Source organism: Leuciscus leuciscus (assembly GCF_965113295.1).
Source record: "Leuciscus leuciscus genome assembly, chromosome: 21".
NCBI lineage: Eukaryota > Metazoa > Chordata > Actinopteri > Cypriniformes > Leuciscidae > Leuciscus > Leuciscus leuciscus.
In genome coordinates this window covers 28,396,897-28,541,075 of record NC_138745.1, presented here as the reverse complement: position 1 = coordinate 28,541,075, position 144,179 = coordinate 28,396,897, and the positions used below count along the sequence as shown (strand labels likewise).

General features: G+C 37.6%; 3 protein-coding genes and 1 long non-coding RNA gene across 7 annotated transcripts; 1 reads left to right on the top strand and 3 right to left on the bottom strand.

Moving 5' to 3' along the window:
* Positions 1–42,023: 42,023 nt before the first annotated feature.
* On the bottom strand, positions 42,024–45,644 carry socs3b (suppressor of cytokine signaling 3b). Its single transcript, XM_082153022.1, has 2 exons — positions 45,426–45,644; positions 42,024–44,133 (listed from the first exon to the last, which is right to left on the bottom strand). The coding sequence occupies exon 2, from the start codon at positions 43,957–43,959 to the stop codon at positions 43,300–43,302; it is 660 nt and encodes a 219-aa protein (XP_082009148.1). The 5' UTR covers positions 43,960–44,133; positions 45,426–45,644; the 3' UTR covers positions 42,024–43,299.
* Positions 45,645–46,915: 1,271 nt separating this feature from the next.
* Positions 46,916–72,727, top strand: pgs1 (phosphatidylglycerophosphate synthase 1). Of its 2 annotated transcripts, XM_082152985.1 has the most exons (11): positions 46,916–47,070; positions 49,114–49,315; positions 49,870–49,947; positions 50,296–50,392; positions 53,382–53,571; positions 53,807–53,985; positions 60,449–60,864; positions 61,864–61,939; positions 65,704–65,852; positions 66,443–66,606; positions 70,098–72,727. In XM_082152985.1, the coding sequence occupies exons 1-10, from the start codon at positions 46,955–46,957 to the stop codon at positions 66,560–66,562; spliced, it is 1,623 nt and encodes a 540-aa protein (XP_082009111.1). In that variant the 5' UTR covers positions 46,916–46,954; the 3' UTR covers positions 66,563–66,606; positions 70,098–72,727. The 2 variants fall into 2 exon arrangements, 1 of the variants encoding a protein (XP_082009111.1); XR_014201343.1 differs by lacking the exons at positions 66,443–66,606; positions 70,098–72,727 and adding an exon at positions 65,428–65,518 and having other exon boundaries at positions 65,704–65,829.
* Positions 54,579–57,397, bottom strand: LOC309485980. Its single transcript, XR_014201354.1, has 2 exons — positions 55,444–57,397; positions 54,579–55,380 (listed from the first exon to the last, which is right to left on the bottom strand). It is a non-coding gene; the product is annotated as an uncharacterized lncRNA (long non-coding RNA).
* On the bottom strand, positions 72,266–141,548 carry cyth1b (cytohesin 1b). Of its 3 annotated transcripts, none has more exons than XM_082152995.1 (13): positions 141,390–141,548; positions 91,187–91,269; positions 85,006–85,070; positions 83,374–83,440; positions 82,867–82,985; positions 79,950–80,030; positions 79,732–79,844; positions 78,852–79,000; positions 77,640–77,752; positions 75,274–75,352; positions 75,088–75,159; positions 74,176–74,330; positions 72,266–73,405 (listed from the first exon to the last, which is right to left on the bottom strand). In XM_082152995.1, the coding sequence occupies exons 1-13, from the start codon at positions 141,406–141,408 to the stop codon at positions 73,327–73,329; spliced, it is 1,194 nt and encodes a 397-aa protein (XP_082009121.1). In that variant the 5' UTR covers positions 141,409–141,548; the 3' UTR covers positions 72,266–73,326. The 3 variants fall into 3 exon arrangements, with proteins under 3 accessions (XP_082009121.1, XP_082009119.1, XP_082009120.1); XM_082152993.1 differs by lacking the exon at positions 141,390–141,548 and adding an exon at positions 128,456–131,221 and having other exon boundaries at positions 75,274–75,350; positions 77,641–77,752; XM_082152994.1 differs by lacking the exon at positions 141,390–141,548 and adding an exon at positions 106,100–106,383.
* Positions 141,549–144,179: the final 2,631 nt, after the last annotated feature.

Below are 144,179 nucleotides of genomic sequence, written 5' to 3'. Positions count from 1 at the left end.
TTTGTCATCCATCCCATGCCAGACTGCTCTGGTTGTTGGGCATGACTAGTGGTGCAGCAGAGATCTGTGTGTGGCGAGAAGACTCCCATCATGCATTCAAACATACGGTCCATATATTTGAATTACTTCTCAGTTTGAGGTTAACATAACCTTTGAGTTTTGACATACGAGGAGATTGTTTAGAGAGCTCAGACCCTGTTAATGCTCCATGGACTGATCTATTGTTGATTTATATATAGTGGTAAATATGGATCTGTCATCACAGAATGTCCACTCAAAAGCACTAAATAAACACGCAAAGTCAGATTGTTTTTAGACACAGCACGCTCTATATATTTATCTTTTACTGCAGCTGCTGGATTAGTGCCCGTAAATGAGCTGCATATGATTATTTTTTTCTAGTGTGTCTGAAGAAACAGCTCCCTGTTGTGAGAGAAACCGTTGCAGTAAGAGGAGGGTTTACTGGAAGTCAGTTTGAAAGAGTTCCCTTCATTCTTCTATTTTTTTTTTTCTCACCACGCTGAGATTCTCCCGCTGATTGCATTGCATATTATCCTGACCAAAACTATGCATGCACAAGACTGTATGTTATTGTAAATGCTGCATATTTACTCTAGTGGAGTGGGTTGGGAAAATGTTCTCAGAGGAAAACTAGAGCAAGTGTTTAGATCAGCAAGTTTGTGTATTTCATACTTTTTATATACATGTTCTGGGGTTTTAATTTTCAGTTCAGTGCTGATAAGCCCTGCTATGTGCATGTTGACATTTTGCGTAAAATAGACGCCTGAATCCTTCATAGCAGAGTCTGTCAGGAACAAGGTTGATTTGTGTTTCTGTTTTAATACTATTTTATAGTAGTTTAGTTTTTAGTTTTTAGTTTTTAGTTTGCATTCATTTATTTGTTTTCAAAAGTAATTTTAAATAATACTTTTTGTCATGTGATGAATGCTCAGTGCTACTACTAGTACAATTATAAAAAAAAAAAAAAAATCAGATTATGATAATAATTTTAAATGAATAGTTTTCGTCTGTCTTCAATAATAACTATTTTAGTCTTCAATCTGTATTAAATTTTTTTTTAATGCAGCTCATATGTTTAATACAATTTGAAGCCTTGAGAGCATGACATAAAGCTGTCATCAGGTACATCACTTAACCTAATACAGCCACACAGCCTAGGGCTCATCATTTCCCGGTTTGAGTTTTAAGCACTAGCTAAACATAGAACACAGGATTTAGCACAATCATCACAGTGCACGTTGATATCACAGGCCCTGGGATCTGGAGCTCTATTTTGGTGGCGTTTACAGCAAAACATCCAAAAACACAAGCTGGACGCGCTGGTCAAGCGAAACACCAAAACCAGAAGATCTGGTTCAGATTCGACTTGGTTTCAAAACAATTTGCCCTTTTGTTTGCCGCTATTGTGTCCTAAGGTGCTTTGTCCACGTATACACACATTGTACATATCTCTTATCAGCCATGAAACTTTTATTTAGCATAATTTTTACTAAAAATATAGATTTATGTCCTTATGCTAATGGGATATTTTGGTTAGTTTTCGTTCACTTTGTAAAATACTGTTTAAAAAAATGTGAAATTTACAGTTAAAATATGGTTACATCAATTTAGGTTTCACAGAATGAACTTAAATTTACAGTAAAAAAAGAAAACCTATATATTTCATTAACTTGAATAATGTTAATATTCAGAACCAAATTACAAAATTTTGCTTTTTGGATTTATAATATTTAATAACACAGGTGATAAAGAGATTAACATGATTAATCAAAATTCATCACAAGTAGCTTTTATTCACAAGCTGAGCTAAATACTGATATATAGATATAAGCATGGGGTCAGACACACAAATACAAAACACCATCATTGTAACACATGACACTAAAACAATGCAATAAACATTCATTTAACAATATAAGATGTCGCATACAGCCCTAATGTAATTATTAGAAGTATATTTATTGAAATGAAATAAATGATAACATGATTTGTTCTTTTTCTCTTCCAAAATTTTTACATTTAACAGTATTTACTGTGAAATTGTCCCATTAGATCTGTTACAGTTTTTCACTGTATAGAGTAAGGAAACTTGCTGTTAACCCATTAACAGGTTTTTACCACAGCATTTAAAATTACATTCAATTTTTATAGTGTATGTATTTTTATTTTTTACTAGAGGGTGAATACAGGTAACGTAGAACACATTCTGATCACTTGTTAAATATATGATCCAAATAATGTCATCCCATACTAGTTCAGGATGAACTATTCATGAGTATATATATACATAATGATAGATGATTATGCTTAAGCGTCTCACTTTACTAGTTTACTATATAATCTCACTACCAGTAAAACCAATGCACCATCATAATTAGGCTAATCTTTTCTGTTCTTACAAACTGTTCTTTTATGATGTTTATGCATGTGTGTTTATTTTCAAACATCTTCACTTCCTTCCTGGTAGAATGTGGAATCCTGCAGCAGGTATTCCAGTAAAAGCTGGAAGGATCACATATCAAAGGCTGTTTTTGTTGAAACTGCATTGAATGTCTCATGAGTACAGGTGACTGTAATTCGAAGTCATGCTTTAATCCATTATTGTTAATCTAGCTTTTATTGGCAGAACAATTAGAAGGGAAATGACACGCTGTGTAATTTTACTGGAATGGCTAGTTGTGTGTGTGTTTGTGTGCAGGTGTGTTTGTACAGGCTGAGAAAAAGAGAGATAAAGAGGGAAAGCGAGCCTGTCATTTGATCTGGTGTGGTACCTTTCGTGATAAGGGAGCCCGGCATTACCGTCGGACACGAGTTTTCCATTTCCTCCGAGATCCTTCGGTCTCATCTGCATAATACATCGACGTGATGCGACCGTCACGAATGCTCTTGCAGCTGCTGCATCTTGCTTTCGAGTGCAGAAACTCGGGATAACAAAACTACAGCCACAGACAATAGAAGACACATTCAAGAAGAATTGCCTGTCACCCTGCATTTGCTCTCAGCTGAGGAGGCACAGCTGCTGTGTGTGTGTGTGTGTGTGTGTGTGTGTGTGTGTGTGTGTGTGTGTGTGTGTGTGTGTGTGTGTGTGTGTGTGTGTGTGTGTGTGTGTGTGTGTGTGTGTGTGTGTGTGTGTGTGTGTGTGTGTGTGTGTGTGTGTGTGTGTGTGTGTGTGTGTGTGTGTGTGTGTGTGTGTGTGTGTGTGTGTGTGTGTGTGTGTGTGTGTGTGTGTGTATATGCACTGCCCTATATGTCTTAGGAAATATGCCATTCCGCTCTCAGCTGAGCCGTTTTTCTGACATTAAATTGGATTAGCTGTGAATGGAGGCAGAGACAGAGAAATATTGACTCCTTCTCGGAAAGGAGAGAGAGGGCAACGCCTTTCCAATAACCATAAACCCTGGGGCTGAAAATAGACCATACAAATGTGTATATCACAAGTGAGCTGCTGTTGTTTGCGGACGGTGGGTGGTGTTCTTCCACTTTCTCTTTCAAGGGTGCAATCTGTCTCCCTTAAGTCAACACACTTTTAGTAATGACCTCAATCAAAAGAGAATGCGGTAAATGAGGTGTTACCCTCATGGCTTGGCACCAGAACAATGTTTGCAACGTGCACGTCCAATAAAGTTCACTCTTATCTTTGGAATTGCCATGTGGACTGATGTCTGTTTTGATCTGGAGTCATAAGATGTTGCATAATGATGCATGTGGTCAGAGGTCACATTCTTATTAAACTCCACCATATAAAAGTACAATGTTGTCATTTATAATATAGTAAACCGTTCAAATGTTTGAGGTTGGTAAGATATTTATTTTCTAAAGAAATTTAAACTTTTATTCAGCAAAGAAGTGACAGCAAGGACATTTATATAAAGATTTATATTTCAAATAAATTATGTTCTTTCGAACTTTATATTCATCAAAGAGTCTAGAATGAAAATAGCAGTAATCCCGTAAGCATTTTTCACTAGAACATTAGTTTTTAAAACTAATAATAATAATAAATGTTTCTTGAGCAGCAAATTTGTACCAGCAGCAAATATATCTTGGTTTCCTATCTTGGTAAACTGTTTTCAACATTAACATCATTTCAGCATAATAAGAAATGTTTCATGAGCAGCGAATCAGCATATTAGAATGATTTCTGAAGGATCATGTGACACTGAAGACTGGAGTAATGATGCTGAAAATTCAGCTTTGACTTCACAAGAATAAATTACATTTGGAAATATATAAGAATAGGAAATAGTTAATTTAAATTGTAATAATATTTCACAATATTTCTGATTTACTGTATTTTTTATCAAATAAATGCAGACTTGGTGAGTAATTATTCACTTTTATTTATTCATTTTTGATCTTTCTCAATAGGCGTTCATGATAATTAAGTCTTTTGATATTTCCTGCTTAAAGATCCTATTATGAATCCAAATAAAATCCTAAATCTAATTGCTGTTTTTGTAGTTTTGAGTATTGAAAGGATAACTGTTCCTGCAAGTTTGCATTCATAAAAACACAACACCTGCATTAGTGTACTAACTTCCCAATAAACCACCCAGGATCAACTTTATGACTTAACGTCAATCAGAGACATCCTGAAGCTTGTGGTACCTTTGTCTTCAGTTCCGTAGAGGAAGTCAAATCTCAAGGATTTTGGTAATGCTCGAAAATGCCTTTGTTTTGCTCACTCTTTTACGGTTAGGACATTCTGTCGAGAAATTACGACTTAGGACCCGCCTAGTCATGTGATTTCTTGGCTAATGAATGTTTATTGCACATGAGCACAATTTTATGCAACAGACCAGAGACTGTGGTGTAAAGCCTTTTCATATTCCCAATAAGGACTGTAATAATTTGAGGTCCAAAGGAAACTGCTTAAGAATAATCTGTGTGGGTGACTTAGTGTTTGATTCCTGTCAAAAAAAAGGCTTTGTAGTGTGTGCAAAATTTCACCAAGTTTGCTGGCTAATTTTAACCTGAAGGGACCATGTGATGGAATTATGTTAAGTTTTCATAAACATGTTTTCTCAATTCAACAGCAGAGTTAAATTTACTTCCCCAGTGCTGGTCTGAAACTTGGGGCCGGCAATACTAGTGCTTGGCATCTTTGAAACTCTCTAGAGTCTGAGCAGCACTGCTAAAACATGCTTTATGTATGCATGGATTACATAAACATTGACAATCCAGTAAAATAGTCAAAAGTTACTCGGACTTAGCATCCTTTTTATTACCTTATAAAGTTTGCAAACTACAATCTGCTAAGTGAGCCACATAGATTTTCCAGTTGTATGTTCTTCTTTGTTTTTCCTTCAAAATATCTTCCATAAAGTAAAAAAAAAAACATCCTCTATACTTCCTCTTTGGCAACATTTCAGCAATATATTGCTTTGTTTCTATACGTTTCATAATCATCAGACTCTTTCTTATGAATCGGGAAGTGGATAGAGCACACTTCTGTGTACGAATCCTTGTATGTCTGTCCAAATTCTTTTCACAATGCCTTCCACGATGCGAAACCTCAAACTTGCAAAATCCAAACAAATGAAATGAAAAGCAGGTGAGTGCAAAAGTGCAAATTAGGTGAGTTAGTTCAGCTGGTACAGGAGGCACCACTTTTCATGAATATTAAAGTATAGTAAAGTAACCACTGTGAAGTGTTTATGCTCCAAATAATACTGGAGCATTATGTTCAGTGCAGTTGATTTTATGCATGCAGAATCAGCTAATATATGTCTGAAATTCAATAGCACAGATCACTTTTGCATTGCACAACAACCCAGTGCAAGATGTGTTATTTTAGCTGTATGGTTTTATTTAGTTTTTTATTTAGGGTCCTAGGATCAGTTCCTAAACTCATTTGACAGTCAGCGATATTTCCTTTGTATATAAAATAACTTTCACGTGTTGATGGTAATTTTTTGTTACTCTGGAAAAATGAGTAAATTATGACAAAATGTTCTGTGTTGACTATCCCTTTAAAACAAATGATCTGAAGAAGGCCCAATTTAATTTGATGACCAAACTTGTGGGATTTCTGCAGCAAAATAAAAAATACCTTTGACTTCCAATAATGATATATATATACATACACACACACACTTGTAAACACAGCTTAATTTTTCAATGTGACTTTATTCAATGTGATATCTAATCATGCATATCTCTCTTCACTCTCATTCAGAGGTCCTCTGTTACTCACGTATTTAGTGTACTCTCCTTTATACTTTCTCCTCATGCATTCTTTGCCAAGAAATCCATCTTCAAATATCCCTTTCTGACCCTATTCCTCTCGACCCTCCCCACTGTCATTCTCTTTCTCCCTCCCCCCCTTTTCTCTCTCTCCCCCTCTCTGGAAAGTCACATGGTTTCCCTGAAGCGGAGCACCATAAAGCGTGGAGCGCAGGGGGCTCGCTGCCCTCATTTATTTTCATGCTCTGCTTGAGCAATCTGCTCATTGGTCGAGACAGTGTCATGTGACATTTTGTGAGGTAAATTTGCCAGGTGCATTTATGCAGCACGTACCAAAAACTTTTCCATGAGTATCAGGGTACGTTCTGTATTGCACTGCATGAAATGGAGGGTAATGCATTTTCTTAGGTGTGTGTATCAGGTCTCTTGGGCATCTGCAGGATTATAACTATTGTTATGTGATAAGGAAGAGAAAGTTGTGTAGGAGTGTTAGTATTCAAATAGTGTTCAGTTTTACTAACCTCAAAAGACTAGTTGCACAATTTGTCCATAACCGCATGTTGCCTGTATGCAAACATGCTTAATAAACAAAAAACGGCAACTTTCCAGTAATCTGCAATAAACACAGCCATAGAATAGAAGAGATTAAAACCAGTTTGTCTATTGTTCAGCCTGTAAAGACTGTCATTATGCTAACTGTGCCACTGAATGTATAGCTTGACTCAGTCCTGCTAATTGCTTCTCAGAAAAACAGTTTTAGTTTCCCATGCTATTACAATTAAATCAAAATAATTGTGCTTTTGTTTGAACATTGGAAACCGAAGTAACGTAATTTAAGGGGAGTATAAATCAACTAGAAGAATTCCACGAAGGGGGAGTTACGAAGGCATGTTTCTGTTGCCCTCAGTGTATCCTGCTGATAAGTATTGACAGGCCATAGGCTGTGGTTTCGTGATGAGGTATCATTTTACAAACATGGAAGTCTGGGTTTTGGCTCAACCGTTTACGAATCTTCTGGCCATGTGCTGCTCAGATGGAACTGCATTGCAACCAGCAAACCAACATGCTTGAGTGGCTTTTTTCCAACACATACTCACATTCTATGTCTCCCTTGTTCTCTCTTAGGCTCTTAGAGTGGTATTCTGATTTTATTCCAGGAATCCTAAAATATTCTGTGTTGGCTAATGTTGTGATACCATGTTTACTATATGTCGCAGACATATTAAGCATGATATATAACAGACCCTGTGGCTGTGTTCAAAGATATTGGCCGTTTCTCAATATGCGTTCTTAACCGATCTTGTGTCCTTGTGTTCTTGTACTATGTCATCATAAACCGTCAAAGTCTGGTTCCAATACTCAAGAACGCAAGTACAGAGAACGCATGAAAGTACCAGGATGTGTTCTTGATATCGAGGATGCATCGAGTGCAGACTTGAGAGAATCGAATCCCAGAAGTTATTGTGGGCGGACGACGTGACTTCAAGAGATTCCCGCTGTAAGCTCGTAAATATGTGACGGCTCGTAAACAGTTGCCATTTTGTTAATAAAGATATAAATGCCTGGAGAAAGCCTGTATCTGGCATATTTAGAAGAACCTTAACGTTGACAAAACATCAAATTAAACTCAATACTCTTTTACACAAATACTCATGTAAAATAAAAAAGTAAATATTACCGTTCTTAGAATTGAGAAACAGACATTATGATAAGTCACAGGTGATAGTCTGGCATGTGTACAAGTACAGCTAAATCCTTCAAGCTCTTAAATTCCTGTGTAGGCAGTTGTTATTCTCCCAAGGGATTCAAGGCCTAACCATTGGGATTCCTGAAAAGGCAGATAAAATGTCAGTCTAATCCAGTTCTGTTCATTTGAGGAGAACTGTGTCTAATAGATGATGGATCAAGAAGTATCTGTGACCAAAACACGAATGTTAAAAACAAGTCAGACAACTTTTGGAATCAAATGAGGCGGCGGCTGCTGGGAAGTTGATTGCCGCAGGCCACATTTCGACTGGTTTGCTTAAAAAGGTTGTCTGTTGAGTGACACCATTTAGATAACCAGTTCAAGTTGAGTGATTTACAGGTTTTTTCATTTCTAAAACCATGATACTGTAATGTAGACTGTGAGTTCATATAATTCTATACTTAGGCTAAACCATGTTTAAATAATTTAAAATAAAAATGCAATTCAATGCATTCCAGCAGTAGACTTCCAGTTCCCTTTATATTTTGCTTTTGCAAAGAGCTCACACAGTCCTCACAAATGCAAAAAATTGCTAGTAGTCTCCTTTGAGATTTCACACACACACACACACACACACACACACACACACATACACACATATACTGTAGGGTGCGATTTGTGAAAAAAAGCAGAGGGTGTTTTCGAAAAGATTTTTTTTATTCATGAAAATAAATCTCGAACCACAGTGGGTATTTAGTGCAGCTGTTAAAGTAACATTTATAGAATAATTATCAACTTTAATTAAACAATAGCGGAACATTTTTTTTAAATCCATTTTTATATTCATATCGGAGTGATTTACTATTATGACTTTAATCACTCTTATGCCTTGTCCTTTCCTCAGGGAAGCGCTCATACACATTATAAACATCTACTTTTGAGCAGATATTTGGTTTCATATGAATTACATAATCAGAGAATATCTGTTCACATTTCAAGCTTTCTATATAGACATATTTATACATATTTTGGGTCATTTTTTGTGACGCGCAGTTCATGGAGGCTGAGACGGCAGAAAGCGCATACTGTTTGTTTTCTTTATTTTACAAAAGCACAACGTTTTGTTGTTATAGTGAGTGTACATATTTTACATAATTTACATATATACATAATTTTATCAATCAATAAATTCCTCTTGAAACAAACTTTGTTGTATTATTTAAATTTAATACTGTGAAGCTGCTTTGATACAATCTGTATTGTGAATAGCGCTATACAAATAAACTTGACTTGACTTGACTTGACATAAATAAAACTAGACATTTTACAGTTTAAAATGATGTCTTATCTGTTTGACCAAAAATTTAGTATTTTAAGGTTTTTCCGCTAATGAGAAACAAATTCCAAGTGAACATGCCAGTGTGTTCGTAGCGCCACTCGGCCTGGTGTGTCAAAACACTTATTTATAAACTTCAATACAAGACAATCAAAAAATGTTCATGCATGGATTATGGCAACTGGACATAATTGCACATTCCAGTAAAATAACCCATAATTCATGTTGCGACAATAGGCAACATTCAAAACGACATACAATATCTGATGCGCTTTTTCAAGAATTACAGGACATCTGAAAGAACTTGTTGTTTTGGAGAGCTCCAGTTCTTCTCATTTGAAGTGTGTTGCAGAGAAGAGGCAGTCAGTCAGACGCAGATGCTCAGAGGAGGAATGTGGCTGAACAGCCTCTGGTTCCTGGAATGCCCCTGGCTTTATCAGGCCATAATGGAATTACCTCAGATCGGGCCCACAAAGAGGGGTTACTGGAACTGCTGAGGGCCCTTTGTTTTGACAGCACTCACACGATTATGATATTCATGCTTGTGGTGGTTCGACATGTGTATACGTGGTGCTTGTTGTTGTTTTCACATTTCTTTGCTGTGAGCATCTGTTGTCTTTTGTGAATTTGAGAGAATGGAATATGTCTAAGTATGAGTCTTTAGGTCATTTTTTGTTCTTTAAAAATAGATTTATAATCTAGTTTAGAAAGTTTAAGGGAGGACACAAAAAGCAGCAGATTTCTAATGTATTATTCTTTGCCTGTTAATGCCAAAACTATTTGCAACAACAATGCGTGCAACCTAGGAATCATCAATAGCGAGAGGATGTGAAGAGCTTCAAGATGGAACTGTCATTTGTGTGCAAAAGCTCCCTTACTGGAAATGTCACAGTGACCCATTTAAAGGTGATGATTGTCATTTTTTTTCGATGTTTAAATACTTTTCCTCTAATTTCCCAGTTGAACATGCAGAGACAACTATAAATAAGCCATTTGTAGGTTGATTTCCCTGAAAAGTGTAAACATTGTGGCTCTGTGGTGATATTAAAACATTGCTCTGTTTGTTTGAGTGGTCCCACACAGCAACATCATCTCAACCAATGGCGTGAGTTTGGGGCGGGATCACGGTAAGATTTTGCAAGTCAAAACAAAAGGTTGTGAGGCTATTAGTAATATTCTTTTTTTAATTCATGCACATTCTATTTCATGTATATTTTATGAATAATTGTGTACATATTAATACATTCAAGTATCAGTACTACCCACGGACTTAAAAAAAACAAGTGTAAAAGTAGCTCAATTTCACGGGAAAACTGCGGACTTGGCAACACTGCACAAGATACACATACACAGTTCCCGCAGACCCTGGGAGTCAAACCCGTGACCTTTGGTGTTACTTGTGGCATGATGGATAGCTACAGGAACTTAGACTCTTTTGGCCTAGGTCGTCACAAATTATACTTCGCTTTAAAGTTTTTGAGCAATTTACTGCTGCCTGCCATTCTGAAAGGTTTTTCTGACTTTTTGATGCTTTCAGGGTAAATTTAGGAAATTTGGCTGTTATAAAAGAGCATAAAGAAAGATGTTCTCTGGAGCGCAGCTATCCACTGAAGTATTTGTAATGACTTTAGAGTTTGCCAAAGTTTGCAGTGCAGGGAAGTCATGAGTCACAATTCTTGGTCAGTTGTTTGGCATGATCCAGAATGGAGGCTTTCCCTTGAACATCTCTCATTCTGAAATGATCTCCACACACCTCAGTCAATGTGAGAGCAATGGAGATTTTATTTATATTGATTGCCTCTATTTCAAACTATGAACATCTTTGTTTAAGTCCGAAAAACAACCTAATAAACACTAGCTATCAAGAATGCGTCATAGTAAACATAGGGGGAAGTGGGAAATATTGCCATTGCTCACACATGAGCTCAAGCCCAGATTCCACTGTTAGTCATCAGACAATAAAAAAAGAGACTCTTTTATACACTGAAGCACTTCTGCTCACAGTGCAACATGCTGAATGTTTTATTTGCCAATATGTCGGCATGTCCTCTTTGATTGTTTTGAAAGTGAATGAAAGAGAAGACATTTCGTTATTGATTCAACATTGGGTTGGTCTAGTATCACCGGTTGCATAAAAGCAAACACATAATTCATCCACTCAACAAGTCACATATTGTAATGATGGAAAAAAAATTAATTTGCTCTTCAGACCATCTGAAACCAAAAATGGGTAAATGCTATAAAAAGCATTCTAAGTCATACTTCCATTAACATGAATTATGAGAGATATGTGAAGGACTGAGAGAGGTCTTGTAGGTTCCTCTTTGCGATGATGAATTGACGATCGGTATCAGTCTTGTGTCAGGCACTTTTTGTGGTTGGAGGAAGGAGGTCTTACTAATGGGGTGTATGCGTCATTTCACTGACGGAAAATAATTTCTTCAATGAGCTAAACTTGTTTGGACATCTCCCAACATCTCCCCTGTGTGGTAACTTACACTCACGCACACACGATATAACCTGTTATAACCACGTATACAGAGAAAACTCACACCCAAGAACTGCCAGCCATAAAATACCACAGATAAACAGTTCTTTAATAATCTCAATATTGTAAAGTATTGTTTTTAGACTAAAAAACAAAAAGTTTGGAGACTTACAGGACTTCATTATATTGGTCTGGTTTCATTTGTGGCCTGCAAGTTATAAAGTCATAATCAAGGGAAATCGAAAAAGGTTTTACAGACTCATCCTATTATGGAGAACCTTTTGAAGTCCTATAAATACACTTGATTCTCTAGTATTTTGGAAAACCAAACTGGATTTTAAACTGGTTTCTCCTTTAAATGTATTAAAACCAGTAATTGCATATGTAAAAATGATTAATTAGACATGGGCTGAATAGAAGTTTTTCCTAAATGTCTCTTGAATTTCATTTGTTTTGTGTTCTTGGCATCCAATGATACACAGTATAAAACACATTGTGGTTAACACAAACCATGTTTATCCTCACAGAAAGTGAATGCGTATTTCATTTAGTGCAGGGTCATGTTTTCCATTATATTGTTTAGAGAGAGTGTTAGTGGTTTTTCAAGATGAGGGAGTGTAAACATGGTCACCTGTCCATCTGTCTACAGAGTGACAGATGAATTTGCACCAAAATACTGTAGAGTTTGATTGGACGCGCAACCTTTGACATAACCAACAAAAGATAAGTGAAGTGTTTTCTCTTCCCACTAAAAATTTGCTTTCCTTATTGTCCATATGGTTAGTTCCATTTAGTATTGTATTGTCCCTTTTTTACTACTTTATTAATTAAAAATGTTAATGTCCAATGAACCACATAAACTCAAAAACCCTTTACAGGAAATTACCGTAATTGTGTGATTTCAACTTGTAAAAAGCGTTCACGTCCTCGTAGAACTTGTAATTGCAGCTTGTAAGATGGGAATTGTTTGCGAGCTCCTACTTGTACCTCGTGACTGCTGTACCACCTGACCTGATTCATTTAGGCGTTGATAGTGGTGCCATAGAAATGCATAATTCCTAGTTTGAGGACGTGAACAGCTCCGAATATAACGTCACATGTTGTCATCTCGAGAATACGATAATGGTGTGAATGCAGCATAAGAACCTACATTTTTAAGAGTGCAGGAACTACAATCTGTTGTCGTTTACAATCTTCATGACAAGAAATGTGACATTCAACAAGCTTAATTTCCTTTAAAAAACATTGAGTAATTGTTCCAAAATTTCAACAGTGCACAGGAAAGGCATATAGCTCAGTCAGTGAAGTATGCAACTGATTTTTATTAGTCAATATCAGTAATTGTCAGATTCAGTTACTGTTATCTGCTTTTGAGGCACATTGACGGAAAATGAGACGGGTGTGTGTTTTCAAATGCTTTCCTGGATTTAGCTGCCAAGTGATTAAAAAACAAAGCATATTTTACCAGCTGAAACAACCTTTCACCCCTTGAGTAAACATGGAGTCTCATTCCGGACAGCAGTGAGCCAATCCTGTGGGCAGCCTTGACCCCAGACTCCATTTCAACAGATTGAACAGATGAAGCAATCACCACACATGACTGATGGCCAGTAATATAAATTACCACAGGAACAAAGCATGAGGAATCTTTCTGGTCATTGGACTGGAGAATGTGTGAATGAACCGTCCAGAAAGGACAAATTCAGAATGTCTTAGAATTTGGTTTGTCCCTCTTTTTCTTTCATGACAACATCACTTGATCTTCAGGAACTGCAGGTTTGTGTAAAACGTACTCGGTTACTAACGTAACCTCGGTTCTCTCTAGAAGAGGGAACGAGTACTGCGTAAGATATCTTACGCTAGGGGAAAATCCTTTTCCGCGAGATATTGAAGCCAAAAAATTATCCTTAATTTTGTAATAATGCAAAACGCGTTGCAGCAGCAATGCAGACATAGGCGAGACAGCTCGCGCGCCTATTGGCTGCTCTGCGGCAACTGCAGCAGCCTATCGAGCGAGGCCTGGCGTGACGTCAGACCCAATCAGGGCACTTCGCGCCCGCTGCGTCACGTCCCGCCGAAATGGGCGTGGTCTAGGCCTATAAATATCGCTCGCAGGCAGCTATTATCTGGTTTTTCATCATCGAAGCAACCAGAGCGTGTGCATGCACGGCAAGATACGCAGTACTCGTTCCCTCTTCTAGAGAGAACCGAGGTTACGTTAGTAACCGAGTACGTTCTCTTACGAGAGGTCTCTCGTACTGCGTAAGATATCTTACGCTAGGGGACCCAATGTAAAACGCCGTGCATGCTGAGATCTGACACCAAAGACCCAAGGGCGAAAGCCCGGGGTACATATAGTGCACAATCACTCAGTGAACTCACAGAGAGTCCGGGAAGAAGGAGGGGTGCAGCCTCACTTTTCCACATAAAGTAGCGTCGATGGGACGCGAATTTCATCATACAGACAGGGCGGGGTACGGCCTGAACTGATGGGGAAAAATGTGGGTCTTACACAGTTTGCCCAGCTTTAAACTGTCGAACATTGAGCTGTGCTCAGCAAACGCAGCATTCTGAGCTGAACGCATCAGGTCAGATAATACTGGTAGTTTAGACCGACAGCAGCCTGGCCTGCAGGGCGGGAACCTCTAGGTTATAAAACCTTATAAATGTAGACGGGGAGGCCCAGCCTGCCGCCATACAAATATCTTGCAAGGCAATCCCACTTGACCAGGCCCACGAAGAGGCCATGCCTCTCGTGGAATACGCTCTGACACCCAAAGGGCACTGCATGCCCTTGGAGGCGTATGCCAGCGCTATAGCATCAACTATCCATCTGGATAGGCTCTGTTTCGACGCGGCTAGTCCCTTAGAACGTCCGCTAAACGAAACAAAGAGCTGTTCCGTCTGTCTGAAAACAGACGAGCGAGACACATAAGCTCGTAATGCCCTGACTGGGCAAAGGAGGCTCGCGTCTCTTTCCTCATCAGGGACCGGTAGGGCTGACAGAGAGATAATCTGCGCCCTAAACGGTGTGTTGAGGGATTTTGGAACATAACCGTGCTTAGGTTTGAGTATAACTTTTGAGTCATTGGGCCCAAACTCCATGCACGCCGCGCTCACAGAGAGCGCGTGCAGATCCCCTATGCGCTTCACTGAAGCGAGAGCCAGCAAAAACACCGTTTTGAAAGACAGGTGTTTCAAATCGATTGACTGTAAAGGCTCAAATGGCGCACCTTTCATGGCTTCCAGAACCGTAGAAAGGTCCCATACGGGGACTGAGGGAGGTCTGGGAGGATTCAGTCTCTTAGCTCCTCTAAGGAAGCGGATGACTAAATCGTTCCTTCCTATTGACTGACCAAGCGTTGTTTCTGAGAACGCTGCTATAGCCGCCACATAAACTTTGAGCGTGGAGGGGGCCCTGCCCCCATCCAACAGCTCTTGTAGGAAGGAAAGCACCTCCGTCACATCACAGTTTGTGGGTGACACACCACGGGCTGTGCACCAGCCCGAAAACACTGACCATTTCGAAGAATAGAGTCGTCTTGTAGACGGAGCTCTAGCCTGCGTGATCGTGTTTAATACTCCTTTAGGGAGTCCAACATGTACCCGTTGATGGCCCAGACATGAAGGGACCATAGTTCCGGGTGAGGATGCCAGATCGAGCCGCGGGCCTGTGAGAGGAGATCTCTCCTCACTGGTACTGGCCACGGGGCAGTACTTGCTAACTGCATCACGGCTGGGAACCAAGGTTGGTTTTTCCAGAACGGTGCTACCAGCAGTACTGAGCATCCTTCTTCCCTGATCCGTTCTATCACCTGAGGCAGGAGAGAGACGGGGGGAAAAGCATAGAGCGGGCGGCGGGGCCACACATGGGCCAGCGCGCTCCTGCTCTTGGAGAAAAAAAAAAAAAAAAAAAAAAAAAAAAAAAAAAAAATTCTTGACAGTGAGCGTTTTCTTGAGACGCAAACAGGTCCACTTCCGCTCTGCCGAATTTCTTCCACAGCAGTTGGACTGTCTGTGGGTGTAGAGACCATTCGCCTGCCGGAACATTGTTCCTGGACAGTCTGTCTGGTCCTATATTCATGATCCCTGGCACGTGCGCTGCTCTGAGCGAGCGCAGGTTGCACTGAGCCCATACCAGGAGGCGTTCTGCCAGCCTGTACAGTTTCTCGGATCTGATGCCGCCCTGGCGATTTATGTAGGACACCACAGACATGTTGTCCGAACGGACCAAGACGTGGTGACCTTTTATTTGGGGACAAAAACGCGTCAGCGCGTTGTCTACTGCCAGCATTTCGAGGCAGTTTATGTGCAGGAGCTTCTCCCGTTCTGACCACTGGCCGAAGAACGGTCTGCCCTCGAGCAGCGCTCCCCATCCCGAGGTGGACGCGTCCGTGGACACCACTTTCACCCTCGAGGAAGTCCCCAGGCTTACACCTGATTGGTACCAGTCGTTCGCTTTCCAGGGTTTCAGAGCTGTAACGCATTTCTGATTGACCCTGAGGCGAAGCAAACCGGGTGCCCACGCTTCGCGTGGGACTCGCGCTTTCAGCCAAAACTGCAGCGGGCGCATGCGGAGCAGACCCAGCTGGAGCACTGACGATGCTGAGGCCATGAGACCTAGCATCTTCTGAAATCTCTTGAGCGGGACAGACGCGCCGCAGCGAAAAGAGTTCGCTGTGCGTCGAATGTCTACCGCGCGCTGTTGTGATAGTCGCGCTATCATGGATAGTGAGTCCAGTTCTGTGCCCAGGAAAGATATTTTCTGACTGGGTGACAGGGAGCTCTTCGCCCAATTGACACTCAGACCCAAATCCTCGAGGTGATCGAGTAAAATGGTCGTGTGTTCTATGAGCACTGCGCGAGATTGCGCTAGAATCAGCCAATCGTCCAAATAGTTCAGCACTCGCATGCCTCTCATTCTGAGGGGTGCGAGCGCCGCATCCATGCACTTCGTAAATGTACGGGGTGCTAGGGACAAACCGAACGGCAGGACTGTGTACTGATATGCCTGGCCCTCGAAGGCGAATCTCAAATATCGCCTGTGACGTGACGCTATCTGTATTTGAAAATACGCGTCTTTCAGATCTATTGACACAAACCAATCTCCTTGGCGAATCTGCACAAGGATTTGCCTGGTCGTGAGCATCCTGAACTGTCGCTTCACAAGCACTTTGTTCAGTTGCCTTAGATCTAGTATGGGTCTGAGACCCCCGTCTTTTTTCGGTACCAGGAAGTATCTGCTGTATAGCCCTCCCTCGCTCTGATCTTGAGAGAGAGGTTCTATGGCCCCTTTGCTCAATAGTTTCGTCACTTCGGCTCGAAGTAGATGTGCTACTTCTGTTTTTACCGTGGTCTCGACGCGCGCCACATAGCGGCGAGGGCGTCGGCGAAACTTCAGCGAATAGCCTCTTTCTATAATGTTCAGCACCCACTTCGAAACCCCGGGTAGCTTTGCCCATGCGTCTGCATGGATAGCTAGGGGTCGAATACGAAGCGCGCTCCGCTCGCTCAGCGATGGAGAAGCTTCGGTGTGCTGTAACACAAGCGTGTCGCTCGTGACATTTGAGGCATGGGGCGCGCTGATGACAGCGGGCAGATTGCCCGCGCTCGACTCCTCTGCGGTGGTTAACCGCAAGGGGGAGGGCTGGGCGGTTCCCGTGGGAACTGTCATGTCTATGTGTGGATGTGGGCGCGGGACAGCGGGCACATTTATCACACCGAAAGCATCGTCCGCTTGCGTGAAGCGAGTGCACGTTGGTTTCGTTTTTACAGAAACCGTGAGACATGCATAACGTGGTGTTAGTGGGCACATTCACCATGTTTGAAGCGCAATCGGTCTGAGCCGATTCATGTGCGCGAGCCCTGTGTGACGGGCTGTGCTTGTGTGTAGAGATGGGCACTGGGCAGTGGGCATTCTTCTTACACATAAAGCACCATCGGCCGTGGCCGGGACACCAGAAAAAATTCACACTTATGGGATTTATCTGGGTAGCCGTAAAAACGGCGTTTGTGTGCAGGCAAGCGGGTGACAGAACCGACTTGTTTACTGCAGGATACACTGGAACAGTCACATTTACTGGAACTGAACGAGCGAGAAGTTGCCATAGAAACAGAGCGTCAACATGCTGGCGTTTATTGCAGGCCTGCGTGCATTACAACAGGCTTGTTCACTGCAATATTGACAGTGTTTGGGTGCAGGCGAGCGGGTTGTACAACGCGCTCGTTGGCTGCAAAATACACATCTGCAGTCGCCTTTTCAGGGAACTGACAGAGCGAGCATTGACGGCATAATTTTATCTGCCGGTAGACCCGGGGATCGAACGCGGGTCTCTCGCGTGCAAAAACCTGAGAGTCTGCCACTGGGCCACAGGGGGAGACACATTGTAACTCAGTTAGCGCGAGTATTATAAGAGGAGCGTCAACGTGCTGGCGTTTGTTTGCAGGCATGCGTGTATTACAACAGGCTTGCTCACTGCAATACAGACATTTCCAGTCGCCCGAACTTCAGAGGGGAATGAGAAATGTACGAGAAAGAGGAGGTCGGTCCGTCCGCGGGGGGACCAGAAAACGCTCTTTTCTCCTTTCGCCAGTGACGCACGGAAACCATAGAAACGGTGTTTGGGTGCAGGCGAGCGGGTTGTGCAACGCGCTCGTTGGCTGCAAAATGCACGTCTGCAGTCGCTTTTCAGGGAACTGACAGAGCGAAGCATTGGCGGCATAATTTTAACTGCCGCTAGACCGGGATTAGAACTCCGGTCTCTCGTGAGAAAAACCAATGATTCCGCCACTGAGCCACAGGGGGGAACGCAAAGGTTTTCGGATGCACGAGCATATAAGAGCGTCACATGCTTTCTTCGGCGTATGCTTGCAGGCGCGCTTGTATTAAAACAGGCTCGCCTGCTGCAATATTGATATTTCCAGTCGCATGATCAGGGAACTGGGAATATGTATGAGAAATTGAAGGTCAGTCCATCCTCGGAGGGACTAAAAAACACATCTTTCTCCTTTCGCCGGTGAGTGACGCATGAATGGGGCGCAGAAGGCAGGGTAGCTTTCTTATAACGTAAAGAAAAACTAACCCCGACCGTCCGCTTCCAGCCTCCCTTGTGAGCGGCGCAGTTTGCGCGGCTTGAACAGAGGGAGAGAGAAAGCTAGCCCCGTGACCGCCCGCTCCTGACATCCTCTGTGAGCGGCGCGGTGTGCGCGGCTCGAACAGAGGGAGAACAGGTATCGTCCCCCAAGCAGGCAAGGCAAGCGGGCGAACCGGCAAGCTTTGCGGGTTGGGGGGGGGGGGGCGGAGGAGCAGTCTCGGAGAAGGATGCCAGGTGAGTCCTCAGAGTCACCATAGGCAGTACCTAACTCGCAGTGAGGGCAGTCGCCGTCAGCGAGTGCGAGAGCTGCGTGATCAGGAAAAGGGGCGTCTTGAAAAAGACGCCCAGCTCTTTTAGTGCAATGGGAGTGTGTGTCGCGGCGGCGAGCACACACACATACATAAACACAGTAGCAGAGAAAGGATATAATGCCGGAAAGCGCAGCAGGAAGGCAAGGAAGGCGGCGCGGCCAGCGACTTCAGTGACTCGTCCCGCTGAAGGTGCTCTCTTTCAGACGGCGCGGCTTCTAATCCAGCTCCAGCGATGCGTGTGCTTCGCTTGAAGGATGAAAAATCAGATAATAGCTGCCTGCGAGCGATATTTATAGGCCTAGACCACGCCCATTTCGGCGGGACGTGACGCAGCGGGCGCGAAGTGCCCTGATTGGGTCTGACGTCACGCCAGGCCTCGCTCGATAGGCTGCTGCAGTTGCCGCAGAGCAGCCAATAGGCGCGCGAGCTGTCTCGCCTATGTCTGCATTGCTGCTGCAACGCGTTTTGCATTATTACAAAATTAAGGATAATTTTTTGGCTTCAATATCTCGCGGAAAAGGATTTTCCCCTAGCGTAAGATATCTTACGCAGTACGAGAGACCTCTCGTAAGAGAACCTGATGATCATGTTCTCCAGCATGAGAATGATCCGAACAGTATCTTGTTCTTCAGTGGAACCAAGAACATCTGAGCATCTATACAAAGAGTTTACATTCTCATATATTTACAGTTGCAAGAAGAAGTGTGTGAAACCTTTGGAAATTCCTGCATTTCTTCACCGATTGTTTATAAAATGTGTTCTGAGCTTCACTTAAAGGGGATCTATTATGCAAAATTCACTTTTACATGGTGTTTGAACATAAATGTGTGACGGCAGTGTGTGTACACAGCTACCCTATTGTGGTGAAAATCCAACCACTACTCCTTTTTAATCCCCATAAATCATAAGCAGTGTCTCATAACAAGCCGTTTGCAGATTCTACCTTTCGTGATGTCACAAAATGCCTTGGCCCGGCCCACGACTGCTGCCGGACTCTGCCCGAGTGGTGCAGGTATGACGTCACTTTGTAGGTCAACCGGCAATTAGCATCAGTCTGGTCCCCAAGAAAAGTACTAATAGACATGTACGCTAAATATTTCCATTTAAGAAAAAAAAATTCCAAGAGGAAAATACTATTGGAGATCTTTTGTAGAAGATATAGATTGGAAAAGGGCCTGGCTTATTTTTTTATTATAATGACGATAAAAATAAACCTCTAGAGTTCATTGTTAATTTCTTTATTTTAAATGGCAAATTCTTAATTCATAAACAAAAGTTTGCAAATAGTATTCTATCCTTTCCTTATTTTGACACTGAATTAATCTCACTTCTTAAATCTCTTCGTTATATACATAATAAAAGATTCCTTGACAATGTTCTTATGTTTTGAGCAAAATTTATTTATTTATTTATTTATTTTAAAGCATCACGCTAGTCCCCTCGACAGCAAATCAATAGTATTTTCCCATAGGCTTTTGGATTATCAAAACCAAAACCCCATTCAAAAAACCCATTGACTTCTGGACGATGTGATACCAAGTGATGTCATACCTGCACCATTCTATTAGCATAGACCCCGCCCTGAGTGAGCTCTACAGTCCGCCATTTTTATCTCCTCGCCAGAGCATTTAACAGCAGAATTCAAGTAAGAAATGAATTCTTATTAAAGCTAAAGTTAATCCAATCAAGAGCAGTGAGTGATTTTCTGTTTTTCTTTTGTTGTTTGATTAATATTCACAGCATATATAGCTGGTACTATTACGCTGCTTTCACTTTAATACACAGTCTCACATGTGATTTCTTTACTTGCTGTTTTACATGCACAGACATATCTGACTGTGTTTATGTGATCTTTGTTTGACATAACCTTGTGTGTATTTGATAGTTTAAGTGCAATTAAACTTGAAAGAGAACTTAGTTTAATACTCATGGGACGCGCTGTCTGACATCCAGCTCTCTGTGCGCGTGCTTTGGATGTGTGCACTCAGAAAAACATATTTCAGAAGTTTAAAGTGATATGGCTTTAAAACGCATGCAGATAATAAACTTGGCAATGATACATGAACGTGACCGTGACAGAGATAATCAAAATCAAACAGATGTTTTGTTTTTGGCAGAATATCAGAGGCATGAGCTGTAGGCTCCGCCCTCTTCTGGAAATGGGGGTGAGGAGCAGCAGCTTATTTGTATTTATAGATAAATGCACGAAAACATGTTTTTCCTTCCACTCAAAAATGGGCATTTACAACATGGTGTAATAAATGATCTGTGGTGTATTTTGAGCTGAAACTTCAGAAAACTGAGACTTATTTTACTTCTTGTAAAAAGGGGCACACACAATTATTGACAGGCACAATCTGATTAAATTAATAAGACTCAAACAGTTGTACTTTTCAAATTTGTATTGAAGATATTGGCTGGAAAAAGTAAGTGAACCCCTTGGTAATTGTTTCACCACACTCTAAGGCCTGTTCAAATCAAAGACTATAACTATAAATATAAAGATATAGTTCTAAATATCGTTCTCAATATTAAAGTACTGCGGAGTTCGAGCATTTAAAGTGACAGGCAAGCAAACGCCTAGAATAAACAGAACAATATTGTCCGCTGGTGTGGACACTAATATGGTTATCTTTATAGTTATCGTTCTTGGTGTGAACGGGCCTTTACAAGAAAAGGTTCGATATAGAACCTTAAAGGGTTCTTACAGGTGCTTCATATAGAACCTTTTAATGGTTTCCATCATGGGATCATTTTATGGATCTAGATTTAATTAATTAATCCCCTGGTAGAAGGACACTTGGCATACTTTTTTATTACTTTTCACATATTTTAGTAATCACCATAAATTCGGTCACATTCGAAAGCTTAAGCACTCAAAATTCATCCTCTGAAAACTATTTCGAATTTGGACATTGCCTTACAATGGATATGGTACGTTAAAACCTTGTAGTGGGCTCAGATTTTGTGATATCAACTTCAAATTTGGAACAGAGCTTGGTTAGACATGTCTTTGATTTTCTAGCAAAGCTACAATATGTAATATTTTTCTATTTTTCAACCTATTACAATAACAAAGGCATAGGTTGATGATGCATAAGCGGAATTATGGAACTTGTCGTCATGCCGAAGGATCTAATAATGTTTATGAATGAGTGAATATATTGATGTTTTTACCATGACTGTGGTATGAAGCAGGTCGCAATTGCTAATGAGAGACAGATATCAGCGCCACACGCGAGTCCCGCGGATATAAAGGAATAAGGACATTTCATTCTACCGAACTACCCGCAAGTGCTGAATTAATACTCGCACAGGTCAGTTTATTAGACGAATATTGCACAGACTGGTGCATAGATATATACACACTAGATGTCGCCTTGTCTACGGCAGTTCATTGGAACGAATGTCTTTAAGGCGACATCTAGTGTATCTATGCACCAGTCTGCGTACACGTCAGATCAGATCATATAAGAGGTAAAAACGATATAAATACTGTTCGTTTTCTCACACAAACCGCTCGTTTCGTGTCTTAGGCCATCAATGTGTACTTACGATGGGGAATTGTTTAATTTGGACGACGGGGAATTGTTTTAATTTGGACGACGGGGAATTGTTTTAATTTGGACTCTGTGCATGCTCTTTGAGACAGTGACCATCGACCTGCATTACATGACTGACAGACAAGAACGGTTTGACCTAAAAATATCAAAATTGAAACTACTGCGGAAAAAAAGACACCTACATCTTGGATGCCCTTGAGGTAAGCTAAAACATACCAAAAATTAATTTCAAAGTGAACTATCCCTTTAAACTTGTGAGGTAACGCAGCGCTGTTTCACTTGGTCTACACTATCACACTAAACTGCATTTGAGTGTGTTGAAAGTTATAATGTTATTCTACGTGTTAGTTTCTCTGTATGAGACTAGCAGTAAGCTAGATATCATATTCGTACATTTGCTCACCTGTCTAATAAAGTACATGCACGTCTCTGTCACGTCGAAGTTAGTCGCGGACGTGGAGCTCTCAGCATCTCGAAAACGCCATACTGATATTGATCCTCGCTTTGGTTCTTCTTTTGTCCCAAAGTCTGCTTGCCATGGTCCATAATGTTTGAACGAAACAACAACAGCGTGAGCTGTTAGACGTAACACAGTTGTCCACGTCTGTCGCCATGGTTACTATGGCAGTACTAGCGGAAACCAGGGATAACGCGGATATTGCGACAGGCTTTTGGGATATTGTCAGTACACAACTGCAGGAAATATATCACACAGTGCAAGTGATTTTGGGATATTTTATAAAAAAAATCTTACATATTGTTGCTTTAAGCAGCTCGTAAACATACTTTGTCAGTAGAAAAAACAATAGGTATTATGCAATAATTTTACACAACACTGTTTTCAACTAAAATCTGAAAAGTTTTTATGCATTTTGGCTGGTCATTTACACGACAACAGCATTTTGGGTGTCTGAAAATGCAAACCCCTTTTTTTTTTTAAACGATCCCGGTATTGTCTCCGTGCAAACTACAAAAAGACGAATTTATGAAAACGGTGATATTGCATGTTCAGTCTATAGGCACGTAGTGTTTCTTTACAAAGTGACATCGCCAACTACTGGCTTGGCAGCAGAATACAGGGGTTTTAAGTCATTTTTGCTGATCCATGTGAAAGGGAATCGTTTTGACAATGGCTCCTTAGAGGCAGCTAACCCTACCCTCAACCTTAAACCTACCCATCCCCTCGCTGCCTGGAAGGCGCCGTTGGGGGCTTAAAACACCAAGTGCCACATCGTGACAAACGCAAAGGAAAAATGCAACGTGAAAAATGCAAAGGATTTGCTGTGTAAACGTACCCTAAAACATTTCTCCTTATATAGAACCTTTTATGGCATAAAGTGCCCTTTTTTTCTAAGAGTGCAAGGTAATTTGAGTCAGGTTGCCTACAATTAATGCATAATATTAGATATATACATATATTTTGTCTTTATTTCTTTGTTTAAATTTTTTTTTTTTTCGGGTTTATCTCCCGATTAAATGTAAAGAAAAAATAATCCAAGATTTTCATTATGGTCATTATTTGCAGACTCGTGCAACACAGTTAGTCATTAGGTTTTATGTACAATGGCAGTGTGCCTTAACTTGACTGACTTTACAGACCTTTGTCCCAAAGCCATAGTGTATTTTAACTGGCTTCGCTTTATCTTTTTGAAAAAAAGCTTCCTATACAGTGCAAATGACACAGTTAGTTTTCCCGTTTGCCAATATTCAGATTTAAATATCTTGAAGATGTGAATGCACTTTGTTTTGACCTGTTTACACATGTATACGCACACACACATGTCTATATGCCTTTCACAAATCATTAAGTCACATTGGGGCTGAAATTCCATAGTAGTAGATGTTTGATGGGTTAAAGAGTGAGGCAGGAGGAGCGCTGATGCTGGAAACGGGTGGCGTGAGAGGGCACATCTGTTCCTGAGAGTGACTCACATGTCTCACTCATCTGTCTCATGTCCCGTGTGAGCTGGAAATCAAAAGTTCCTAAATGAGATAAATACAAATCCATGAGAACTATAAAGGAAGACAGCGGGTTTGGTCCATTTTGGGTCTATTGTTTGCTTGTGTGTGCATATTTTATACTTACTGTAACACTCCAGCAGTCAAAGGTTTATCATTAATTCTGTGCGTCTCAGTGGGTGGTCTGCTAAGATTTCCCACATTTACAGTAAGTGTCTGAGGTTTCTTTTTTTTCTGGTGGTTTAGATATGATCTCCATAAACCAGTGTCTCTCGATGAAACATCAGTGCAGTCCACAATTCTGGGCCACATGTGTGTGAGAATGAGTCAGAGAAAACCTTCAAGTTTGCCATTGTTAACATCATCGCTATTAAAACCCCTCCTGCTCCCCTTTCTCTTATTTTTAAGTATTTCTCATCGGTTAATTATTCAACATCTCTCGATTGAACTGGGGTCAAAGAAGTACTTGAGGTCAATCATCAAAGAAATGATTTGCCATATTCTTTCCTGACTTACCACTGCAAATTCTTTTTAAAAAGCCCTGGAAGATGGAAGAGTGCATGTGCACTCCACAACAATGGGCTTTTATGACTACACATGTCTGTAATAATCTATATTCTTGAACATGTAGAGATTGCGTGTACGGAAAAACGTCATTGAAAAAGCCCCTTTGTACAGATTTTATAACAGAAGTTAATGCAAAGACCAAAAAAAAAAAAAAAATGTTTTTTTTGCTAAATTAAAAGCATCAGTACTCTAAGACCTTTGGATCTCATAATACTTTATGTGCATATAATCACAGTTAGAAGCAATAGAAATCATTGGATCAAGATGCTTGGAAAAAGCTTATTCATATGGCTGTTTGTGTGACATCATCTCTATTAGTTCTAACAACCTAAAGAGGAATTTAGAGTTTTGCTCTCAAAAATCTGATATGAGCTGCATAAACGTTGCAACATACATCTCAACATGCTGCAACGCAGTAATTTTCCAGCAACTACTTTTCCGGGGAAAAATTGTGCCATGTGTGCTTTTGAAAGAAAATGTTAAGTAAACAAAGCAATTTGCCTGCACATTTTTTTTTACCGTGCTAAGAAATCTCAGCCTACATGAAATAGAACTCATTTGTCTCTGTTGCCCCAGCCCTGCCGTTGCCATAGAAACAGCTGTGTTGTTTTGGAGCGTTTGCATATGTTCCTGGATAAATGGACTCAGTGCTGTAAGATCAATGTTTTTAAAAGAATGGAGCAGCTGTTATTGGCTGCCCTCGCCGTAGCGTCACAGAGAAAACGCAGCGCTTCAGACCTACTGGCCTGCTACAGTCATCAATGTTCCTTGTGGAATTTGGCCTTTATTTTTATGCAGAGAGCACTATGCTTAATTTGCACGGTTTAGTCTCTCTCAGCTTATGTGTGAGGATAGACAACTGGCTTTCTGGGATGCAGATGTTTGAGTCTCATTAAAATGGTGTGACTGTGGTGTTGCGTTGGTGACTATTTTTGACTATTACAGCTACACCCTTTACTAACAGGTGCACAGAGTCGAGCATGCAGCCCTGCAGTCTCCTTAGACAAACATTTACAGGACAGAATGGGGCCCTTTTCTGTTCCAACATGACTCTGCTCGAATGCACAAAGTCCATAAAGAAATGGTTTACTGAGTCTCGTGTGGCAGAACTTTGCATACACTGGAAAGCCAAAGTGACTATCAAAGTGGCCTATCTCTATTATTATTGGTGATTTATTGATTGTATTTATGAATTGAAAGTTATAACACATTTTAATTAATAATTTGTAACAAATAATGATTTTATTATTATTATTATTATTATTATTAAATAAACAAGAATACATTTTAATAAATAAATTGTAATTGACTGTATCGATATTAAACATTATCGTTATTTTTGATGATAATAATAATGCCAAAAATAATAATAATTGTAATAAATATATTGATTGTATCCATATCATCATCATTATTATAAATATTATTATTGGTGATTTATTTATTATGTTTTAAATTGATGATTATTATAATAAGATTATATTTTAATAAATGTTTTTGTAATAAATACATTTTAATTGACTATCATTATTATTTATCATTATTGTTGTTGTTATTATTATTATTGGTGATTTACTTCTATTTTTAAACTGAAAATTATAAGAATACATTTTAATTAATAATTTGTAATAAATAATTTATTATATTAAAATAAATTAGAGTAGCCTACATTTTAATAAATGTTTTAATAAATACAAATTAATTGACTGTATCGATATTAAACATTATTGTTATTATTATTGATAATAATAATAATTTTAATAAATAAATTGATTGCATCAATATCATCATCATCATTATTATAATTATTATTATTGGTGATTTATTTATTATATTTTTAATTAATAATTAGATTATATTTTAATAAATGTTTTTAATAAATACATTTTAATTTACTATTATTATTAATATTGGTGATTTATTTATATATTTCAAAATTTAAAAGATGAATACATTTTTATAAATAATTTGTAATAAACAATTAGATTTTACTATTTATTATTATTATTATTATTATTATAAAATAAACATACATTTTAGTAAATGTGTTTTAATAAATACATTTTAATTGAATATCAAAAGTAAACATTATTATTATTGTTATTGTTGTTAATAATAATAACAATAATAATAATAAATATATTGATTGTATTAATATCATCATTATCATTATTATTATTATTGGTGATTTATTTATTATATATTTAATTGGTGATTATAGTAATAAGAATATATTTTAATCAATGTTTTTTGTAATAAATGTAGTTTAATTGACTATCATCATTTATTATTATTAAAATCCCACAGCAGGGCAGTCACTTTGGACTTGTGCAACTTAGCTATCTAACAAGCTGAAAGTCTATTGTCATTCAGAGTAGAAAAGGGAATGTGGAAGTCAGTGTGCCATGGGTGTCCCTGGGGCCTGGATTTCATCATATTTCTGGTAATTCAGACCAGTCAGATTTTTCTCATTGCCAATACACACACGCTTGCAAAAACACATACAATTGCAGGATTTGCGGGATTCTGTTTGTCCTAACGTGACACATCACCATGTGGTTCACACAGTGCTTTCCATGCTGTGGAAAACTCAGGCTCAGTTTACCAGACCAAGTCATTCACGATGAATCAAATCCCATCTGATCTCATCCTGACCTCCCACCCCACTGGGAAAGATCAAAAACAGTTGTTAGTTTGTCAAATCGGCTATACAACATCTGGAAAAATTACCAGAGGAAGAATACCAGGTAAAGTTAGAGATCAGTGCTTCCAGGAACACACGGCACATATTTTATTTTGGTCTTGGTTATTGTGAATTGTTAAGTAAGAATAAAGGAGGGGAAGGATGCGAAGCAAAAAAGAGATATAGATGACAGCCAAGTGGGCAAGACGAGGATGATGGTAAACATTTAGACAGAGAGAGAGAGAGAGAGAGAGAGAGCAAATAAACAAAGCAAAAAAAGGAAGTGTTCAACTTATTTTAGTGCTTTTTAATTTTTTTAGTTTTAGGACTTAATATGGAAAACATTTTAATGCTAAAGTGTGTTATTTTTGCACTTGCGGCACCAAATGAAAAACCAAAAATCCCGTTCTGCTATTGGTCAGGCAAACAGTCCCGCCCCAATCTCACGCCATTGGTTGTGCAAATGTTGCTGTCTTAAGGCCCCAATATACTCATGGTGAAGTTATTTTTTTTATAAAAACAAAAATGACAAAAGTGTCAGTGTCTCTATCAATTAGAATTACGACTTCACTTTCCACTATAAAGTGGAACAGTGTGTTCATCTGATCTTGACGGACTGAAAAGTGGAAATTAACCAGAGAAGATTTCCATCAAAGAAGGCGGAGCCCCAGAGCCACACCCATTATGTAATCGCCTTGGACCAATGGCAGTTGAAGGTGTTTGCAGCCGGACTGCACTTTTCTGGAAAGTTTGCTTTGGCAAGCTGTTTCGAACCCCAGAGATGAACTCCTAACAAACTTCGTTTTGGCCTGATTTTGTTTGAAATGACGTCATACAAGTTCGTTCTTGAATTTCGTGTGAAGTATATCGGGGCCTTTAGGCTGCTCTGGATGCTCTAACAAATCAAGCAAAGTTTTCATTGCACATGAGAGCAAATTTTGTTGCATTTTACAGGGAAATATATGTCAATTGATTTCAAAACGGCAGCCATGTAAAGCCACTTAGAGGTGTTTCTGCATATTGAGTTGGGATAGAAGAATTTTTTTTAACATTAAACATTTTTTAAGTAAAGGAAATAAAACTGCTGCAAAATTCATATCGGTCCGATCCCCCGATGCTGCTGGTGATGATTTACTGTGTTTCTTTGTTAATAAGTAATGAGATGAATAAGCCTGCAGTCTTCATCAATGCTTATGTGATTTGTGATGCTTATGTAAACTCTTTGTTTGTGGGAGAAACAATGGAAATGACAGTTCCTGCTCTCTAAACTTCTCTCTTTGTTCTTTTTGGTATGTTTTCTTGATCTTAAGATTGAGAATAATAGGGTCTTGCAGTCTTTCTATTTTTGTGGCTTTGGTATTTTGGAATATTTTCAGGAAGGAAGATACATTGTATAATGGCTGTTCCGTTTGCGTCAGTGTTGTAGACGGTGCATTAGCAATCACTTTTCCAGGGGTGTCTCACAAGAGGAACAGAAGTTGGGAAATTGCAGAGAAGACACACTTCCTTGGTCCATTTGGTGATGTTGATTTCTTAAACAAAAGAGTGGTTTCTCTTTGACATGTCATTGTGAAATGTATTATTTCATGACTATATTACAATGCAATGGTGCTCAAGGAATCTGTCACACCCAGGTTCATTTCTGGTAAGTAAGCCATTCATGTTTGTGTGAAATGACATGCTTGGATGCTCTATAATTAGACAGATGCATAAAAGACATTCCATGACGGCTCTTTAATGCATTTCAGAAGACTATAATGCTTTTTTGAAACTGTCAGACTGTGCAAGTAGGTAATTGGTACTTAAAGTTAGCATGAAACAAAAGTTGTGATAGTGTTTTCTTTCCTATTGTGATGTATATCTGAGTGAAACGACTTCTCAACCACAAAAATAAAATAAAAATTGGGCGGGACTTGATTTTGTCCAATGGGAATTGATTGGATCATTGGAACGTTATGGTTTGCTATTGCTAGATCTCATGTGATTGACAGGTTGTCCCGCCCTCGCACCAGGAAACACGTCATCAGAGAAGAGATGTTGCTGCAAGAGGGAGGGGAAGTTATTTTGATTAAAGATTATGAGGGAACAAAAAAATAGAACTGATGTGATAAAATAATCTATAATAAGATAATCTTATAAAAAATAAGACCCTATTTGATCTATCAGGCTAAATGAAAGTTGCACATGCAATGACACACAACATTCAATTCAGTAAATCTGACTGAATCAAATTAATTTAAAGGCACAGTATATACGTTTCGCTGCTAGAGGTAGCAATGCGCTGATTTCACGCAGCCGTTATTTTGAAATCGAAAGCGAGGCTCCGGTGGGAAGAAAACCGGAAGTGTCGCCTTTAATCACAGGAGAGTCGTGAATGCGATGGCGTATTGTTGTGTTTAATGATGTTGTGTCAATTCTAAAAATGTACAAACATTTCTTTCATACTTTAGACTATATACAGTGAAATTCATTTATAAATAAAAAATTTTTTTTATATATAATTCAGAATGTAAAAAACGAAGCAGGAATGAACTATATACATATCCTATATTGGATATTAACGTCCAATAGTGTAAATCGCGGCAGCAGCTTCAGGTTGGTAATCCAAGGCATTGTTGTTTATCTTTACTTCCGGGGTTCTTCCCACCGGAGCCTCACTTTCGATTTCAAAATGGCGGCTGCGTGAATTCAGCGTATAAAAAAAAAAACTATAAAAAAAAATGTAGCTTGATGATGCCGTCAATTAGTGTTGAATCATGGGAGTTGTCGTCTTCAGCTCCACAGCCGATGGAAAGCAATTCAACGAAAATCATGTTCATGGGTGAGCTAATGTATTAAAGTTTTATTAAGGTTACTGTGGAAGCAGGGCGGGGCAGAGAGCCCAGGACATTTTACGTTGCTGTTTTTATTATGCTTACGTGCCGCAGTCGGCTGCTGCCGCTCCTTTCGCTTAATTGTTTTTGCATATTTTAAGATTAAAGTTATGGTGAATTGCCCTAGTGTGGGACATTTTTTGCACTTTAGACTTTTGTGACATATTGCGATGTGTAACCAAAACATTAAATCCACACCCAATACCATTTTAAAAAACCCAGGACGTGTCCTAATCAAATCAAAAGAGAAAATTCAGATAACCCATTCACATAAGAGAAATTATAGACATATTAGTGCAAGTCGTCTGAGACAATCTGCAACTTCCTAATGTGGGACAGTTGTGTCCCCAATGTGGGACACTGAAAAATCTATGATAAAAGACCAAAAATCACATTGATACATGTAGAATAGTAAAATCTTATTTTGTTTTAGATTCACTGGAGAGTAGATTTAGGGACATTCCATGCCCTGGCCAACAGTCCCACCATCCTCAACAATCTGCCTATACTCCTCTATGGCTCCTTTCATCCTGTCCTGCCTCCACTGATTAAGTTTCTTTCTCTTATCCTTTCCCTGTTTCTAATGTTAAATCTGCATTAACAGTATTCTAATATTGTATTACAAGACTAAAACCATGTAAATAACCATGTTTGTCTCACAAACCATGCCCCACCACACATTTTTTACTCATTGAAGTACTTTCCCACATTAGGCTGATCATGCTGTCCCGGATTTGGAAACCACATTTCCTAATGTGGGACACTAGGAAATTTGATAAAAATATTCAATATATAGTTTATACACACAAAGTTACACTATTTTTTGATGGACAAACATTTCATAAGCATATTTGGATAAAAAGTAGCAGGATTGCTTTGTTTAAAATGTATTTAACTCCTTAATATCAAATGTGTTAAAACTCTATGTCACTGGCCTTCGGATGGTCTTCACACTAGGTGCCTCCTGTTTGATGATTACTCCACCCTCAAATATGATTGGACATTTGATAGGTCATGTGATTTTGATCACCACTGCTTTGTCTAACCCATAGTTTCATTGTCATTCATGTATTTATGGGGGACCTACAAACACTAGACCTTAGGTGTCCCACATTAGGCAGTGCCCTATGTTTAAAGTTTGGCTCTTTCTTCCCTGAACTTTGTTACAGTTATGTTTGATTGATTAAATTCACATTATTTTATTTCATTCTAATGAAAAAGCCACAAGAGCTGAATTATACTTCTACAGGTCGCTTTTATTTGACGAATTAAAATTGTTGGGGTAACGCAGCGCTGTTTTACACTTGAGTGTGTTGAAAGCTATGTTATAACGTAGCTCTATGCATTCGCTCTGTGTCTGGTATGAGACACAGAGCGAATAATATAAAATCATATTAATAAAAGCTGGATGACTTGTGTTGCTAAATGATATGCATTTCATTTTAAAGGGTTAGTTCACCCAAAAATGAAAATTCTGTCAGTAATTACTCACCCTCATGTTGTTCCAACCCCGTAAGACTTTCGTTCATCTTCGGAACACAAATTAAGATATTTTTTATTAAATCTGAGAGCTGGCTCACTCCTTCATTGGCTTCTATGACACTATAACTTGCTGGTCCAGAAAATGCATTAAAGACATCGTTAATATAGTCCAAGTGACTACAGTGGCTCAATCTTAAGTTTATAAAGCGACGAGAATACTTTTTGTGTTCCGAAGATGAACGAAGGTCTTACGGGGTTGGAACAACATGAGGGTGAGTAATTACTGACAGAATTTTCATTTTTGGGTGAACTAACCCTTTAAAACGTATGGTGGAGAAAATGCTGTATTACTGTTACTACAAATAAAGCTCTTTTTGATTATGCTATGTTAGCCACTTGACAAAATAGTGTTGTCTGATTTACTTTTTGGGTACTCGAGATTCAAAGAATAAGACTAATAACCGTGTTGGGCTATATAACAATGATTGATATACAATGGTTTCCATGGAAATCAATGGTAATATGACGTCATTGACAGGTGATGCAATGACACGAGCCGTTACACTGGTTAAAATAGCTGATTTCTCTGGATTTAAATAGTGTTGGAAACATTTGGGATAATGTAAGGTACATAAGTCAACAAAATATATAACATTGTTCTAATGGTTTTTGGAGACATATTACATATAATGCTTTTAAGCCATTCAATCACACATTTAGGATTTGAGTTCTGTTTTGTGTTTATTTGAAACAAAGTTGAATTACTGGAGCACCTTTTACAAGAAAATACAATTTCAGGCTTTTTTATATCAAAATTTCACATTTAATCCAGTGTTACTTGCCATTTTCTTTATGATTAATATTTGTGAAATTTCAACTTTTTTTCAGTGTAGATTAATTACCATTTGTATGTAAATATGGTGCCCCTTCACATGTAAATTGTATTTCACAGTGATCAAGTTTGTATTATTTCTCAATGGCCAACTCTAAACCAGGCTGAAGGCTTCCATAGAAAAGTCTGGATGATGTTCTACAGTCGTGAAAGACTCCCTACACGTGACTTTTCCATCAAACCACTCTGTTATTTTTTCAGAGAAATCAATTGAAACTGCAAACAGAGCAGTAACTCATAAATAATGAAATGTGCTTTCCTGTGGAATGCTGAAATTATTTAAATGGGCAAACTGCTTTTCAGCCATCAAAATAGAGACCGTGTGTGTATGTGTGTACAATAATGTGACAAAATAAAATTGAAGCTGCCTTCGTGCGAGGTTATATATGTTCTATAATGAAGACCAGTATCAAATTCCAAATGTTTTCAGTACCACAGAGATTCATTTATTGTTTTTAATTTTCACTATTAAGAGTAAAAGAGTATTTTCCTGTTTGTGTGGAATCGCTTGCGCATGTATGTGAGAGGTGAGCTTTATGTTTTCACCATTAGTAATCTGGCAATGTAACTACATGTATTGATTTGATTCGATCGAGCCAAGCACCATCTATACCAAGACTCTCCCACCATTAATAGGTCAGAGGATCTGTTGTTTTATGACCGTTGAAACAGAACTGTTATATTATTTGCACATGTTAGTTCTGTTAGTCCCATTCTGTTAGTATTTGTATTTGATGTATTTTTCTAATATACTTACATGAGGGATCCACACATCTGCATCTGTATTTGCCGTCTCAGATACGAGTGTTATTAAATGTGCTGTATAGTGTCAGACAATCATTTAAAATGATTTAAATAATTTAAAAATTATCAAAACCTGGTGATATGGTCTGTTTTTGTTGACCGAATTGTTTGCCATTGTCTTTTTCCCCTCAAAAATGTGTGTGTGCTAATCATCCTAATAGATAAAAAAAAAAGGACTTTACATATAAACTAGTTTCAATTGCAGAAAACTGGAAGTACAAGATGACAGATGAGTCCTAGTCTATAATAAGTGACGCTAACAAGTGCTTAGTCATATTTACACGAATAATGATTCAGTCTTTTGAAACACCCTTAACATCACAATACACATCAAGGCTGAATCATTTGAGACACAATGAAGCTGTGTCCTCTTGGATTTTCTACTATGCTTTATAAAATATAACAGTAGTTTAATCACATGCTGATTCAACCAGACATAACGCAATGTGTGTGAGGTCAATCTCCCTTCCCAATTCTGTGTAAAGGAATAGTTCAACCCAAAATTCTGTTTAATTTACTCATCTTCAGGTCCATCCAATCCTGGTTGATAGTTTTTCTTGGAACACAAGTAGAATATTTGCATAATTATTTTTCAGCAAAGTTGATAGTGAACATACCTGTAAAACACCATTGGCCTGTTGCATGAACCTATAGCTGAACAAACTCTGACCTGGTTTCACGGACAAGGCTTAGATTAAGCCAGGATTAAGCCTTAGTTCAATTAGGACATTTAAGTATAAACATGCCTTAGTTTCTTGTTTGCATGAACTGTCCTTTAAATATGAAGAACAGGTAGGTCATGGGCCAGTGCAGCTTCACAAAAACACATTGTTTGTGTATGGTCGTGTATAGACACATTATTTTTGAATGATGAGAATGTTCCTGCAAAGCAAACTGAAATAACAGCTATCAGCTATTGGAGCTCACAAACACATTGTGATGTGATGTGGTATCTCATTTTCAGGAAACATGAGGATTCAAACAGGGTTGAAACCGTTTTTTTTCTTTAAAACTCTAAATGTGGGCTGTGGTCGCTGTTATAGGAATGTGTTTGGTAAAGAGAGAAGAGAAACACCATATCAGATATCAGTTCAAATCGAAAAGAACTACGCCGCCCTTGGAAAGGCACTGCATGTGTTCCAGTAAGCTGACAGTCCATCACCGCGGGTCAGAAGGTGAGACGGAAGTGAAAACACAGCAGGGCAAGGATCCAAGATATCTGACTGGCTCCGAATGAAGCTTTATTTCTTGTACATTTATACTTAACATTTCTCACCCTGCTTCCCAAGCTTTCTCAAGCGCATGGGTGAGATTTCTTCCAGTCAAAATACGCCTACATGTAAACCTGTTCTCTGCGCCAAAACATAGTTCTTCAGGCAATTGCGTGTGGGTCTGAGGAGTGGTTTATTTATGTTTGAGGAATGTGTAGCAAACCTTCAGGTGTTACCTTCTCTCTGTCCAACACAGCAGACAGGAAACCTCTCTCATCTCTCTGGTTTCCTGTGCTTAGATCTTTCGAACGCTCTGCAGTCTCTCTCTCTCTCTCTCTCTCTCTCTCTCTCTCTCTCTTTTCGCTGTCTATGTCATTTTGGTAGCTTGGCTTTGTTTGAACTTCAGTTTTTTTATTGTTAAGGTCTACAATCCAAAACTCGCACACGGGTTAGCTGTTCACCTCATCACCACTGAGCTCTTTTCGATGATTGTCACATCCTTTCAGCTCCATCCTCCGCTTAAGTCAGACATTTAAAGTCAGTTAAAGCGTCTTCAGGGAAAGAATTTGGAAAAATACTTCCCAAACCAAGGCTGCTGAAAAGTGGACGGTCGCTATTGTCCTATAGGAGCCAGCTGTAATCTGAGTGCAATATAGAAATCAAGGATGTCTGATGAAGAGATGCTGAACGTGAGAAAGTCTCTGTTCTATTGTTTAGGGCGATATGTGCTTCCTGTCTTGAGATCAACTGGGATGAAGTCATTGTATCTTTTATCAACCTACACACAGGGTCATACAGTACAAGCCGCTTAACTTCTGGAGAATGGGTTGTGATGAATGATAAATCCTGAAACATGTTTGTAGATTTCTAACAGTTCTTCACATGCTTGTGCATGTTTTGCTGACTTATTCAGCTCTTATTTCTTACCAAAGCCTCAAACTTTTGAAATCCATCAAAGGAGAACTCATTGTTCCAGGTTGCGCTGGTTTCAGGTTTACTCTTCCTTGCCAAGACTCTTCTAAAGTTACAGTATATGAGTCCAAATGTCTGAGACCGCTTTGAAAATCTGGGATTCACGACCTAATGTAAACTGGAAGTAAACCGATAGAAACAAAGAAACTTTCATTACGTAAACTGAAGAATAAATCATTTCGTAGTGTAGTTCTTCACTGCATGGGAATTTGCATTTAAACATGATTTTTAAATATGAAGCTGAGAGCCGAAGCTTAGTCAGTCATATATTTCTTATACCAGCCTTGAAAATGTATTTTGCTTTATTATTTATTTATTCAATTATTTATTCATTCATTTATTTATTGTCAGCCATACATATTTCTTTCAATCTTGATAATTAAACAATTAATTTTTAATTAATTTAATTATATTTTTATATAATTTTTTTATATTTTATATTTAATAGCTATATATGTTTTAAACAACAATACATATATTTACCCTTACATTTTTCTTTAGATTTTTATTATTATATCAAATATATATATATATAGTTGGGGATATTTTGGGGATATTTAATTTAATTTTATCAATCAATAAATTCCACTAGAAACAAACCTTGTTGTATTATTTTAATTTAATACTGTGAAGCTGCTTTGATACAATCTGTATTGTGAAAAGCTCTATACAAATATACTTGACTTGACTTGATATATATATAATTATTTTTTATTTTTCATATGTTTTTTATTCTTTTATACATTTTTATAACATTTATATACATCTGGTCATAAATATTTCTGAATTGAACATTTATTTAGTATTTTATTCATTTAAAAATTATGCCAGATTAGTGTGCATGCTGAGATAGATGAATCTTGAATCCATAATAATCTACACTGATGGTCAATCAAACATGCACCAGTATTGCATGACAATAAGACAATACTAGTGCATTTCGAATGTGCATTTTTTATGTGCAAGTATATAATCCAGCATGCAAAAGTGTGCAGACGGTAACCCAAACAAAGGGAAATTGATGGGATGGAGAAGGAAAGGGTGCAGAAAGAAAGCGAGCAGCTAGGAGGGGGGAAATGAGTTCTTACAGTAAAGGAACGTGTGAGTTTGTGCATGAGCTCCCGCTCTGCACCTCCCCTTCCTGTCTAAATGTGTCCTCTCTCTCTCTCACTCACATTGCAAGAGCAGTAAAGAGTCAACTCAATTAAAGAGCCTCTTTCCTGGAAACTGGGCTCTGATGGCACAGGGAGGTATGAAGGGAATGGGAACCATGTGTGTTAGATGGGGAGGGGGATTGTTGGACTTTGTTTCTTTGGAAGTGTGTGTGCAAGGAAAGGCGAAGGCGGCACAAAGTGCAGGAGAAGAACGGATGGAAATGAGGACAGGGAAGGAGCGGGAACGATAAACAAAAACACAGCCTCACAGCCCCAGTGTCAGTTTGAAATCAGGACTCAGGGAATCTCTTCCCTTTATCTCGCTCGCTGCACGCCAGCCCCTCCTCTTCCTCTCTCTCAGACATACTCAAGTCATTCCTCAAACCATTAGCTGTTTGACCACAAAGTCCCAGTTGTAAATCTGTCCCACGAGGCCTCTTTCATCCCAGCTTGCATTCTCTGACCCCTCTCCTGCAGGGAACACAGGTCCAACCAACAGCCCACTCACTCAAACATGCTCTAGAGCTCACAGGTCCAACCACGTTAAAGAGACCTAGGGCCAGCTTGCACCAGCGCAAAAAAAAACTACTGACAGGATTTACTGAAGACACACAGTGAAAACTTAGCGCTGAAAGGCTGGAAACGGGTATTTTTGCGGCTGACCTTATTGCATTGTAAGAGATTCCCTTTCAGACGCAACATTTATGGGAGAAGATTTAAATGAATCGTGCAAGGTGATTTACTAAGGTTTGCGCTAGTCAATTTATACAGAGTACCGATACCCGTATATTCATTCCATTTGTAATATTTTGTAATATATTGGTTAGAGAAGCCAAAAGAATATGAATCAAATTAGTTGGCTTTGTTCGTTTAGCAAATACATATTTCCTTGAGTTATTTTCACGCCTAATTATATATATTTTTTTGTAGGAGCTTCTGTTACTTTCACTCTTCATTCTATTGTTCCATCATATTTTATCTTGCATTAATAGCACAGTGAATATTTAGAGCTGCTCCAGCAGGGATCAACGCTAAGGATATTTTTTTACTGGCCCGGTTGGATACCAGTGAAACATCCCAATTTTCAGGTACAGAAATTAAATAAATAAATGAAATGTAAAATGATACTGCCTCTTCACTGTATGCATTTTATATAGATGAATTTAACTTTTGTACACATCTCTCTCTCTCTCTCTCTCTCTCTGTGTGTGTGTGTGTGTGTGTGTGTGTGTGTGTGTGTGTGTGTGTGTGTGTGTGTGTACTTTTGTACTTCCTGAACTTATTTTTGATTTTGTATATTAGAGACTTGATAACAAATCTCAATACCCTATATTAACGCAATTTTGCCTCTTATGTTAATTTATCTTATTTTGAAGGATGTTATGTTAAGATTTTTACTGGAAAACTGCAGGGCACAATCAGCTATTGGTTACCAGGCTCATGTAAAAATCATGATATTTTTATAGGCCTAAATATATAAGTAACAAAACCTGAGATGGCACACGTACTATTTTGATGTGTATGAGAGAATATACTATAAATGTTAAGGTTTAACTGCAAAGGTTAACTTCTCTGTATTCCATGGTGTTGATGTCATTAAGTTAAGCGTGTGCAAATATTAGTGCAAGACTTGACATAATTTCTCAAGCGAAAATAGTACGACAGAGTAAAAAGTAGCAAGATATGGAGAACGAGAGTATTTTTTTAAAGCAGCAGTTACCAGCAGTGTTTTCATGACAGCCAGAGCGTGTTACTTTGCCATTTTGCTTTCAATAGGACAATTTCGGTGACATGTTGTTAACATCATGTTTTCATTCTGTGTGATTAATAGGCAGACTTGATTACAGACTTTACAAAGATGCATTTCACAACAAGGAACGTATCTATCCTCACACATACGTCGGCCTGTATGCAGGCACGCACACATTTGCAGAGTCTTCCCTGGGCCCCTGCAGCGGGCCAGGATGTATAAAAAAATGGCCTCACATTCCTTTCCTGTTAAGTCAACCACAATATGGGACTGACACACGAGAGGACTGGACTGTTTCCCAGCACACACAACCCCTCTGGAGTCCCATTACTTTCAGTCATTTACTCAGACGCACACACAAACATGCACATATTATGTACGCGGTGGCTGGTTCTCCGTGCGGCTCATAACTTATCTGTTAATCGTAGTCATCAGCGTCTTCAACGGGAGTAGGCTATCAACATAGCCGGGCTTACCGTAAGTTTGCAAAATTCAGGGAAGTCGAAACATAAGCATATCTAGACACGCGGAGGGCTCAGTGGAGTATTGCTTCCCCAGGGTTACAGTAAGCGAATCAGTGAGCAGATAGAAAGGATAGAGATGATTTACTGTAAAGCCCCAACTGAAGCTGGTAGGCCTACTGACAGCAATAAAACATAAACATCTAGAGACATGCTGTTTATTGCGTGCAGACGTGTGTATATTTTCACAAAAGGCTGAGTAGAGTGCATGTTTATGCTTAATGTGCTTTATATGTAAAAAATAATATTGAACTTGTAAAATATTTAAATAAACATGTTTTGTTTTGGGAAGAGGGTGGTCAGGAACTTTCTGAGCCCGGGGGCTTTGTATTTTTGACGGGCGTTGGCTCTGACCAAATGAGGCTTGGACTCACTGACTGCAGCTTTGTTTTGAAAACACTAAAGAGGGAGGAAAAGGAGGAGGAAGGCCTGAACGAGTGTGAAGAAAAGGCGGAGACTTCCCAAATACCGTAAAAAGAACATAGCGGGAGATACCACTTGGAGTGGAGTTATGAGAAGAGACTGTTCAGGGGTTCTTATGCATGTATGTGTATTTTAACTATTAACATATTTCTCGGAATCTAAACAAGCCGTGGAGTAAATCTCTCTCATTGGTTTAGGCGAACGTACTCTGGCAAAAACACACACATCCATTGCTTGGCTGTCGGGTATGAATGGGAATGGAATTTACCCATAATTATAAAACACAAATAGTATAAAGAAATGCACACATTTATCAATATAAAACTCTAGTGAAATAAATATTACACTTAAAGAGGCAGTTCATGCAAAAAATAACAATCTGCCATTATTTACTCACTTTGATGTAGTTTCAAATTTGTATGACTTTCTTTTACAAAAGATATTTTAAATAACGCCTTTTTTTGTCATCCATAGCCTACAATTAAATAGTCCAATGTTGTTTGGACCCCATTGTCCCATTGTCTTGAGGGTGAGTAAATGACAGAATATTATTTTTTGGTTGAACTATCCCTTTAATAAGTAACCTAATCTAAGAGTATGTTTACACGGAAACGTTTTTCCTTTGCTTTTTCCACGTACAGACGACAACGTCGTCAAAACGATTCTCGTTCACACAGATCCTCGAAAATGACTAAAAACGCTGTATTCTGCAGTCAGGCCAGTAGTTGGCGATGTCACTTTGTAAAGAAACACTACGCGTCTATAGTCTGAACATGTAATACACACGCATAATGTCACTGTTTTCACAAATTCACGTTTTTGTTGTTTATATGGAGACGATAAAGTTATCGTTTTTCAAGAACTTGCACTTTGAAATCTGTTTTCAAAAGTTTGCATTTTCAGGCCGCCAAAACACTGTTGTCGTGTAAATGAACGGCCAAAACAGATGCAAATTTTTCTACTTTTAGTGGTTGTGCAAGTGCAAAAATGCATTTATAAATATGTGGCTAAGAACTGACACGTTATTTGAATTTATGTATAACTATGAAAATCAAAAAATAAGGAAGCTAAAGATACCGATCAATGAAAACTTAACTTAAACCGGGATCTGCTTTAATGCCTGCATATAAGGTCTGAATTTATTTTTATAGTTTAATTAGCTTTTGTTTATCATAATATTAGACAAGAATCCACTGATATAACCACACCTTTTCATATCACCACTACCTATTCTAAACCAAAGTGTATTACGTAATAAACAAATAGGTTCTCTTTCAATTGCACAAGTGCTTTTGTACTACAATGATTAAAAGTCTGCACTGTAAGTCAGTAATCTTATCGTGTCAAGCTCTATTGGGTTTGCTCAGGAAGTTTATCAAGGCCTATTGATTTTTTTTTTTCACTTAATGGCATTTAATGGTTTGTGAGTTACAACTTTTACTATGTGTTAATTACCCTCTAATATGCAGACGAAGAGCTGATAAAAGCCCTTAGTTAAATGGAGAGAAGAAAAAATTAATTAAGAGAGGGGTTAATCAATGAAATAAGTGGAAGCATAAAGATCTTAGAAACACACAAAAAATGCATTGTAATTTGTCATTTTGAATGGAGTTGCTATATTAATTTAAATTACTGGTTGCAGAAATAAAAAAGCAGAGCAGAAATAAAAAAAAGTGTTAAATATGAGCTTGTGTCCATTTTACTTGCTGAAGTGATTTTTCCTGTTAGGAATGAAGAGTGATGATTAATCCGTAGAGAAAGAGAGAGACAGATGTTTTAACTTTGATCAAAAGAGAAAGCACTCTGTGACATCCTGTACCCATACCTCAAGGTAAGCCTCAGACCTGTTTTTCTGAAAACAAGAGCAGTTGTGGTATCTTCATTTGTGTGTGTGTGTGTGTGTGTGTATATATATGGCTGAAGGAAAATGTTTTCTGCAGCAAATGCCACATTAAAAAAAATCATGCATATTTAAATAACATGCAGCCTGAGGCCACAGAGAATAACCATTGCATTTTACACAAGAATGTGAGTCACACAGGAGGATCCATTTTGTAAAAATAGTGCTCTTTAATATAAATTATGGAAATATCTTATAAATATAAATATGTGCAAAGGTTCTTGCTGCATTTTCTATGTTAATGCCTTTGTTTTCTGATCTTCAAGCTTGCACTGCGGTCATCAGACCAGACCTTAAGACCTTATGAGACATCTTTATAAAAGACAGAGTAAAAAAACATGCTGTCCTGTTGGTGGCCACACATGTAAACACCTTGATTTGACAAAATATGAACTAACAACAACAAAAAAAGTGAAAGAAAAACAATCTACAAGTGGAACCATAAGCCCTTCCATAGACTCATAATACATTCAGTGAATAGCAGACATCAAGTCCTGCTAATGAAACAAACACTGTGCCGTTGTTATTGAATGAGGATTTTGAAGCGCACAAAGTACAAATGCTTCTCTGAGTGATCAGAGGAGCACGGTCCTTCATGTCAAACACCACAGTAAATCAGTTAATAAAGGTTTCTCATTCTGTGCTTGTATTTGCTTCACAGTATATGAATGTCAATTTGCTCATATTGAATCATCAACAATGTTCAGTCTGCCTTTTCCTAGCACAAATGAAACTACGGTTTGCTTTGGCTCCTGTCATGAACAAAGTAACAACAGTCCACTGAGGGGCCGTCTTCTCCAGAGAAGGCTTAGGCCCGAAACCGTCCGAAGTAACGGGCCTCTCGTCGGGTCGATGCGTTCGCGCCAGTCCTTTTTCTTGACCCCGCACACGGTCACCAGAGCAGACACGGCAGTGTCGGTCGTGAGCGGTAAGTAGCCACCCCGTTTGCGCCCCCACGCCCACTTATGAGGCAATTACACTTGGCAAGAAGCAGTGGAAATGTGTACGTCATTGCAAACACCCAGCTCTCGCTCCTTCCTTCCAGGAGAAAGTCAAAAAATGTCGAGCTAAAGAAAACGGACGTGAGAGAGTGTCTCCCGATCGATGATGAGGAGCTGGACTGTAGCCATAGCAGCACACTTAACTCCTCTACTGATCAACTATCACTTGTGTTTATCTTCAGCAGTCCCTATTTGAGACTGGCTGCTGGAACGTGGAAGTCCGTTCGTGTCAACAGCTGCTCAGATGTCAGATCCACTTGAGTGGAAGTACACATCTCGTGCTGTCCTTCAAAAGTTCACAATCCAGAGGTCGAAGGCACAGCTGGCCTGCAATGCTGACAGACGCCGAGGTCTGGAGTGATAATCTCCACTTGTGCGCCTTAATCTTCTGCCCTTCACATATAAAACCCATCAAGAATAGCTAGATAGGAGCATCATAGTCCTGGAGGAACTCTTGGAGTGGATGAGGCAGCTGGTCCCGTTTGGTGGACACGTCTATATGACCGTTTAAAGTCTTTCGACATAGGTGCTGCAGACTGGACATGCTAGACGCCAGCGGACGCAGTAGCTCCAGAGGGATCTTCTCGCCACCGGAGTGAATGAAGTACGCACTTCCGTCGGCAGCACTTCCGCTGCCTCCAACAGCTTGGACCTTCGAAGAGGTCTCCATCCCCGCCGAGGGCATGTAATGATGGATGAGTTTGAGGACGCAATCAAAGCGTGGCACCGCCTGCTCGCTCCGGGGGTCAGTCTGCAGGAAGAAGGAGCAGGAATCACACTGGATGCGCAGGTTTTTGGTGCCCGTTGTCGTTTTGACACTGAGTGTGAAGAAATGGTGGTGGTCCGAGCTGTCGCGCACCAAGAAGGTCCCCGAGGGCTCTGCGCTCAGCAGAGCGCTGGCCTCTTTCCCACTCACGGTGCTCCAGTAGAAGCCGCTCTCTTGCAGTTTGCGCAGAGCCGCGAGCACCATCTGATACTGCGCCCGAGAACTGAAGGTCTTGTACCGGTGGGGGGGCAGGGGCACGCCGCCTTCAAAGGGGCTGCTGCTCATGGCGCTGTCAAACCTACTGTGCGTTACCATGGCGCTCTGCCCGCCCCCTGTACCACCCGGCAACCACTGGTGCTCGGGGTCCAGGGCCGAAGGGCCGTCCCAGCCAGGGTGCTCATGCACCGGAGAGCACCAACACAACTCCCAAAGCTCTGGCACCTCTTCCACATCCAGAAGAAATGCCGTCTCGGTGGGTATGGAAGGCAGCTGTAGGGAAAAGCCAAATGGAAAATGTCAGAATCAACCAAACAGTGAGAACAACAGAAGCCAGTGCCAGCAGACTTACATCTGCTATGACATCAGCTTTATTAGGGCCATTCATGGTTCTAATAACTGGAATGGATGTTTCTCACATGTGTTCCTTATCATTAAAGCCCAACCCTCCCTCTCCAAAGAAGCATCACATTCACACATTAAGCATTTCAATGATGTAATCGTCCTATTTGGGGATAAATTATGGCTGTTTAAACATTTATCTATTTCAACTTTTTTTTAAAGTTACTAGTACATTTATTTAGTATAATACTGGTAGTGATGACAATACTCCTGATAACAACTTGTTATTTTTATTACTTAACTATATATCTGTATTATAGATCAACTATTCACTTTTGACTATGTATGGCAATATTGCTGGTACCTATTTCAATTTTACTAGTACTACTATCCACTATCCCTACTAGTAACAAATTGATATTTTTGTTACTGAATTATATGGGAATGTTGCTGGTACTTATTCGTTTTTTTCTAATACTACTGTTACTATTGGTACCCAATAATACTGGTTACAAATTATTCAAGTTACTGAATTATATGGAGATCTCTATTTTAAATATCAACCATTCACTTTCCACTAGTACTATTCCTGTAACCTATTCAACCTTTACCAGCACTAATGGTATTAGTTAAAAAAAATCCAACAGTGACCAGTTTGACTAGTCACTAGATGAAAATGAGTAGTTGTTGGAACATAACAGAGATCGTTTTGAAGCGCAAATGTTAAAACAGCAAGCAATGGATAAATTAACGAGTTGCTAATCGAAGCCTTATTTTTAGTCCAAGCTCGACCGTGTGAATCCGATATCGACTTCGATCGCTCTCTCGGACTATTGGAAAACAGGTTATGAATGAGGTCCTCCAGTTCGTTGTGAATAACCCAATTCCTCATTCATGACACACGGTCTCTGTCTCGTGTTACACTGTAAATACCCCTTCACTCTCTTATCCTAACTGGAATACAAATTCACCGACTTATTCGGGTTACATTGAGGTCGTTTAGTCCGACTAGCCCACATATATAACTCAAGCAGAATCCAAACTATTAGGATATGCGTTAGCTCGCATTACAAAGACCAATGTTAACAGTTTTTTTTTTTTTTTTTTTTTTACAGGGATACCATGTAACACCGCATTTATCGAGGCATACATAATATATAATATATGCATGCATTTATAATAGATTAATAATTTTAGTACATTACAATAAAACGTTGTTTTACCTTCAAAGTGTTATCCGAATTAATCTTGGAGTTTTCTTAAAACATAGCTCCTTTTGTGATTTCCATATAACCGCTTATGCAGAATAGACCTTCTTTTAAAGGGATAAAGATCAGTTTCATGTCAGTTTTTTAACAGTTGATCAGAGATCAGCTGTGTAAAAGTCTATGAGAGGTAGTGGAGGTGTCCTGTTTGTGCCATCGAGTTGAAGTACCGACTGATATTTCTAAAGAGCTCCACCCCCTCTTCCAGTAAAGCAACCACACACACGCACACACACACACACACACACACACACACGCACGTGGCGGATTGCCAATAAATAATCAGCGTGACCCTTTTTTACGGGATTTCTCCACCCTCCCTTCCCTGTACACACAAGGTGAAAAGTTGCATTGTCCTTGCAGATATAAATGCGGTCGGTGTGTTATGACTGATATCTGACCACACACGTGTTGCATATTATTATGTTTTATTGGTCTATTTTATTTATTTATTTATTTTTAGTTTTGTTGAATCCCGTATTATAATGTCATTTACGGTCAGATGCATCGTGGAACATTCACGAATAATTTTGCATATCATGAGGATTTATGTTGACATAGGGCTATTTGAAATTGAATACAGGGCTATAAGGAAACGTTAATATACAATTTTATAGTAGTAAGTAGTATAGTATGGTATAGTGATAGTATAGTGTAGTATGGTATGGTATGGTATAGTATATTCAAAATATACTTGATAGACTCACACTGCCCCTTTACTGGATTTGTTCCATACGCCATCTATAGGATGGTAGCAGTAGACCTCCCTCCTAAAGACATCAATGGGATAGGGATATTTGTGCATTAGTAAAGTCATTGATCAGAAGCTTCAGATATTTATAGACCACGTGAATCAAGAACATATTGTACATACATAATGCTGTGAAATATACAAATAAAATCACATTTAATAGCTTTTTAGATTAGATTACATTTTATTGTTTTTTTGTCAATAAAAAAAATATTGTCATTTACAGAGACAATTAAATACAGTTAGCATCAAAACATAAATGCATATTATTTATTTAAATATTATTTATAATATTAAATACTAATATTAAGATTTGGTTTAAACAATAATGGTGCAAGTAACAATATTATATGGCAGGGTCAGAAATTAAATTCCTCTCATTTGATTTCATAATAGTTAATTTTTTGTCTATCTTGTGATTCATTTAGCTCATCTATCTGTCAAATAACGGCATTCACTGTCGCACTTAGAAGTAGAAATTAGACGGAAGATAATATGTTTTAATGAAGAAAACTTTTTTTAGGAAGCACTTAATGTGAAAAAAATGCACTCCTAAAAACTGCACAAGCAATTCAAATGCATTGTAGAAGAATTGTTATTGTGCATACCTGGAAGTCCTCTCGTTTTAATGAGCGAACTTGTTTACACTACAGGCTTCTTGTGTCGTGTTCAAGTTTGTCGCGCCAGGTTATCCTGAGTTTCGATAAAGTTTCGACATTCAAAGTCCTGTGAAAACATGGCGGCGCCCATGACATGGAAAAGACTTGTGTTCTCTGCATATACTCCTGCATTCTCCTGGGTTTTCACGAGGATAACAGACCGATTTTTCAGGACACATGATCGAAGGAGAGGGTAAATGATAGCGATCGCATTATGGATTACATAAAGACAGACGATAGAAATCGCGTAATGTTAAATCGCGTGTTTGGCTAATGTTAGCTTGTGGTTGTATAAGGGAGAGATCTGACTTACGTCCATGTGTTGAGCTACAGTTATCAAGATGATTTTGATGATATGTGCTATAAACAATAGAACAATAAAGATGGTTGCTGATTTTGCTCTGCTATTGTGCATTACAGCTTATTTCCAGTAACCATCATTATGTCCAGTGACATGTCATTGTGTTTTTAAAGCTATAGTTCACCCAAAAAAATCCAATTGAAGTGAATGGAAGGATTTTTTTCGTAATCCTTTAATGAGCTGTCAAACTGCACACTGGTTAGTGTGATGATAGTTATCCCCTTACCAAATAAACCAAGGATCAGGGTTTGTCAGCTGTTATTACAGCAATGTTATCTGTTTCAGGCATGTCTGATCTGGCAGCTGTCAAATATTTTATTTTTCACGATATTCTGAATGTAAATATGGACACTTGTTCATGTTCTTTTTCTGACAGAAGCATGTAGTCCAAGGTTGATCAAATATTCTTGTTAAACTGCTGTTATGTGATGTGCATAGCAATGAAAGAGGTTCATTCTAGAAAACTTAAAAGCTCTGGTTTACAAAGCAGCCATTTACTGCTGGCATTCTTCTGTAAAGGTCACTTTAATCAAATCACTTTTCAGCCTGATCGTATTAGAGGCCTTTCCCTGAATATCTTCACTTGTTAGGGCAGATCTATGCGGGTTTTTGAAGCAGGGTTGATGCGTATGAGAAACACAGATAGTTAATTTGTGTAGACTCACTATTGACCTTCACATTGTTTTACACTCAGTCTCCACAGGGTCACGGCGCTCTCAAAGGCGCCTCTTTTCTTTTCGTTTTCTCAGGAGTTATGTGAGATCTACTGTAATGTGCGGTGAGACTCTGGGTTCTGTGAGGAAAAGCACCGTCTGGGTCGTAGAGAACTCGACGTGACCTTGGTGTTTGGCAGTAGATCTGAGTGAAGGGTTGCCGTTTGAGACTTCATGCTGTGTCATACAGACCATATTACTGCCTTTGTGTCTTCTGAACACTGTTGCATTTGGAGCTGGATTTAGGGCTCTGTCCTGACTGAGGAGTTTGAAATCAAGTTTTGAGAAAAGGAGAGCTGTTTAATTATTGTTTTTAAAATAACAAAAGATATTGCATAAAATGGTCCACATTGTAACTGTAACTGCATATGCTAATGAAATATTGAAACTTCTATTTGTTACTTGTCATTGCAGTTTTATTCACTGTTTTGCCAGATGTGACAGACCAGGGCACAACAATATTTGTCGCCAATATTTTTATTATTTTGTGTTGTGTATATATATATATTTTTTTTTGTGTGTTGTTTTTTTTTGTCCAAATAACAGCTAAGAAAATAAAGTACAAAAAATAACATTCATTTTTTTTGCTGTTTTTTTTTTACTTTTCTATTCTATTAAAATATTAAGCAGCATAACTGTTTTCAACATTGACAATAAGAAATGAGCACCAAATCAGCATATTAGAATGATGATTTCTCAAGGATCATGTGACACTGAAGACTGGAGTAATGATGCTGAAAATTCAGCTTTGCCTTTGCAGGAAAAATAATAATTTTAAAAGGTATTTTGATTTGTAATAATATTAGACAATATTGGCATTTTACAGTAGTTTTAATCAAATAAATGCAGCCTTTGTGAGCATAAGAGACTTCTTTCAAAAACATTAAAAAAGTCTTACTGACCCCAAACTTTTGAACAGTAGTGTGTAGTAACTACCTGTGGGGAGTTTATTCGCACACTTTTGCCGGAAAAAGTTGTTTGGGAGCCAACAGGAAACAAAAACCAAGCATGGAGTTCAGTATCACTGTTCAGCCACCAGATTATACAATATTTACTAATACTGTAAACTGAAACACTGCAGTGCATTGTGTACAGTTGAAGAGTTCTGCCAGCCTTGCTCTTGGATTCTGATTAAAAGGTTGCACTTCCTGTCATCCTGTAGGTCCGCTGTGCTGCTCTTGGCCCCTCTTCTGGCAGAGGCGGACTCAGCCCCCCTGGCCTCCTCCAGACCTCCAGGCTTCACTGGTGTCGAGGGCCTCCACTCTCGCTTCCACTGGATGGCTGATCATGTGCCTGCTTTCAGGGTCCCTGGGGGCCACATACACATCCTTCACTCACCTGATGAGTTTTATCAAGCTATGAAGGTATGCTAGCGAGTGTGTGTGTGTATATGCTGGGTGAAAGTCAAGCAATTGCACCTTCAGAGAACCATATAGTCAGTAAATAGGACTATAAGGTTGTAAAAAGAAATCCTGTGTTCAACACTGAACTGACCTCAGCTAAACAGCAGAATTGAATTCTGTTTGCATCACTGAATCATCATTTTCCTGTTATGACTGTAAAGTTGTTTTGTTTTTTGTTTTTTTAAACACTTTATTGTATAAAGTGCTATATAAATAAAGGTGACTTGACTTTGGCTTTAATGTCTTATGACCAACAGATATGATCTTACTCCAATTAGTGCCTTTCTGTTTATAGTCATATTTATATCATAACATTGTAAAATATAGTGTGGATGATACTTACGAGAAGTTCTAGATGTCATAATGTGTCTCTTGCTATCAGTTTGTTTTATTTTGAACATTAAAAGTAATAAAAAGCAATAAAATGATGAAAGATCTTGTATAGTTTTGATTGTAATATTGCTCAACAACAAAAAAAGCTTTAACTCATTAAGTTTGTTGTTCTGTTTGCCCAGGCTCGTATCAAGACAGCCAAGAGGCGTGTGGTGATGGCATCACTGTACCTGGGTACAGGACCACTTGAGCAAGACCTGGTATGTAACCTGTCTGCACACATTTACTGTCACTGATAAAGAAAAGCCTGTCTTTGTGCAGTTTCTCATTGAAAATATTACAAAAGAGGAAGTAATGTTTGGCATTTATCATCCTCTGTTTTAACCTTGTAAGTTCAAGAGAATAACTAATTTGTTAAGCAAGAATATCAGTAAGGTAACATTTCCTTGTTCGAATCAGCATGCAAAACCAGCCAAGCCATAACGTTCCTGCAACAGAAAAAGAATCAAAAAGGAAAATATTGATTAACCTTCGTATATGGTTAAAAATTCTAACATGGATTCAATAATTAGAGGCTTCTTTTAGTGACTGTCTAATTTTTTTTGAAGGTTGATTGCATGGAAGAGGCATTAGCGCGCTCACAGGAAGATCATGCACCTGATCTCAAAGTGTCTTTTCTGCTGGATTATACCAGAGGCTCAAGAGGTCTGTTTCTGTCTCTTTCACACACTAGCCCCTTTCACACAGCAATCCCGTTCAATTACCGTAAAATTACCACAACGACTTTCCAGTAAATACACAAATGTGCAGTTCACACAAGCTACGGCGTTCTGTCTTTTTACCGGAAAGGTATCATTCACACATCAGTACCAAAATACCCATAAACTCTGTGATGTCAGTCATTGGAAATTACCTTTAAATGCTGAGCCGTTTTATTCATCTACCTGGATGAGGAGAAGCACTTCAGTTACAGACAGAGTGACAGACGCAAGTGGATGATCACACAGAACGCGGTTTGGCTCTTAAAAACATGAGACCTATATTTACTGTAGTATTGCAGTTATTATACTGTAGTATGCAATAACTGCAGAGCTGCAGTGCTGATGAATGAAAAAGAAGGCAGGGTCTCGAGCGCGAGAAGCGTTGCAGTGCTCAGACATCTGCATGTTAAGAGCAGCAGAACTTAACGTAAACAGCTCCAACGGAGCTTTATGATTGGCCCAAAACAAACGTATTATGTCAGTGCGTTCTGAGCTCGGACATGCTCATACCGGTAATCTTCATTCTTTCTTCACACACCATCATGCTGGTAATTTACTGGTAATGTTACCATTTATCATGCTGGTAAACTGCCAGAACCGATTTACAGGTCATTTTGAAAAGGTCCTGTTCACACATGATCTCTTAACGGTAATTTACCAGTAAAGACTGTATGTGTGAAAGGGGCTACTGTCTCACACACACACACACACACACACTCTCAGGCTTTGTTTGGACAGACAGCAACTGGCATAACCAGCCCAAATGCTTGGAGTAGTTGTAGTCTGAACAGCAAAAACAAGTGAGAGCCTGATCCAATACGATCTAAATCACATTATGTGGTATTCAATTCACTCATTTAAAATCACGTTGTAATGAATTGTGAAAGATTGAGTGATATCAGGCACATCATATGTATGATTCTGTAAAATACAGTAATGTATCTGATATGTCTGATATGTCTAATATGTTATGAAGTCATTACTATATGTATATTGACAACACTGAACATGTGGATATGATTTCATCACGTATAAATGACAGTGAGGACAATCATTCCCAAAGATCGGATTTCAAAGTCAGATGAGAATTTCTGCACTGTGAACAAAGCTTCGCACACACTCACTCACTCATTTGTGAACTTCCCTCTATTTTGTTCTTTTATTTCCTCTTAAAAGTCATAGCTTGATCTTTTTTGATCACATTCCTATGAAACTATCAGGAAATAATGCATAAAGAAAACCCCCTGCTAATGTTCGTTTCCCTCTGTGAACACTGACTAACATGCGTGCAACATGTCTATTCGAATATAACAACAGCGTGGGTGTGATTTTGGAAGATTTCCAGCTTTCATAATTGTAGGTTGCTTGTTCAGACCGCCACCCTGTTTTTTATTTTCTTTTACCTCACAAACTACTTAAAAGGAGCTGTTAGTCATTCCATTGCTTTCAATGTGCTGTTGAACTGACCCAATGATGTTGTCAGAATTCATAACCTAATATATCATGGTAACTGAGGCATCATATTGCAGCATTTACCTTCATTGTATGGTTTAGATTCTACTTGATCTCATGAAAATGACTCTTATTATGAGAATAAACAGGGCATTCACTCTCTGAGAGACCTAAGTTTATTCTTCTTTTTTTTAAATGTGAGTTGGCAATTTCTGGCATGAGCGACAGCAACCGTTGGCAATGCATTTGAAATACCGCTGTGCTTCTATGCAAATGAGCTGTGACGCGATGTCACGACTACCAATAGGAGTGCTCCAAGTGGTCAAGGATTTTTTTTTTTTACGAATATTGAAAAAAAGTTGTGCTGCTTAATTTTTTTGTGGAATCATAATCAAAAGATCCTTTGATTAGAAAGTTCAAAAGAATCTTGAGCGAAACAATCTTGAATCTTGAACAAAAGAGTCTACTGTCTTTGGCATCACAGTTCGGTAGTGATGCGAGTGAAGGACTGACTTGTGTTACAGGTTATCTGTTTTTGTTTCTGTTTTGGGGGAGATTGTCACATGTTTCAGTTGTTTCCTTGTTTTCGGTTAGTTTCCATGGTTATTCATTGATTGTTTGAGTGTGACAACTTGCTAAGCACGTCTTGCTTACCTTTAACTTTTATTTGTCCCCAAAGGGCAATTTTTTTCCCAGTATTACTACAACACTTACAATACAAATGTAAAAAGACATAATACTATATAACTAGATTATAGAATTAATAGAAAAAATTTGAGATGCACCAATTTATCAAAGTTTATTAACTGCGTGAAGGCACCGAGTTGTCTTGCATAATCCAACTTTTCCAACATACTTGCTAAAATTAAATTAAATCGGTACAAAATACAGCAGAGCTCGACAATACAGACTGCCCGGGGCCAGCGTGAACAACGCTCGGGACAATTGACGGAACTGTGTCTGTTCCGATCGGGCCAGTGCTTTATCTTCACGAATATTTATCCTTTCGCACATGTTTTTAAATCTTGCGAATTTAAATATTCAAGAGCAAGAAGAAGTGATAGAGAACTCAGTTCTACTCGCTGTGTCAGAAGTTTTGTTTGTGCACACATCCAAAGCGCGCGCCAGGAAAGCTACTGTTAGACCCACCCTGTTTATTTCATATGCATCTTTGTTCTGTTGTATTTGTTTATGTTTATGTATTTATGTTGGCCCGTTGAATGGATCCAATCAATGTTCAGTAGAAATTATTTGATGCAGCAATAAACTAACTAGTATACCTCAATGCATGCATTTTTAAACGTTGCTAATTTAAAACATGATCAAAACAGTAATCTATTTTAATGACAAAAGTTCAATTAAGAAAGCAGGTGACACATATCAGTATCTGTAGTTTTCAGTGCATGTCCCTTTAGTGTAATTACTTTAGTGTGTGCACTGATTCATTAAAATGTCCCTGTTTATTGCTTTTGCGTCTACAGGTAAGCACAATTCCCGCACAATGTTACTGCCGCTGCTCCAGCGTTTCCCCGATCAGATGAGAGTGTCCCTGTACCACACACCAGACCTGCGGGGACTGTTGCGTCTTCTAGTGCCCGAACGCTTCAATGAAACCATCGGGGTGCAGCACATCAAGGCATACCTTTTTGACAATAGTCTCATCATCAGTGGGTATGTATACATTCATACACCACTGCAAAAGTGGATACTACACATGTACACGTGTCATCTGTCATGTCTGACTAACTGAAATATGCTTGCAATGTAAATACCCACATGTCTCTCTGACAAAATATTCCCACAGCTTTTGCTCTTCATGGTTCCGGGTTTGTTTGTAGACTGTGTGGAGCTCAGTGGAGGAGGGTACGTTTGTTGCCCACTCTGAGTATGATATCATCTCATACAGGGCCAATCTGAGCGACTCCTACTTCACCAATCGTCAGGATCGTTATGTACTTCTGGAGGACTGCGAGGAGGTGGTGGATTTTTTTGCTGAACTCGTGGGAGCCGTTGGCGACGTTTCACTGCAGCTCCAGCCTGACAACAGTGTGCACATGATGGAGGGAATGGTGCATCCTTACAAAGGCAAGTGCTTTTCAAAGGGAGGGACCTGTTTAAAACAGACGCTACTTCCTTAAATGTAAAATGGCATGCTTTAGGACAATGAGAGGGGAGTTCACTGAGAGTTCCTTAGCATTAACTTGAACGCTCCTGAGGAATTATGCAAATGAGGTAAAGCCTTTTCAAAAAAAAATGCTGAATGCAATTCACACAACTTTCTTAGCTTGAAGGCCAATTCTGAGCGATAGACTGTGGCAGCTATCTGGCCTACTTTAGTGAAACTGTATAACATTGCTCTAAAAGTGCACTTGATTACACCACTCATAAAGAGATATGCCTGGTTATGATTAATTACTGCTGACAATATCCAAAATATGCTAATTTAATGCCTTAGACCAGTTAACTGGAGAAATATTCTAATTATACGTATTATAAAATATGTATCATATGAATATTTTTTTACATTATCACAAAATAAAAGTATAATTTATACAGTATGCAGATTTATTGCCATATAACAGGAAGATTCATATTTGTAAATACAAAAAATATTATTATTCTACTACTTCAAATTAGGCAGACAGGAAAATGAATTTTATGTAAGAGTAAAAAAAATGTGTGTGATTTTGGCAGTATGAACATTCTTTAATTTATCACACAAAAAACTGGTTAAGAAATTTTGTTTCCTGTCTACCTAATTTTCTTTTAAATGCTGCTTGTTTGCATATACAGTCGTGCTCAGAATGAATCATACCCCTGGTAAATATGATAAAAAATGGCTGTAAAAAATAAATCTGCATCGTTTATCCTTTTGATCTTTCATTCAAAAAATTGGCAAAATCCTAACCTTTCATTTAAGTAAAAGAATTGAAATTGGGGGGGAAATCACATTATGAAATAAATGTTTTTCCCCAAAACACGTTGGCCACAATTATTGATATCCTTTTATTAAATACCTTTTTGCAATCTCCTTTTGCCAAGATAACTGCTCTGAGTCTTCTTCTATAATGCCTGATGAGTTTGGAGAACACCTGACAAGAGATCAGAGACCATTCCTCCATACAGAATCTCTCCAGATCCTTCAGATTCCCAGATCCATGTTGGCGCTTCTTCTCTTCAGTTCACTCCACTCATCAGGTCGTGTTGATTTTGATGTTTGTTTTGGATCGTTGTCCTGATGGAAGATCCAACCATGGCCCATTATAAGACTTCTAGCAGAAGGCGTCAGGTTTAGATTTTTTATCTGTTGATATTTGATAGAATCCACAATGCCATGTATCTGAACAAGAAGTCCAGGACCTCCAGCAGAAAAATATGCCCACAACATTAAAGATCCAATGGTATATTAAATTGTACACATGGGGTACTTTTTATCCTTGTGTGCACCAAAGCCATCTAGCGTGTTTGCTGCCAAAAAAGCTATTTTTTTTCATCTGACCACAGAACCCTGTGCCGTTTGAAGTCCCAGTCGTGTCTGACAACTGAATATGCTGGAGTTTGTTTTTGGATGAGCGAGGAGCATTTTTATTGAAAACCTCCCAAACAACATGTGAGGATGTAGGGATTTTTTTTATATATTTTTTTATTTTTATTTTTATAGGCTTTCTGACCCCAAGACTCAACTAATCTCTGCAATTCTCCATCTGTGATTATTGAAGAGTCTTTGGCCACTCAAACTTTCAACCTCACCGTCCATTAAGACAATATAGACACACGTCCTCTTCCTGGCAGATTCGTAACATCTTTAGTTTATTATAACTTCTTAATTATTGCCTTGATGGTCAAAATGGGGATTTTCAATTCTTTAGCTATTTTCTTACAGCCACTTTCTATTTTGTGATGCTCAACAATCTTTTGCTGCACATCAGAACTATATTCTTTGGTTTTACTCATTGTGATGGATGATTAAGGGAATTTGGCCTTTGTGTTTCCTCATATATAAACTCCTGTGAAACAAGAAGTCATAGCTGGACAATTTCACGTTCCTAGTCACCCTGGTGTGCTAAAAAAAAGGTAAATATTAATGGGAATATACTTCGAAGATAATTTTATTCATAAAATCTTCTAGGGGTATCAATAATTGTGGCCAAGGTGTTTTGGAGAAAAACATTTATCTCATAATGTGATTTACCCCCCCACTTTCAATTATTTTATTTCAATGAAAGGTTAGATTTTTGCCAATTTTTTTAATGAAAGATCAAAAGGATAAATGAATCAGATTTATTTTTTACAGCCATTTTTTATCATATTTACCAGGGGTATGATTAATTCTGAGCACGACTGTACATGTGCTGAAAATAACGTCAATGGCTTAATTTAAGCACGCAAGGCGTAGTGCTACATCGTGTATCCTTGGTTAAAATGGACTGTGTGGTATGAATATCTATTATTTATTACAAACATCCTTGTTTAGGTGCTGCCAGTCTGTCTAAATGCAAGTGATCAAGCAACTTCGTCAACATTTTTTTGGCTATGAAAGTATTCCTGATAAGAGAAATGAGTGACACTCGTGGCTTCTGACATGCATCATGAATCAGAGGTTATGATGGGAAATCACTCATTTCCTTGTAACACCGGCATTGTGGTAACATGTTGAGTAACAGGAAGCTCAAAGCCTGCTTGCTAGCCTCAGGTCTCTGTGATGCTCTTCAGCCATGACTCGGTGTGTCTTACGGTCCCCAGGCTCAGTGAGGAGCACGAAACCAGTGAATGAGTGATTATGCCCATTCAGCTTCAGTCCATATCCGTAACCCAGCGCCGTTCGATGACATAATTGTGGTGGAGCGGGCCCACAGTTTGTCACAGATCCCAGAAATAGTGCAATGATGTCACCTTTCTGGTGGTAAATGATCTGTGCTGGGAGGGTAGGAAAGGAGAGATGCAGGAGGATGATAGGTTCGGGAAGGAGCTATTTGGACCTCGCTACAGTCTGTCAAGACAATGAGGTCAACGGGAAACGATGGACTGATAGCCGTGAGCGAGAAAAGTGAAGTATGACGGTAAAATGAGGACAATATCAGAGTGAGAATAAGGGTGATCCGATTGATCGGGCGCCGATCGTTATCGGCCTATAATAGCTTTATATGGTTTGATTGTGTTCTCTACAAAGGCCGATCAGATGACACAAAACTCGCATTTTTCTATGCGCAGCTAAGATTGCTTCACTACATTCTGGCAGTTCTACCAGGTGTCTGAAAAGGACAATACATTAGCAATGTCTTTGCTGAGAGGGGACACATTGCAATGACAGCAAGAAACTAGCGCTGTGTTATTTTAGTGCATTCCTTTCCTTCACAGCAGTGCTCTTTCGTTCCTCCCTAAAAGCCTAAACCTAACGTCCAAATCAGCTAGATCAGTGATTGAAGTGAACTTTGAGCTTCGGGTTCACGCCTAAACTGATAACAACACAGAAATATGTTAAAATACACAGCTTGGTGATATTTTGGTGACAGTTGGGAAATATGTCACATGTTTATCAGTATATTGGATCCATGCATTCAATAACCCTTAAAGGGACAGCAGCCTAATATTCCTACTGCCGTCTGTGTCATTAATGTTTATTAAACCAGAAAAGACAAAGAGAAAATCAAGTAGGATTCAGTAGGATTTCTAAATATAAATCTTAAATTTTTCAGTGAAAACAATGCAGTATTGAAAGTAACAAATGATTACTTTCAGTTGATAAAGACTGTTTCGTTAACTGTTCTGTTATATTTGTTAAGCTCTAAGCTGTTCCTAATCACCTCTAGAGAATGTTGCTTGCCAATAAATAAGGAGTTGTCAATTCATGATACTTTCGCATCATGATTATTTTTTTATAGGCCTACTTAAAATACATTGTTGTTAAGAATAGTTGGCCTATAATTTATTTCGGTGATTGATATCGGTGATCTTATTGGCCAATACTGCTTCCAGTGATCGGTAATCATTGATCAGGCCCAAAAATCCTTATCGGAGCAGATCTAATCTACTTCTTAGAAAAGAAGACTATAAAGCACGTGCTCCAGTCAGGGTGACACTTCTTTATGCAGCTTGTGGTTGACGTGGCACTGCAGCTCAAGCCTGACAACACGATTGAGGAAATGGTGCTTACCTACAAAGGAAAGTGCTTTTTAAGGGAGGGACCTGTTTTAAACAGAAGTTACTTACATATACATTGTCATATTTTAAGAGGGGATTTCACTGAGAATTCCTTATAACGGTCACGTGCATACGTTGTTTAAGCTTCTGAAATATGAGGGATTATGCAAATGAGGTAAAAGCCTAAACACATTCACAAAATGCCAAACGCAACTTTCTTAGCTTGCAGGCGGATTGATGGATTGTGGAGGATGCGTCTAACAACTATAATCTGGCCTAATTCAGTGGCCTAATTCTGTATGCAGAGAGTGCAAAAGCCTCATCTTCTAGTAAGAGTAAAGGCCCATGATAAACGTAATTTTTTCATGTTTAATAATGTGAAGCTGCTTGCTTTAAAGCAATAAGTGATATATAAATGTGACGTGACTTGCTGGAGTGAAGAATTTCAGAGCTTGCGCAAACAAACCCACATAAATATGATCAGATGCTTTCTTAACTGCCGTTTTCTCACCCCGTCATTTTTTTGTTTATTTTGTTATTGATAGAAAGAGAGCACATTTTTACATATTTTGTACATATTCATCTAAACTCCACTCTCAGCAGCTTTGGCAGCATCAGGATGTTCGCTAACACTATACAGCTGAAAAGGTATTCCAAACCTTAAGCGAAGAATGAAAAAAAAGCGTAAAAAAATCGGTATATGGGGGCCTTTACTGGAGCGCCGGTCCATTGAGAAGCTTATCCGCTGAGTCGGCAGTCGAGTCCTGCCCCTGTATCTCCAGTAACTGGATCCCACAGTCTGTCGGTAAGAGCCGCTGAACTTCGTGGCCCTGTTAACTGGATGTGTTTGGACCTCTGAGGCCTGGAGGCTTGGGGTGGCTGGCTTTGAGTCCGTGGGGAAATCCCCTCTATCCTGCTTCAAAGAGCCATTTATTTGTTCTCCACCAGCCACACATATTTCTTATTCTCTGCATTTAACAAACAGAATATTCCGAGCGGCCTTGCTGCACATTCTCCCTGTTAACCAAATAAGCACAGACACCGTCTTCTGCCATACATTACCAACATTCAGCGTTCTGCACTGAAGCTAATTCATTATTTACAGATTATCTCTCTTGCTATGACTCACCGTGGCACATTATGTCTAGCAGAGGCGCCAGGGTTTGACAGAGCGCCTTTCCAGACGGTCAGCAGTTATTGACCCGCGTCTCTGAGGTTTTGATCATGCATTTGCAGGATCTCGCATGAACAAATACCTGAAATAATGGATTGGATTGGAGAATTACCTGTTTCGCATGCATACCTGTTAAAATGAGTGTGACTGTAAACATCCTGTTAAGATCATGTTACTAGAATTATCAGTAGAATGATCAGTTTACTAGAATGATTCTGCTCATCTTTGCTTTCAGGTATTTTGACTTGATTGACATTTAAGGCTCCTTTCCAAAACCTTCTGAAAAGTTATTGTGCCATACTTAGTGAAATAGAACCTCATAAGAGACTTAATTTGAATGCTCTTCTCATGAAAAGCATTTTGCTTTTACAATGGCTTGTTGCTATGCTTGCACAGTGATATTTACACCACCTTTCAAAACTTTTGGGTCTGTTTGACTTTTTTTGAAAGTAATCCTTTTATTCGTAATTATGTATTAAAGTGACAGTATAGACATTTATAATGTTACAAAACATTACTATTTCAAATAAATTGTTATTTAGATTTTTATATATTAATCAAAGAATTAAATAAATAAATAAATAAAACAGTTTTCACAAAAATATTAAGCAGCACAACTGTATTCAATGTTGATGATTAATGTTACATTGAAAACTGTAATTATGCTGAAAATTCTGCTTTCCCATCACATGAATAAGTACATTTTAAAACATATTAAAATAGCAACCAGTTATTTTAAACTGTAATGATATTTTATAATATCAATGTTTTTACTGTATTGTTGGTCAAATAAATGCAGCCAGAGACTATCTTCAAAAACATTTGTAAAATCTTACTGACACTCAACTTTTGAAAAGTAGTGAAATAAGCAAGAAATACACAACTGTCAAATAAAAATATTCAAATGTATCTTTGTCAATCTATTTTTCTCAGTGTTTGTCAGTAGGGAAGGAAATATGGTTATAATCAACTTATTATCATGCCGTTTTCTGCCGTTTTGTTTGGATTTTTTTCGCTGATCTCACCACAGTGCATTATGGGATCGAAGTGATGTGACATTATAATTTTTCCACAACCAATGTTTTAGAACAGCTTTTGTGTCCCTGTGCTTGAAATGCTGCTTATATAGGCATCTGACTAGGTTTTGGAACGCAGCCTAAATGTATCCAATATTTATAAGCATTTCAACCGATTTGAGTGTTCTCAGAAGAAGTCTGTCTTGTGGTTTTACAGGTAACAGAGCAGATTTTTCTGCATCAGCGCAGAAACGGATCATGGAGGTGGTGAATACGGCCCGTGTCCGACAGAGCATGCTGGAGACTGAATGCCCAGAGGTTCCTGATTCAGATGGGATGGTGCCAAATGACACCTGGATCTTTCCACTCATGCAAATGAAGCCTCTGGGCATTTACTTGGATGAACAAATAACCAAACAACTGCTCATAGAGGCTGGTGGAGACTCTGTCATCTACCTGACATCGGGTTACTTCAACCTGACGCGCACCTACATGCAGCTGGTGCTGGGTGCAGCAGCAGACTACCGAATCCTCATGGCCTCCCCTGAGGTTAATGGCTTTTTTGGAGCCAAAGGAGTAGCAGGAGCAATTCCAGAGGCCTACGTTCATCTCGCCCGTCAGTTCTACAATAAGGTGTGCATTTCTTTAGTTTGCCATAGGGCTGGGCAGTATGACGTGTATTTACCTGTGTCGGTAGAGATAAACGCTTCAGTGTAGTCAGCTCTGTCTTTTATATAAGGTGCAGTTTAGGTTTGTCGAGTCATGCCGCCCATGTCCAATGTGGACAGGATGTAATCATGTTCCTATAGGTTGTTTACGTTGCCAAGCAGCAGCGTCACAAATTGGTGCATTAGTATAGAATTGTGAACTTACTGTCATATATAATATATTGGCTATTTTATAATATTTAATACAATTTGAATAAGCTGTTTTTGCACTCATGCCAGACTCTCCGAAATACTAAAAGTATTTAATTCTGGATTATTAAATTAAAATAACGAAAGTATTTTGTGACGCTCTAAAGTTTAAAGGAACACCATGTAATTGTTGGTGCTCTTGTGGGTAATAAACAAAACTGCATGCTTTTTGTGGAAGAACATTGTAGCCGAAGCTTCTTCTCTCTTCATGTATATGACGTGTCATGCAGATACTGGGCTACTCAATAGTCAGAATATAAACACTTATTATAGGCTTACTGTAGTGATTTCAGGACAAGACAAAAACACAGTTTGGAATCATGATGTACTCGTATACATTTTGGACAAAAAAAGTTACAATGTACCTTTTTAAAGTTTTTAAAGCTGTATTTATTTAATCAAAAACATCTCATTTGATCAATTAAAATCTTTTGTAAATTTCTAAATGTCTTTACTGTCACTTTTGATCAACTTAATGCATACAAACTGATATAAAGTTATTCATATGGTTATGAACAAAGATTTTTTCTTTGTTGCCCACCCCTAATTTTGCAGTTTATTATTGTTGCTTGTTCTATAGATGTGCTGCAGCCTCAAATTGCACTCATTTAGCAGGATTTGAGTGGTGCTTTTCTGCTAATGTTTTATAACCTTTTTTCTTTAATTTTCATTGTTGGTTTTAAAAGTGAAACATTCAGCATCCTGTCCATTTCAGGTGTGTCAGCTGGGTCAGCAGAGACGTGTCCACTTGCATGAATACCATCGCCCCGATTGGACATTTCATGCAAAAGGTACGTGTTTATTTTCTGAACTGTGTTTTTTTTCTCAGAACTGAAGTGGATCAGCCCAGTTCCCAAAACTTGGGTGTAACAGGAAAGCTCATAATTTAATGTGCAGAGCAGGTTTCCCAGCACCTCTGATTGAATAGCCTCAGAGTTCTTCCTGGACAGCTTCAGGACACAGAGGCTGCCAGACACATGTGATGTTTTCTCTGTAAGGCAGATGTATGCTTTGGCCACGTGTTTTTTTTTTTTTGGCCTGTTGAATGTCAATCTATTTCAGCTTTACTGTTTCAGCATGTTTTTAAGACAAATAAAATCTAGCCAAAAGCAACTGAATCACCACAATGTTATTTTTCAACCTGTTGTTGTGTTTGTAACCTGGAGTGGTTATTGGTTTGATTTAAAAAAAAAAGTAAATTTGATGTGATTATTCATATGGCATTAACTGAGTCTCCTCATACACTTTAATAAAGGCCCCTGACCTGAAGGGACAGAATAAAATGGTGCTGTCTGGGGAAAAATAGATGCGTGATAAACCTGAGTAGCGTCAGTGGAATTCAATTTCATGCTCCTGTTGAGAAGTCTGGCTTATTAGATAAAGCCTTGTCATGCCGTCATTTCTTGTAAACAGTGGAGCTGAAGTGGGAACAGAAGGGTGCAGAGGTCCCTCCAGCTGAGCTACAAAGAGAATCAATGAACATTAGCTGCCATTCTGACGCTGGCCGCGCACCTCAGGAAAGAGACAGTGACTCTTTTAAGCCATTCACCAACAGTTTGATAACTGCATGTCATGCCGTAACTACACAATTCTGTCTCTAAAAAGCCTGTTTTTCCATTGGCACTTTGGCAGTCATTTAAAAGTGGTTGCAACCAGCAAGTAGGATGTTTACTTCTAGTGGGGTCATGTGGCAAAAAACCCCATTGAGATTAATTCAAGTTCAACGTTCAAAGAACTTTCTTTTAAGAACTTCGTATGTGAAAAGGACGGTTATCAATGCATATAACACAATCAGGCATGAAAGTTATCAACACCATACATTTCATAACATTTATCAAGTAAGTAAATAAATGTATTTTTTTAGAATCAAATTGGGTGTTCTTAAAGTGTTAGTGTATTTGAAATGCTAATGGTTAATATTGGAAAATGGGATCTACTAATGTCAAAGGCTGGGATAATCTCCATCCCAAGTAAAGTGTTCAAAACTTGATCGGACCCATTACACTACCATTCAGAAGTTTGGAGTTAGTATCAGTTAGATGTGTTTTAATGTTTTTGAACAACAATTTTTTTTTATTTTATGCTCAACAATATATGATGAGTTGATTTTTTTTATCAAATTTGGTAATTTTCAACTGTGAAATATTATTACAATTTTAAATAATAGATTTTATTTTAATACATTTTAAAATGTATTTATTCCTGTAAAGGCAAAGTTGAATTTTTAGCATCATTACTCCAGTCTTCAGTGTCACATGATCCCTCAGAGATTAGTCTTATATGATAATAGATTATTATCAATGTTGCAAACTTTGTTTAACTTTCTATTTATCAAAAGAATTAAGCAGCAAACAGTTGCTGCTTAATTCTTTTGATAAATAGAAAGTAAAATCATTTTTTATCCATTTAATGCATCATTGCTGAATAAAAGTAGTTTTTTTCCCTCCAAAAACCCCAAACAAGTGGTTATAATTGAAATAGCCAATGCCATGATGGGACGAAGAAAAAACTGTTTTGCATTTGTGTTTTCTTGTATTAGTTTGAAATTAAATTGAATTAGGGTTAGGACATAGCCTAGGACAGTTTTCACTGTTATGCTGATGATACTCGGCTCTATATTTCTTCACGCCCTGACGTAACTTACCAATTCACAAAATTAACGGAATGCATAGCTGATGTAAAAAAATGGAGGACTAGTCATTTCCTACTACTTAATTCTGAAAAAAGAGATTCTAATTATTGGACAAAAAACGTCCTCACGTAATAATCTAGAATACTGTCTAACACTTGATGGCTGCTCTGTCAAGTCTTCGTCGTTGGTTAGGAACCTGGGTGTGCTCTTTGATGATAATCTTTCATTTGAAAGTGACGTGTCTAGTATCTGCAAAACCGCATTTTTCCATCTTAAAAATATATCTAAATCACATCATATGCTCTCATTGACAAATGCGGAACAATTAGTTCATGCGTTCATGACATCAAGGCTAGATTATTGTAATGCTATTATGGGTGGTTGCCCTGCATGCTTAATAAACAAACTACAGCTGGTCCAAAACGCAGCAGCTCGAGTTCTTACCAGAACCAGGAAGTATGACCATATTAGCCCTGTTCTGTCAACACTGCATTGGCTGCCTATTAAACATCGTATACATTTTAAAATATTGCTGATTACTTACAAAGCACTAAATGGTTTAGCTCTGCAGTACTTGAGCGAGCTCTTAACGCGTTATAGTCCTTCACGACTATTGCGATCTCAAAATTCCGCCCAGTTGATAATACCTAGAATATCAAAATCGACTGCTGGCGGTAGATCCTTTTCCTATTTAGCACCAAAACTTTAGAACAGTCTTCCTAACATTGTCCGGGAAGCAGACACGCTCTGTCAGTTTAAATCTAGACAAAAAAACGCATCTCTTTGACCTAGCGTACACATAACACATTATAGACTTCTATAATTCAATGTTAGGCAGCATAGTTAAGGTCAGCCGGAACCGGGAACACTTCCCATGATTCCTGATGTACTTGTTAGTCCTGAAGTGTCAACTAGTCTCTCCCCTGTGAAGGCCTTCCCTTCCCTTTACCTCTGTACAGATAAAACATTGTTGGGATAATTCCGGTTCACGTGGCTACGCGGAAGCGATACAAATTCTGTATTATAAATTTTAAGGCCAGACAAGTAGTTTGTTGAGGGTTGGTTTGTAAAGAAGGACTACACGATTGCGCACATATATATTAAAACGTGCATACCTATAGACTAAACACGTAATACGCATGTGTACACCATCAGCGTTCTCACAGGTTCGCGTTTTTAAAGTTTGTGCAGAGAGAACTTTAGGGTTTTCTGTCGTTGCGACGGAAGTGAATCAATCAAAACTAACTTTAGCTGGACAATAACTTTATTCTAGAGCTGCTGTAAAGCCAAAACAATCTCTGTTACTTTAATTTCCTATCATCACTGTAAAGCTGCTTTGAAACAATCTATATTGTTAAAAGCGCTAGATAAATGAAGGTGACTTGACTTGACATAGTTAGTGTAGCCTCATATAAAGGCTAATTGTTGTTGCATGTGTCCGTAAGGAAGTCCTAAGAAATGAATTGTATAGTATTTCCGGCAGTTGTGTTACCTGATATTCAACTTCCATCAACAAGAACATTACCTCAGGTCAGGGTGGTTGTCATTTATTGGCAGGTGTTTGAAGTGGTAAGCAAAGCCTGCTGCCTATTAATAGAACACACATTTGTGTACTGTACATGGCTTAATAACTTTTTTTCTTTTTAGATGAGTTGTGCATTGTTGGCTGTGGAAATTAAATATGGCTCATGTGACAGGAAACAAATACTGAAAAAACACTGTGAAAAAACAAAACACTGTAAGCTGCTTTGAAGCATCTGACAAATGCATAATTTTGAAAGTGAGGGCACTTACAATATTTTTAGAGTAGAGTGAGTCATTGTAAACAATTGTTCAGTAAAATGAAGCATTATATAAAGCACTTATCATCATTACTGGTCTGGTCAATTCAATTTCTGGTCATTTTTTCTTCACTCTTCACAGGTCTGTGGTATTATGTGGGAGGAAGAGACCACCCCTGCCTCACTCTTATTGGCTCCCCAAATTTCGGCTATCGCTCTGTGCACAGGGATCTTGAGGCTCAGATCGCCATAGTAACAGAGAATGAGGAACTCCAGATGCAACTGCAACAGGTTGGGCTTCCTCTACGGCACCGTTTCTAAGGGTACTGGGGTCATATAACCCATAAATCTTGTGTTGGGATGTTTAACAGCTCTTGGTACAACCTATGATTTCCTTGGCTCATCATTTTTGTAAGGGTTTACTGGAAACATCATAAAAAAATCATATCGATCATATAGATGTCATTGAATGTAGACCAATTTATGTTGCCCTATGAGTCTTTGATAGGCACCATATAATGAAATAATTCAGTACTGGCTGATTTAAATACTGTAATTTTCTGTAACACTACATCTTTTATTTTATAGTCATATTATCTTTCCAATCTCAAACTGCATAATTGCATATAAAGGAACCATTAATCTATATTGGGAACAGGGGCTATAAAAACAACTGCTTAATTGGGAGTGCCGTCAGTTTTTATAGACTGTAAACTAAGTTTCCTGTAATCTTCACTTATCAGATTGTAAGCGATCAGTTGATATCAGTTATATACTCGTCTTTACGAGAAAAACACTGAGATGACATAACACTTGAGATAGTGAGATAAAAAAAGAAAAAAAGATGGTTTATGTGAAATCTTGTTTTCTGTCTTGTCCAGGAGCAGGAGGAGTTATACCAGAGCTCGACACAAGTGTCAAACTCCACATTTAATCAGCCGGACCGCCATGTAAAGTTGTGGGTGAAACTTGTTACTCCCCTCATCAAGAACTTCTTCTGAGTTCAACAGACAGTGAGATAACGATCACCTCAGGCCTATGACAGGTTTGTTGCTATCGTACCTTTTCATCCTTTGCTGTAGAGGATCAGGCATATTAAAGTGTTAGTTTTAGTTTCCGACGTGAGTAATTCCTTCTGGAAAATCCATCTTAAGATGGTAGCTGCGGTTTGGGACATGGAAGCCGGTTATTAGCCAGGCCAAGCTGGTTATTATCTGGTCCAAGCAGGTTATTAGTTGAACCAGGCTGGTTATTAGCTGGTCTAGCAGTGACCATGCTCCAAAAACCATCTTGACCACTTTAAAGTCAGAATGAACCCTATTTACCATCTGAATACGTGTTCCTCGTCTCATTGTGAACGATTTATTGGGGGGCTGTTGTTCCAAAAAAAACATGTTCATAATGTTTAATCAAAATATCATAACTGGACCTTCCGGTGACTTCTCTCTTGTGCCGTATTCAGGACTCTAATAATTTAATCTGATTAAACCCCGTCCCGTTCATCATTTTTGAGTGCAACGCCCAAATCTCAACATATAATCAACATAGAACCAAGTCCCTAGTCTACACTTTTTATTTTTCAAAAGTCTGTTACTTTCAGAAAAGAAAAGGTCCAATGCCATTTCTGTTTCATCGCAAATGTAATGGAATTGCTTGAACCAAACACTTTTTTTTTAAAGCATCTTTATTAGTAAGTGAAAAATAAAAACAATTGTTTATTGCTCATGTTATCTTTCTGCATTAATGTTAACAGGTGCAACTTTTGATTTTAAAAATAAACGATTAAATGTTAAAATTTAAATTTAATGTCGTAGAAGTATTGTTTATTTTTAGGTCATATTAACTAATCTAATGGAGTTAACTAATGTTAACAGAGTCGTTTACACCGCTCGCTCGGTCTCTCGTCTCACCTTGTATCCTGTTTTGGTGCGTAAATCTATTTAATTACTTCAAGAATACAGTTCTGCACTCAAAATTCGAAATCCTTTTAGTCACTTTATTTCACATTTTTCACAGGGTAATAATAAAACCGATGTTTCGACTCCCAGGCCGCCTTCAGTGTGTTGAATGCTCTGATCCCTCCACCCACTATTTAAACAGTTATATTGATGTCATCAAAATTGGTCAGTTAAAAATCATATAATATGATATTGTTAAATGTACACACCGATAATTTTCATGAAGCACAATACAATTTTACTCTAAGGCTAAATAAGCACAATAATCAAAATAATTAACCAATTAGACAAATTAAAAATCCTTATACATCAATCCAGGTAACCAGGTCATATACATAGCAGTGAAAGACCTAATGATTGAAGTCATCAGAAATGCATACATCACCACCTCTACGTGATCCCAAGACTTCATTATCAAACACTTGGAATGTTTTGGGATAGAGGAATTAATAGGATCATGTAGAGGAGATTTTATAAATAAAGCGAGAAGCATTTTGGATTCATAAATTGAAATCACTGGCTCCTAACAGCAGTGTTGATTAATGACGATGTATTTCTGATGACTTCAATCATTAGGTCTGATGTGGTTACCTGGATTGATGTATATTGATTTTTAATTTGTCTAATTGGTTAATTATTTTGATTATTGTGCTTAGTGTAAAATTGTATTGTGCTTCATGAAAATGATTGGTGTGTGCGTTTAACAAGACCATATTATATGAGGATAATTGCTTTTGAACATTTAATTGAGTGAGTGATTTTTAACATTGACCAATTTTGATGACATCAGTATAATTGTTTAAATAATGGTTGGAGGGATCAGAGCATTCAACACACTGAAATAAGCCTGCGAGTCGAAACATGTTTTATTATTCCCCTGTGAAATAAAGTGACTAAAAGGATTTCTAAATTCGAGTGTGGATCACAACTGTATTCGTTAACTAATGTTAACAAATAAAACCTAATTGTAATGTTTGACTACCATCTCAAGCCAGGTTTTCCAGCTGGGATGGGTTGGTGGTGTTGGGTATTGTGTGCATTTCATTATGTTGAAGCATATATTAGCCATTCGCATGAAATGCTGTGACGGTAGTTGCCTTAAGCAAACAAAAACAGAATTCAGCATTTTATTCCGCTTCCAAACAAATGACTTGGCTCTCTTGCGCTCAGTATAGTCAGACTTTCCCCGAAAATGGATATACAAAACCTCGGCCTGCCAGACAGTGGGTTCTTAAGAATGTACATTGTCACTCCAGTGGTTCCTTCAACCCAAATCCTCGTCACACAGCCCAGCGTGGAGCTAGCATGGCCAGACCACAGCATGAATCTGGTCATTGCAGTGCTGTAAGGCACAGACTGCTCAGCAGACTTCAGCTGCACTGGCATTGACCTCCGCGAGCCCTCCGTCGCCAACATCTGGAGGCCGTTACGGCTGTTTTTCCTGCGTGCCGTACCATTCCTGCTCTTTCCTCCGTTTGATTGCAAACATGCTCTATCTCACTTGCTAAATGTCAGGATTTAAGATTGTTATTTCCCTTTGGCCTCTGGTATTAACAAAATGAGGCTGTCTAAGTAAATATGAAAAATTAAAGTTGAAAGACCTCTAGCATGCAGAAAGCACAGCAGAATTGTGTTCCTTTCTGTGTGTTTAATTAAACTTTTATGCTAATTTGATCCTTTTTTTGATAATATAGCAATATAGTTATTGTTATAGTTATCTTTTTTGGTTATTGTTCTTGGTGTGAATGGGCCTTAAAGGGGATTTTCAATGGATGTATGAAGTCAGGTTCATACAGGTGTTCATGAACCAAAAAGTTTGGCTCGAGGTCATGGTGCAAAGGACCCTAGGTTGAAATTACTCCGAGTCCGAACCATCCCTTTAATTGTCCAAATTTGGCTACTCTAGTATTCTTGAACAGAATTCTTGAGATTTTATTCAGAAAAGTGTATGTGTCACTTTCCAGGAAGAATTCTTCTGCAATCTGTTTTGAATTTCTCATGCTCAGTGACTTAGTCACACTTCAGGAGAACTGAACTTTTGAAAATTCGAGTCACTAAAAATGTAATGAACTTCAATCATTAATCTCAAAATATAAAGTTATTAGACTTTACATTAGACTTAATATGGTTTTGCAGTCCAATAAGCAGGGTTGTCCTCTGTAGTTCTCACTCTGCCCTCTAGTGATTATTCAAGTATATTACGCTTAAAACAGATTTTTTTTTTTTTTATAGTGGTGTTTTTCAAGGTAAACATCACTATTACTACTTATACTGAGTACTAACCTGTGCTACTGACATTAATGATACCTCAAATTGTGCAGCTTATTGAAATTATTTAGAGAATGTACAAATACAATTTTTACTTGTAGCATTATGTAGGTTTTCATGCACACTACTGTTCATAAGCTTGGGGTCAGTAAGATATTTTTTTTTTTTAAGAAATCAATACCTCAATACCTTTTCATACATGAGAGAATCCTGAAAAAATAATAAAAAATCATGGTTTCCAAAAACATTCAGTAATGGCTGCCGAATATTCAGCTGTCATCACAGGTATAAACTGCATTTTTATTTTCAGATGGAGATGGGAATACATCTATTTGTACACGAGGCGCATGCAAATATCGATGGTTTTGCTGATGGTTTTCGAAGAGGACTGGCGTTGTGGGCCTCAGCCAGCGTCCCAGGCAGCTCCAATGATGACCACTCAACTAATCAGCTCTGTGCTATTATATTTACTAACATTCATTTTGATCTAACAGCCTCATTGTTTGGAGAAAATGCATGTAAAACCAGAACAAAGAATTTACAGCGGGTATGATGGATACGTATCTGTAAGCAACATGGCAGATATGAACGTTTGGCCATGTGCATCTAACATTTATGTACATATTTTAGTTAATTTAATTTTTTTTTTTTTCTGTAAACCATTTGTATTATTTTGTCACTTTAATAAGATGCTGTTAAACAAAAAAACCTTTCCATTTCTGATTTCTTTCCGTTGTACTTTATTTTTTACTACATTATTTTGGTTGAAAATGGCAGAAGCAGTTAATTAATATTGATTTCATTAATAAGGTCAATAAGTTGATCTCGGGAATGCAAAGTGATGCAGTTTGAGCCGTGCGCATTTCAGCAACCCTTGGTTACCTCAGCTGAAAATATCCAAACCATCAAGGCTGAGTGCCTTAAGTTTAATAATTATTTAAATGAAAAATTTTCTTTTTCCAAACCTGCATGAATTGAACTTCTTGGGACTCAAAAGGACAACATTCACTATTGATGTAATGAGAGAGATTTTAGTATTCCACTCAAGAAAGTCGTTCAGGTGCGAGTATCTGAATGTTCATTTTTAGGTGAACTATCCGTTTAATACTCACTATGCTCACTAGTTATACATGATTACTGAAACTGAGAATATGACTTCCATTAATAATTAGTACAGAAGAGGTCTTAGGAGAGCTTCAAAACCTGACCAGGCTTTAACGTTTACACAAGCCTTTACACATTAAGCATGGGATGGATTTGAGTACCTTTGTATTAATTTGTAGCTCTTCATGACTGAGTTTTACTTGTTTAAAGGGAATATTGCAGTATTATTTTAACATCAGAGTCGGTTTGCGAAGTTTTTTTTATTTTGGTTCCAGTGTGCATGGAGGAAGAGCATTTTATATATATATATATATATATATATACTTCACTGGATTTAAATGTCATGATTGCTACTGTTTGGGAGCGACTAACATAGATGGAAACGGTACGGTTTAAAAGCATGTTTCTCTTACAGACAGATGCTACCTGAGAAAGATGAGGCCTTAAAACCACATCATCCAACGCACAAGAACTTACAAAATGGACAAAAACATTCAGTACCATATGAAGGCACAGTGTTTATTGTCATTGTATAAATTGTTTTTATGAATAAAAGGCTTATACAGTCATGTCTGAGTGAGTTATTTGATGTGAAATACAGATGCGTGACCTTTATTTTTGGTCTCATTTTGCCTGGTTGTTCAAATTAAGTCATTTGTTTTTAGTAAATTTAGTAATTTATTTCCAAGTGTAGCTTTGTAACGATATAAACCGGGTTAAAAATCAGCAATGTCGATAATATATGTAAATGAAGAACGTTTACCCATTCTCCGTGTTCCCTGGACCGAGAAATTCACGTTTAACAGCAAAACATTTGACAGCTTCAGCCTTCGAGCCTTCAGGGCTTTCGTGCAAACGGCTGTTCCTTTCAGTTTTTCCTGTCTGTGTTTGTGTAGTCATCCAGTTTGAAATGTTGCCTACAAACACGTTTTTCAGATTTTCTGTGGCGGTTTTCTCTCCATGTTTACAATTCCCTGTAGCCTTTAGCCACCTTGTAGCAGCTAAGTATTTCCTACAACGTGCTGGATCCTTCACTGGGAACCAAAACTAACTTATTCCCGCTAAAAGTTTACTCTGAATTCTTGAGACTGGGAACCAGTCGACACTATTATGACAAAGTTTGCTAAGAATTTCCTACTAAAGCAGTGTGGTATTTGGTGGGAGTTGGAAGTTGGAAGCAAAAGGGAAGACACCAGCCTCTTTTCTCCGTTTTCTTTAATCAGGTAGCACAGATTTCAAGAAAGAAAAGAAAAAAAAGCCTTTCTACTGCATAGGCAGCCAAGTTGTATTGAAAGCCCATTTTGCCAGCGGTGAAACCACACAAATTAAAGCGAGAAATAAAAATAATTTATAAAAAAAAAAAAAAAAAGTGTGTAAAGCTCAAACTTTTTTTTTTATTGTAAGCAGAAGGTTACAATGGTGAAATAAACTTGACAGGTTTACACCTTTTCGTCACCCTGTTTACTTTAGCACAAAGTATATATTTGACAAAAAATAAAACAACCTATATGTTTAAATATTTACAGCATTGATAAATTAGCATTTAAGAGTTTTCTCTCAATTATCAGTGCATATAAAGCCAAAAAAAAGTTGTTTTTTTGTGGGGGGCCTTCATGAGTTAATTTAACCAATACATTTAATGTGGTAAAATACAAAACATAGTAAAAAATAAACTCTCAAGTCAGTAGTTTAATTTTTGACATTGTTCAATAAACATGAACCAAACTTACTGAAATGTTTTTGGATTTCACAGTCGTTCAAGGCCACCTATGAGAGATCAGTGAACAATGTAAATGTCCTGATATTTTAAATAAAACTGTTTAAGCTAAATAAACAGAATAAAAATAAAAATATATTTTCATTTCATGTTCATGAATCAGAAGCACTCAACTTCAGGTTTTAGGACCGTATTACATGGAGTAAGACTGAAAGACAAACTTTGGCAAAATGTCAAGCCAACAAAAAAAGTATAAATATGACAGCAGATCAGAAATGATTAGAAAAACAGTGAGATAGTCAAACAAAACAAGGCCAAAACCCTCCCAGATATTTACAGTACATAGCAGTGTAAAAATAGGTGCACAATTAGCATTTTATATGTATCAAAGCACAGAAAGGAACGGTCATGTCTTCAGCAAGCTTAGAAAAGGTCAATAAGACGCCACATTCAGTCAGACCTGCTGATTTGAGATGATAATGTACGTGAGTGCACGATAATGTTCGTTCATGAGATTTAAACGTATAAATGTCAGACAACCTCCAAGAAAGCCAACTGCACTGACAACCTTCAAAACTCAAGGTCATTCCTGAGATAAAAATTGCTCCTATCCAGCGTTATGGCTTCCGTTTATCATTCGCCCCTTTTCCAGGTCCATGTCTTAACATCCTCTTCGCGGCCTTGAAGCGGAGATCCATCCATGCAGCCTTGAGCGGTTCTACTGTCTCTTCAAAGATGAAGCTTTCTTCTTCCTGGCAGCGAGCATCTCATAGAAAGGGTCCCTGCTTATGGCAGACCTGGAGAGAATGAGAAAGGAAAGTTTTGGTTAAAAAAATAGCCTGCTCACTACTGAGCTATCTAGGAAATTTACACCATTACAAACTATTTTTGCTATTATATCACATGCAGAAAATTATGAGAATTAAGTGCTATTTTAGTATTATTTTTAAACTATTATAGTATTTATTAATATTTTAAATTAGCTTTTTTATTTTCAGTTTTCAAGTTTTGTGCTTTTGTGATTTTTGTTCGTTGTTTGAAATACTTCTTTTTAGCTTTTCATTTTTTAGTGTTTCTATTTAGTTGTATTTTTATATTTTATATTTAGCTGTATTTTTAGTTCAGTTTTAGTAATGTTAGTACTTCAACAAACTTGTTTTATTTCAATTAGTTCAAAAAATGTATTCAGGTTTTTCATCTAATCTTATTTTATTTCAGCTTTACTTAAAATAATGAAAACGATTTTAAGTTTAGGTTTAGACAATGTATCTTTTGTATTTGATGTTCTTTATTGATGCATTAAAAACCAATCAATAGATTCAGTTGAAGTATCTGACATAAATGGACAGCAATGTGTTTAATAGTGAAAAAGAAAACAATATGCACTCATAAAGATAAAACATGCCATTAAAGATCAGTTTTAGTGTTCAGAAATGTTAACGTTTCTGGAACTTTATTTCAAGCCTTTGAATTTAAGTTGCAACTGGGTTTAGGACCAATCTGTGTCAGAATGATAACCTTGTGCATATTAAAAATTCTATCAGAGCAAGATGAGAGGAGGACTTACTTGATGCTTTTGATCCACTCTTCTTTCTCCTCTGTTGTTGGCGCTGAGATGCGGTAGAATGTGTGGTTTCCTTCCACAACCCGTCCATCTGCTTCAGTCTTGCATGCTTTGATGACCTGATCCTTGTTGTCTGGGATGAAGAGTTCAAAGCAGTTCTGTGTGTAGAGAGCTACTTTAGAAGAGGCTTTTATATTTTACTGGAGCAAACCGAGGTTACGAGAACAGTGGCGCCAGTGTATGAGAGTGATTTTAGCAACCCGTAACCTTTGTGCTAATCACAACCACCCACATTTTCAAAATCATCTAGATAGAGCTCCAGGGGTCAACAAGGGGATGCAAGGAGGATATATATATATATATATATTTATTTTTATTAACATTAATTATATACAGTATTAACTATATAATAGCATCACTTTTTAATTTATTTTTTATAAATAAATTATATATATATATATATATATATATATATATATATATATATATATATATATATAAAATGTATTTATAAAAAAAAAAAAAAAAAAAAAAAAAAAAAAAGTGATGCTATTATATAGTTAATACTGTATATAATTAATGTTAATAAAAATATTAACAACAACAATTTAAAAGGAGAGAACAAACTGAATAAAATAATAAATTAATTGATAAATATATAACAGAAATACCAATAAAACTTAAAAGGGTTATTAAAAAAAATAAAAGCACAGCATGCTAATTAAACCACTGTTGCAAAAAATATATACAAATAATAAATAAATACAGTTAATAGTAAAACTTAAAAAGCAAGAATAAAAATCAAACAAAGTAAAAAAATAAATAAATTAATACTAATCAACTTCTCAACCACCATGACTAATACAGTAACTGAAACGTGATGAAATATAGATGGAAAAGCACGAGAAAGCTTACTGGCTTCTTGGAGTCATCCACTTCCCTAATACTGAGATTTTCCAGAGGAATGATCCCTCTTGGCTCTTTATCCTGAAAACAAAGGCAGAAGAGGAAACACATGTGACCACAGTAGAGCACGACGGATGAGTTATATTACCACTGGATCATTCAATCACTGAACTTCACCGAAGCAGGTTTACGTACAGTGGTGTATTCAAAATAATACAGACAGTTGTCGGTCAAGATGAACCATCTCCTTTTCCACGTCTTCACCCGTCCACCTGTGGATCAGACAGTATGTTAAGAACGCCGTCGCTGAGGTCTGTATGAGTAAAGAATAATTGTGGTGAGCAGCAGAGACACGTTATGGCAAGGTGAGGACTGAGGCACAGCAGACAGACACATGTGGGAACTCACATGAGCAGATGGACAGCTGAAAGGGCTCATCAAAAATACACAGTCAGCTCAAAACCACTGAATCAGGCACAAGCTTAAGGTGTTAGTGACCAAATTAGTAAGAGAATGCGTTATCAAATGAGCCTTATATAAAATAAATCTCAGAATGTAGGAATGGATGCAAGTCTCTCTTTTCTGAGGCACAGGGTCAGACTATGAGATCTAACTTTACGAACAATAGCAGTCATTAATATATATCATAAATGCTGTAAATAACTAAATTAAAATATAAAAAAAAAACGTGTGAGCTATTCCTTCAGAATGGTTTGCATTACATTCTAAAATTGGTAATAAACAGAATAATAATAAAAATAATAATTATTCTTATTTTTTATCAATAATAATACAAATTAAAAGTATGGATAAAACAAAAAATATAAATATATATATATATAAAAAAAAAAAATCAAACCTCTAAAATAATAATAATAATAAAACTTAAAAAAATAATCCTATTATTATTATAATTATTGAACTTAAGTGATAAAAATAAAATATTAAAATATTTAAAAAAGTACAGCATGTTAATCAAACTACTAAATAATAATAAAACTTAAAATACTACTACTATTATTATTATTATTTAGTGATAATAACTAAGTGATTATTTTCTCTGTGATAAAGTGATAAAATAAAAACATAAAATTACCGCATATTAATCAAACGTTAATCAAAGTATGTTAACTAAATAATAATACTTAAAATAAAAACTAAATAAAGTCTGACAAATGAACTACTCAACCATCATGACTTTTTCTATTTTTATTCTCACTTCCATCATTTTACACGTAATTATAAACTACATATATATCAGCTGTAAATCATCTCCTATAGTTCCTTGTTGTAGGCAAACACAGTCACACATCTATTTCTTGTATGTGTATGCAGCATGTAAAGACTGCAGAGCAGGCAGTACTTCATCTGACCACATGTGCGCAGTAGAGACCAATAAACATCTTAACAGACAAGTTGATCTCCAAGAAGATGGAGAAAGCTGGCTGAGAGTCTCACAAACATCATGAGCACGGCACAACATCGCAGCGACACCACACCAGTTTAAACTCAAATGAGGCAAATTTCATTTTGATGAAATGAAATATCTGTTAAATAAAATGTAAAAAATGACAAACAAAAGGAGTAAATGAAAGCGCAAAGCACCTGGAAGCATAGCTTAATGAGCTAGCTAAGAAAACCAGTACATACCTCCTGAAGAAACACAACAAACGTGGAAAGAAAGAAAACAATGAAATTAACCATGAAAATCTGAAAAATATCATAACAAAAGGCTGTAATAAAATACTTGTGTGTGTCAGCCTGGTGTAAAATCCAGGCTGAGCTGAAATATGAGCAGCATGCAGATAAATAAAGAGGTTGCATCAGCTATTTTAGATTAGCTTTGGAATATAAAGCATTTGGCCCCGTGCTTCTTCGCTATTACGTTACACAATGGGACACTTTCAATTCACAGCTCTGATTAAATCAAATAAATCTACTTTTTAAGTTCATGAGACACTGGGGCATGAGAAAAATACACTGCCTGGACAAAAAAATAATAATTTAAATTTAGATTTAAATAGAAAAATGCTTAAGAGTCCATGATTGGATCATCATTGCAGTGATTATTATGTTTCTAGCATGTTATATGTTTGGCAACAGTTCCTCTATTCCTAATTGATGGAGTGTGTAGCTTTTCATTTCTTGAACAACCATGTAGGAAGACGCATCATGGCCATATTCCAGGATGACAATGTCAAGATTCATCAGGCTCAATGGTTGGGAGGGAGCATGAAGGATCATTTTCACACATGCATTGGCACCTCTGAGTCCAGAACATTCATTGAAAGTCTTCGGGATGTGCTGGAGGAGACTTTGTGCTTTGTGAAGAGTGCTTGACTTTGTCAATATAAGAATTTTTTTTATAAATTTTTGGTCAAGATCTTGTAACATAATAATCACTGCAATAATGATACAATCATAGACTCTTAAGCATTTGCCTATTTAAATCCTTACAGCCACTTTTTTTTTTTGGCTGGGCAGTGTATATAGGGCCTGTTAAGGGCCATGTATCGTTCAGACTTACTTCTTTATCTTCTGAACAGACAAACGCTCACTCACCCAGTTTTAGCAGCCAGCCCTCGCGGTCTGGGTTAAAGAACGTGTGTGTGAGGTCGTTGCCGTCGTCTTCAGGTATCTTGAAGGGCTCGTTCTTAATGCTCTCGTACAGGTTCTGCAGGAGTGTTTAATTTGAGTTCTAGTACTTCAAACACTTCAGCACTACAAGCATAAATTTTAACAAAAATACATTGAAAAAATAAATGGCTTAAATCTGTCAATGATCAGTCAAACAAGCAGTTAAAATAAAAGTGTAAAACATACACACACATATATATGAAGAGTTCAGATGCAAAAACCTCTAAATGCCATCTGAAATTTCCTCCTAGAATGATCATTTTTATGAAGCTCGTATATTTAAGTTAATTAATTTCACTTAAATGGCAATGAAAATTACCTATTAATTGCCATTTAAGTGAAATTATTGAAATTAAATATATGTGCTTGATAAAAATGATCATTCTAGAAGAAAATTTCAGATGGCACTTAGAGGTTTTTGCATCTGAACTCTTCATATATATATATATATATATATATATATATATACACACATATACATTTTATATATATATATATATATATATATATATATATATATATATATATATATATATATATATATATATATGTTTTTAAAAGAAATCTCTTATGCTCATCAAGCCTGTATTTGGTCAAAAATACAGAAAAACAGTAATATTGTTAAATATTATTGCAATTCAAAATCATGGTTTTCTATTTTAATATACTTTGAAATATTATTTATTTCTGTGATGCAAAGCTGAATTTTCATCAGCCATTAATCAGAATGATTTCTGAAGGATCATGTGACACTGAAGACTGTAGTAATGGCTGATGAAAATTCAGCTTTGCACCAGAGAAATAAATGATATTTTTAAGTATATTAAAAAAAGAAATCCATTATTTTAAAACAGTAATGATATTTCACAATATTTCAGTTTTTTTCTGTATTTTTGTTTATATAAATCAGCCTTGGTGAGCACAAGAGACTTAAAACATTTTTTGTTTGTTTTTTACATAAAAAAATAGTATGTTTCCAAACTTTGACCAGCACTGTGTGTGTATATACTGTATATAAAATAAGTTTACAATAAAATAATAATAATAATAATTATTATTATTATTATTATCATCATAATGAAAACCTAAGTGAAATAAAACACAACAACAACAAAACCTGGGTGTGGGACACTGACCCTGAGCAGGTCTTCTGGCAGATCTCCTCCATCATTGATGCCTCTGTTCATACAAAAGAATCGATCTGCAGACGGCTTGTCCTTCACGTTAGGGTTGTGCAGACTTGTGTTCAACATGATGATTGCGAATGAAAGCACATAACATGTATCTGAAAAGGAAATTGAGAAACCTCAGCATTCAAATTTTTTAAATGAGTTTTTCTTCTACCAACACTCAGGACAAAAATTCTCAGCTGTTGATTTGTGACAAACACCAGGCTTGTGTGAGATATATTTCATCTGAATCATAATCAGAGTTTACATGGAGGAACTGGCCCAAATGTAGTGAATTAATTGACGTCCAAATGCAGGAGCTATGCTAATGTTCTAGTACAGACATCATGCTGAGAAACAGTTAGTGCCAAATAGTGCTCGACCAAATGTTGCTTGCATTTCTCATCCTCTCACAGGCCCTAAAAAGTGAGTGGGTGTGGGTGTAGGGAAATTACAGAGGCACTCTGGGGTAAAAAGCAGTTTTGGTTAAACGACGTACAGCTATTATCACTTAGGGTGTACTCACTTTTGTTGCCAGCTATTTTGACAATAATGGCTGTATGTTGAGTTATTTTCAGAGGACAGTAAATATATACTGCTATACAAGCAGCACAATGACTACTCTAAAATATATCCAAGTTTCATTTCTATAGTATTGTCCCTTGAGAAGATATACTAAAATGTTTGCTGAAATGTGAGGGGTGTACTCACTTTTGTGAGATACTGTATATAAACAAAACATCGTATTATTTTTTGCTTTGGTGTTGAAAATGATGAAATCTCAGTTATTTTTGATATTGTTAAAACCCTATTGCAAAGCAATCAGATTACACACACACACACAAACCTGTGGATTGAAAGACACCAGGATTGCATTGACAGTAACGCTGGGCAAAAGCCTCCATCATTCGATCTATTTTCTGAGCTTCACCCGGTAACCGGAAACTCCATAAGAACTGTCTGCATGGAGCATGGGAAGAAATTAACTCAATTTATGAGATCACAATGACATGAGGATATCAAATTAATTCATGCTGCATAATCTACAGATCTATATTTTGTCACCTGAGTGCCTGAACCAGGTTGAGGTCTGTAAATTCATGAAGCTCCACAAAGGCATGAAGAACCTGAAGATTGAATTCATCCCTGAAAAAAAATAAAATAAAATAAATTCAAATCAACAGGAGATTCATTCTTAGATGAACAGCAATGGTGTTACAGTGACATCTGGAGAAAAGACTCCTTCAGGAAACACCAATGCAGACAAGGCAGAAAACGAATATCGTTAATACATTTCATGAGACGCATGAGCTAAATTAATTACAGAAATTTGTGAAGAAAAGGCAGATAAAAAGCAGATGTGCCACTGAAAATCATGTCTACTGTTATAAAACATGCAGTGTTCACAGTGTGAACGGAATTACGGCTATGATCCTCCTCTCAGACGTCTCCAATGGGCATTAAATCCCACAGGGGGATTACGGCTGGGATTACCGTCCGTGTGTAACTAGCCCTTTCTTCAATGAGGAAATGGGGCATGTCGATAATATCAACGAGCTGTGAATGCATTAACCCACTTTGGGGGTCTGTCCATTAAGCTCTATACTCTTACACTCCTTCATCCTGCTCTGCACTGCCGTGACCACACTTCAGAGATGATCCCGGGATTCACCATTGATTTTCCTCAGGTGACAGAAAATAATCCGTTTGCATTTATGCGAGTGTGAATTTGGAGAAATGGTGTTATTGACTGATTAAAGGGATGGTTCGGAGTAAAATCAACCTAGAAGCCTTTTTTCCCTTGGTCGAACATTATTAAAGTTAGATCTTATTTAGAGATATCAGCCAAATGGTTTAGTGCAGGCGCTAATGGATCCTATGATGCATCTCGTAAATTACCCCACTAATAATGCCCAGAATGGTACCAAACTTATACAGTAGTACAAATAGGTTCTGCACTCATAAAACACGGCATTGGAAAGTTTGTAAGTACATCAGGAGTTTATTTAAATAACACTTGCCTGACGGCTCATGCTACTGCTAACCCGGTCGTCGACGTCACTTCAGTGGTTTGGGAAAAGCACGTAAAAGTCCAGGCAGAAAGCGATGCATAAGGATGTAGTGTAACGACGAATTATAATTTTTTCCGAAGTGTTAACAACTTCGTGTTAACTAATAATTGTTGCAAACTGGTACTACCAACAAAATATTAGTGCATTCCTGGAACTGGGCGTCGTTACACTACATCCTTATGCATTGCTTTCTGCCAGGACTTTTACGAGCTTTTCCCAAACACTGAAGTGAGTGTCCACCAATTTAACCAACAGTGTAAACAAGATGTAAATAAGAGATTCATTAAGCAATCAATACAGCTTTTTTTTATTATAACAGATGTTTTTGCGAGAGTGCAGAATTCAGGGATTATAAAGGGAGGCTCTTCTCTTGCTTTCTGTTTATTACCCATTCCCAATCTGAATACAAGTTTAGATTTTTCAGTACACTGCACCGTTTCTGGATTGACAATCGTATTTAAATGCACGACTGAATCGGAAACTGCGATGACTGACAGTGATTAGATAACCAACAGACAAGATTTTTTTTTTTTAAATACTTAATTCAACAGTTTTTGCTTTGGTATTGAAATTGGTAGAGAAAACCACAACATTTGACTGGTATAGGTACAGACTAGATTACAATTCTATCATTATTATTCATGAAATGAGGATTGAGTAAATAAATGGCAGAATGTTCATTTTTGGGTGAACTACCCCTCAAATTTTAGTGCAATCGTGCATATCTATAATTACACAGAGAGGAAAATAATCCTCCCCATGCAGACACGCACAAACTATATACCTTTCCTTCCTGTTCTGATAGGTCCCTGATGGCCTGGCACTGACATTGAATTTCAGTCCATCAATAAAAGCGTAAGCTGACCCTTACTGCAAAACAGCACTTTCACATGGGCACAGGCCATCTTGATGCAGTAGATAATGGCCTTTGACAGACTACTGCGGTCAGTGAGGACCAGCTCACGATCGGTGATGTCATCCTCCCTTGAGCTCCGATTAGAGACATAGCAATTTCAGAACCTTAACAAAGCCAAAATCTGTTTAACTTCCACTAACCTAGTTACGCTCAATGGTAAATTATGTTTGAAAGAACGTGACAGTCTATTAAGGCCATGTAGGATGCATGTAGTCTTGTATAGCCAGAACTTTGACTAAACATCTGGTACACAATGCAGCTTATCCTGGTCAAGAAACACCCACTTAGACAGGAAGAGGCCGTCTGACCAATATGTAAAGCAACCAATCAATTTGTTTGAAAAAGACGGAAAAAAAGCAATAAATGTGTGTACGCTATTAAATCTGAATGCTGACAACTGCAAAAACAATTTGGGGTCAGTGAGATTGGTTTAATGTTTTTGAAAGTCTCCTATGCTCACAAAGGCTTCATTTATTGATCAAAAATAGAATAAAAACAGTAATCCAATTTTTATATATATATATATATATATATATATATAAATTACTGTTTATTATTTTAATATATTACACATTTAATTTATTCCTGTGATGCAAAGCTGAATTTTCAGCATCATTACTCCAGTCTTCAGTGTCACATGATCCTTCAGAAATCTGATATGCTGATTTGGTGCTCAAGAAACATTCCAGAAATGATTCCAACATTATCAATGTTGGAAACTGTGATACATTTTTTCAGGATTCTTTGACAAATAGAAAGTTCAAAAGAACAGTATTTATTTAAAATTGAAATCTTTTGTAACATTATAAATGTCTCACTTTTGATTGATGCATTAAAAGTGACAGACATTTAATGCATCCTTGCTGAATAAAAGTATTCATTCCTTTAAAAAAAATAATAAAATAAATCTTCCTGACCCCAGAAATCCTGGATTTCTAGACTTCAGGAGTTTTTATGGACCAGCAACATTTTTCAGTGCAGAACTTGTTCTTACCTTTCACCCAGATAATCTCCGATGGCTGTCTTGTTGAGGCCCTCACCCTTGTAGAGGAATTGAGCAATATCTTCACAAGTGTTCTTCAGCAATTCATTCTCTATGAGGAACTGAATACCCTGAGAAAAATACAACATTCAGCATAAAGAACACCATACATGCACGCATTATAATTGCAGTTTCCTGTTGGTAAAGTACATTAAAAATCTCTTTCCTTTACTCTTTTCCTGCTCTCTGAACTTTAGCCTATGAGTTTGGATTCTGCTGGATCTATGGAAATGAATTGGAAATGGTGTGGTTGCATAATGCATGGTGACAAAACTTGTGTGATTATGATAATTTGTGCCTCCACACAAGATCAAAGGTTTAAAAATGCAAAATGGAAGTGCCTTTTATGTAATGGAGATCATCTTCTTTATCAAAGCATATCAGGTAATGTCTATGATTTAGAAAACTTCAAAATATTTCAATAGAGGCTTCATGCATTTCACCCCAATGCTTGTTTACCTTTTTGGGATCCATGTTAAATTTCTTGCGGCCCATAGCAATCTGTTTACTCCGCTGCATGTTTATTCTGTAAACACAGAAAGACGAGGGCTTTATTAGCGCTGGGTAGGTTCTTTCGACAGCTACAACTCACACGCCATGTCAGGGCTTCATAATGTCATCATTACTATCCACTCAGCCAAATGCACTCTTGGATGGTGGTGTGACATGTACAATTAGAAGCCACAGCCTGTAAAAGGGGCCACACACTACTGTACCTTCCATTGTGGCCACGTGACATGACTTAAGGGGGAGGAGGAACAAAGAACGACAGAAGAATTTCATAAAAGGAGGGGAACACTTTCTGAAAATGGCTTTCTTCCATCACAATGGATCTCATGTGAATCAAAGTGGGCATTCCTGTGAAGTGTTCGGTGGGATCCCAGTGGGATGATGAGTCATGTATAATGAATGGGCTTGAAAGGCTGATTCAGTTTGATGTATATTCTAAGAGCAATTCTGTTTGGTCTGGGAATATGGGTCAATGCAGTCAGAGAGTATGAGGGGTCATTCACAGAATGCAGTTTTGCATTAAGACAAGGGCAGTGGAATGGAAAAACGCAAGTTCTCAAGACACGTTTTTTAATGTTACCACGAAATCTTCTTTTTTTTTAAATGGAATATTGCTGTATTTGTTTTAAATGACTTATCCGTGCCCATTATTATTATTATTATTTTTATTCATGTGCCCTCTTAATCTTTAATCAAAATAAGCCCTCTTGCAACGTCATCTCTTCTCTTCTCTGAGGACGTATTTACTAGCGTGAGGACGGGACAAACTGTCACTCACATGAGATCATAGCAATAGCAAATAACAATGATCCAATCAATTCCCTATGGACAAAATCAAGTGGCGCCCTACATTCTTCTCTTATTCAAGAAGCCGTTTTACTCTGATGTACGCCACAATACGGAAGAAAAGACTATCGCAACTTCCATATCCTGCCGACTTTAAAAGTTTAAGTCTTTTAACTTAACATGTTGTGCGAGACGCTGCAAAAGACGCAAACGCAACAGTCAAACACTAGTGCATGTTTATATAGAAAAACAAAGGAAAAGCAGTGCAACTCGGTCCTCTCAGACTGCATTAAAACATTAAGACACATCTGTTTGAAATGCTTTTCCTTTATGAAGGAAACTCACTGAACATACTGTATGACCATAATGCACTGTTCAGACATTCTTGCAAAGTCCTGAACACATCACAGTCAATTTGCACAAATTACACCCCCTTTTACCAAAAGAGCCGTACATAATTCACCAGCCTCCCCTCCCGCAGGGGGCACTGTTATTAAATATTCAAACAGGGGACGGGAGTAAATGGAGAATGTGTGTTTGTGAGTGTCTGTGTGTGTAAATATGGCAGAATCAGATAGCAAACACCAGTTGAAGGCGGATATTTCCTTTAGCATAAACACAAACCAGCTTTAGCAAGCCATTTTTCTTAGATAGTGTAACATATTTCCAAGTGAAACAGGATCTGATCTTGGCAAATGGATCATTATCCATCAAACAAAAAGAAAAGAAAATACATAAAAAACCCATTTTGATTTAATGTTTTCTAAAATAAATAAAAAAAATCACCCATCTTACCTTTCTTGAGTGGAGCCAAGACTTTCGATCTCATCCGTCACCTTTGCTATCTCATCTTTGAGCCGCTATAAAAAAAAATAAAAAAGAGAAGGAAAACATGGTTGAGTTAAAGGAGAACTGAAGGTGGGGCTGCCCTCTGACGGTCCTCTAAAAGTCAGCCTGCCACAGGAAGTGATGGAGAGCCTTGAATCTAATAAAATGAACACACAGAGGATCATAAATATCTAATATGATTATCAAGAGTATGAAACATTCAATCATGGCACAGTATGACACCTGCATTAGATATCAAGATGAAGTAGCGTTTGTTAGGGGGAAGGGAAGGGGAAGAGGGATAAAAGATGACAAAGAGATCAAGAGGGTATATGAGCAAGAGTACATTGATATGTGTGTGTGTTTGAGCATCTATCTATCTATCCTAAATATAATCTTCCCACCAGTGTTTTAATTTATTTTGTTAATATTTAAAATGCATTTACCTATTTAAGCAAAAGTCTACAGAGTCTAAACTAAATACTGGTACTGGTGACTAATGGGAGCAGTGTTTTGAATGCAGGTGAGCCGATGTATTATAGTCAATGCACTTTGTCTTTATAAAGTGAATTATACTGTACTAGTATCCACATGCAAGACTGTAAGTGTGTCTACTGTAAGCATGTATAGTCAGTGTGTGTGTCATAACAACAGCAATCCATCTTCCTGAAGAAGCTCAGGCACAGATCAATAAGACTCATATTACCAATCCACCAAGGGTATGTGCGCGCACACACTTGCCCTTTCGATGCATTCTGCATTAACACTTCATCCCTCTCGAGCTATAGCACATGGTAAGGTCAAGTAAGTACGCTTTTAGCATCTGACCTTCCTTCGCTATACATTTTCAGAGTGTGTGCATGACCCCAAACCTCACTATAGGACTGTGGTGCAGCCTTAAATGCCTGACCCAGACAAGTGCTCTTGGTGCTCCATAAAGCGATGTGTTAAAGGGTTAGATCACGCAAAAATTTAAATTCTGAGCTTTCCGTCCCGTCCCTCCATTGACAGCTTCACAACTTCCACTTTGATGCTTCAAAAAGTTCATAAAGACATCTTAAAACTAATCCATATGAATTGAGCGGTTTAGTCCAAATTTTCTGAAGAGACACGATCACTTTATATGATCTTTATATGATGAACAGATTGAATTTCGGCTTTTAATTCATGTAAACATTCATCAACTCACACATCAGTTGTGGTAAACGGAAGCTCAAGCATGATTGCTTGACGTGCGAGAACCAATGAGGTTCATTCTCGTGTTACGCATCACGTTTGAGCTTCAGCAAGAACCAATGAGGTTCATTCTCGCGTTACGCATCACGTTTGAGCTTCAGCAAGAACCAATGAGGTTCATTCTCGTGTTACGCAGCACGTTTGAACTTCAGCAAGAACCAATGAGGTTCATTCTCGTGTTACGCATCACGTTTGAGCTTCAGCAAGAACCAATGAGGTTCATTCTCGAGTTACGCAGCACGTTTGAGCTTCAGCAAGAACCAATGAGGTTCATTCTCGTGTTACGCATCACGTTTGAGCTTCAGCAAGAACCAATGAGGTTCATTCTCGTGTTACGCAGCACGTTTGAGCTTCAGCAAGAACCAATGAGGTTCATTCTCGTGTTACGCATCACGTTTGAGCTTCAGCAAGAACCAATGAGGTTCATTCTCGTGTTACGCAGCACGTTTGAGCTTCAGCAAGAACCAATGAGGTTCATTCTCGTGTTACGCAGCACGTTTGAGCTTCAGCAAGAACCAATGAGGTTCATTCTCGTGTTACGCAGCACGTTTGAGCTTCAGCAAGAACCAATGAGGTTCATTCTCGTGTTACACAGCACGTTTGAGCTTCCGCAAGAACCAATGAGGTTCATTCTCGTGTTACGCAGCACGTTTGAGCTTCCGCAAGAACCAATGAGGTTTGTTCTCGTGCGTCAAGCAAGTACGGTTGAGCTTCTGTCTATGTTCACTGATCAGTTTTTATATGTCGAAAAATTCAGTCTGTTCATCATATAAAACAACCGTGTCTCTTCAGAAAATATGGACTAAACTGCTCATATAGATTCGTTTTACAACCTCTTTATGAACTTTTTGAAGCATCAAAGTGGTAGTTGCAAAGAATGTCATTGGAGGGACCGAAATCTCTGAGATTTCATTAAAAAATATCTTCATTTGTGCTCCGAACATGAACGAAAGTCTTATGGGTTTGGAACGACATGAGAGTGACTATCCCTTTAAATAAATCACTGAGTTATAGAGAAGACAATTCAAGACTATTGAATGCTATTAATCTGGTCCACCGCAAAACTGTGAAGGGGTCCAAAATAAGACATGTTTAAGTCATGTAAAAAGTCAAAAAATGTCTCCAGAAAGAGATGGAAAGTCACAACAAATAGTCCATTGAAACTGACTAAAAGTTTCTCTGAACTCCAACTCAGAGCAGGGAAGATGTCAGTGGGCACAAAGATGGATTAAAGTGGTCATGATAATAATGTTCTATTTGAATGTTGCTAGGCAACAGCTGCCATTTAAAGGTAACATGAAAACAAATGCCACAAGTTGTCAGCCCACACTTTTCCATTCGTTTTATCCTTATGCAGTGCATTTAATGTCTTCCTCTGTCTCTTGGCAACAGCCAGAATTTTCCAGCTGGACCGAGAGTGAACCAGGATTGTCCGGCATGACTCTATGGAGACAGAGAGCTTGAGCGTGGCATTTCAGTCACTTTAATCGAGCACTTCATCTCCATTAGACAAATATTACATGAGCAATTTACTTATTGTCCAACTGGTATCAGGGAGGACACCTGGCACCATTTGGTTAATCACTACATTTTATTTAGTATATTACATTTATACCTACCATTATCATTTCCAATTTTTAACAGACACAAAGTTATACACATCTCCCACCACTTGCGGTTACATTTACAAAATATTTTGGCCAATACCTTTATGCTTCTAATAAGAGTGTAGTACTCTTAGCTCCATTTAACACATTACATTTATTCCAGATTTTCTCCCCTAAAAAAATGTAGAAAATGTACAAATAAATAAATAATAATAATCAGCAGATTCTGCTGGGCCAATAAAGTGCAACAATTAAGCCAAAATGTATTAGGAAAAATAATATGAATAATAACAACAAACTGTATCAAGAAAAGTAATAATAAAAAATATAAATGGTTTAAAAAGTAAAACATAAGATCACTATGGCATTAATTGAGTCAAATTGTGTTAGGAAAAAATATATAAAATCTGTATAAAAAAAAAACATAAGATCACTATGGATTTAACCAAGTCAAACCGTATCAAAATGATTAAAAACAAAACAAAAAACATGATCACTAAAAAGGTGTTGGCACCAAACAATTGACGGTAGCCATTGACTTCCATAGTAGGAAAAAAAAATACTATGGCACTCAATGGCTACCGTCAATTGTTTGGTTACCAACATTCTTCAAAATATCTTCTTTTGTTTTCAACAGAAGAAAGGAACTCATACAGGTTTGGAACGACTTGAGGGTGAGTAAATGATGACAATTATTTCATTTTTGGGTGAACTATCGCTTTAACTGAGCCAAACTGTGTAAGGAAAAAATATAAAATGTGTTTAAAAAAACAACAACATCACTATCTTGTTGAGTCAAACTGTATTAGGAAAAATGTATAAAATGTGTTTAAAAAAACTAAAATCAAAAGATCACTTTGGCTTTAAAAGTGCACTGTGATATTGACAGCTAGCGGTTGAACTTGGTACTGGAGACTAAATTGCTGGATTCCATCGCTGTGTTTTCCACTAACTGGCAAACCGGGGTGTCGAAACACTATTGTGGCAGTGGGCGGAGTAACAGACACCAAAACAAAAACCGACATTTCACATTTCAAAGTAGAATAACTGTAGTTGTAGTATTGTTTTTCAGAGAAACAAGTATTTGAACTTAGCATGTTTCCTACAACTCTGCAAACATACAGTATTATGGTATTTTTATGCTTTAATACAGTCCAAGAAAAAAAATTAAATACAAAGCTTTTAACAGAGCCAAACTGTATTAGTAAAAAATATATAAAATGTGTTTTTTGTTTTGTTGTTGTTGTTTTAACACCTAAAAATAAATGAAAATGACATGAACAGAAAAGAACAAACCACTACTATTTCCAACCAATGCTTTTAACCTCATCTCCCAACAGCCAATACTCCAAACTCAAGAGCTGCAAATGTCAGACTACCTTAAAATCCCGAGACGTGCTCTCACACACACAGCATCGATCAGCTCCGGCTATCCCTAATTGGACTGACATAGACGACAGTATCATCAATAACCGCACAAGGCCTTCGGTGCCGAACACAAAAGACAGAGCCAGATTGGATCTGCCGAATGTCTGAACACATCGGATTCAGTGAGCGCGAACAAAAACCATTCAGCCTAACATCGATTTTCAAACTCACTGGTTATTGTAGTGAAAATCAGAAGCACTCTGGGAAATAACAGATGTTTACTTATACATGAAAGCTAAAGTTCTGTCTAGTCTCTTTCACTTGAGAGGACTAAGTAATAATACTGCAGAGCTGACCTGATTCAGATCAGACCATAACTTAGTATGTGAGAGAAAGGGTGTATACTAATTACTGAACAAAAAAAAGCAAGGACATTTGGAGTAATACTCCAAGGACTGTGCTCAACAGCATATTCGGTATCTATTCGAATGCTTTGGTATCAAAAACCATGAAATTTAATTTTGGTATTGACTACTGAAATCTTGGCATGGTGACCCATCGTGAATGCTGTACTGCCCGAAGGAAGACTTGTGTGTTCCAGGTCAGAGGGAGGGAGGGTCTGCTGGCGGGCAGCATCACATGACTCCTTCATTAAGAGTGTAAGAGGGTCTAGAGGTGGTCTGCTATATTGAGCTGATTCAATCAGTTCTCTATGATCATGACCCATCACAACCTCCATTCATGTGAAGGTCTTATAACGCTCCAGTTAACTCATCTTCTACTGTCTGTCTCTCCACACAGGACAAATCCTCTGCTACATGTTCATCTTGACAATCCCAGGAATCTTACTCAGCCAGACACATTTTTCAACAATGAAATAAAAAATGTATAAAGCTGAGCTTTTACTGACTCTGTTATGGCACCTCAAATGCTCAGCAGAGAGCGAAACTTATTATTTTGTATATACAGTATAAATACACAAACATGCATGTATATATTTAAGAGATATATATATATATATATGTATATATTTAAGAATACAAAATATAAGTGTTTTACTGTATTTTTGATGTAAAAAAAAATGCAGCCTTGGTTATCATAAAATATTTGTTTTAAAAGACCCAAAACTTTTGAACGGTAGAGTGTATAATGATGTAGTAGACTAAGCAAAAATAAAGATGCTGTCAGAATCAAGAATGCCATCATATTTGGCAATAAAACAAAGTAACAAATTTCTAAGTAAAAAAAAAAAGTAAAAAAAAAACCACAAAATAGAACAACAAAAAAAAATCCTAATTTTTGAAAATAAATACACGTCTAATTTGAGAAGAGTAAAGATATGACTATTCTAAAAGAGAGAGATTGTTCTGATGGCAGTCATGCTGTTCAAGGGCAATCAGGAACTAGCAGGAGACTGGAATGTAACTGGCAGTTAGTGGCAAAGATGAATGCCAAAGATATGCCAACAAACTTCATTTGAAGGTTTACATGATTGATTAAGTCATTTAAGAGACGAAGGGGACAGTGTTTGGCAGGAGGGGCATCAATGGTTGACATTCCAATTGCGTAATAGAATCAGCATAATTGAATTCGCTGGACTTGGCTTGCACCATCTGCTCCAAAGCATAACCGCCCCTTCACGAGCCAGCTGTTACAGTCTATATCCCAGGGTGGGACATCCCATCAATCCTGTACACTAAAACTGTGCAGCCAGGGTCATTAAGTCCCTCCCCTGATCCAATTCCTATTCTCTACAGATCCTGCCTTGCCCAGGGCCAAGAGAGAGGGGCATAAGGTTGATTTGGTAGTATTAATTAGTATAATTAATGAGACATCAGGCAGTTCAAAGAGCAAACTCGCTCAAAACTACAGTGGATTCAAATTACTTTTGAGGCTGAAAAAGTAGCCGCTTCAGAGAAATGATTTGAAGATATTACCTGTATGTCCTCTAGCAGCTCCTGTTTACGTCTCCTAATGTTCTCCAGCTCCTGCTTCTCCTCTGGCGTCAGGTCGTCCGGTACTTTGTTAGGAAACAAACAAAAGCAAACAATGAGCATTCAGATGTACAAAAGTGAACAAACACAAATATGCAAATGGTCAAGCTGCGGTCTCTTGACTCGAACATTTTTGTACATTTCTAAAAAGGTTACATGGGCTAACAAAATATTTTCAGAGAAACAGAACTGATGTAAAAAGAAGGGATGTGCAACACAGGAAAAAAAGAGCTTGTGGAGATTGTGAGCAGGAGAAAAGTAGTAAATTGTTTGAGGTAAAGCACTGCCTTTGAGACACAAACCACCTCGGCAATCAATAGCTAGAAGAACACAGAAGTGTTGTTTATATGGGCCTCTGATCGAAAACATCAGGAAGTTCTTAGAACAAAACAAAAAGTTGTTCATTTCATTAAATGCTTTTCCCTTAAAGGGACACTTCACCGATTAGCATTAAGCTTTGTATGAGTAGAAACCCGGTAGTATTTTCAAATGACCGTGCTTCCCTCCCTCATGTCCCCCTGAGACGAGAGATTTCTGTATTGTGTGTCTGGAAAGAAACCTCTGATGACGCAAAAATCTAAGACTACAGCCAATAGTAGCAGCTAGTTCCACATATTTTCATGTGGTGGGATCTCACGATAAAACACAGTCTTTTCAGTTTAGAGTCGACAAGTAGCCTAGTTGTATAATTTCTTCCGATACTGCCCTCTGTAACCGGTAGGCGTGGCTTGGGAGCTGTAGGGCAGCGAAGCAAGTGCATTCTGGGAGATGTTGTCTTTCATCCACATGAGGCAAAAATACATTTCTGGCTTTTCTCAGTCTAGAAGGCACCAACTTCTAAAATAATTTCACATTTCTACTACATAAATGACCCAATTTAAATACACATTAATCTTTCCAGTGGTGAAATATCCCTTTAAACTAAAAGCTATTTCAAAGAATTTGTAGTGGCCAGGTCAGGACACATCACACAAACTAGCTAGCCATTTCAGTCTATTATATAGCCATTTTCACATATTATATACAAAGAAATTCAGTGTACAAAGTACTGAAGTCTAATTCAGATCATAAGAAACATGTTAATGAAAAATTGCAATATATTACAGTTTTCAAAAATTATGTACTAAACTTTTTTTATTTATTTATTTATAAATGCAATACTTTCATAACATGACCCAGATATTGATATAATATATTGCCAGGTCTCTGCTGATTCCCAACCTTGGCAAACCAGCCAAAGTCCATCAGAAAAAATCCATTCTGTTTAGCAGTTCTGATGCGCTCTAGAGAGGTCTGATGTTGGAATTTGCAGAAGACAAATAATTCATATGAACCTTGCATCCATAAATCTAAAGATTTCTCTGAAGCAATTGAGTTTAAGTGCTTTGTTCAAGAGCACTAAAGTCAGTCAGTTCAATACCGGGCTGTGGGCCAACATCCCCCTGATTCTGCTTGGTTTGGCTGATGTCAGTCAGAGAAAGACTCTACTTTATCTTTGTGCATTATATTAAGATATCAATACAGCTTACATGAACTTAGGGGTTCAGGTTAAATTGAAGAACTTCTCAAAAGTGACTTTTTTTAATACCCGAGGAAAAAAACCTGAAGGAAATTATATTTAAAAAATGCTAGTATTAAAATAAATAAATAAAATACAATCGTAAAAATATGTTTAATTGTTAACTATATGCCACCAAAAAATATATGGAGAAAATTTACATTAGTTTTCTTTTTCTTTTTTAAGTATTAAACTATATTACATTTTTAATTAAAAATATTATGGTATTGAGGTATTTTTAAAATTATGCATAATTCATTATCATCATTATCAGTGTTGAACTTTTAAAAGTAATGCATTCCAACATTGTGTCACTCCCTAAAAAGTAACTAATTGCGTTATTTACTTACTTTTTATCAAAAGTGATGAGTCACGTTACTTTTGCGTAACGTTCTCTCATCTGGGCTGGGCTTACTTGTTTGTTTGTGTTTTTTAATAAAAAAAAACACCAAAAGTGAAACGAATAAGCCTCAGGCTGAAGGAAATGCAGATCCACGCCTGTACAGTAGAGGGCGCTTCTCAAACAAACCTTTCAGCTACGATTACAGAAGAATGGGGGGAAACAATTAACAAATGTGATGTTTTTCTAAAGTCATTTTTGCTAATTAGTATGGTTGAACTGGATCAAAGGTCAGCAACAAAGACATTAAATAGAGTGATATGAAATACAAAGTATACTTGTGTAATTTAACAACTCATTATTGCAGGTTTGTGTAACATTCTTGAGTTTGCGTTTTACAGTTTTTATTCATTTTGAGAAATACTGAATCTGTTTTTGTGCAAGTGAGATGAGTAAAAATTCATGTTCACATTTGGTTTAGAACTAAAATAAAAGATAGAAAAAGTAGCAGGAAAATAAAGTAACTCAAGATATTTTGTTGGAAATTTAAAAGTAATGCTTTACTAGTTACTTGGAAAAAGTAATCCAATTACATAACTCACGTTACCTGTAATGCATTATCCCCAACACTGATTATTATTATCATTATTATAGCTACATAATTTGTATAATATAAAGTGAATCAGTCCCTGCATGACAAATTTCTGTTATCAGTAACGTGTGAAATATGATTGGCAGTGGAGATGAATGGCCTCATGTCATTTTTAGACAGAGGTCATTTGTCAAGATACAGCCTCTAGTCTAAAAACAACATGGGGCATTTGAGGCCACCATAAAAAATAAAATAAAAAAAACTTATATACAACAAAATGTTAAGACAAAGGCATTTAAAGTCAACCCTGACCTCAACCTAGCCATATGATCAGCTGACCTCCCAATAAAAATAAAGACACTCAGTCATACGATATGACGACCCTCACCTTTCATGTGACCTCATTAAATCCCTTCCTGGTGGCCCATATGGCAGCCTGACCCCGCAGAGGATCAACAGAGACCCTACTAGCGGCCCGTGGAGATCTGGAGGATCTAATTGATTCCTTGTTCCATTTACACCGTCACATAAAAGTGAGGTTGTCATGGTTCTCTCATGCTGCCATAGCAACAGTTCCCAAACCACAAGGTCCTGACATTACAGCACCATTAGCTGATGAGAATATCACCATTGTGATAAAGACACCTCCTCCTCCAAACCTACAGCCTTCCCACCAATCGCCCTCACTGATCACATGGATAGCCATGTTTCTGAACGACTTTTTGTTGCCATAGTAATGCACTGCATGCTTTTCCTTGCTGAACTCCAGCTGGGATGTTTGACAGGCAGTCTGTGAGCAGAAATCCCATCCAGAAAGAAGCCCATCCCCACTCATTTTGTAGAAATTGGTATTGCAACCTTCAGAAGAAAATCCATTAGTCTCGCCTCAGGTGAGGCTGGAGTTTACACACAATACATGTGTTCCTGGAGTCGATATCACATAGATGGAAAAGTTCACTCAGGAAGAGAGGTGCAGTAGGAGTGTGTGGGCAGCTCTATTAGTGGACATTTATTTCGGAGGAACTCAAATAATACATCAGAGACAACTGCATAAGGTAAATTTGCATTACAAGCTTTTTCCCCCGAATATATGAGCATCACTTGTTTGGATATGGATTTACATCTATGGAAAAAGTAGCCCAGAGGACAAGGATAACTTAGTCTTAAAGAGACAGGACAGCCAAAAATAAAAAATAAAAATCTCACCTTTATGTAATTACAAACCTATATGACTTCTGTCGAAAGACACGATGGTAAGGAAATAATAACTACACTTAAATGAGAGTGAGACTACGTCTCATGCTCACCAAGACTGCATTTATTTGATCAAATACAGCCATTACTCCAGTCTTCAGCGTCACATGATCCTTCAGAAATCATTCTAATATGCTGATTTGCTGCTCAAGAAAAAATTCTGATTATTATCAATGTTGAAAACAGTTGTAGGCTACTGCTAAATATTTGTGGAAACAGTGACAGGTTTTTCAGGATTTTTTTATAAATAGAAAGATCAAAAGAACAACATTTATTGATATAGAAATTGTAAACATTATTAAAGTCTTTACTGTCACTTTTGATCAATGTAATCCATCCTTGCTGAATAAAAGTATACATTTATTTTATAAATAAATAAATAAAAATAAGAAAAACTTACTGACTCCAAACTTTTGAATGGCATCCACATGACACGTATATCATATACCACAGGCCCAAAATCAACTCCAATCTGAATAGGAAAAGGTTAACTGTGACTTTCTAGCTGGAACTGCACATGCTGAATCATATGAATCAAGAAAGAATGTCTTGAATGACCTGGTATTTAGGGCATCCAAACTGAGCAGACAACACAAGACAGTGAAGTTTAATCACCAACCAAAGCTAAAATATAATTTCTAAATCATAGCTCGGGGGCCACTTATGAAAATGAGGGGTGAACGAGGTCCATGATTCAATAAAATGACCAAGTTAAATGAATGACACTTAATTTTCATATGGCTTTGTAATGTACGGTAACCAATGACAACGACTGTTTTAGACCCGTTTTATTTGCAATCATCTTACTATTTAAAGGCTAGTCAGTCTTTTCCATAACAAAGTGTTAATATTATTAACACACAAATTCATTTGTAACTTCTCAACACAAACCATTGCTGCTAAATAGAACATTTGGTGGTTTGACAACCTGTTACTTTCTACCAATGGCTGATTTTGCTTTGCTTCACAATTATTTAAAAGAAATACAACAATGATTTATGAAATCTTTTCTGAGTAATTCAGATGACTCTACCAATTACTGTATATGTAAACTAAACACGTTTACGCCCTGTCTGCAGTGAAGTAATGTGACATGCTGCGTGACAAAGCTGGAGCGGCCATATTATAATAAACAAATCTGTTGTTTATACTGCATTATAATCGACAGTTGCTTGCAGCATAGACAGCATTATTAACAGGATCTTTCTGGTTTGTCGCAACAGTAACCTCAAATAAAATATGGTCAGCGGGCTACCGATAAACGGATCATATCACAGCAAGTCGAAGTTCGAGTATCTTCATGCATACACATGATCCTACAAATTGTACCCACCATAATTACGCCCATTATGCATCTGCACACGTTCAGGCAGTTATTAGCTTAATGCTTCCTCATGTGCTTCCCATTGAAAAGACAAAGCGCTCATGTTAAAGCTGCATTAGCACTTCATTTCACATTAGCACATTTCTAATGAATCACTTGAAGCCAAAATCCTAGTTTAAAGTCAGCATGAAACAAAAGTTGCTATTGTCTTTTCTTCCATTGTGCCGTATATCCGAGTGAAAAATCTTCTCGAACAAGAAAAACGGTCATCAGAGATGTCACAGATTACATTGCATTAGATTACAGGGACACATAAATTAAAAAGAAATGATGTAACTTTTGATTTATTTGATTTTTATGATATTCATGTGTGCTGAGAGAACAAGTGAGATGAAGCTAATTAAAGATTTAGCGGCATGATTCAATCACTTTCAAATTAATGTAGAGCGGTGTATCTCGGACTTTGTCACGACGTATTTCGGATTCATAACAAGGTCTTTTAGGTTTCATAACGTTAGACATTTTTTATCCGACACGTTTGTAGAGCTGTGGTAACTAGAGCAGAGCTGGCAACCCGGATGCCGAAACACTACTGACTTCGTGATTGGTAGATAGGTGGAAGGTGGAGCATCAGGCCAAAACACAACATGACAACATCAACATCAGCTGAGGGCTGCAACTTCACTTTTAAATGACAATATCCTGGCCGGACTACTGTTGTCAGTGATACAAGTATTTGAAATGAACATGATTTCTTAATGTCTAGTGACATATCAGGGCCATTTTATGATTAATTGAAATACATTTCTTACATACGGTTCCTTTAACGTTGGAGGATTTGAACTTGAAAAACGGTGTGTACTGACGTCATTCTGCGGTTAAAACAACATTCCCTCTTATGTTCATTCATGTTTATTTGATGCTATAAATTAACTAGAAGGAAGAGATGATCGGTTCACGAGCAGCTTTAACTGAGGCTCTACAGCGATCTGTCAGACACATTAAAGAGCCACAAAACGGTATTTATTGTTTCAATTTCTTTAAAAAAAAAAGACCAAATTTGAAAGGTGAGACTTTGTTTCATATCAAAAGTAACCTGGTCTGTCCTGTCTGTCAGCGCGTTGTCAGTGTCCTCTCTGCTCCGCAATGTATTTTTCACTGCGTGAGAACATGGTGTGGCGTGAGAGCGGCGTGGCTTTTTGGACATAGCAACAGTAACTAAGGGGGCGGGTCTTTGCGAGCGGTCAATTGTCAAAATGATTAACGCACGTCAAACAGAGCAAAAGCATTCGATGAATGTAAATTAAGAGTGTGAATAAAAGCAGGTCGTAGCCAGGAAACATCACACCAGTTGCCAGTAGCTGGTTGGACACAAACATGTTTATTTATAAATTCAATATTTCAGCTTCTTGCCTGGCTTGAGTTATCCAAATTCATAAGCTGAAGCTGGATATCAATGGTTCTATGTTGGGCCATGGCAACAAGGCAGTCGCACGGTTTTTATCCAAGCTGGAGTGCCCTCAACCATGTGCAAGTTCCCATTAATTTCCAAGTCAAATGTTGGTCCGAACTCGCAGGCAAGTCCCACAATAGCAGAGACACATGTCTGCTTTTGACATCGATATGAGCATATAAATCTTTAGGGAGAATGCACTTTAAATTGATGTCAAAGTGTCTGCTAGCCACGTGGCTGGAAGGTGGAGTTTTCTGGGACGTGGGGTGTCTCTTGAGGGCAACATTACTGTACAGGATTAATGCATAATGGTTTCTTTTCCATTAAGATCATTTAAATCTTGGTTGGAGCCTTATGATTGTGCATAGCAACGTATAAAGGGGTTACATTATGAGGTCTAGGGCTGTAACGTTTCCTTGATTAAATTCGAGGGCCCAATTAAAAAAATCGTCAATATAGTGTATGTATCAAAATCAGATGAAATGAAAGAAAGTACTTAAAAGTACGGATTCTTAGCAGAATGGCTGTATCATCACAGCCTTTAAGTGCCAGATATATTTCTAAAACGAGATATCAAACTAGGGCGAGCTCTCCAGGGTAATGTGATCCAGCTCTGACTCAATGTCACCAGCGGTGGCACTTCTTGGCACACTCACAGCGGTGCATCACCCTGCAGTTCTCTCACAGCGCAACCATGTGACTGTCAGAGCACAGAAGTTCTGGCAGGCCGTAATCACGCGAACTGTTGCTTGTGGACACGTTGTCACTGAATGACCATTCTGAAGAGTAAATGCTTGGTTTTTACTCTTTATGAAAAAACAGAAGACAGTCTATAAATGCCCGTTTCCACACTTAAAGAAGTAAATTGTGTTATGGTTGCTATTCAGTTGCTAAGGTGTTCTGAATGGCTTTTTGAAGTTACACAATCTCTATGATGTTCTAGTCCCTAGATATGGCCCAAGTCCCTCCAAAGCAACTCTATGGGATGTTATTTGCCCATTCTATCGTTATGCTGACATCAAGAGAGCCACAGAGATTTTAAAAGACATTTTTAATACTTCAAGAACTTTTCCACAGTGACCCACAGCGTGAGCAGGACACCATGCCTAACATACTCTCTCTGCTGACCAGGTCAATTCAACACACTCACTAAATACCAGACGCGTCACCCCTACAAACAAACACCACAGGGGCAGAAGAATGGGTGGTAGTGGCGCAATGGATAAGACACATGCCTTTGGTGTGAGAGACCCGGGTTCGAATCCACTGTGAGACACCAATGTGTCCCTGAGCAAGACACTTAACCCCTAGTTGCTCCAGAGGCGTGCGACCTCTGACATATATAGCAATTGTAAGTCGCTTTGTATAAAAGCGTCAGCTAAATGAATAAATGTAAATGTAAATGTAAAATGTGCCATCATCAATCAAGTCACTGGCTACATGCTATCATTTGGACATTGTAAAGGGCTGAGGAAAACGTGGAACCCAGAGGTTGTTTTCCAGAGAAAACGCTAACCAAACATTTCTTATTAGGCATGTCTGCACTGACTGATCAATCAAAGATGAAGAGAAGAAGAGACAGATAAAAAAAATAGACTATACATGACCATTAATCCATTATTAAAAACTGAGACTACATAGAAAGCATTTTAAGGAAACACACTTCCGACGTGAAGGTAGGAAGAACCATCTTCTGCCTTCAAAGATACCTAATTTTGGCCAAATTACATCACATGTATCCTTTGTGGAGCAGGCAATCCCATAATACATTGTAACAAGTAAAAGAAAATGTATCCAAGATGGCAGATGGGACCAGAAAAATGTCAACTTTAAATTCATTATACATTCATTCAACATTGAAACATGCTTTAAGAGTAGTTATTTTCGCTATATAATTCAAGAGTAGTTATTTTCGCTATATAACTCGCAATAGAGATAATTAGCATAAACTACTACTGGCCTATTAACTTTTAGCTCATCTACTGTTCATGGCAGAGCAACAGTTGAATATAATTTTGCTAGTAAAGTTAACTATATATAAACATTGATTAACGCACATAAATTGAGCTCATCAAACATGTCCAACAGATGCTCAAAAGCACTTGCTTGACAAGCGAGAACCAACCTCATTGGTTGTCATGCATCAAGCAAGCATGTTTGAGCTTCCGTTTATCATATTTGATGACATCTAGGTATTGGGGCTGCACAATATTGGAAAAAAATTACATTGGGATATTTAGTTTTTCTGCGATATGAAAACAGTTTTACCAGATGAATAACTATTTGGAAAGAAAATTAATTCTAGAATGATTGGGGTGATTTTGTAGGGGAGTGAATCTGCATAGAAAATAATAAACAAATTACAAAATTATAAATACAATAGAACAAAGATACAAATGAAGTAAAAAGTGCTTTAGCCTAAGTCTAACAATATTCAGGTACAAAAAGTGAATAATCAAAAATAACACTGCATAGTCTTCACTGTATAAATGAAATATTTTTTTTAAATTAATCTACAAAATTGATTTTCTCTTTAATTTTGTTGTTTGATTAAAATTAATGTCTCAGACAGTAGCGGGAATATTAGGCTGCTGTCACTTTAAGACCGAAGCCACAGATTCAATAAAATGATATGCATCTGTTTTTTTTCTCAATTTGTCACGTTCATGTAAGCCATAAGCAACTGTGTTTACTCTGGACACTTTGACATAATTTTGCATCTGTGTCTGTTCAAGCACAAATAGACGAGAAAGAGAATTCGGTGTCCGAATTGAATTCTTTTCCGCGTCTTCATGCGCACAAATGGTTTAAAAAACCTAAAACACGTGCAAATGATAAACTTTCACTCTATGATGGTTAAACACGCGCGTTTCGAACCGTGGTGCATGATACGTATGGATCACTTATTAACTACAATCCCTATCCTGCGAAGTGACGGACATAGATGCAATATCTTGATTTGTGTTTCGAACACTGGAATGACATTAGGGTGAGAAAATTATTAGATGAACTAACCCTTAAAACTATCAACATTTTTATAGCTACAACTAGCTACCTGAACAAATACATTGTTTAATGATGCTTCTCAAGCAAACTCTATCGCCCCCTTGAGTATGGAGGTTCGCTATCACCAATTATGTTCAAATGTATGCTGCATGTTTGCAATGCATTGTCCAAGTATTCACACTTGTGTACTTGCATAGCTCACTACCTTATAAGCCAATATACAGTACTATATCACGTTAATATGTGTATAAATGAAGAAAAAACAGCAGGAGAAAGGACAAAGCTGCAACAATCATCAAGTATCTTAGCTGAAACATCAGTTGATACAAGAACACCCACCACTTGCTCCTTCTAAGCATTGTCTCTGCAAACACACTGATAAGAGGGGCAGCTGAAGAACACAAGCCACAGATCAGAATTACAGCCTAATCAAGTCATCCCAGAAGCATATGCAAAGCCTCCATCTATACAGGCTATATGTCCTGTGGCTGCCATGAGTTTCCTGATGTCATACTGACGCTCATTCTACAACAAGTGAAGGGACAAGTCATCCACAAGCCAGCAAAAGAAACTGTCACTGTGTTTGTCAAAGTGTGCACACGATTTATTAGATGTAGATGTGACACACTGCTACATTTAGAGATAAGTAAGATGATGAATGTAATTAATGACTGTAAATGCATACAAAATAAAAAAGGACAATGTACCTGAGTAAAATAATTCCTGTAGCACTGAATGACAGCTCTGTGCCTTTACAATTCCAGCTTTCCAGTTTTTGTTTCGATCCAATTAGCCAGATAAACACGTTCATGCGTTATTGCTACCCAGAATAAGCAGCAGAAGCCAAACTCCCAAGATCTTCCAGTAATCTCCAGTGCTCCATGTGTGAGTGGAAGTGATGCATTTGTGAGATCTCGACTGCTCTGCTCTCAGCACAAACTCTGCTGTATCTGAAAATGACCCCCTCCTCTCTCCTTCATGTTTTTTCTCTTTATGGCTCTCCGTAACCCTCTCCTCTTGTCTCCTCCCCCGGCACACACACACTTATTTCTGCACACTCAAGCGCTCCACCCTGTGGCTGCACAGAATTTTGCCCCGTGTTATTTGTTAATATACACTACCGTTCAAAAGTTTGGGGTCAGTACTAAGATTTCCTTTTTAAAGAAATTAAGACTTCTATTCAACAAGGACGAATGAAAATGAATCAAATTTAACAGTAAAGACATTTATAATTGCTATAAAAGATTTGAATCAAATAAATGCTGTTCTTTTGAATTTTCAATTCATCAAAAAATCCTGAAAATAAATGTATCACAGTTTTGACAAAAATATTAAGCAGCACAAGTTTTTTCAACATTGAGATTAATTAGAAATGTTTCTTGAGCACCAAATTAGCATATTATAATGATTACTGAAGGATCATGTGACACTGAAGACTGGAGTAAAAATATATATCGTGGCTATGAATTAAAAATTTGTTCACGAATTAATAATTATTTTGGGACACGTTAAACCAATTAATTCCATCGTTTTGAACAAATGAACAAATTATTATATTCGAATAATTGACTTAAACGAGGTAATAAAAGAGTGTGACATATTAGTAAGTCGTGGGAACGAATTGTTAATTTGGGGCCACGATATATATATTTATTTATATTGTCCGCATCTCGTGCAGGCATCCGTAGCAATTTATTATAATTTAAAATAAAATACAAAATTACTTTAAACTGCAAAAATATTTCACAACTTCAGTAACCGAAACTACACATAAATCAAAATCATAAGCGTTAAATACAAAACAAATAGGCCTACTGAAAGTAACGATTAAAAAAGAGAGGAACAAAAAAGATAAAAGTGTACATGAGGGTGACCTTCCATTCTTCTGCTCAGCTTTTGTCTTGTCCTTCCATTCCATCCACAATAAAAGAGACAAAACAAACATACCACTCCCGCACGGATGTGTTTGCATTTAGACATGTTGCGGTTTCTGTCATAGTGTCTGTCCAACACAGTACTGGCTCAGTCCAGTTTAGCCTGTTTTCATAGCTCAAAAAAACTCAGCAAGGCACAAGCTTTGGTACTCTGACCAGAAAAAACATCTGATCTAGACGTGACCTGAATTCAGTGAGAATTTCATTAATGGGAAAAAAATGAAATCACTCGATCACATAGCAAAAACCTCTGAGCACATGGTTTACTTTGAGTAATAAAAAAGCAGATCCTACAAGAGAACCGGCTCGAATCAGGCCTTTCTTAATCTAGAGAACTTGATTTGGGGGTCGCACCAAGTAAAGCCACTGTTGACCTGGATATACAGGGTAAGAGTACGGATGGAAAGAGGATTGGTCTCAACCAGCCATTGCTGAATGCCCAGAGTCACAATGTAGAGACTTTAGGTCAAATAAAAAACATCACTAAACTACATTATGCGATGAATCTTTTGAAAGTCTAAATCCATGTTAAATCCCCCCTGAACGTATTAAATAAGTAAATAAATAAATGCCAAACAGTTACAGAAGAACAAGAAACATTGTTAAAGACAAAAAAATAAATGTTTTACTAAATTGTATTTATTCAATGAACATGAGACTATTACTGAACAAACTATGTTACTAAATGCTAATAAAGTTGTATGGAAAACTGCAGCTGAAATTAGGCCCCCTTTAATTACTTCCTTTCTTATCCAGAAATACTGTATATTGGAATAGGAATAAAACATATAAATGTATTATTAAAATGCTAAAGATAAAAATAAAGCGACAAATTCTGTAACAAACGGTTTTTAGTTTGGCAGGCGACATATCAGGACAAGTTTTCATTCATCTCAAATGAGTCCATTACAGCAGTCAGTAGTGTCGCTGTGCTATTTTCAGAACGGTTTGTCTCATATACGAGACTGAGGGGCTCTGTCTCAGCACATGCTTAACTCTCATCTGAATGAACAAAAGGGAGAGAAGCAAAGAGTAAAAACACATTTTAATCAAGTCTTATTAGTCCCCAATTTTCTTTCATTTTGATGGATGGATGGATGGATGGAGCACCAAAAGAGCACCTCTCTTTATAAACGCATTGGTTGCCAATTGCCACTCGCATCAAATTCAAGGCACTGAAGCTTGCGTTCTGCATGTGAACTAAGAGACATGACCTTGACTGCTCCAAGCTGGTGGAATGACCTGCCGAACTCAATCCGAGCTGCTGAGGGTTTTAGCCATTTTCAAGAAACGGCTGAAGATGCACATTTTTCATCAACCCATTAATACTAAAACTTACTATTCTAAAAAACACTCATTTTCTACATGATAAATTATGTATTGAGTGAGTTTAACAAAAAATGAACCTACTGGCATCCAATATCAATAGGTCAAGTGAGAGTGCCTCCATCCGCTGGGTCATTAAAGTTTACCGAATCATGGTAGAGATCAGGTCAGCTTGTGTGGGATTGTTTTAATGTGCCCCTTGCAAAGTGTTAATCATATACAAATATAGAAATGTTATCCATTTTACAGAAATATAAACTTCTAGCCTATAACTTCTAATGAATATGCTATTGTTTTCAATGCCATTCCCTCTGGAGTGTCTTTACTGTTGCAAGGGAATACATTTCCATGGCCATGTACTTGCTAACAGACACAAGAAATGTATGCTTTTCTGTAGAGCAACAAAAAATACTTATAAAATCAGAGCTCTCTTTCAGATAGAGATAATAAAAATTCCTTGTGTAATAGCCTACCATATTGGAATATTGTAGAGAATTTACCCTGGGAGAAAGTATGGTCTTTGCCACTCATGAGGCAAAACCAATAAAGTAATAGAAATAACATTTAAATGAATTCAATTAAATTTAAAGTAACACAACTGTTACCCAACCAAAGCCTTTGACCTTAATTGTTGACATTAAAGGGATAGTTCACTTTGAAATTAAATTTTGGTATGTTTTAGCTTACCTCAAGGGCATACAAGATGTAGGTGTCTTTTTTTCCGCAGTAGTTTCAATTTTTATATTTTTAGGTCAAACCGTTCTTGTCTGTCAGTCATATAATGCAGGTTTATGGTCACCACCTCAAAGAGCATGCACAGAGTCCAAATTAAAACAATTGATGTCGCCTTGGCTACTGCAGTTCATTGGAAACCGTAGCCAAGGCGACATCTAGTGTATATATCTATACCCGCCCGCGCTCTCAGATCACTTGGACGTGGCTGTGTTCAAGAGGTAAAAACTATATAAATACTGTTTGTTTTCTCACACAAACCGCTCGTTTCGTGTCTTAGGCCATCAATGTGTACTTACGATGGGGAATTGTTTAATTTGGACGACGGGGAATTGTTTTAATTTGGACTCTGTGCTTGCTCTTTGAGACCGTGACCATCGACCTGCATTATATGACTGACAGACAAGAACGGTTTGACCTAAAAATATCAAAATTGAAACTACTGCGGAAAAAAAGACACCTACATCTTGGATGCCCTTTGAGGTAAGCTAAAACATACCAAAATTTAATTTCAAAGTGAACTATCCCTTTAATATGACATTGAAGTGAATTGCTGCTTTTTTCTGAGGAAGATGTCATTCACTAGTTTTGGCAATGCACCCACACAGAGAAATTATGCTCAGATTTGTTAATGTTTATCCGATCTTATTTTGTAAGTGACGTTTCCTTCTGTTTTAAAGATGTTTTCTTTGGATTGTTTGACAACGCAAAAGAAAATATAGGGAAATATTAAATAATTAATTTATAAACTGATTTTCACATACATTTATGTTTATAGCCTAAACATGTGTTTATTTGTTTATTAAACAAAAATGTACTGGCTATAACTCTCATTTCTCTATTCATAGATGATCTAGACAAGTAACACATTTTCATCCCTTGTGTCTTCTTAAGTTGTCAACTGATTAGTGTTATTGTTTTGTTTGTTACCCTGCCAACACATAATCTGTAAGTGTATCTTACAGTCTTCTTTTGTTTTGTTGTTTCCGTATCTATCTGTATTGCCTTCATGCTTTGTTTGATGCTGTTTAGCTGACTCGAAAAACGCTAGGTCCGATTCAGCCCGATGCGTAAACAAATCGTTCAGATTGGATTTGTGAAACGGTTCAATCGATTCACTGATAAGATCCGACTAATACGAATGATTCGTTTACCAATCGGACATCATTTAACCTTTCCCTTCAGACAGCATGGATGGACCTGTTGCATATCGACCGTAACGGTTTCCATTCATATTCAACTATTCAAAAAGCAGGAAGCAAAAACAAAGCGACAACGATGATATTTTTAAACATCATTGGCCACTGCAAATGTGAAAACTTATTAGATCGACTCACCGATTCCATCTTCTGATTTCAGCACCATGATTGCAGCCGCTTTACACATGCGCTGATCTTGTGATATTCGGAGATATTACGTTACCAGCTGGCGGTTTGACAAAACACAACACTTTAACCTGCCAACTTGAAATTTGAAATCGACAATTTGAAATGTACCGAAAACCACGTCTACAAAAATGAAGCTGGAAAGAGTGTTTGAAAGTATTCGCGAAGTAACAGCAGAGACCGGATGTCACTGCATGAAACCCTCATGCTCTGCAGACGGGGCGTGTCCTAAAGATGACGACCAACCAATCAGCGCGAAGCTTTTTGTGTGCGTGTGTGTGTGCGTGCAGTACCCACAAACACACTTGTAAATCTTACAAAGGAATGAGAATAGAAGCTAAAAAACAATTATGAGTTATGTCTGAACTTTTAGGGAGTATGGTAGCGTCAACATAACTACCCACTCATGTGGTTTTTTGATCGTTCTGAGAGCAGCTCATTAGTGGTGGTTGCTAGGCTTGACTGACACTTGTAGGAGGAAAGTTTTATGCATTGGAAAAAAGAACTGCACAAACCCCGTAAATGTGTCCTTTCAAAGTAACAGTAAAAACACTTCCCTATTCTATAAATAGCAAACCATTCATAATGGTAGGCTAGACGTTTTTATTGCTTGGTTTCAGCTTGGCAGTCAACTGGCGAAACTCTCAAACTGCAATTATGCATATTTATTTTACTCTGTTTAAAAAAAGGTGATAGGCGTTCAAATTCAGCAAGAACACATTAAATTGATCAAAAGTGACAGTAAAGACTTTTACACTGTTACAATATTTAAATAAATGCTTCTCTTTGAAATTTGTATTCCTCAAAGAGTTAAAGAAAAACTAAAAAATATTAAGCAGCTCAACTGTTTTCAACATTGATTAGAAGATATGTAAGTGCAAGTTGTTTTCAGTTAAGAAAGCTCAAACATGCATTTTAGTCAGGGACTAGCTTAAGCCTAGTCTGTAAACCAGCCAATGGGGTTTTATTAATAATCCAAACAAAAAAACCACAGAGCACAGAAGGCAGGTACACACAAGAAACACCAAACATTGACTGACAAGGCACAAGAGAAGCACAAGGTATACACAAGGTGTTATTACTTAGTTTTTTATTACTAATAAGGATAACAAGATAACGAGTTAACAAGACACACCTGGGGAAGACACTCACTAATAACTACAAACATGGCAGAGAAACGGTAAATACCACAAAAGTCCAAACAAGACAGAGAACACATAATTTAGTCCAAAAGAGGAAATAATTTCCATGCAAACTGCATGAAAACTAAAAAGTGATTATAAGTCCATACAGCTATTTAAAACTTTGCATGCAGTTGTGCACTGATATAAATTCTTGCAACCTAAAATAACCTGAAAGATAGAAAGCACGCAGACAGAATACACTTAGAGACTTGTAGGATGTTCAAGGGTACATTCAAATCAGTCTTCCATCTACTTTTATAAACAGAGGCTTCTTCTTTTTTCTTCTCGCCCCCAGGAGAATAGTGGTCACATCTCAACCGTGACCAATGGCTGATTATCCTCAATAGGGGATGACCGAGCATACGTGAACAAGTTCTTTGTTTGGGTGTTTACTGACCCTTCAAGACAGTTAAAGAACAAATGTGGAACCAACCTGATATTATAAAGGGCAAAGAAAAATACATCAAAGTGTGAATCTAAGTTGAGCATCAGACATAGTGTGATAGCAGCACCTGGAGTTGTGAAACCGATTTTGTTAAGGGAAACAGCACACATTTCCCTCAAACATTTCTTTCGGTATTCAAAATTCACAAATCTGTTGCAACTATGGCCAGTGTCAACAGTGTTAGAAGCAGAAGGAATACATTGCGCGGCTCATGATGGTTTGTTTGTGTGTTGTAGAGAAGAGGGTGTGCAAACGGCACAGCATACAGTAGTGTTTACCAGGAAAATGAACAGCCTTGTGGGCTGAGAAATGACAAAGCAGACTAAAAACCATAGAACAAACAAGGCGTCTTCCTCAAAGATAATCAGCCAAAAAACGTAATTAATTTGATAATGAAATAAGCTCTTTGTGTCTTTTGACTTGCACTGTACGTTTGAAAAGAAAGAGTATGTTTGTATGGCATGTCAAGGCAAACCAACAAGAGAAAACAACAAGAGATATAGAGTGTACAAGAGTTTCTGAGATATATAGAAATATGTTTCTTGACACTTTCTGTGACAAATCAAGGCATATTTACAAGATAGCACTTGAGGAAATATCTTGCTGTCCTCAGCCAGACTGACATAATGACACTCTTGTGCTTGCTTTGCGTCACCCAGACACATAACTCAATATGTTATTACGTACATGTCAACATACTGATGATTAACTGCAACAAGTCAGGGCCATTTTGATCTAACCATTGTTCAATGTTTAAATAAAAGTTTTTATTTTTAAGATCTGATGTACAAGAGATTCAAAGAGACTCATATGAATGGAAATAAACAGTTTCTGGATTTAAAAAATAGATTTTAAAATTCCTTTGCCATCACAGGAATAAATTACATAAAAAAATTTAATATTAAAATAGAATACAGGTTTAAAAAAAAAAATTATGGAAATAATATTGCACAATATTCAAATAAATATAGAATAAGATACATGTTTAGTGATTGCAAGACTGGAAAATGTCTGATATTCAATACTGAGATGCTTTGATGCATCTTGTAAAAAAGTTTCAGTTGTCATGGCAATGCATGCTTATTAAGTTTCCAATTCTATGCAAAGATAATTTAGATGTGTGGGTAGATTCATAACTACCAAGATCTTGTACACAGACACACACACACACACATATATATAAATGCCATAAAATCCTTCAAATAAAACAATATTACTATAGAAGCAAAATATCCAAATGCATATTTAATAGAAGAAAAACAATGTGTTTAAAGCTTGAATTTAACTCTGTTTCCATGGCATTCACTGGGAAGTGATTTCAAGATTTGAAGCATTTCCATAGGAACAATGGCTTCACTTTGGATTTGCTTTCTTACTTATTATTGTTTTAGTGTGTGTGTGTGTGTGTGTGTGTGTGTGTGTGTGTGTGTGTGTGTGTGTGTGTGTGTGTGTGTGTGTGTGTGTGTGTGTGTGTGTGTGTGTGTGTGTGTGTGTGTGTGTGTGTGTGTGTGTGTGTGTGTGTGTGTGTACGTACTGGTAAACCATACGTTATGGGGACAAAATGCAGAATGCTAAAATGCAGAAAGCTTGCTGTAATGGGTTAGTTTAGGGGTAGGGTTAGTGTAAGGGAATAGAATATAGTTTATACTGTAAAAAAAATTATTATGTCTATGGAAAGTCCCCATAGAAAATGAAAGCACAACGTGTGTGTTTGTGTGTGTGTGTCTCAAAACTCCCAAGTTGCCATTACTCTTGTGACCGCGCTATAACTTATGTAAATATTTAATAATAAGCTTTCCTAATTAAACCTGGGGGACTGTTAATAATTAATAGGCTAATTGAAGTATATTATAATGTGTACATTAATTTGTCACAGTTTAAATATTTGATCATGACACTTAAATGGTCCTTGCCAGTAATATAGTCTAGGGCTAAGAGTTTCACAAGATCTGGCCCTTAGCATACTCTCACCTTTCCAAAGAAAAGAAGTGTCTCGGAAAGTTTCCCTGCAGCGACTCCTGTACTGTCACCTTCATATGCACTGCTGGAGAGACAAATCACGTCCTCTACCGTTGAGCTAATACAGTACACACATCTGACACACACATGGTCACGTGATGAGTCACATGAGCATTTGGTACATCACACTCTCTCTGACATTAGTGAGGGAGAACCCAAGCAAGTGATTGTGCAAGATCTTTAAATATCCCAAATAATACTGTAGCATGCAAAATGATTAAATATTATCTACCATGCAATGCAAGTCACAGATAAGATTGGTGGAATACTTTAAAATACATTAAAGAAGTAATATTCCCCCAAATGTTGTCCTAACCAGCCCAAAAGAGCTGTAACAAACAGTTCCATAATGAACCATTTTTTCAGATTTAAGGCTTTGTGAGCTCCAAGTATGCAATGCAGCATTAATAAATTATGTTTACTGTTATACGATTTGCATGTTTGTTGACCATGCTTTTGTTGCCGTTTTGATTGTCACCATTATTGAGGTCCATGTGCGTCTATACGACTATTGCACATTTTATCTCTGCATTGCGAGACGTTTTCTTCTTCAAAAGAAATATTAGCAGAATTCTCACTGCTAACTATATGTAAATGAAAAGGTGATTATTTATTAAACAGGAAACTTTAGCTGCCCCGAATTTATTAGCAGAGGAATATATTTTTGCATTTACTGAACAAATCAAATTCAAAATGGCTAATAAATGCTACTTTGTTTAAGACAAAACAAATGATGCATCATGCATTTTTTTATACTTATATACTCAACATTTATAGTGTACAACATAATAAGCAAGTAGTAGCATAATCATTCCACTAGAAGGCACTGCAATTAAACTTAACATCATTTTATTAGCAAATATTTTATCTGCATTTTTAACCCAAAAAGCAGTACTCCTGTATACAGTCTTTAAAGCACAGCTGCTGACCACAATTTTAAGCACTGAAAAAAAAAAATATATATATATTAAAAAAAAACTTTATTGCATTCAGTAAAGCTGGTGTTGGATTATAAAATAATGTGGGGGGGTGTTTCTGGATGCCGGATTTTTATAATGACTAATGGCCTAATAATTATCTCTATAAATGTGCCGTTATCTTTTAATAAAGCTATTTTGGTAGAAAAGAATGGGAGAGAGAAAGTCGGGAGAGAGAAACAGAGAGTAGTTCATTCACAACCTAATTCAGAATAGAAACAGTAATGTTCTCTTCTCCCTCTGCACTGGAAAGCAGGGCAAAAAAACAATACCATACAAAAAAATAACACAATTACTGACCCTGTGGTTACATTAGTGCTTGTGCCATGTCATTTTTCAAAGGCCTCACATTTCCAGCAAATTCGGTACATTCTCTTTTCCTCTGTAATTTTCTGTCACCTTATGTTCTTTCCCAGTCTCTCCTCCTTCATGCCTCACAGAAACAGCAAACGGCTGCTACTGAAAGACAGCGCAGATTGAAGGAGACGGGTGAAACGCATGAAAACATGTGCAGGTTATATTTATTGCAAGGTCAAAAAGACAAAATAAGTCAACCTACTAATTACAATTGTGAATAGCAAATTTGATTAGGATTATCAAGGCCGTGTTTAGGGTATAAACTAATAAGGGAAAATATGAATTTAGAAGCTTTATAAGCAAATCGGCCAATACTAAAACAGCTCTCTCCATGTCTGCCATTGGTCAATCAAACAGCTAGCCACGCCCCAAATTCACAGCACTGGTTGAGTCAGGCTGTGTCCGGAATCACATACTCTCTAGTTCGTACAAGTAATTACTTCACGCCCTCTAAAAAAAGTATATTCTATATATGGGTGTGTGTAGTATGAGTGTAATCTAGATGTACATTCGCCATGTTGTCATTATCATGTGACAGTTACGTCGCTTCACCGCCATTCATAAATCCTCTCCCGTGGCCTCATGGGATAGTAAAGTGTCTCATCCGGGTACTTTTCACCTACTCTTTTATGATTACTGTGAATTCAGACAAACTTCTTTTGTCACATACTGTTCTTCGCCTGCTATAGTAGGGAAGTATGCCGTTTCAGATGCAGCCTCTGTGTTTCACGGGTTTGGATGCTCAGTCAAACGGACCAATGTTTTGATTTTGCCACAGGGTTCATACTTTTTGGGGAAATCTTGGCATAGTTGTCTGAATTTTTCTGGCAAAGGAGAAAGCATATGTAACAAGGACACTGTAACATAAAGTGTAACCCCCCCAAAAAAGGCTGGTTAAGGTCCTGATTTTGTATCATTATGATCTGAGTTGTTTTTGTTCCATCTCTGTCTTTTGAAATCCTCAGCGAACTCCCTGACGGTTGTGGTTCAGGACGACCGCACATTATCCACCGGAGAGCCGCTGCTGCTCACCTGTTCGGTCTCTGTGGACACCGAGCTCTCCGTGGGGCTGGAGGTGACGTGGATGTTGAACACCAGTCGTACGCTGGCACACCTGAGCCGGGACGGCCTGAGGAACATCTCGTCCGAGCTCGTGGACGTCAGGCGCTTGGGGAAGTGGGATTTCCAGATGAAAGTTCACGGCGTGGAGATGTCTGACGCAGGACTCTACTCCTGTAAAGTGAGCGTGTGGGTTCAGCAAATGAGTGGACGATGGTACAAGGCCGCGGAGAAGATTTCTGACGCCGTACGAGTTCACGTCATCAAGCAAAGTAAGAGAAATCATCACACTGCATCATTCACGACTCTTAAGGCCCTATTTTAACGATCTGAAATGCAAGTATCAAACCCGAAACGCAAGTAACTTTGTGGGCGGATCTCCGGCGCTGTTGCTATTATACCGGCGCAAAGCAGATGTGAGACTTAATCACAATCCTTAGCGAGATAGTCTGAATACATTTAAAATATCATTTCCACCTTATAACCTAACCACTAAAATCACCCTGGCTAACTCTGTAGTCCCGTAACTTCATCCCAAACAGATCTCTGTGCTGTGAATGGATTACATTAAAATATACAAAATATCAAAAGTAAGGAAACAATGAAACAATGTATATTTATGGGCTTTTGATCAAAACAGTTTCTGCAAAACTGAAATGATCCATCGAAGAAGCCAATATTATCAACCAAAGCCGAAACAATCGTAAAACCCCAAAAATGTTAACCACAGTTATAAAAATGAATAATTAGTTCTAGATGCTGATTGCTCAAATGCAGCGTGAGGATTTTCAGTGATTCTTTCTGCAGGTTACATAGTTTGGCCAGTAGGTGGTGACAAGTGACTGTCTTTATCAATTAGTTAATGAATCATTCATTCAAGCGATTCACTTAAAAATTTATGGCTGCATCCGAAATCGCATACTTCCCTACTATATAGTAGGCGAAAAACAGTACAGTATGTGACAAAATAAGTATATCCAAATTCACAGTAGGCTACTCATAAAAGAGTAGGCAAAAAGTACCCGGATGAACTACTACTTCCGGTGAGATTCTGAAGTGTGCATACAATGGACACTTTACTGTCCCATGAGGCCACGGGAGAGGATTTTGTGAGTTGTGGTGAAGCAACGTACAGTAACTGATGCTGGTAGGTCACATGATAATGACAACATGGCGAATACGTCCAGATTACACTCATACTACACACAGCCTGATTCATTGCAGGAATAATACAAGTGAACTGACTTTTTGAGTAAGTCATTGAATTATTCATTGAACTGATTCATTCCAATTGATCCAATCATTCTAATACGCTGATTTGCTGCTCAAGAAATATTTCTGATTATTATCAATGTTGAAAAAAGTTGTGCTGCTTAAAATATTTGTGTGGCACCTGTGATAGATATTTTTTCAGGACACTTTTATGAGTAGAAAGTTCAATAGAACAGCATTTATTTGAAATAGAAATCTTTTGTAACATTATCATTGTCTTAAGTGTGAATTTAAAGCATCTTCACAAAATAAAAGTAAATAATTTCTTCTTTTTAAAATCTTATCGCAAACCTATAAGGAAATGTAAGTTACTCAATATTACCATTTTTTTTTTATTGAACTGTTGTATAAAAGCAGCAATAATCACACTCACAATTGTGCTGTTTTCCTGAATATATACATATATACATGTATGTGTTCTGTATATGTAAATATATCTAACATAAAACATTACATTACAACGATATTTTCTTTTAACATTAAATAACGCAGCATCCATTAGCCACGTTCTTTCTCAGATGGCTGCCTTTAAATTACTAAGCACCAGGGTCGAGCAAACAACTCAAGCTTTTATCTTTTAAAAGCTGTATTTAAATGCCAAATGAGACAGCCATCAGAGCATCTTATTAAAACTGCACAGCATTCAAGAATTGTGAGGCCAGTTCACATAGCTGTAGCTCAAAGCATCAAGATGCTATATTCAATACATTCCTTTAAGGAGGGTGTCGAGGGGGCAGAAAACCAGGTGTTATTACAGAGGAAGTGTTGCTTAGGCTGTGGTTGTAGAAAAAAAGGTCATTCCAACCCTATTCTAACCCTAACCCCACTGTGTAGGGGTTATGACACATTCACAAACCTTTGAGTGCCTACTAGTGTCATTACACAGTGTGATCACATGAAACAGAAGTGGATTTTAAAACTCATTCACACATTACAATTTCAATAAAGTTTGGCATTAGCATGTTGCAAAGCTAATAATGTGTGTTACTTAAACGTAAAAAACACACATTACACACTAAAACAGGGCAAAACAGTCCATTTTCATTAGATTAAGCTATTTTTATTGATCAATGAAACATAAGTACTGACAGATCTTTCCTTCCATATTGTGACATTGACATGCATCAGAGTGAGGCGAAAAGAAAAACAAATGTAGGACTTTGTTCAATCCACCGGTTGTTGATTTGATAGAGGCAGATTTGAATATGAGCTTGTAGTCGATTGAAAAAAAGGGGAGGAGTTTAAGTGGGCTAAATGATTGAAGAAGTCCGTCACACTTTACCAGAGTGAAGTCTGTTGTTTCACCAGAAGATCGAGTTATGACATTTTGCTAAAAAATATAGACCTATTTTTTTTAAAGGGGTGGTTTACTGCTTTTTTTCTTTGCATGATTGTGTTTATGGGGTGCAATATAACATGTCTTCGGTTTTTTTTGTTTTTTTAAAGTCTTATTTTTCATAAATTTCACCTTTATTGTAAGCCGCTCTCTCCTCTGTCATTTGAACGACCGGTTGACTTCCTGATTCTATGAAACCACTCCCTCAGAAACAGGCAATGGGCTCAGATTGGTTAGTTGGGCCGGTGTGTTGTAATTGGCTAAACTGCGTAGTGCATGTTGTCCGGAAACTTCACGCCCATTACCTTTACGGGCGAAAGTTGCATGTGCTCCGGTCAAATGTAAATAATGGTGTCAATACTGCCGTATCAGTTTGAGCCAGAATCAGACCCAGAAAGCGGCAATGAAGAGAATCAAGCAACCTCGGCTCTTACAAAACGTTTCTGAATGGTACATTTTTTATTATTATTATTCTATTCTATTCTATTCTAATCTACTATTATTATATAAGAATTTCGATACGCTGTTACTTGAAAATGCTACTGCTGCTTGTTAGCTTTTGAGATACGGTTTTCTCCTGATTAAACATTTAATATAACTGAATAAATGACTGAGTAATACCGTTTTTTAAAGTTATTGTTTTAACTTCAGCAGCTGAAGTTTGCTGTTGCGATTACATATAATTTTTGGAACTTTATACACGTTTGTCTTATACACACAAAATAGCATCGAACTAACTGGCTATAAACAAACAGCGTTGGCATTGGTTTACGTTCTTGATCAAATCGAAAAATTACGTCATAAAATATACATGGAAAATACATTTACAAAATTAGTACATAATTACAAATTCAGGTCCAAAATGTCTGTACGCGTTGTACGTGTAAGTGGCTACTAAAGCCAGCGCTGGCATTTGTTTACGTCCTTGATAAAACTAAAACATTACGTCTGAAATTATACATGCAAACATTATTAAGTCTTACTTACAGGTTGTGGCCCAACAACTGCTGCCTCTGGTTTTAAAGTTGGAACTGCTTCATGTTTTAGTAACAGTTTCTTGTTGAATCCGGCATTGAATTCGTGGAGATTCTGGAAGCTGTCTTCCGTAAAATGCGCAGCACATGAGCTATTACGATTGAAATTTTCAGGAACATAATCAAACGTAAATTTTAGCCATTGTTGACGAACTACAGCGTCCGTATGTATGAAGCCCCAACACAGAAGACCTGGCAGCTGGGTGAAAATAACACACTTTCGACGGCATGGCTACAGCTCTCCACTATAACTCTTCCTCTTCGACAAAGCCGCAGAAATATGGCCATGCCCCCTTTTTTGCATGGGTTAGTTACGTATAAAACCCGGGAAGTATCTCGTTGTAGTCCCATTCGAGTCGTTTTTGTAGGCATTAAACTTCCTGATTTTTAAAAGACGATATCTCTGCTTACGTTGAACTTTCAGCGCAGCAACTTTACAGATACTGTTCATGCACCAACAGCAACATTACACACCATTTAAAATGAAAAAAGTGAAATCACAATCAACCACCCCTTTAAATAACACGCATTTAAAAAAATCATCTGCCATTTACTTTTTTCACTAAGCTTGTTACAGTGCATTATGGGATTGCATTCTCAGAAAAGGATACTTGCAATGCTACCTTTGAATCTGTCCAAAAAGTGTATGCTTAAAATGCCTTAAAGTGCCCCAATTATGCAATTTGAATGGTTCTTAACGAATCAAACTCTTCCCGGCCTCAGCTACATCTACAGTGTTTGAAGGCGGGTCAAAGCAGACACAGTTCACGGGCAGCCGATGAAGACCATAGGGATGGCGTTATACAAATTTGTTACAAACTTGCGTAGGTCTTTGCTGGAAGTAAGACTGACGAATCATGTCAGGCAGTTCACAATCGGTTCTTTCTTTTTGGGAGAAAATAACCCCATTTGTCAAGCACTTTGGTCTTTGAAACTTTGCAGATTTTTTACATTCACAGACAGCTATATTACACACTGCATGAAAGGTAATATCCGCAAAAGCATAATAGGGACACTTTAAAACACTGCCTAGGCTGGCAGCTCACTTTATATTGGTTTTGGAGTTTTTGCTATGTCTAAAATGATTTTCCTGACTGTATAAAAGCAAACATACATCAAGAACGGTTTTCGTAAACATTTCTGTACTAAACTAACTATCAAAAATAGATTGCAGGGCTGCATGGATTGATATATATTTTAAGAATGAATTATCAGTGTTGTCGCCAAGTGGTTTGAGTTCAAGGCATTTCAAGACCAGGTGGAGACAGACCAAAATAAACAGTTATACCATCTTACCACTCTCTCTCTCTCTCTCTCTCTCTCTCCCACACATCTCTGATTCCTTCGTTCCTTCTCTCACTTCTGTTTTCCCAGAACACACTGTGCTATGCAAAAGACACTCATTACCACCGCACACCTGTTTTAAAGCTGACAGAGAGAGGGAGCAGGTGAGGTGGTGCCGTAGAGGACAAAGCAAAGATAATGATAAACTGCAGCAAAAAATTAAATATGTGGTGTTTGTGAAGAGAGGCATTATCCTAATCTCTGTATATATTGTTTATTTAATGGCTGATAGCAATGCGTACACTTAGACAGAAGAGAGGCTGATGGCCGATATAATGCAGATTAAATAATACAATTTAATGAAAGCAAAAGAGACGCACACACAAATGCTAAAATGAAATCCAATTAACTTGAAAAATTCTCTCAAAAACATTTTCAATTCAGTAATTGTGCATTATCCAGGTTTCCCACAACTTTTGGCTAATGCATTTATTTTTTATACATTTTCAAGTCAGTTTATGATTAATGGACAATGAATTTTAAACATTCATCGAAATGTAACTCACAGAGAGCAATCAGTTGCAAGTTAAATATTTTAGAGCCGAGCATAATTAGAAAACAATCTTTCTTTACCACAGAAATTTTGCATGACAGTTTAAGATTTTGATTGGAGTTTTCCAGGCCTGGACATCATTATAGCAAAATGATCTGGTATTTTTCATGACCAAAACTTTTTATCTGATGTTTTCTATGACTCTGTTTGTCACTGTCAGTACATTTAGTCTCTAATGCAATAGAAATCTAGCATTCTATTACTTCTGTTAAATGGACACAGTTCTCAAATGACCAAATACTTGAGTATAAGCAAATCATTTACCTGGTTTAGGCTGGCTGACATTTATCAGTTAAGACTAGTGTCCTTTTATTTTGTATCTGATTGTAAAGCTTTATAGTTAACTTAATCAGAAGCTCTTTAACCGTTCTGTGACACTACCAACTGAGAACAAACCACATTGGCTGGACAATCATCGTCAGCATCTACGCTGTCTGTGTGTGACACAATCTCTGAGAAGTGTCCATGTGAAGACTGAGGTCAGCGCAGTCATTTGCATCACGAGGGCCTGGTGGGCTGTTCTGTTTTCAGCACAGAATTAAAAGTCAGAGCAAGCACAGCAGCTGCACGATTAAAGAAGAAACCTGTTAAAATAGCCCTCTCAAAGAATTTTTCGAATGCTCTCCATGTCATGATGAATGATTCAGAGCAAAAACCATTTCCATGGACACAGTATATGAAAGGAAATAACAGAAGCATAAATGTTGCTGAACAACTAGAGCCAAGCCGAGTCTGGTAAGACGATAGTATATAAATACATACGCTTAAGTGTGTGTGTGTGTGTGTGTGTGTGTGTGTGTGTGTGTGTGTGTGTGTGTGTGTGTGTGTGTGTGTGTGTGTGTGTGTGTGTGTGTGTGTGTGTGTGTGTGTGTGTGTGTGTGTGTGAGAGAGAGAGAGAGAGAGAATGGGATATAGAGATATGTAATTGAATTTTTTTAAAGAAGTGTCTTATGCTCATGAAGGCTGCATTTATTTGACTGAACATAATAAAAAAAAAACTTAATATTGTTCAATATTATTACAATTTAACATATAAATTTAATATATTTATATTTTTCTGGATTCTTTACTTTTGATCAATTTAACACTTTAGTTTGGGGACCAATTCTCACTATTAACTATTATCCACTGCAACAATTACCTTACTAACTATTAATAAGCAGTGAATTAGGAGTTTGAGGCAAAAGGTAATAGTGAATATGTGTTCCCTAAACTAAAGTGTGACCAGAAGTGTTAATTTAGTTTGTCTTTCTGGGATTTTGATAACTGCCATTCTAATTTTCTTCAAATGTTACTGGCTCATTATAGTCTTGGTGATGACATTTTCATAAAATAGAAAAGAAAAGAAAAAAAGAATAAAAATCTGAGGTTTTAAACATCAGCATACGAGCAAAGTCAACAGTGAAGCTCCAAAAGCCATGGCAATAAATCCTTATGAAATCCCTTGGGAGTCTGATGTGACACTGCAATATATCTGTGACAGGGTGATGCATGAAACATCTCCCACATCTAATAAAACAGTTATTCTGAATAGTATGTGTCAAAGTTTAGATAGCCTACATTGACTTACATGTGGGAGACTGTATTTGCCCTCATTTTAAACATAATACAGTCATGGCTGCAGGGCTGTGGCAAGAACATACAGAATGACAACCCGAACCCGTATTTATTATAACGGAAGTAGACCCAGTTCTATATTAAAACAACACTAAACCACAATATAGTCCATCCTACAAATACACCCAAACCCATTACATTATGCCTACACTTCATGAACATGAGTCACAAAACCTCATCAATTCCACCAACAAGGGTGAACCAACTCCAGGCTAAGGTTGAGATGATGCGCTTCCCCTTTAAAAACACATTTAGATTTCCTTGAAATAGTTTCAAGTTTCATGTCACCGCACGACCTACACATCTCTCAGCATAAACGCTCCAGATAAATGATTAAAGTGTCACAAATCACTGTTAATTTGAACAGATGAGCAAGCACAATGTATGCTGGATTTGGCATGGCAGAAAGCGTGCAATAACCACTAAAAAGCTGTCACTCATCTTAGTTAGTTCATTGCAATCTCACAAAGTTCAGTTATAACCAATTAAGCTGACTGCACAATGAATCTCTTATTTACATAATTATTTGTCATAATGAGAGGATTTGCGAGCATGCAGAACATCAGAATGCACTCATCGCTCAAAACGCAAGAGTTTTTGTTCAGTGCTAACTTAAACACCTCTGATTGGCCATTGCGTTCAAGAAATGGTCATGGCACTGCTTGGGATGCTGACAGCCTGTTCCAATAAAGCCCATGTATGGAGCAGAGCAGAGCAAAGCATCACACATTAGCAGAAACCCCGGAGGCTGCCTCGGTTTATGATGTCATTACTCATTGCTTTGAAAGGTGCAGCTCCAGAACTCAACTCCACATAGGGCACAAATGCACCATGGTCCTATGGCCTATTGCAGAAGTGGAAAGGTCCATTCAGGAGGGTAAACGAACTAAAACCAAAAACTAAAAAAAATGTCTCACAAGTATGAGTTTCTTTCTTCTGCGGAGCACAACAGGTTCATCTGAATAAAATCCTGGCCACTCTTTTAAAAAGTATTTTCAATATAAAGAAAATTAATCAGGACTGGGGTTGTCAAGGTCCAAAAATGACAATAAAGCTCCATAAACATGATGACAAATATCAAGTGGTCAATCAAAGTACCTTATTCAAAGTTTGAAGCCATGAAAACCAAAACAGAAGTGTAAGTCTGAATGCTAAATGATATTAAATTGTTTGGTTCAGTTTACAAAACCGGACTGAATGATTTGTTTGCTTAATCAGTCCCTCCAGAAAAACGCGATTATGCGATCGCATGATTCAATGCATAATCAACCAAAGTCCGCATATTTATGCGGGGGACGCATTTTTTCAAATACGCCGCACTTTCGCCGCATAAATTGCAGATTTCTGCATGCAAAATATGCGGATTTGCATGATTTCATAATCCCCGCATTTTCGTTGCAAAAAGTCACATACATCTTAGCAGAAAGTTGAAAAATGTTGCGTTTACTTCACACAAGCGCAGCCTTCCCCTGTTGCCATGGGAACGTTATGAAGTGACGTAATTACGCGACATCATTGAAAAGCTGCAAGTTGCAAGTTCCCGCAATTTTTGCAAGTTCCCGCAATTTCATCGCATAAAATTGCATAAATATCCCGCATATTCCATCGCATTTTTTACGAAAATTTTTAGTTTTGCCCGCAACAATCACAAAAAAACTCTGCGTTTTTCTGGAGGGACTGCTCAATGAAGTTAAAGAGTTTAATAGATTATTACATAAACTAAATTCCAGTCCGTTTTTTTTTCACACAAAGCTTACTGTATAACATAAAGAAATCAGAAGGCTTTGAAATTAAATGATGGAAGTGAAGTGAATAATGACAACTTTATTTTAAGGTGAACTACTCCTTTGAGACTCTGAGAGAAGAGGCAACTTGTTTTAGATGAAATTACTGCGTGTAGGTTTCCACTCTCCTCTGTTCATCCCTGATGGAGATCTGAGATGAGAACATGTGAAAATGAGGGACGGATTTTAGGACAGGAGTTGGATATTAACTGTCAAGCAGATGCAATAAATGAGAGAGCCCAGAATAATAGATTTAGGAGAGGTAATAACAGACTCTGGAGAACTAGTAAAAAAATGAAATTTAAGGATATAGAGATAAAAGCACTGTTCCAAAACCTAGCAAATTGTAATCTCAACACAAAGTCCATATTGAAATCGATCGTTGAGTTGAGTCACCCAAACGCTACAGAATACATGCAAAATGCTATTTGTATGAATTCCTGAAAAGTGTCGAAACTCACGAGTCTGCAGTCACAGAAAGCAGCTGCCTGTGTAGGCAGATAGATAGCTCATTAGGTTTTGGAAAAGAGCTAGAAAGAGAGATGTAAATAAGATTTGTTTTGCTGTTTATCTGTTTATCATCACAGACGGTGACTCCTTCAGAAGAACTGGTGGGCCACCACACCGACATCATGGGAGATCCATGAGTGGGCAGCACTGGCTTGCTTCCAGCGTGATAATATGGGCTCACAGTCCAAAAATGAGTCACTTCACTCATATCACACCTCTATCCGCTCACACACTCCTTCTCCTCATCATAACCCCTTTACGCTATCGTCACTTTCGCTCTTCTTTCGATTGTTCTAAAGCATACTCTCATTCCAACTATCTAGGAAGAGAGATGTACGTGGTAGGTTACTTCAAATGGTAATTTCACACACATTTCAAACTTCTTAGTCACACAATTTTAGACACATAATGAAAAAGTTTTTTTTTCCCCTGCTGTCTATATAAGCGTATAATATATAAGCATAATGACATATGACATTTTAAAATAATTTTATGGTATACACAAAATACATATACATATAATTCATTTTATTTTTAAAAGTTGTTACATATTTCTTTTTTAATTAATTTATTGAGTGTTAATTTTGGACTTTGTGTGCATCTACATATTATGGGATTTTCTCTCCAAATTCAACACATTTTAATAGTTTTCCAGCACTAATAATTAATCATAATTCAATAATTCAACCAACACTGTGCTGTGGGTGTATGAAAAAGAAGAGTTTTTACAAATGTGCATGGATAGGTTGTATTAGGCAAAACTGGCAGGTCAAATTTGGTTCAAGTATAGAGGCTTGTTGTGAGGCTCATTCTGAGAGCAGCTGTGTGTGTATTCAATCTAAAGGTGAAGTGTTTCATTTTTGCGGTGGTAAAATACTACTATCTCAGCTTAATATGCTGGAATAACTGAGTAAGCTATGCTTAGGCTGATTCCAGCAACATTGGATAGATGTTATGCAAGCTTGATTTCACACATTGTTGCATTACAGAATGTATCGGAATGTGATTCATAATGCAACACGAGTACGCATTGTCATGTTGCAGCTTATTACGGCCAAGAACCTGCATACGTATACACAAAAGTATATGTATAATACAATATAATAACAATAATAATTATAATTATAATTTTTTAAAGCTATATCTGTATATAATAACATATATATATATAATCATTTTGGCCAAATTGTGCAGCCCTACAAACAAGCACATCAAACTTTGAATTTTAAAATCATTTTAATTTGCAATCACAATTTTTATCAAGAAAAAAAATGCAATTAATTTTTTATTTATTATTATTAAAAAAATGTTTTTGAAAGCTTGATTGACTTGTTGACTCATTACAATTACAATTCATTGAGCCGCCCGTGGCGTCTGATTCATAGTGTGTGTGCGTATGAGCAGATGAAACTCAATCTCTCATACGCAATCTACTTCCTCCTCACTGCACAAGAGTTCACAATATCCCTCTCCATTCTCACATTCCCACGGCCCATTTCTTTTGATTATTCCTTTGTACCATTCTTATTTCTGACTTGGAGTGACTTTTAAGTGAAGTTAGACTCATCTAAGGCTTTTTTTGCACAGTGTGAAATCTCTCAATACAGACAGACCAGCACTTTTACAGTAAAAAGCTTTAGGGAGGAATGGGCCTCTCAATTGCACCTTTCTACAAAGAAAGAAAAAAATACAGCCATCTTCCAAGGACTGGTCACTTTTTATATATATATATACATATACATGATAGACCCCTCTATCATGTAAAAAAAAAAAAAATAGCTTAGAAATAAATCTAAGTCTTGATAAATCTTGATGCTTTGCATCTTCTTACTAAAGTCACTATAATAACACAACAGTCACAGTGATGCCGAGAGGCTGTATTTAAAATAATGATCAGCCAAGAGTGAAATGTCTATTTCTATGATGGATTCAGTGCAGAACAGGAGAGCAGCTTTACACACATGCAGTATTTGTCTATTTGGGCTCAGTGTCATTATGGGAACAACCCTTTATACACTCAAAGTAAATGACTTCCCATTTCACTGGATTGAAAAATGCTGTAGTTTGCCAAACTCTGGAGAAATGAAAGAACATGCAAAAAGATGCATTGAATTTCCTGTCCATGTGATTTGGTAATGATTCATGACAAATTACTTCCTAAAATGGATTCACAGCATCCATATACAGTATACATATACTAAGAAAAAGAAGTCACTATTTCCGCATGAAAGATCCATAACTCTTTTGCCTTGCAAAAAAAAGAATAAAATTAATTAAATCCTTTATGTATAACAAAGAAACAAGGACACAGCGCCAGCCGCCAGTGAACCCATGTACATATGTATTTGTACATATTGTACATATGTACACTGCTCAAAAAAATTAAAGGAACACTTTGAAAACACATCATATCTCAATGGGGAAAAATATCATGCTGGATATCTATACTAATATGGACTGGGTAATGTGTTATGAACGAAAGGATGCCACATCGTTTGATGGAAATGAAAATGATCAACCTACAGAGGATTGAATTCAAAGACACCCCAGAAATCTAAGTGAAAAAATGATGCAGCAGGCTTGTCAATTTTGCTGAAATTTCATTGCAGCAACTCAAAATGGTACTCAGTAGTTTGTATGGCCCCCACGTGCTTGTATGCATGCCTGACAACGTCGGGGCATGCTCCTAATGAGACGATGGATGGTGTCCTGGGGTATTTCCTCCCAGATCTGGACCAGTGCATCACTGAGCTCCTGGACAGTCTGAGGTGCAACCAGGTGATGTCAGATGGACCGAAACACAATGTCCCAGAGGTGTTCTATTGGATGTAGGTCAGGTGAGTGTGGTGGCCCTTCAATGATATCATTCCTTCATCCTCCAGGAAATGCCTGCATGCTCTCGCCACATGAGGCCGGGCATTGTTGTGCACCAGGAGGAACCCAGGACCCACTGCACCAGCATAGGGTCTGACAATGGATCCAAGGATTTCATCCCGATACCTAATGGCAGTCAGGGTGCCATTGTCTAGCCTGCAGAGGTCTGTGCGTCTCTCCATGGATATGCCTCCCCAGACCATCACTGACCCACCACCAAACCGGTCATGCTGAACGATGTTACAGGCAGCATAACATTCTCCACGGCTTCTCCAGACCCTTTCCTGTCTGTCACGTGCTCAGGGTGAACCTGCTCTCATTTGTGAAAACCACAGGGCACCAGTGGCGGACCTGCCAATTCTGGTGTTCAATGGGAAATGCCAATCGAGCTCCCTGGTGCTGGGCAGTGAGCACAGGGCCCACTAGAGGACGTCGGGCCCTCAGGCCACCCTCATGAAGTCTGTTTCTGATTGTTTGATCAGAGACATTCACACCAGTGGCCTGCTGGAGGTCATTTTGTAGGGCTCTGGCAGTGCTCATCATGTTCCTCCTCGCACAAAGGAGCAGATACCGGTCCTGCTGATGGGTTAAGGACCTTCTACGGCCCTGTCCAGCTCTCCTAGAGTAGCTGTCTGTCTTCCTGGAATCTCCTCCATGCTCTTGAGACTGTGCTGGGAGACACAGCAAACCTTCTGGTAATGGCACGTATTGATGAGCCATCCTGAAGGAGCTGGACTGCCTGCGCAACCTCTGTAGGGTCCAGGTATCGCCTCATGCAACCAGTAGTGACACTGACCCTAACCAAATGCAAAACTGGTGAAAAACAGTCCGAAAAGATGAGTAGGGAAAAAATGTCCGTGGCCTCCACCTGTAAAACCATTCCTGTTTTGGGGGTTGTCTCACTGTTGCCCATCTAGTGCACCTGCTGTTAATTTCATTAACACTAAAGCAGCTGAAACCGATTACCAACCCCCTCTGTTACTTAACTGACCAGATCAATATCCCAGGAGTTTAACTGACTTGATGCTATTCTCTGATTAAAAAGTGTTCCCTTTATTTTTTTGAGCAGTGTATATTGGAGGATCCATTGCACCCACTTTGTTCAGAATTTTCCCCCCTCCCCTCTGGACGTAGATTTAGAATGCCCCGAATAAAAACTAAACGATATATTACATCATTTTTGCCGAGGAGCATTCAATTACAAGGGGGGGTGGTGGTGGCGCAATGGATAAGACACATGCCTTTGTTGTGAGAGACCCGGGTTCGAATCCACTGTGAGACACCAATGTGTCACTGAGCAAGACACTTAACCCCTAGTTGCTCCAGAGACGTGCGACCTCTGACATATATAGCAATTGTAAGTCGCTTTGGATAAAAGCGTCAGCTAAATGAATAAATGTAAATGAATAAATGTAAATGAATAAATGTAAATGTAAATGTAAATTACTAAATAGATCATCCATAGGCACATAGACACATTTTAAATGCGCATTATTGAATATTGAATATTTATTTATTTATTGATTCTTTTAAGCTGTTGAACTGATGATTTCATGCCTTTGCTGTATTATTGTTGTTGTTGTACATGTTCTGTTTTTTGTCTTATTGTTATATCATGTTTGCTGTGTTGATGTTTAATGTGGCTCCCATGAGTCCAAAACAAATTCCCCTCGGGGCAATAAAGGTTTCATTCATTCATTCATTCATTCATATTTTCAGTTATTGAATCATTATCCAATATCCATGCAATATAGCGCAAGCGCAATAGTATTTCGCAAGTGTGATATATTGCTTTTCTATAGTTCATTATGCAAGACATAAATACTGATCACTTACATTTTAGGCACAATATTCCCAGTTACCTCATCTGTTTCTGCTCCGACAACTAAGATAACTCCAAATATCAAAGCAGTCTCCAATGCACATGGATTCCGAATGAATCAGCTTTTTAAATGATTTGGTTGAGTGAATGATTCACTGACACACTCATAAACCCATTTGCTGCCAAGTGCCAACTACAACTAAGTAACCTGCAGAAAAACCATTTTTTATTTCTCCCAAGGAATAGGAGAAACATCTGAGACAAAGAACTTCCAGGAAACAGGAGAGAGAGACCTCCATTAAGAGCAATGAAGAGCAACCATTAAGTAAAAAACTTCTCTGCGATTTAATACAATTGTTAAGTAAATTAGGGAAAGCTCTATCAAATAAATAAGAGATTCTGTCCAAAAACAAGAAGTTGTTGTGTTTTCTGATGTGCTTTCTTTTGGGACAATAAGGGGGATTTTATCACAGAGTTTTGACAGATGGCATGAAAAAGAAAAAGAATAAGAAGAGAAAATCCATTTAAAATAAAAAGCCACAGATCTAATCCCTTCATTAATTTTCTCTCTTATTATGATGCCTAAAACAAAATCAACCAAGAATCAAATCTTCATCAATCCCACCCCTTCATCTGTCTCTCTCTCTCTCCCTGATTTAGAGTTTCTCCTCTTCATTCTCACCAAGTGATTCTCTCAGCAGCTCCAACACTTAATTCACACAAAAAGCACTTATGAGCAACAAGCACGCACAAACCCACCGAGAGTGTTAAAACAAACAAATAAACACACACAAACCGAGGAATGCAAGACTAAGTACATTAAAAAACAGTGCAGACAAAGTCCACAATGCAACCTGATCATATTACTATAGTTATAGGACACGACTGAAGGTCAGTGGGCAACAGGTGGACGTTTCAAGTCTCACAATCATCACTCGGAGACACTATTATTAGTATTGCAACCGTATCCTAAACACCATTTCTGACAACTCAGCAACTTTCCATCAACACAACAAACGATTTGTCTCACATTGCATGAGCATGACGGCAGCTCCGTCTCTCCATCCAACACTTTCATGATCCAGGGACACTTTTTATCACCACGGCAACAACACCAATATACACTTTACTCAGATCTCAGATGGTTCCAGCTCTATGAATGCATCACAAAGGGGTCATGAAATAGAAAAATCCAAATGTCCTTGACATTTATTTACACATAAGAGGTTACTATCAATAAGGTGTGCTCTTAATAACTCATGTCTATCGACATAGAAGAGTGATACTGCTGTGGGAGAATGTCGAGAAAGACCGCCAGACGGTATTCTGTCCCTGGATGTAGACAAACAACACCTCCAAAACTGGGCATACAGTTCCGAAACTATTACGAATACATGACTGAAGTTTATTTTGATGATCCAGAGCAATTGAACGAGAAAGTTCATTTGTTTGAGTTATTTCACACCACCAGAATGTCAATTATGTTCAAGCTGCCTGTTTTTCTAAATATCTTTTGTTGAAATCTATGGCAGGGCCATGTTTGTCCTCTGAGGCAACACAGGTAAGTACATTTATTAACAATCTTTAAGAGTGTTTGTAATAAACGTCATCATACAGCCAGCATATAACGCTATCAAGAGACCAAGTGTATTACTGTTAATGCTGCTAATAAATCAGTATACATGGATTAACAATGTTTTCTTGAGTTTAGTATTAATAAAGTGTGAAGAAAGCAAGTATTTTCTGCCTCGGGCTTAAACACATATGTCTCTATTACAGTGCTGGCTATCTCAAGCATCAAAACATGTCAAACATACTGTGGTGAAGGGCATGGATGCGTTGCAGTGAAGCTCTTCAATCACCGTATTGGGTGTTTACTTGTGTTTCTGTAAGAGGTAACATCCCTCAAAACAGAGTGTGTTTGACATAGTGAAAATGAGGGTGGAAAATCAATTTTACATATATTTGGTAAAAAAAAAAAAAAAAACTTTGTTAACTTCATAAGCTAACCTTCAGAAACATAATTTAAAGATCTGAAAATGCATTTCATGACCCCTTTAATAAACAGTTTTGGACAAATCCCAGATTTTTAATGGATGTAATTCATGATGACAGACCCACCTGCTGGAGGAGCCGGGCTAACCGTAGGACACAGGAACGCCTGGAAGCTGGACGCACAGAGTTCGCTTACCGTCCCCATAGCTCAACTGTCCCTGTTTCACTCTGATGAGTGTGCGATTGAGCGACGAGAGAGAAAACACAAGCTACTTCCCCTTTTGTCCGAAAGCAGAACTGTTGATAATTATATAACGCTCTTCTTTATCATTAATTTTTCCTTTGGGTTTTCCTGTCTGACAGATTCCAAAGCAAAGATCCACAGCACTGCTTCTCTGCTCTGATGTGTGCTGGTCTTGCAATCTCACTCACTGACTTCTCTCCTTGTACAGACTCTCCTCCTCCTCTCTCTCTCTCTCTCTCTTCATACTCACCGCCACTTTGTGTTTACCATGCAGGGCTTTCTAAGCTCCCCCCTCTGTTTCTCTGTGTCTACGACCCTTTCTGTTTGAAAGTCTCTGCTGTGGTGCTGAAACAGCTTTGGTGGAGAAGGATTTACATTGACATAAGCACAGATTCATCAACAGCTCCCAGAACACCTCCCCACTCACTCCCACAAGCTCAGAGGGCAGTTTAGTCAGAGCTCAACCATTTCGGGCATCTGAGCCATGCGTGGTTTTGAAGGGCATGTATATGTTTACTCATAGAGAATCACAAGATCACCCACCCCACCTATTAACGTACGCCTGCAGACACGTGTACATTATGTTAGGTTGAGACCCTCTGAAACCCACATGCACCCAAATTGGTGCTTTTGCATCACTTTACATTTTGTGTTGTGTATGTGTTTGTATACTGGTAATTGCTTGTCCGTATAGCGGCAAGAGCATTTTAATGCAATCCTTTACTATTTTATACACTCTTAGAAAGAAATGTTCAATTGGGTTCTCAATAGAAGGTTCTAGACTCAATTTTAAAGAACACTTTATGCCAAAAAGGTTCTATACAGGAGAAATGTCTTAAATTACGGTATAATACTTTCATGTTTAATGGTTATTTCTTTTTTTTTTTTTCTAGTGATAAAGTAAGTTCTCATGCAGTTTAATTCATTTAAAATTTAAAAATGAATTAAAACTAAATCCATAAAATGACCCCGTGATGAGAACCCATAGAGTATGAAGTGCCTGACAGAACTCTTTAAGATTATACAGAGAACCTTTTCTTCTAAGCATGTATGACAATAAAAAGTCTTTCATAATGAAAATCACTATATTCTGTAAATATTCACGCAGGGCTTTGTAAACTATGAGGAAAATCTGGTTGCAATTGCGATGTTTCTAAAAAGCATGCATGACTTAAAAGAAATGGTGTTTGTGCAATACTATTAAATCATAAGACCGCTGAATATCGCTGACTTGTTACTGGTCATGTGCCATGAAACAGGAACAGAATATTACCCTCAAATAACAATCTCAGCTTTCCAAAAAAATTTTTTTTTTTAGAATGAAGAGTAGCCTGATTGTATGCATGACATTTCAACCTAAAAACTACAATTCTTATTTTTTCCCCCCTTTTGAATACAAAATAAAAGTTTTTTTTTTTTTTTTGGTGAACTATTCCCCTTATATACAACACACTTTCTGTGCTCTTAAACCATAATATTTGACAATGTTTTGCGCCTGTAAAACCATCTGGGAACATCCCTAAAAGTGATCTCAGAGGGGAGACAATTGGGAGATCCTGTTGGAAAGTCCACCCAATACTTTCCAGCTCACTCTCCTCATTTTATCTTCTGACACCCTTCCTCTCCTTCCATTCCACCCATGTATTTATCACAATTCCAATCACACCTATCCACAATACTAAATTTATTTGGAAATGTACTTAAACTACACTATTTGTAACTCTTTCTGATTTGCATTTGAGATGCATTTCTGAAGGTGTTCGATTGTGGTTAGATAGATATTGGAGATTGGAGGCACTGACACTTGAGTGAGATTAAAGACTTTTAAAATGCTCAGAATATAATTAACATGCAAATTATTAACATGCAAAACATTAGCCATTAAATGATTAATTTGACATTTAGCTGAAGCTATTATCCACAGTGATTCATAGCACACTTCTTACAGATACAGCGCCTTTAGAACAATTTAGGATTACGTGTCTTTCTCAAGGTCAACGGAGATCATTCATAAACCTACAACTTTTTGATCATCAGACCAAATTGTTAACCAATAAGCTACACCACTCATAAGGAAGTGTGCAGGTTTTAGTGTCCTCCTATAGTCTCTTTTCATCTAAAAAAAATTAAATATAGTCATCTTTTGTGTCACTTTTGATCAGTTAAATGAATCTTAAGTTCTTTAAAAAGAAAAGCTCAGCTGAGCAAATCAAGATCATTTTATCATCACAACCTCACCAACAAACAAGACTGTTCACAGCCTTATACATTTGCAGTGACTCAGGACTATAGAGAAATAAAAGATTTTTCCCTTCTCTTTTTTCAGTCTTTTCTAATTGAACACTAGACGGGCACCCCGCAGCTAGGGGAAAGAAAAGAACAGAGGAAAATGACATGAGAGTCGCATTTCAAAGGTTAGTCAGCAGTGCTTTTACCCAAACATCAAGACCTAAGACATTTCATGACATGTCTGTGCCAAAGCCCTCTAACAAGACATAGTAGTACTGTCAAAATCTGCAGCCGTGCTAAAACCAAACTAACAATAAAAGATCCTTTGCACCAACACCCTCAAAACGGACCCTGAAGAAAATCAAGGTCAGTTATGAGCATACCAGCAGGAAAATTACACATATAGCGAAATCGAAATCAATCAGGATACAGTCACAAATCCAGTTTAAGCATTAGAAGACAAACCAACACACTAAAACTATGTTTTTACCTTTGCCACATATGTATTTCTCAAAAATGCTGTGATGTCAGAAAGGGTAGGAGGTAGGTGTGAGCTGAGGATTTTGGCACGAAGTCTATGTGTCTGCACAGCTGAAGTACTAGAGGACCAATAAAGACCTGCCCAGTGTCAGCAGAGTCTGGCAAGTGTTGGGGCAAGTGTTCATTCGGCCTCTCGGTTTCATAGGCGCACCGAAGTGTGAAAATGAAAGGTTGGATTCTGAAGAGAACCACAATGGTCAGAAGCTTGGGTTTCCCCATCCAAAATGTATTCCAAGAACACTTTCTGCTTCATCATTCTGAAACTAACACTTTTTTGTGTTACAAAAAATACATCCAGTTGCTCTATTAATTAACTGAGATTACAGATGCACAAGATTTGAAAATGAAGATTAGGCTAAATTATGAAAAAAATTACAAAAGAAAAAGAGTGTGTGCTAAAGAAACCACATACTCTTAAACATTTAAGTATATATATATATATATATATATATATATATACTTAAATGTTTAAGAGTAAGTGGTTTCTTTAGCACACACTCTTTTTCTTTTGTAATATTTTTTTGTGTTTTTTGTGTAATTTTTGTGTGTGTATTTAATGTGAAATATATATATATTTCACATTAAATACACACACACACTCACACATACACACACATACAGTATTATATGTACAGTGCTTAACAAATTTATTAGACCGCCACCCAATTTAAGGTTTGTGCCACAGCTGCCCTAAACTAACAGTATTGATGATTACCAAAATCATTTTTTTGTTTCTGTAATGGAATGGTTAATCCACCAGTATGTGTAAACTCTTTAGTCCCAGTTGGCCAAGACAAAGTCCAGACTTGAATCCTATTGAACAAATTTGTGATTTAGTAGATTCAACGATTGCACAAAAGTTTAATCAAAACCAAGTCTTTGGGAACAACAAGAAACTATTTGGAAGTCAATAACAGTCAATGCCAGCAAGAATGTAAGCGTTTATCAAGTCCAAGGAATTCCATACAAAATATTACGTTTTTTGGTTATTATGTGTGAATAAAGAATATTTAGTTGTTTCAGTTTGTTATTTGCCTAATAACTGACAAGTTTAAAAAAAAGTTTTTGACAGATTCCTAAAATATTTGTGTTTTCTCTTTATTATGACAAGTGGTCTAATAAATTTGTTAAGCACACACACACATACATACATACATATATATATATATATACTCACCTAAAGGATTATTAGGAATTTCTCATTAATGCAATTATCTAATCAACCAATCACATGGCAGTTGCTTCAATGCATTTAGGGGTGTGGTCTTGGTCAAGACAATCTCCTGAACTTCAAACTGAATGTCAGAATGGGAAAGAAAGGTGATTTAAGCAATTTTGAGCGTGGCATGGTTGTTGGTGCCAGACGGGCCGGCCTGAGTATTTCACAATCTGCTCAGTTACTGGGATTTTCACGCACAACCATTTCTAGGGTTTACAAAGAATGGTGTGAAAAGGGAAAAACATCCAGTATGCGGCAGTCCTGTGGGCGAAAATGCCTTGTTGATGCTAGAGGTCAGAGGAGAATGGGCCGACTGATTCAAGCTGATAGAAGAGCAACTTTGACTGAAATAACCACTTGTTACAACCGAGGTATGCAGCAAAGCATTTGTGAAGCCACAACACGCACAACCTTGAGGCGGATGGGCTACAACAGCAGAAGACCCCACCGGGTACCACTCATCTCCACTACAAATAGGAAAAAGAGGCTACAATTTGCACGAGCTCACCAAAATTGGACAGTTGAAGACTGGAAAAATGTTGCCTGGTCTGATGAGTCTCGATTTCTGTTGAGACATTCAGATGGTAGAGTCAGAATTTGGTGTAAACAGAATGAGAACATGGATCCATCATGCCTTGTTACCACTGTGCAGGCTGGTGGTGGTGGTGTAATGGTGTGGGGGATGTTTTCTTGGCACACTTTAGCCCCCTTAGTGCCAATTGGGCATCGCTTAAATGCCACGGCCTACCTGAGCATTGTTTCTTACCATGTCCATCCCTTTATGACCACCATGTACCCATCCTCTGATGGCTACTTCCAGCAGGATAATGCACCATGTCACAAAGCTCGAATCATTTCAAATTGGTTTCTTGAACATGACAATGAGTTCACTGTACTAAAATGGCCCCCACAGTCACCAGATCTCAACCCAATAGAGCATCTTTGGGATGTGGTGGAACGGGAGCTTCGTGCCCTGGATATACATCCCACAAATCTCCATCAACTTCAAGATGCTATCCTATCAATATGGGCCAACATTTCTAAAGAATGCTTCCAGCACCTTGTTGAATCAATGCCACGTAGAATTAAGGCAGTTCTGAAGGCGAAAGGGGGTCAAACACAGTATTAGTATGGTGTTCCTAATAATCCTTTAGGTGAGTGTATTTTCTTTTGTCATAATTTAGCCTCATCTTCATTTTCAAATCTTGTGCATCTGTAGCCTCAGTTACAGTTATTAACAGAACAGATGGACGTATTGATCTGATGATATATAAAAAAAAAAACATAAAACCTTTGTAATGGTTTGTAATGGTTTAAATATGCAGCAAACAACTTGACACTTGGTACCAATCACTGATGATTTGCATATTCTGATGCTTTGCATGTTTAAAGAAATGGATTTTTAACAAGTTGCAAAACATTTCATGAGAAGTTTTACACCCCATCTACACTGCAAACAAGCAATGTGACAAAACAACACAATTATAATCAGCGAGGCAGTCTACACTGCACTATAATGGACACGCTCATATGCAGTTTAGACAGATTCATTCATTATAATGGATGGCTTTTTGGTTTCTGGTGTTGTGATGCTCATTTACAGTGCAGAAACAGAAGCACATATGAACTGTCCCACAAATCCAGACTGTTGTGATGAGCCAGACTTTGTGTATCCCCGCATTATGGTCATTTCTGTTCCCCGGTGGATACATTGTACATTAGGTGAAATTACTGATAATATTTATCAAGCAAAACAATACAATGAAAGTACACACAATAAAAAATAAGGTTCAAAGGAAGATAAGTGTAGAAGAGCAATTTGGCAGTAATGAGATACCATTTCCAAGCCAAACTAGCATCATATGCCAGCAGTAAAAGCTTTCATTTAACATCTGTGATATCTGCAGGTTCGTCATCCATAGAGGAATGAACCAGTTTTAAAAAATAAATAAGCACATACACATGCACAACCCTTATGTGACAACTCTTAAACAAGCATTTCCCAAACAATTAACATTCTGTCATAATTTACTCACCCTCATGTTGTTCCAAACCTGCATGATTTTCTTTCTTCCAAGAACCACAAAAAGTTGTATGCCATGATTCAATTAAAATGTTTACATCTTGATGACTGTGACTGATTCGGTTTTTGGTTCAGAAACCTCTAGTCTCCATTAACTGTACAGTAATAGCATGAAAATGTGATCAGTACATTATTCACAATTCATTCTGTTCTGTAGAAGGAATAAAGTAACACAGGTTTGAAATGACATGAAGGTGAGTAAATCTTTTTTTGGTTGAACTAAACTTGACTAAACTTGTAATGTACTGTACTAACAAAGGTAAAATAATATGAACTGAATACTCTCAGAAAAAAAAAGGTACGAAAGCTGTCACTGGGGCTGTAAGCATCAACTTCAGACTACTCCACCATTAAAGAAGTATTATAGTACATAAGTAACAACAACATTACAATTCTGCGAATAATAGTTCATTAAATCTTTAAATCTTTATGGGATGATCTATTCCAGTAGTTGATCATGGCAGATTGTCTCTAACCCTTTCATAAACAGGACAAATGGGAGGTCGTCAGGCTGTTGGCTGCTACTGACCTAACACTCATATTTCGAGCCCCAGTCGTCCCGTGCAGGAAAGCTGCTGTTTCATCTCAGTTGATCTTAAAACAGATCAGTCTTTTGAGGATTTCTGCTTCTCTGGAGCTTAAGATTAATGAGAGAGCGCTAGAGAGACTTTAGAAGGGAGAAAAACAGCAATATTTTTTGGATGAAATCAAAGGGTGCATGGAGAAGGAAGGGTGAATGATGGAAGCCATAAGGTGAGCTTAATTCCAAGTAAAAAATGTAACAAACACACTGCAGTTTAACTTAACTTTGTAATATTTATCTATGAATTAAATCGCATTATACTGTAGGCGTTTCGTTCAATATTTGTATATAAACATCATATTAAAAAACAGTTTTACTTTTCAAATGCCCTTTATGTTTAGATCTGATTGTTTTTCCCTTGTCCCTGACCCAAACTTTCAGTCTTAATGTAATAGGATTGGACAGCCCAGAAGATTCACAAAACGAAGAGATGACAATGACATTCCTAAACCTATAGTGTAAAAATATACACCATCTTTTATACCAAAAAATGCATGCAGGTTTTCTATACTGTATCATGATGACACAAAAACCATGTGGTTTGATGAGCCTTGTTTTGGTGACTAGTGATATTCAATCTGAAACCTACAGAATGGGAGGTGGGTAAGCCGGCAGGCAGGCCCTGTAGTTTTAATGGCTAGAATCCCAGATGATACTCAATGGACCAGCCTACGTACCAGAAGCACAAGTTACAGCAGCCTTGGTCTCGCTAGCAGAGCGACGCTTAAGCATGAGAGGTGCTTAGGACTTAAATGCACACTCAGTGACTATCAAAACCCCTACAAAACCCAAGCATCATGACACAGGAGCGGTCACTATGCCAACCAGGAACAAACTCAGCTCATATAGGCACTATATCTCTCTATTTTCCTCGCTTTTAACCCTAACATGCATCCATGCATCAATCCAGCAGAGCAGGATACTGAACTTAGTATTTAAGAGATTAATGATTTATGCATTTGTACGCCAATACATTTTAAAAGCAAATGTTTGAAATAAATGTTTATGTTAGAATATCTGCCAAATCCTCATTCATCACCATTACATATTTAATGAGTTATACAGAATAAAGACAATTTTACTTTTCATGCACTTTTGATTTTGAGGAGAAAAATAAATAACTTTATTTCTGTTATATGACCTTTAAAAGCTATTTTAAAAAGTGGCATGACCACATGGTTATTATATCATCTTATGACATGCTTGAATTTTGTGATCATTTTCCTATGTGTAGCCTATATTTATGAGCTGGATATTTTGTGGAAATAGATGCCATCTACTGGTCATTTTGTGTTAGTGCACAATTTGTGACTTTATACCTAAACTCCATCAGTTCATCTGCATTACATCAATCGGTTTTGTATTCTTTCCATATATACCTTTTTTTATGTATTTAATATTTATTTACACTGACATGGATGTCTTAGTTGGGAACTAATTTAGAATCTGTTTGTTAATGTAAGCCTGCTCAAGTAGTGGACAGAAAAGTAGGACACTAGTCTTAACTTTAGATGAAGCTAAAATTGGATTTTGTATGTGCGGTCTTCACTGTAAACAGTCTTGATTTGCAGCTAACAAGTAAACCCCAAAATGCACAGACAGCAGAAAGTTTGGCAGAGAGAGTACATCAAAAACAAACCTCTGTTCAAACTCTTGCTGTATCTAACTGGAGCAACAGACTGCCAGGGAGGAGTTAACATCATTGAGTGACAGCTGAAAGAGGTAAAGTGAGGACAAACTCAGAGGTTTCCTGTGGAGCTTTGCTCTTTCCTGGATGTGACACTTTGCCACGTCTGCAGCTGTAACCGTGGTAATGAGAGACATATCCCAGCCCCACATACCTGTCCACATTCACAAGTCTGCTCAGTGGATAAAATGATCATTTTAGAAGCTGAACTTGCATTTGGTGTTTCTTTACTGGCAGTGAGGTGTAAAACTAGCATTTAACAGCTAATTAACTGATGCACTACTGAAAAGACCACTGCTATAAATCTGTGCATGATGAAACCTCATCCTCTCAAGTTACGATCCCTCGGCCTCTGAACATGAAGTCAGTCTGAAATATACTCCAGACATTCTTTTCCATTCAAAAAGATTTATATGATTCAATTCTGTTATCAGTAATCATTTATCAAGACTGATAAGCTAAAGACAGTGAGAGAAAGGAACAAATAAATAAAGAGGGAAAGATCAAGAGAGGTTGATTTTCAGAACAGACTTTTACAACAACAAAAAAATAGAACTTTTAAGTAGGACCAGTTATGCCCTTTTACAAAGTCTTGATGTTTTTGGGGTCTACTACAATAGGTTTTCAGGTTTGTCAGTACCGCTCTGTTTAGTTCCTATCTCTATAAGGCCCCTCCTTCCAAAAAGTGCAATGCGCTCTGATTGGTCAGCTGGACCAGTGTGTTGTGATTGGTCAACTCATTTGAGCGTGTTTATGGAAATGTCATGACCCTTACCATAATCGCAAGTTTCAATACACTACTAAACGTTTCTCAACATGCGTTCTTGTCTGTAATTGTGTTCTTGTGAAACGTCATCAGTCGCTACCCAAGTACTCTTCCAATTCAAAGTTCACATCTAGCCAAGCACAATTCAAATCCCCGGATGTGTTCTTGATCCGCCCCTTTTATCGAGGATGCATTGAGAGGTGATTTGTGCGGACTTGAGACAGCCTGAGCCAGGTATCCCAGAATGCATCTTGCACCAACCAGCAAGCGTCAATAGCGGATGAGAAAACCCGCGTAATTTAAAAATACTACTGTTATTGTGTCATGAAATGTAGTTCTCATTAACCCCACGAGAACAGCCTTATCTCTTAGTCCGCTGCCTCTGATGTCTCTGTAGTGGTTAAACATGAGATATAATTCGTCTTGTGTATATCTAACGGGCAATCTTTGGTCTCATGAATCTATAAATCAGAGTACAAATGCACATATTGCCTGAACCACATATTAATGTTTAATATTTTTAAAATGTAAATGAAAAGAGGTAGGGTTGTGTTTTATATTTCGTTTTGTTAAAAATACATGCTGTGAAGATAATCAATGTACGCGTTGTTGCCTGAACCACATTTGAGTGGCGATTAATATGTTTAAGATTTTTTTAAATGAAAAGAGGCTGAGTGGTGTTTTTTAACATATTTAGTTTTATTGTTGCCTAAAATACACTCACCTAAAGGATTATTAGGAACACCATACTAATACTGTGTTTGACCCCCTTTCGCCTTCAGAACTGCCTTAATTCTACGTGGCATTGATTCAACAAGGTGCTGAAAGTATTCTTTAGAAATGTTGGCCCATATTGATAGGATAGCATCTTGCAGTTGATGGAGATTTGTGGGATGCATATCCAGGGCACGAAGCTCCCGTTCCACCACATCCCAAAGATGCTTTATTGGGTTGAGATCTGGTGACTGTGGGGGATGATTCGAGCTTTGTGACATGGTGCATTATCCTGCTGGAAGTAGCCATCAGAGGATGGGTACATGGTGGTCATAAAGGGATGGACATGGTCAGAAACAATGCTCAGGTAGGCCGTGGCATTTAAACGATGCCCAATTGGCACTAAGGGGGCTAAAGTGTGCCAAGAAAACATCCCCCACACCATTACACCACCACCACCGGCCTGCACAGTGGTAACAAGGCATGATGGATCCATGTTCTCATTCTGTTTACGCCAAATTCCATCTGAATGTCTTAACAGAAATCGAGACTCATCAGACCAGGCAACATTTTTCCAGTCTTCAACTGTCCAATTTTGGTGAGCTTGTGCAAATTGTAGCCTCTTTTTCGTATTTGTAGTGGAGATGAGTGGTACCCGGTGGGGTCTTCTGCTGTTGTAGCCCATCCGCCTCAAGGTTGTGCGTGTTGTGGCTTCACAAATGCTTTGCTGCATACCTCGGTTGTAACGAGTGGTTATTTCAGTCAAAGTTGCTCTTCTATCAGCTTGAATCAGTCGGCCCATTCTCCTCTGACCTCTAGCATCAACAAGGCATTTTCGCCCACAGGACTGCCGCATACTGGATGTTTTTCCCTTTTCACACCATTCTTTGTAAACCCTAGAAATGGTTGTGCGTGAAAATCCCAGTAACTGAGCAGATTGTGAAATACTCAGACCGGCCCGTCTGGCACCAACAACCATGCCACGCTCAAAATTGCTTAAATCACCTTTCTTTCCCATTCTGACATTCAGTTTGGAGTTCAGGAGATTGTCTTGACCAGGACCACACCCCTAAATGCACTGAAGCAACTGCCATGTGATTGGTTGATTAGATAATAGCATTAATGAGAAATTGAACAGGTGTTCCTAATAATCCTTTAGGTGAGTGTATACATACAAAGATAACCGGAGTAGCCAGAGCGAGCTGAGTGACGTTATCAAGAACACTGCTGTACCGTTTGCAGAATCGCCAGACTTGCGTCCTCCCATCCTCGGGAATTCGTTCTCTTGAGTCGAACTTGGCAAGTCCGAACTACCAAGGACGCAAGTCCGAACTTTGTGTACTTGGTATTAAAAAACGCCTCAGGCCTCGCTCCTTTTTTTGCGTATGTCTTGGGCGGGATTTATTTAAATGAGGAATATTGTGATTCCTGGAAGAAAATTAAAGACTACAATCAAGGCGTTTCAGGGAATTCAGAAACACTGCGCATTGATATTGAGAATAACTCCCTTTGGAATAGACTTTGTGCTTTGTAACTTTGCAGACCTTTTTCATGCTCAAACAGCTAAATTTCACACTAAAGAAAGTTAAAAAAGTAAAACAGCATAAGAAGTCCTCTTTAAGTTCACTTCTAAAGGTCAAGGGGGATCATGGCTTCTTTTGTGCCAAGATTTTAGAATGGCCTATCACTGTTAGTTAGGTCCTCGACCATCAACACATTCAAACCCATCTCATTTCTCTGGCCGCTGCTGTAATGTGTTCTCTATTTGTTAGGTTTTAATTTTTAGCATTCAAATTAGTCTGTGTTTATCAGATCTTAAAGGTATAGTTCACCCCAAAAAATAAAATTCTGTCGTCATTTACACATACTCTTGTCGTTGCAAACCTGTGTGACTTTCTTTATTCTGTAAAACTCAAAGGACGACATACTGAAAAATATCTAAACAATGAATGTTTTTTGGACCCCACTGACATTCATTTTTATGAAAAAAAAACAAGCGACTACCAACAAGACCACAAAAATCTCAAATCTCAAATCATAAAGAGGTGCAACAAATAGAGTCTAACGGACAAATGAGCCGTCATTTCTATTATGACTCAAGTTGTTATGGAAATGACAAAATACAGCCCTAAGAGTGTGCATTTAAGGTGGGTGTGGTGCATTTAGTTCCTGCTGCTCGTGAAATCATTTCATTGTCTTCAACAAGACTTCAGGAAACTTTAGGAAAACTGTTTGGTACAAACTTCTAGAGCTTCTTTGTTTTCACTGCTTTTAAACAGGTGTCACTTTTGAACAGGTTTCACTCTTGTACAAAAACAGACATTTAACCACTCTTCAAAAGCTCTGTGGTGTGTGTGTTGTTTTCACTCAGGATATCCTGTAACATCATTTCTGCTACTCTGACATTCTACAAAAAAACAAAAAAAGCAATGAAAAAAGCTAAAATATTTTACTGTGGGTGTGGGCACAATATAGAAAAATACAATTTTAAGAATTTTGAGTTTTAAAAGGTTCATTAAACATCACAAAAACAAACTCAAACCCCATCTTTTTAATATACTGTATAAATAGCATTAAAGTGAATGAGATCAATTTGGGTCGTCCTCTATAACAACACAGCAACATATCTGAATTTATGATGACTCTTTCAAAGCACATACAAATCCTTGGCTAACTTTAGCTTTAAAAAGATACATATGAACAGAAATAGATGCACACAAACCAAACATTTGGGTCAACAACTTGTCTGTCATGTCAACATGGTGTCCCTACTGACAAACTTAGTCAAACATTGTGTTTTATAAGTCACTGCCAGCATGCAAATGTTTGCTTTATTATTTAGCATCGACCTGTTAGTTTGGTCTCATTTGGATTCCAATTAAACACAAACTTCTATTAATCTGCCATTGTTTTACACCATAATGCACTTTGACACGCCGCTGTCAGTCTTAACACGTTATTCAGTCATATAAAACTTTAATGACATAAAACTTACCATAATCGTCCGCGTCCATCCTGCAGCGGTGTTTCACACAGACAGCTCTAGTCTTCCTCCGCCAAACACACTCAACATCACTTGTCACTCAGTCGCGCTGCTCTTTTCTCTTCCAGGTTACTTCGGTTCCACTCACGGTGAACTGTACACACACATTGGCCGTGTCTGAAAACCTAGTAAGTCACCTACATAGACAGCATTTCTTGGCATCATGAGCGCGCAAAAACGGCCCAAAAGTCTGCCTATGTAGAACGCTGGCTTGGTTTTTAGACACAGCCAGCCTCTTCAGTGTTCTGAAAGAACAAATATCTGTCTCCCATTCACATTTTTTTTATTATTTTTTTTATAATATATATATATATATATATATATATATATATATATATATATATATATATATATATATATATATATATATATATTATTTTTTTTTTTTTATTTTTTTTTTATGCCCTATGTGCTTTCCTCTCTCTTTTTTCCGCCATGTTTTATTCTGTCCAGCAGGAGTCTCCATAACCTCTTGAGAGATTGAAATAAGGGCTATTAAATTACACAAATGGTTTGAATTAAGTCACTTTAACATTACATTACATTTTACATTACATATTTATTTTTATTTTTATTATCATCCATGGGTTTGAAACCCATCAGAAACCATAAATACAGTAAGATTTTTTTTTTTGCTGTAATTTTCAAATGTAAAATTAAGTTGGTGAAGTTTTAAAAAATAAAATATTAATGATTAAAATTAAAATAAAACATCCCTGCATTTGCAACTTGAATGCTAACAATTATGCTATTGTCACCCACCAGATACCATAAATACAATAAGATTTTTTCCTGTCTTTTTTAAATGTAAAATTATGTTGGCGTAGTTTTAAAACATGTAATTTCTCCTACGCATTATTTTGTTAAGCATATAATTTTACTTCCTAGATGGTATTTACCTGTTGCACATTAAATACTGCCTTTTCAGGATGATACATCTAATTACAGGATTTAGTCTTAATATAAATTAAACAGTGGGCTCACATAATAAGTGAATAAATGTTCAGCTCTTCTGCTTTTATTCTCATCTCCTGTATGTCTGCAGCCTCACTCTATTGGTAATTGTTTAATGATTGACAGAAGCAGTAATTGCTATTCCAAACACACAGAGCCAGACAATAACCTCGCTATGTTCCTATAAGAAAACCTCTGTTGGAATAATGCAGTCGTATTTTAAGAAAAGCCAGACTGTAATTTCTAAATCATTATGTAAAAATTCCTTATAGATGCGCAGATTAGTTCACTGTTGCCACTGTTTACAAATTGGCCATCACAAGAAAGCTTGGTGTTTCATTGTATAGCTCTGTCTGCAGGTTTTTTGCAAGGGATGCAAAAAATAAATAAAAAAATCACGAAAACACTCCTTCTGGGCACCACATACACATTTTTGACATAGTTTCCTTGTTAAGTATTACCACAGACACTAAATTGCTTTTGTCTGTGCCGCACACCATCAAACACGCAACAGCAGACCAAGTCACAAAGTTTCTTTCCTTCACAAAAGCACAGCATCAATACCAAGCTTTCTTGTAGAACTCAGTCAAAACTAGTACAACAGAGGCGACTATCTTCTCAGCCCCTGAAGTTAAGGATGTGTGTCTTGAGATTGGGCCTTGTGATAAACTAAGACTCTGTGCTCTTTTAACTAAGCTCTTTATTAAGAAGAGATTTTTCAAAATGCAAAACTGAAATAAAAACAAGGTCATGTGACATTTCAATCGAAGGGGCTGTGCAGCCACAGCCAGAGTGGTGATGTCATCATTAAGATGGAGTCATTGCCAACAAACTTGCCATGAGATTTTCCAACCATTGCATTAATTTATTTATTTTACTTCATTCTCTCTCAGAGCAGCACATTGTGGATTTTTGCTTTTCCCTCTAGTCAAAGTGGAAACAATGAGAGTGAGCCAGCTGCAGACACAGCCTCATGGCAGACGCAGGAGAAAAGAGTCTTTTACTGCTGTTCTGAGTGGGAAGAGAAACAATAAAGAGACTTCAGTAGGTTTATGACTACAAGAGCAAATTCCTTGTAGATGTGATAGCAGCTAATGTTCCCTATTCAGCATCTCTGGTGTGCTTTTGTGTATTAATATGAAGAAATACGTTTTTTTATTCTAGGATTACGGTTCACAATAAGGGTAAAAAGCTGTTTTATCAAAAGAGCGTGGATAATAAAAAAAAGGAAAGCAGAAAGAAAAAGGAAGATTTATTCCACTTTATATAGGCTATTATTAAACTGACAGAATGAGAGAAGCACTACAGTAGCCTCCCACATATTTTCATTGTGCTTCGTGATGCTTTTTGGAAGCGAAAAAATGAAAAACTATCATAGATCATAAAAGTAGCCAATGTGGCTCTATATTCTAAGTCCTCTGAATTCATGTGATAACTTTGTGCGAGAAGACTGTAATTTAAATAATTTATTAGATAGTCCTATTCATGAGAGAATCATTTAAACAGGATTTGTGAACCGAATCAACGATTCAAAGGTTTGACTCAGAAGAACTATTTGTTAATGAAGCAACGTGCCAAGAATGACAAGATTATTTGTGAATAAAGACTGTTCGGGAATCTCTTTTTTTCATACAAAACTATCACATGGGTTTAGAAGACTTGGGAAAGAAACATCATTAAGGCTACTATTCATTTTTAAATTAACTATATCAATTCTAATGTGTTGTTATGATGTCAGTTTGTCGCTACGTCATACCCATCTATCCGAAAACGTTCTTACTTTGGCTA

Coding starts and splice junctions, on each gene's coding strand:
- cyth1b (XM_082152993.1), bottom strand. CDS start 128,534: ATGGGGACGGTAAGCGAACTCTGTGCGTCCAGCTTCCAGGCGTTCCTG. Junction 91,270..128,455: donor TAGCCCGGCTCCTCCAGCAG/GTGGGTCTGTCA, acceptor TTCCTAACAAAG/TACCGGACGACCTGACGCCA. Junction 74,331..75,087: donor TGGATGACTCCAAGAAGCCA/GTAAGCTTTCTC, acceptor CTCTACACACAG/AACTGCTTTGAACTCTTCAT.
- socs3b (XM_082153022.1), bottom strand. CDS start 43,959: ATGGTAACGCACAGTAGGTTTGACAGCGCCATGAGCAGCAGCCCCTTT.
- pgs1 (XM_082152985.1), top strand. CDS start 46,955: ATGGCGGCGCCCATGACATGGAAAAGACTTGTGTTCTCTGCATATACT. Junction 47,071..49,113: donor ACACATGATCGAAGGAGAGG/GTAAATGATAGC, acceptor GTCATCCTGTAG/GTCCGCTGTGCTGCTCTTGG. Junction 50,393..53,381: donor TTATACCAGAGGCTCAAGAG/GTCTGTTTCTGT, acceptor TTGCGTCTACAG/GTAAGCACAATTCCCGCACA.